We start from the raw sequence: 144,179 nt of genomic DNA on the forward strand, positions 1-144,179 counted from the left end.
AGTTCTTTCTCAAAAGCAACTCTTCTACTTTAGTATAACCAACATGTTCTTCTTAAAGACATAGCGATTGATAAAAAATTAAAAATAAAAAACTTGTTTTATCGGCCCAAGAGTTGAGAGAGCACTATTCCTTCATGGCCAGTTGTTTGGCCTTGGTTTAAGCTTGCCTGTTGTCGAGTGAGAAGAAAAATCTGTACAGTACAACACTAGTTTTCTCAGAGAACCTGGCAACTGCATCTGATGCTTGTACACAATGTGAGGGAGGATTTGTTTTTTGAAAATGACCCGTGATCCAATCCAAGCTCCCCAGTTCCTCCCGGATGGGACTCCCTCGCCAGCCTCAGTTGTTTTCATTTTTTAAAAACATGCTGAAGCACATTTCATCTCCAAAGCGACCTCCTCGGCAGGAGCATCCAGTACATGTTACACGGGTGGTGCTGAGCCGGGTGCCCTTGTTTAAAGGAGAACATGCTTTCTCAGCATGTTCTCCTCCTGTGGTGAGCAAACCACAGGCTTTTACAATAACAAGCTTTACCAACTGAGCTGCACAGGATCATCGTGTCAATAGCTGGCTACTTTTTTATTTTAAATTAATTTTGGGGGATTGTAGTGACAGTGGACAGACAGGAAAGGGGGAGAGAGATGGGGGGATGACACTTAGCAAAGGGCCTCAGGTTGGACTCAGCCTACATCGTGTGAATGCTCTTCCTGGGTGAGCTAGAGTCCCCCAGTAAATAGTTACTTTGATTAGAATGAATCACCGATGTTAGACTTTCATACAATCCAATGGTGCTCACCAGAACACCGAAAAAGCTCACCTTTCTTAAAAATTAACTAGCTAGCACAGACGTCTGCGTGCTGACCTACTACAACGGGAGTTGTGGTGGAAAGCAAAGAGGAAAGATGTGTCAGAAAATTGTTTTGTAGCCAGATGCGGCTCCCCGCTGTGTTCAGGGTCTTGCCAGTGAATGGGAATCCTTCGAGTTCTCAAAGGTGTCCACTACAAGTCTGTGTTTTTTTTAGCATTTAGCCATTTTGAACACTCTGTCCTGGTCATTCAGCCATTTTGTGATTGTTTTCTTTGTGGTAACCTGGGGGAGTTTGGAGGACAGGGGTTTGGAAGTTATCTCAGGCCTGATCCCTTTGTTCAGGAACGTCCGCATGGTCTTCGTCTTTCTGAGGCAAATGCTCTGAGGCTGTGTCCAAAAGATAATGTTTAACCCTGTGTTGGCCCAACACCGAGCTGTGTGCTTTCTGCATGATGTCATGAATCCAAACACCACGATGTTTGGTTTGCCGATGTATCTGGGACTCACAAATGCAAACGTGGTTATTTCAGTAATGGTTGCCAATGCAAAGAAACGCACTGTAGGTGCCTACAGCTCTACACCGCACAGTTTTGTCTCGCTCAAGTAATGCAAATAAACAAATGATTGAAACCAATATGATCCTGTGATTAACCTTGTGCAAATAAAACAACACATTGCAAATTAAAGGTGTGAATGTCAGTGCGTGCTAACACCCTAACATGCACACAGTGACAATGCGAACATGATTTTTTAGCAGGGATGTTTACCTTTTTCACCATCTCTGTTTAGCATGTTAGCATGCTAACATTTGCTAATTAGCACCAAAAAAGTACAGTTGAGCCTGATGGAAAGGTTTAGCAGGTGTTAAAACAAAATATTGGACAAATACCAATTTTGACCTGATAGTATGGTGCATATAAACATGATGTATATCCATAGATTTACTCTTCAAAGTTAAAGTAAAGTTTCACCTTTTAATAAAGCAAAACTTTCTTTGGTTTAACTTTGTGTTTTACACAGTTCTGTGCCTAAAAGCTTACTCTACTGGACACAGATTGCAGCCGAAGGTGTTCATTGACATTTTTTTTCCCTTCCTTTGCCCTGCAGCAAATTTCTCCGCGAAAAGTAGGGTGCACAGCTAAAGCTGTCTTCGCCTGCAACGGCTCCATCTGGACACCAAATGACTAGTGGGTGGAGAGAGGGGTAGAGAAAGAGAAAAAGGGAGAGCGAGAGGAAGAGAATTGTGCAAATTGACCAGAGTCCCTCCCTAATGTCAGCTCTGTAACAGGGACAGATTGTGGTGGGAGGGACATGTCCCATTTCTGAGTGTGAGTAACACTGAAAGCAGATGACAGCATGAGCTCAATCAAAGAGGCTGTCAGGGATGGAGGGATGGACAGAGCAAGACACAGAACGAAGAGTTTGATGTAACACTGCATGAAACAAAAGAATGTTTTTGAAGTGGGGCAAACCAAATCTGAAAGTATTTGTTGGGGTTTTGTTTATTTGACAACTGCTTTGCACATTAACTATTCTGTGCTGTCCAGTTATAAAGGCCAACTGAAATTTGAATTCTAGTTTTTGTGTTAGAATAGATTAGTTATAGAGGTAATGTGTTCATATTTGCATTTTTTTTTTTTTTAAATAAGAATAAAATTGGTTTTGGACATATTTGTGAAAGCAACATTCAAGCTTGAAGTCTCCGGGGGAGAAAAGGCTTTTGTTCATTAAATGTACACGTTTTTTAATACTTTCTAAAGAACCTACATATATTACATGTTTTTAAGTCCTGCAGATACCCAGCATCACCTCATTGTTAGACACAAGTGTCAATCAAAGAAAGGACATTCTGTCAAAACCAAAAGTTATCCTCTCCTGTAGAGCACCGATGTGGTGGGTGCTGTCACTGCAAAAAATAAAACCTAAACGTCTTGTTTTTAAGTACAAACTCACACCAGTGGGTATATACTGCATATGGTGATTTCTTAGCAAGAGGGAATTTTAATTTCATTTCCACTCTAAAGAATTTTCAGGACTTCTGCGGATATTTGGAAAGTGAAACAGACCAATATATGGTTTTCTGAAACACTCTGTCTTAAAGTCAGTCAGTCTTAGATAGTCTTAAACCGTGTTTTGAACCATGTTTTGAACCTCTCTGACCTCCCAGTAACCCACCACACTGGTACCCATGTGCCAGCGGAGTGATTATCCTGTTCCCACATGGAACATCTACCCTGCAGCTGGACACAGCGCTCAATACCTACCCAAGACACATAGTAAACGACCCAATCAGATAATCCAATTCCACCTGGCTGTCCAAATGACTGAGCTGCTTGGGTGGTTATTAGCCATTGATTACAGCACGCACTGATTGCCTATCATAGCTTTAGAGAAAGCTCCAAGCACCCATGTGCTGCACAGCCCATACTGGGTTAAATGGATAATAATGCAGATAGCATTGATAGTAGGATAGCAGCTGCAGGCCACCAGTGGAGGACAACATACTGTAGGGATTCATTACACAGCAGAATGGGAGCAATTGAACATCATTACTGCCAAATATCACTGTTTGGTTTTATAATGGGGATTAATGGTAATGGGTTAGTCAGGCGGCCTCGCAAATCCATCAAGTGAACCCACAGAAAAGCACACATAACAACTTGATATGGGCTGCATATTGATGAAACCAGTTCATACACTCAGAATATAGTATCTCTCATCTAACTCCTATGCTTTCTGTAAAGAAATAAAGAAGAGTAACAGTGCATACTTTGAGCCTGAGACATCTATTTGTTGATCGGTTGAACTTATGTGTGTTTGTTCATCTTCTGGACTCCCTCTGTCTTCAAAATATTCAATACATAGACAATGTAATATTTGCAAATATCTTCAGCTGTCGAAACTTGACCTTCCAAATTAACATATCTTCTTATCTTAAGTACATTTTTGATTGATTTACTCAGAAGCTGTACTGCTGCTACACTGCATACAAATGCCAACGCTCCCTTGGGCTGCTTCTATTTGCTGTGGCATTTTGATGTGCCCCAGTTTTTCATCAGGGCCAGCTCATCATCCTTGGGGAAAGTGGATTGCTGACCCGCACTACACACTTGAGGCCACCAAAACGGCGGATAGAAGTCTGCTCCCCCACCTAGGGTCAACAATCCTCACCTCATCCACAAACGTGTCTGAAGTTACATAATGAAACATTTACAGTGTGAAATTTACCGTCTGACAATGTGTAAACACATGGCTCAGTCTGATCAGCTGCTGTCAGCTCACCTCTTCTGCATATATTCAACATTGGGAATCTACCGACATTCCAGGTGTGTGAGTATATATAAAATAGATTTTAAAGTCTCAAACTGCCAAGAGCATATTACAGTACAGTATATTTGCTAGTTTGTCTTCTCCTAGAATTATATTGTATCCATGGAACTCTCTATTTAAAAATAAATATAAACTACTATATATAGCTACTATATACTGTCTTCCCTCAAAAAACGACCCTATAGGTTGTTTATACAAGCAGCTTACAGTATAACCACCCATGTTTACGTTTATTGTGGCGGCGACCTCTAGTGGCTGTAGTAATTATGACATGACCAAATAATGAAGTCAGGTGACATAGTACATAGGATGGGATGGATGGGTCAAACAAACAAGACTTTGACCCGAGGAACTTCTGTTCATGTCTTGCATCAGTAAAGTTATAACAAACATATTTTAACCCAAACCATGATCTTTTCCTAAACCTTACCACGTGTTTAAAACTGCAACTGTTACATTTAGGCATGAGGACGTGTTGATGTCCTGCCACCAATAGGGGCGCTAATTTAGGAAATGCTCCTGTGGGTCATGTTAGAAGGTAGGAACAAATGACCAATGTGATGGTATGGGTTGGAGGACTTGATTAGTAGCTATGATGATGCCCCATTTTATGTAAAAAATTAAAGTGTTTAAAGCTTCTTTTCTGCTAAGTATATTTAAACTCTATTAACACCTGTACATAAACTCCCAAACCTAAGATTAAACAGAAATAAACAATCCTTTGTACCTGCAGCTATTCTACTTTTTAATTCTATAAAGAACCACAGATAATTTATTGTCTTACTATTTATTGAACTGTTTACTGCATTTGTTGTTTTTTAACTGCCTGCAAGTTAGGAAATCTCTGTAATGTGTGTATGATTTGTGCTATACTATCTGTTGCACAACAAATTGCTCCACTGGGGGACATATTAGGTAATTTGAACTTTAACTTGTACAAGACCTATACATGGGCAGTGTGGAAGTCTGATGTAGGAGAACTAGCTTTGTTTATTAAAGGCAGGGCTGTCATCAGGAAAGGTTTTAGTGAAAGAAAGGCAGGCCTTGCAGTACTTGAGGTGGAAAATCAGCTTGATATACATGATAATCCATTTGGGTTATGTACTCAGATTCACCGGACACAAGGATTATGTCATGAACTCGTACCCGATTCAAGGGATTTATGTTGACATTGCAATGTGTAAAGCTTTAGTGAGTATGTTGCCAAATGAGCGGCTACAAAGCTACTTAAGTCCATTAACTCCACACAACTCTCTCTGTATTTCTTAGTATGGCTATGTTCAGAAGATTGTGTCGTCTGGCAACTTTCACGTAAAGATAATTTCTGAAGAGTCCTTGTTTTTTTTAATCCTCCGTTTCCTCCTTGGCTACAAGCAACTGCACCGAGGAGGTGTGGGGGCTATGCATGATCACTTAAGGCTTGAATCATGTGGACACCGCCCACAATTTTGTTATCATTGCTTAGAATTCCTCATGGGGCAACAGAAACTACGCACTATAGCTTTAAGTAAATTAAAATGCATGAGTTGAATATGATCAAACTGTTACCATGGAGACATTTAATCAAAGTTTACCATTAGTGTACTGTGGGATCACTTGTGTAGTAAACTGTATGTTCTAATTCTGCAGCAGATAATGAGTCAGACTGCCTGGTACTTTATGTACCGGAGGAAGATCACACTAACTGAATCTGACTTATACTAAAAGGCCAACATACAGTAAATAGCAGAGGATGTGACCTATTACATTCTCTGTGCAGGGCTCCAACGTTGATGCAACACATACATAAACACGTTGTGCATCGTTCTCCCCCCAGTTGGCAGTTTGGTTTATGAGTCAGGGTCAAAAACAGCAGGTGAACTTCCTGTGATGCCATCACATGTGTGTGTGTCGGGGGGGGCTGCCAGGAAATGACATATTGTCTAGAAGGCAATGCTGCCAGTTTGCTCGCGCACACACACACACACACAAACACACTTTGAACATTTGTCTGCGTATCTTTCTCTGAGGCTCCCATATGTTTCTAATCTCTGTCCCTTAGGACAAGATGCTTGATACCATTATTCATGTCCTCTTCATATGGACCACATGATCTCAGGTTGCTGTTGGGGGTGTATGCAGGGAAATGTTGTGGATGTCAGTCAATAGAGCTGAAAGCAGTGTTGCCAACTCTTTTCCAATGGAGGTAGCTAGCACTACCTCTAAAAGTCACTAAAAATCGCAAGATTACATTGTATGCTCTTTTGTGTATCAGTGATGTCAGCCTGTATCATGTATCTGTGTCGGCTGACTGCCTGCTGCACGGCACAAATGTAGAGGGAGAGAGAGAACTGTGCTGTTGGCAGAAGAGCCATGGATTGTGAATACTCTGAGCAGCACACAAGGAAATCAATTAAGGATTAATATATCTTGTGTTTGTCCTGATGGTCAAAAGTCGCTGAAAGGGTCTGAAATCTCACTAAATCTAGTAAAAAGGTCACCAAGTTGGCAACACTGGCTACAAGCATTCTTAAAATTAATACAGAGGTTTGTTTTCCGTGGTTACGTATTTGACAAATTTGTGGAAATAGGCAACATAGTGGAATGAGATAAAACCCTATCTCTAGTCTCTGAAAATATGGTTTTAACATTGTTTTTGATAAGCAACAATCCGGACCACACTAATTCTACAGCCACGCCAGCAGCTTGGGCTATGTTAGAAACAGCTGTGCTTTGAGATAAATGCTAACATCAGCATGCTAGCAAGCTTATAATAACAATACTAACATGCTAATGATTAGCAAGTATAATCAGAGTGGGATTTGTTAAAAAGCAGAGTGGGGGATGTTTTTTTGATCATGCACAAAACCAAACATGCAAGAATGAAATTCCCCTTTCAACACAGGATACAGTGCCACTCGGCTAGCCAGGCCCCAACACTCATGGACTTTAATATCCAAATGGAAAATAATCTCAAAATGAAATGAAACGTGGAGTTAACATAAAACACAGCGCTTTCAAGCCGGAGAATGGAGTTCACTTTCCGACGAAAAATAAAGTACTTTCACCCTAGAAACACCCAGTGTTTTAACCACAATCTTTTTCCTAAACTTAACTAGTCATCCCCGCATGACGCTCGCTTTTTCTGGTTAAACTCAACTTCATGGCCCCTGAAAGGGCCGTCATTTGGCGGTGACTGTAGCTGGCTCACAGTCAACCATTGGCGGCTAAATAACTGTTGATGGTAGCCGGCGTCCTGCAGTGCTATAGCGGCTGAACACAACCAGCAACTTTAACTGCTGTCTGTAGTGATTCCATTTCTCCTCTTGTGTCCATCTGAAAGTTGGCGGTGGTTTCAGTCAGAAGTATGTTCTTGTATCAGTGTCACATTAAGATACAATACCAAATCCGCACTCCTCACAAGTGTTCCCAATTCACTCAGCTCATTAACAAGGCACATTTCTCCTAATGATCCCAGTCTGAAAATCTTTCTCATCACATCAGATGCATATCTGCAGCAGTGCCTCCTCATAATGTGTTTCTTAACTGTTGGAGCAGTTTTGTCTTTGAAAGCCCAGGGCTTTTTGCTTACAATTAACATTTTTAAAGGCCTCTCATGTCATAAAACCTTTGTTTTAATGTGATCATTCATCTGGGAAGCATCTGCGGGATAATGGTTTTCCCATGGCATGTTTTCAGCTCACAATTATTCTTGGCCCAGGGCTAATTTAGCCCATTACTGTTTTTAAATTTACATTTTAGACGTATAGCTAACACTTCTATCTGGAGCTGCTTACAGTGAGAACTGGAGTAGGCTTTAATTTCAAGATCACCACCATTACCGGCAACAAATGCATTGTTTTAAATGCATTGGATGGATAGGCTTCTTATAGGTGTGGTTTAACCCACATTATTTAAAAACCTTGCTACCTCAGTCAAGTACTAAGCTGAACAGGTGCAGGACAACAGAAAAGGAGCAAACTAAAGATATTAGAGAGGCAGCTGCTATACTCAATATTTGTGTATGAGCAATATGTCAGATGACTATATGCAATGTGAAAGGTGACATTCACAGTGACTGACCCATAGGTAATTATTTCCCAATTATGCAGTTCCCATCAGCTCACCAAGTGTTTTAGTGTCTTTCAGCACATTGTTTTGGTATACAGTCGATATTATAGAAAGATTGCTGATGTAATTCCAGCTCTGTGTCATGGCAGTGTGGGCAGTGTGATTTAGTGAACGGCGTTTGACTTCCCTCTAGGTCTGCCGAGATGCCAGATGACACAACTCCTCAGTGCATTTGCACAACAGAGGCAAACCAAACGCCATTTATCTACACTGCCCACACAAAGATGACACAGAGCTGGTTTAAAACTGGCGTCCTTTGAGTGTTTTTGTTCACTCTTGCTGCTCTCATCAGTGTCATTTGTTAATGAACACAGACACTTTTTGTGAAAAAGCCTTGACAAACCCACTGTGCAGGATGCTGACTGCCCAGCACCAAATGGCAGACAACAGTACATTTAGCAGCTAAAGATAGGTAAGACATCATTTTTTGGAGTTGTTGGGGACATAACCAAAGTAAAAGGAGAGTATTGGACTTAAATCTTTAAAATGATTACAGGTTTAAGGAAAAGAGGAGATCTGTTCAGCCTCAGTCACAAGGGGGAGCAAAGCAGGACAATATGGGGTAAAGACCTCTCACTGCCTGATTTTACCTAAATAAATTCTTCATTCATCTAGCTGATGAGTTGTGAACACTTTATTTTTATGATGCATATTCCAGTTAGTAATTTGAAATGGCATAATAATGTTATTTGATGCTGATTTAATGTCACTTCATATTTTATTTAGTTTCATTGGAGGATTGTACCATTTGTCCAATGCAGTTTAAGAGTGGAGCAGCTGGAGTTGGGAATGTGACCTGATGCAAACTGTCAGAGTAAGAAGGCATTGTTGTTGAAAGTGACTATAGTTCCTCTACATTTTATTTCTTTTCTCATGACCTAAACTGACAAAGACTTTCTGTCTGCTAAGTCTTGCCCTGCGTTACAATACATGAACCTGGCCAGTCTGGACCAATGATTCAGACACATTTTAAAAATCATATGTGGGGGGCGCAACTGCAGCACGCAGCCTGCTCTGCAGTCTGGAGCGTCTAGAGATTCACTCCTCAACCCATTTAGACTGCAGGCTAATCTGTGCCGACAGCTGGGCTACTGCAGCTGCACTCAAAATAGGAATAAAACTCATCTAGCGTGACGTAGCATTAATTCATATGCTAACTGTGACAGGTCTAGGCTAACCCACTTCAGCAGACTACTGTATAGTCTGCTTTAAAATGTCCCTGTGTGAAATGGGGTTTTGCCCAGAGCCAAGAACCAATTTAGTGTACAGAGAGGACTGGTGTGAGAAACGCTTCAGGGAGCCATAATCAATCATCATTTTTCAAAGAAGGGTGGTAAGTGCATTGCTCATCTTTTTGATGTTGCATTGCCCTCATTGCTGAAGTTGCAGAATTCAGCTTTTATTCAGCAGTATTGAGGTTGACGTCAAGGCAGTGAGTGGCAGTCATGATGCTGGAGGTGGTTGATCCATCGCTGAGAGCATTCCCACCTGAACAGCAGCTGTGTTAAAGAATATTGGCCAAAGTCTTATGTCATATTAATCAATCAAAGCCTGTGTGTTTTCTTCTTCTGAGTCTTACGTCACAGCCAACTCCTTATTTATTCATTACACACACACACACACACACACACACACACACACACACACACACACACACACACACACACTTGAAGAAGATAAGATGTTGCGGATATCATTAGACTGACTGCTAAATAATAGATCAGTTGGCAAACACAGTGTTCTCTGTCATTGTGCTAGAGCATTTTGTGCTTCTTCACCTAAACATTTTGAAAAAGAATTACACTTACTATGAATAATTTATTGGAAGTAAATTATATGTTTTATTTCTCTCCATACAATGTATGCATTTGTGGTACTTCTCATACTACTGGATCATCAGAGTTGCATGAACGGTAATCACTGTCAGAATGGTAAAAAACGATTAAAAACCTAATTTTGCACATTTTTTGCACGTTTTGCCATTTCTTCTTCACTGACTTATCATTGCACTGAAGGTTAATTTGAAATGTTGTCAAAAATGCACCTACTTCTTATCTGGAAAAGCAAATATTTCCCAAAAATGTCAAACTATACCTTGAAGGAAGATTAGGTCTACCACTGCAAAAGATAGACTCCACACAAACGACATATTTTCTTTTTTATATCTTGTCATAAAGTGCAGGAGATGGAAAGTGCCATTGCCTTCTTTAGTGTTGTACTTCCCCTCCAAGTTTCTCCCACTCAAGTTATTAACAGCTGTGTTATGGTATGAGTCTGCCTTATTCCCACAAGCACAAGTTTGAAAAAGATCGTCGAAGTTGTTGGCCACACTGAACCAGTGAGAGAGAGAGAGAGAGACTGAGTTTTAGAAAGAGAGTTTGCCAACAGCGCCAATCGACCTACTTCCGATTTTGCGGTGCAGATCAGTTTCAGATTTTTGGCCAATGGGTGGCTGCATGTACAGGAAAGGTGGGAATTTTTTTGGTGCAGAGCAGAGACTCTGGGTTTCAGAGCCGCTGTAACCACAACCAATCACTGGGAAAATCTCCCCAAAGCCATCTCTCTCTCTCTCTCTCTCTCTCTCTCTCTCTCTCTCTCTCCTCTCTCTCTCTCTTGTTGTAGTTTCCAATGCCCTTACTTTGGAGCTTACAGTTTCTAGTCTTATCAGATGTGGGGGGGGGGGCGTTTTTTATTTTGCTGTGGCTGTCTAGGAGGTACGGTCAGTATTATTATGTTGGCTGATACAAGCAATATACATGTATAGCGATTTTGGTGGTGTCTATTCAAATTCACTAATGGATTCACATAAACCAAAATATAAAGTCCATTGACCAACCATGCTAATTCCTAAAAACGATGATGACGTGTGAGTGTACCGGTAAGCACGTTTTGGGTTTACCCTCCACATTGTGTGGATCCAAATGAAAGCTTCCTAGTTCAAACGATTGAATGAAAGTTTCTGTGTATTGCATCTTTACTTTATATATCGGCCCAGTATCCCTATGGGACTTACAGTATGTTCATGTTGGAAAATGCCAAGATGCTGTGCCAGTGCAGGAAGTGTTATGTCCTACGGTATATATGAATACATATGTAGCAACCTGAGATTTGTGTCCCATCGTTTTAACCGTAACCGTGTTCTTTTGCAAACCAAATGAGAGTATTTTTCAACTTGCGTTTTCTTGTAATTTAGGCCTTTGTGACTATCAGTCATGCTCATAGAGATTCAGGAAATGCACGGTCCAGAAAACACATATCAGAGCAGGTAGCACAACGTTCCTCTCCCTTTTAGTTTAGCTTTTTTTTTTTCCAGGAGCTACTTTCTGTGTTTACTGTACTCAGAAATATTTGACATTACTTATTTATAATTGAAGTTTGCATGAAAGGTTTAAGGCGGCTCAACTTGCTTGCCCCGTTGCATTGGCGAGTGTGAAGATTGCATGACCCAGAGTCAAATGGCCACATCTATGAGAATGAGACCTGGGTTGAAAAAATACCACATTTGAAACTTAACCATACCTCATTCATTTAATACTGTACTTTAACCATATGATAATACTGTGTGATGATAACTAAATCACAGGGGGAAGAACGTTCACGCACAGTACTTACAGTTTTTGTTATGCTTTGCTTTTAACAGAACCCCTCCACACCTCCTCTTTCTGCCCTTTCTCTCTGCCCCTCTGTCTCTTTCTGTCTCTCTTGTTGGAAGTTTTGCTTTCATCAGTGAAAAGAGGACTTTAACTAGGCTTTCCCCACACATCTTCATCTAATCTACTGCCAAATCCGCTGACAACTATTGTATCTGAACAGCTTCATCTCATTCATACATCTTCTTTCTCATCTCTTTCTCTTTAAAGCAACTCGAGCTACATCAATTTGTGGTTCTTCAGTCCATACAAGTGTGTGAAGCATGAAATACACACTTGTTACCCACATTTTAGTCACACAGCGCAGATAACACAGACTATTGCTTCTGCAGAGTGAATCCGGTTGCTTGCTAGTGTGAAACTTACTGCACGACTAAGCTTATTATGTAAATACCCAATATGTTCTCAGCGATGGCAACGTGTGGGCTGTAATCAGGTTATTTTTACACCAAGCCGGCCCATTTCCGCTGTTCGTCTGTTCGTCTATGTGTCTAAAGTTTAAACAAGTCAGTGGCTGTGGTGGTGTGGCTGGGTCAATAGAGATCAACTCTCTCCCTTCATGTTAAAACTTCCTAGAAGAAAGTGCAATCGCATCAGCGATGGGCTGTGATCACACCCAGAGACGCTGATGTGTTGATTTCCTGTGTCATGTAGCCCTGAGAGCTCAGCCAAGCCTTGACTCAAAATAAACTCCCACATTTGACATCAGTGCACATGCAGTGCCATTCTCTAGCAGGTTTGCCAACTTCATATGTAAGACTGCATGTGTAAACTGCAGTGGGTCCTTTTTTTTTTTAAGCTACAGCAGGTGCTTGCATGAACACTTTATTTGAAATGTGAAAGGATGCGATGCAAGTTGGAAAAGAATGAGTTCAAGACCTTCCATCTTTTATTGAACTAAATTACTGAGGCCACTATTTTAACCATCTAAGAGCACGGCGTGGAGCGAATGGCGCAGGTGTAAAAAAATCCACTTTTGCTAGTTCCACGACAGAAAAAAAGGGTCCAGGTGCCGGTCGCATGGTTAAGCACAGTCCTACAAAACACATGAACCCAACCTTTTTTTGTATAATTGCATTTTCTTTTTTCAAACAGCATCCAAAACACACCATTTCCAGAAGTAACACATCCCCTCCCCCAAAACACCCCGATCTGTCACCACCACTTATTCCAGCCCAGTCTGGCAGTTTGTGAAATGGGGATGTTATTTAATTTATTGATTCGTATACAGGGACACGATTTTCTCGTTTTGTTCTTGGTAGTAGGCAGGAATTTTAAAGTAATGTATTTCAATGGGAAGCACCTGTCGTGATTACAGCACAATTACGGTAGCAAAGTATTGAAAAGCCAAAAGTTTGTATGAGGGTGGTTGGGGTGGTGGATGAGTCAAATTACACAGGATTTTCACCCCAGGGACCGGGGACCGTGTCCCGTGTGTGTCAGCTCCTCTTCCCCTCTTTTCCTAACCACAACTGTCCCGTTGTTGTAGCACGTTCCGTTGGTGGCGGTCCCTCCGCCAACGTGTGGCGTTTCATTTCCCCAATCATGGCGTTTCATTTCCCCGTTGTTGCGTACCCCAGAGACCGCAGATCGTGTCCCGGTGGCTGTTTTTCATTTCGTGGTGACCACCACAAAATCGTGTCCCTGTTGACGAATCAGTAAATCAAAATAACGAGACCATTTCACGAACTGCCGTGACACCTGGTTGCTTATTCCAAAAAAAATAAAGACAAGCGTGAACAATACCTTCTCAATGAGAATGCATTGATGTACAGTGCTGTGAGTACTGTAGACATTTTAGAGCTCAAATTAAAAATAATGGCAGAAATAAATAAGTAATGCTGACAACCACAAACTATTCTTGATTAGGAAGACTTTCCATGTGAAAGAAAGCAACCCTGTGAGGGTGAAAAAGAACCCCAAAATGATTTTGGGTTCAGACCCAAGTAAAATGGTCCTAGTTTGAAAAAAAAGGCTCTTGTTGGAAGAGAGCAGTTATTTCTTACTGGACTGTTTTTTTTTTTAGTTGGCTTCAGCTGGCCATACAATAACATGGCAATCAATCCAAGACCTTGTTGAGAGGGCGGCTTCTCACCGCTCTTCCAAACTGAGAGAGAACGTGATCTGAACGTGATCCCACCCCGACCCTGCCCAACTTCAGGATGCACTTTAAGTCCTGAACATGCTGTAAAGTCTGGGTAGAAGACAAGGTTTACTCAGAAGTGAATGAGGGAAATGTCTGCTTAGCCTTTTGTTGATAAATTCCGGTAGATTTTTGAATTGTATTATATAAAAAAAAACGTAACCAGAATTTTTTCATTCCAGAACTATTGTGCAATAGGTTTTACAATACTTCAATTAATACAATCCCTCGCGGGACATTTAGTGCTTCGTTGCAGATCACTTTTGTCTCTTCATCTTCTCTTCGTACTCGTCATGTAATTCCTTTGCTTGGAGGGAAAGGGGAGACAGACGGGAGGCTTTGGATTCATTCTGCCAGGAGATCCAGGAGGTCTTACTGGGAGCAGATGCAGCAGTTATGAGACAGAGTCATGTTTGGAAAGGAAGGCTTTGAGCATCCTGGCAAATCTCTATGCCGGTGGGAGGGCCAGTTGGAAAGGGCCTGAACCTTTCAGAAAGGGTATTAAGGATTATCAAGTACGAGAGGAAATCATTAAGAAGAGGGAGGAAGAGAAACGGTGAGAGTGAGAGAAATAGGAAAAGGAGAGAGGAAGTCAGGATGAGAAAATGATTTAACCAGCCAACAAACGTCTGAACGAGCGCAATTAAAACAATCAAAGGAAGTCCAACTTCCACAGTGGCAAAATGATTGTAAACCTGATCACAGCTAAGTGGAATTAATGAAATCCAAGGGATAAAGGGAAGGGACACAGCTTCTGTGTCACTACTAATTCTTTACAGCTGTGTTCATGCATTTCAATCGGCAACGAATATTCAACCAAACGCAATGCAAATAACACATCTACACTGATGTTAAAGGAGCACAGAGAGCTTTCAGACAAGGAAGAAATGTCTCAACGTATGACAATAAAGAAATAAAAACTAAAATAAAAGCTCAGTGCTAATAGACACGATTCTGTGCAATATCAGTATCAATGTGTTTTGCATGTGGTGGGTAGAAAACATTGGGTGGAACGTCCCAAGAAGGAAACCTAGGGCATCTTTTAGCTGAGTGCAAATTAGCTATTAGCATCTAGCAATCTGTTCACAGCCATGAATGAGGTGGATAATAGTTTTGCAGATACTGGTAAGAAAGAAACCCCTGTTTTGAGGTTAAGACAGCTCACACTTTTACTACATGTTCATGGCTGTTAAAGGGATGTTTCAGATTTTCTTTTACAGAGGATGGCAGTCGGCAGGGCATCAGTTTGGAGAAGCAGGCAGGAATACCTACACAGAAGCTGAGCACTGGGGCCAGAAAAACATATTTTCACCTAAAACTGTCCCAACAACCCATTTCAGTTTAGGTGTATGCTATATTTTGAATATTTTCACCACTTTACCTTGACGTCATACAGCCCTTTCCGTCGTGGGAACTGAAGCCGTTATTACCATCCATGCTCTCTTCAAAGCCACCAGACTCCTTTCACAAAAACAGTAATTTTATCCTGCATGACAGAGGTCGACTGCTGGCTCGATCGGTAAGTTGGTTTGCAGTGTTGTGTTCCTTTGGTAAATTTAAAGTAACCCCTTTAAAACACCAAAGTCGCACAATGGCTAAAATACATTCAGCTGCTGTCTCTTGCTTAGCTTCTCCCAACCAGCTTGCCACCTACTGTAGGAATTACGCTGACTATGGACAAGTACCCCCATTCAAACCCAGGTTTAAAAACAAATCTGAACTGTCCCTTTAAACGTTTGTCATGCTCGATTAATCCACGCTGCGGTGACCAGTTGGACATGCTTTTCAGTGTGGGACTCATTAGTTGATACAGGTGGCAGATCATTTATACACAAGGCTGTGTCTCATTCTGCATTCTTCTATCTGTACACTGCTAATGTGCACTGACCACTTACTGCTACAGTGCTCATCATCGATGGTTAGTATTGTCCCAAAAGGAACGCTTATGTTGAAACACTTACCAGAAATGATAAGCGGTAAGCTTGGCTCGCCGCCTCTCAAAATCTGACGAAAATCTAGTTATTAAAAATAAAAATAAAATCAGGTATGGTATTAGGGGACCACTGAGGTCTATATAAAAGCATCCAAAGATCACAATGTCATGGGACCTTTAATCTATCAACCAGCGTAGTTGGTTGTAACGCTATCCTATTGCTTGCAGGGGGAATTTGAAAGACAACAGTTTATCCCGCCCCTCGGATTGAGCCCCTCCAATGGTGAGGTCCCAGACCCAACATCTTGATGTGGGTCTGGCTTGTCAGGCTAGATTCCCATGGTAATTTAGGGTCTACATTCTCATCCCTAATTAGGTAAATGAACCATCTCTGCATCTTCCACAAACCACTACAATTCTAAACTCGGGCTCAGCTGTGCAGAAGGTAAATTAACAATGCATGAGTCTGCAGTCTGTCTTGTTACATACAGTGTGAACTAATTGTCGTGTGAGTCAGCAGACCTCACAACACTACACATCCTTTATCCAACCCCTAAATTGTCACATGTTAACCCCGAGTATCAGACAGGGTTTCTCACATACTGTATCTAGATGTACATTTCCTTCACATGTGTAAACTGTGTTGTTACCAGTCCTGTTCCGACTTGTTGAGCACGATAATGTTTGTTTTTACCATTGTAGTGTGAGAGTGTGTCCCATAGAAACAAACAGATCGATGTGATCAACAATTCAATTCCTGATTGTTGTGTTACTGATGTTTTTCCAAAATTTAAATTTGAGTTTTCCATTTAATGTGATCGGTGAGAATTCCTTAGATGTGTGTGTGTGTGTGTGTGTGTGTGTGTGTGTGTGTGTTGTGTAGGTGTGTCTCTGTGTAGGTGTGTGTTGTGTGTGTGTGTGTGCTGTGGTGGTGCGTGCGTGCGTGCGCGCTGCGGCGCGATGTGTGTGTCTCTGTCTGATGTTGTGTGTGTGTGTGTGTGTGTGTGTGTGTGTGCCTCTGTGTGTGTGTGTGTGTGTGGGTTCTCTCTGTCTTGTGTGTGTGTGTTCTCTGCTTGTGTGTGTGTGTGTGTGTGTGCGTGTGTGTGGTGTGTGTGCGTGCGCGTGCTCAAATAGAAACCTCATCAATGGGCTAATGGTGTGGCTCACCTAACTTTTCTGTAGCACATTCACACGCCAATACACTGAGTTGTTCCTCATCCCCTGGTGTTAGTGGAAAATCATTGATCCACCTCGTTACATCAGACCCTTCTCTATTATCCAAGGAGATTAGACAAAAGGCCTTTTCATTAGATCCAGGTTTGTTTGTGTATTACGGGAGAGCCACAAAGTCAGTGAATAGCTCTTTTGCCAGGCAACGGCACTTACATAACATAATTTTACTATCAGAATATGATCTATAAAATCATGACAGTAAGCTTGATACATTTAAAGATGAGTAGACCTCGATGAAAGGCTTGCCTGTAAAAGCAGGACCATGACACCTTGATTACATTACTTACCCTAGAGAAACTGCAATAACAGACGATGGCATCATCCTCACCTCCTGGAAACTACGCTGAGACACAGAAGACACTTCTGGGACCATGGAAGACTCACTCTTAACAACTCGGTTGTTGTTATTTGAAATAAGCCCTGAGCCTTCCATCGCCCTCTAGTGGCCTCTATTTCATAAATCCTTCACACACACACACACACACCACACACACACACACACACACACACACACACACACACACACACACACACACACACAACACCAAACACACACACACACACACACACAAAACACACAGAAAAATAGGATACAACGTGCAGTTTTGTATTGGTTGATTGAAAGTCTTAAAAAAATCAATAGGCCTATATCTACATCATTTAATGAGAAGGCAAAAAATATATAAAGAAACAATGTAAACATAAATCTTTGGGGACTCTATTCTCAGCCTAACTGACAGTGTTTTTATACAACTCATTGAAACCACATTTGTCCTCATATGGGTCATGGTTGTAACATTGCCATGAAATACAAACTATGACCGACTTTTATGACTGCAGTTTTCAATATTAAATTCATAAATATGCCTAAAGTAAACCAAGTTCAGCACTTTACTTAAACCTTTATACCTGGAGCCAATGTGTTTGAAATGTACAATAATGTGAGTTATTAAATAGGCTACATTGTGCTTTTTCTTTTTTTTTTCGAAAAAAGTTAAACTGACACTCCTGCCCTTTGGGTACAAAGGTAAAATCGTAGGCTACAGGGAAAAAGTCCACATTAAAAAAAGTGAACTCACTGTTTATTTGCATGAACAAGTCAGCTATAACGTAGGCTACTGACAGAATAAACAGCGAGACTCTGCTTGTGAAAAACCTTTCAAACTAAACTGTGGACTGTTTTTCTAGGAGAATTTGGCGGATGAGAAAGTGGGATGCGCGTGCCAGTACGCACATGCGCATTGGGTGGGAAACACGATTGAAAACGGGCAGCTATGCCGCGCGGTGCAGAAAACGGGCTGGACACGTCCGCTTGGAACAACGGCCGGTGTACCGGAGGACTGACCCGGGGACTGCGGGACCGGGAGGCTGCTGACAGGCGTTAACAGCGAGACGTTCCCCGGGGGTAACCTCCTGAAACGGCGGCAAAAGAAGCGGCGCGAGCGGTCGACGAATCCTTTCCTTCTTCCCTTTCCCCTCTCCTCTCCTCTCCGTTCGGCACCGCGACAGAGACACCAAGACATCAGCAATGTTGCTGCGAAACGTGTAGGATTTATCCCCGTTGTCCGTTTCTTTGTAGCGACTGTAAATAAAACTGAACCAAGACAGTAAGCGACAACAGCGGGGTTCACTATGGTTTATTTGGCGGTCCGCAATAGGAGATGTCTTAATAGCTGCTGTATGGGGACGCTATGCTTGCAGTTGTTGCTGTGGATTTTATGCGCCGTGAACGGAGAGGAGCAGCCGTTCAGTGTAGAGGTAAGAACCGGGACCGTTATACGTTGACATGACAACATTTCAAAAAAGGAACGACAAATTTGCTTTCCCTCCTATAAGTCTGCATTTTTTAAATCTATTATTTCAAAAGAATAATACATTTGAGGCACATTGTTGCCAATGTTCAGTCTGTGTTGTTTCAGTAACAACAGGGTCTTTGTGAGGTGCCCAGCTGCCTTGTAGTTCCATCCTGTCCTTTTCTCCACTTTTGAATCCTTTGTTTTGGAGGCATTTTGTTGATATTGTTGATGGAATATGTAGGCAACATAATAACCTTATTTATTTCCCTTCCTGGGCTTGTTTGTGCTCTCAAAGTGGGCTAACATTTCAGCTGAGATGTATTGTCACAAAGCACATGAAGACGTAGCTTAATTTCATTACAATATGATCCGATAGTACATGTCCCCAGTATAAGCCACAAGACAAGTTTTAAATGTAGTACTTATTTATTATCTCCACATATAAACACCACATACCTATGTAATTCAATACTAAGTCAACGACTACAAAGACCTTCCCAAAGAAGTGAGTGGGGCAAATATTCTTTGGCTCCATGGACAGATCTTTGTGTTTTTAAGGGTTCTGTGACTTGATTCAGATAGTATCACTTCTAACAAAAGCAGCACATACTCTGAGGCTTTATTCTGTCAAAAGAGATATTATGGGTTCACAGGCAACAATGTGAGCAGCTAGAAGAGATTTCAACTGAGAAAGAGGTATTTTTTCAGAGGGCGCTTTTATTGTGATCTGATAGCCTGGCTTAATGGATTGTAAAAAGCCTTCAGGCTACAAGTGTTATGCCAATACACTTTATCACTCAATTTGTATTTTGTCTTTCTTTTAAGAATCTGCAGAACTAACTAGCTTTCCTCCCGTGGTTAAAGAAGAGAGAAATCTGTTGTTGTTGTTTTAATCAAAGGCACAGCTGTCTATTTTACATCCTCTTTTATTTCCAGAGCAAATCGCCTCTGTTTAGCTAAAGTTGAATGCATACGGCTATCATGAAGTGTTACACCAAAACCTCTCGCCGTCTTTCACACTTGGCTGCACGCACAAAACACAGGCACACCACACAGGAACATCCTGGCAAGTCAACTGACAGTCATACAAGTCTTACATCCACATATCCACATGATTTGCAAGCTTGGCATGCCACACTGTTCCCCTTTGGAGAGGCAGGGAATAGATTCAGTCCAGATGCTGCAGGTTATTCAGTTAAAACGTCCAAGCTCACACGACGGACAGATGAAGAACGTTAGAGAGATGTAAAACGGTTCGTTCTTTGTACTTAGATGATATATCTTAATCTGGGCTGAGTTAGTTTACCCTTGTGCCTTAAAATTACCAAAGTAACCTTTACTTTGGGCCATCACATGTCAAAAACCCAATCTTTCCAGTAAGACCTTGCCTTGTTCTTTGCTGCAAGAAGCAACAAAGAACATCAGCAACAAGCGACTAGGGATTACGGCAGGTATTATTATTATCATCATTCTCATATTTATAATTTATTTCAAGTTACTGACTTGGCGTCACATTCTCTTCTCCCACGTCCTTGCATTTATTATCCTCCCCCAGCACTTGCATCTTGCCCTTTCTTCTACAAGCTTTCCTTTGTCATACTCACATGTGAATGTATTGTAGTTATGGCACTCAGATATTTCCATTTTCTGTTGGCGACTTGCACTTTAGAAATGTCAGTCCGTGGAAAAAATATAAACTGCAAGTCCTTTTGGCTTTTAAATGTGCGTAGCCCTTAAAAACATTGGAAACACAAAACCTTTTGGTTTAAGAATACGCGTTTACGTTTTTTAAGTCGACAGTCAAACATTTCTGCATGTATAAGGGTGATAGCATTATAAGATAAGTCCTGAGTGTATGTTGATGGCAGCCTATGGCTATGCCTGGCATGTCCTGCTGAGAGAATGCAGTATTAAATAAATGTGGTAACAGTAGTTTCATATCTGACTGTGATAACTGTGTTTTCAGCTTCCTGACATAACAGTTATGTGTTGCAGGAATTCAAAGCATCCAAGTTCATATAGAGTGGGCTTTTCACTGTAACATGAGCCATTTAAGGCCCCTAATTTAGCCATCATCATGGTCTTGGCTCTCCCAGATGTGAGAAAACTGTAAAGGCTGGTGGAGGGCACATCATGAACATTTTACCCCTGTTAAACACTGTTAGGAGACCATGGAGCACACACAATAAAGGTTTGAGCATCAAGTCAGGGCTGTGCAATTTAATTGAATTTGGATCCCAATGCAATCAAAGGAAATCCATTATTTTGCACATTACAATTTGCAAGTAAACTCCTATTTTGTCTTGTGTTCTGAAGGAAAATCAACGGGGAAAATATTTCCGGAAACTTCACAGTTCAAGGTTATTGTTTTTTTACTGTCGATTTGTTTACTGTAATTGATTCACTCTGGTTTTAATTTCAATAAATGCAACATCTTTGTCTGTATCAAGTCAAGGAGTAGCCTAATCTTGTTAAATAATTGTGATTTCAATATTGAACAAATAAGTGATTATCATTTAATATCATCATCTTCATCATCATCATTTAATCACATAAACGACCAGCCCATAGCATCAAGTTGCCAAAAGTGTCTAGTGTTGGGCAGCTTTCAGATGTAAGTCTGTGTAACTGTGGATGTCCAGTAGTGCGTCAGTGGAGATGAAGATGCACGCACAGTGGGCTATAAACCGGGTACTAGAATGCAAAAATATAACTTTATTTGACCCTGAGGCGTAGTTAAAGCAAGGCAAAGCTAAAGCCTGTTGACTAGCTTTGTAAACAGTGTTGCCATGTCCAGCTTCAGAAGCCCAACCTGGCAGTACAACGCTGCAGTTAGAAGGCATTATACAGCCAGCAGCAGGGTGACTGACTGATGTCCCTCTGTGTGTCTGTGATGTTTAAAACGCTTTCTGTTTTAGACTGTGGACGGTGTTGAACTGACTTTGTCATGACTGTGTGCGCACAATATATCAATATCATATCGACGTTGATAGGGGGGTGCTGTATACCGCAGCCCCCTTACAAGAGTAGCGTAAGTGAGAGCGAGAATGGCAGTGTGCCTTAAGTGAGTGACATCAGTGACCGTGTGGTCGTGCAAGGAGAGCGAGCGGTAACAAAGAATAACGGATGAGTGCTGCTGTGAGGAAAAGGGAGAGGAAAAAGAGATAGCAAAGTTGAAAAATTAAACAGACACCCCTACACACTAAGCCTGAACGTACAGTTGTGGTCAAAAGTGTACATACACTTGTAGAAAATCACAATGTTATGGCTGTCTTGAGTCTTCAATAAGTTCTACAACTCTTATTTTTCTGTGATAGAGTGATCGGAACACATACATGTTTGTCACAAAAAACAGTCATAAAGTTTGGTTCTTTCATAAATTTATTATGGGTCTGCTGAAAATGTCACCAAATCTGCTGGGTCAAAAATATACATACAGCAACATTAGTATTTGGTTACATGTCCCTTGGCCATTTTCACGGCAACTAGGCGCTTTTGGTAGCCATCCACAAGGTCCTGGCAAGCTTCAGGTCGAATGTTTGACCACTCTTCTTGACAGAATTGGTGCAGTTCAGCTAAATGTGATGGTTTTCTTGCATGAACCTGTTTCTTTAGCACTGTCCACATGTTCTCAATGGGGTTTAAGTCAGGACTTTGGGAAGGCCATTCTAAAACCTTAATTCTAGCCTGGTTTAGCCATTCCTTTACCACTTTTGATGTGTGTTTTGGGTCATTGTCTTGTTGGAACACCCAACTGCGCCCAAGACCCAACCTTCGGGCTGATGGTTTTAAGTTTTCCTGCAGAATTTGGAGGTAATCCTCCTTCTTCATTATCCCATTTACTTTCTGCAAAGAACCAGTTCCACTGGCAGCAAAACATCCCCAGAGCATAATACTACCACCACCATGCTTGACAGTAGGCATGGTGTTCCTGGGATTAAAGGCCTCACCTTTTCTCCTCCAAACAAATTGCTGGGTGCTGTGGCCAAACAGCTCAATTTTTGTTTCGTCTGACCAGAGAACTTTCCTCCAGAAGGTTTTATCTTTGTCCATGTGATCAGCAGCAAACTTCAGCCGAGTCTTAAGGTGCCTTTTCTGGAGCAAGGGCTTCTTTCTTGCACGGCAGCCTCTCAGTCCATGGCGATGTAAAACACGCTTGACTGTGGAGACTGACACCTGTGTTCCATCAGCTTCCAAATCCTTGCAGACCTGCTTCTTGGTGATTCTTGGTTGACTCTTGACCATCCTGACCAATCTCCTCTCGGCAGCATGTGATAGCTTGCGTTTTCTTCCTGATCGTGGCAGTGACACAACTGTTCCATGCACTTTATACTTGCGTATAAGTGTCTGCACAGTTGCTCTTGGGACCTGTAGCTGCTTTGAAATGGCTCCAAGTGACTTCCCTGACTTGTTCAAGTCAATAATTCGCTTTTTCAGATCCACACTGAGTTCCTTTGACTTTCCCATTGTAGCTTTTGTAGCTGAGTCTAATCACTGGGTCAAATGAGCCCTATTTAAATGGGCTCATGAGAAGTCAACAGCTGTAGTCAATCAGAATCACTTAGAAGAAGTGAAGAGGCCATGACATGAAGCTAATTTGATTGACACAACTCGCTACATCACCAAAATTGACATATTTTGTTGCTGTATGTATATTTTTGACCCAGCAGATTTGGTGACATTTTCAGCAGACCCATAATAAATTTATGAAAGAACCAAACTTTATGACTGTTTTTTGTGACAAACATGTATGTGTTCCGATCACTCTATCACAGAAAAATAAGAGTTGTAGAACTTATTGAAGACTCAAGACAGCCATAACATTGTGATTTTCTACAAGTGTATGTACACTTTTGACCACAACTGTAGGGGTGGGCGCTACTGAGAAAATCAAATATCACAATATTTGTGACCACATACCTCGATATTGATAACGCACTGATATTGCAGTGTTGACTAATGGTGCTTCTTACAAAATATTTACACAATGAGATTTTTGATAAATAATCAGTAATCAGTAATGTGGATATAATGACTAAGTGGGTAAAGGCAAATAGTTACAAGAGTCTGGTAAGATCAGAAAATGACATCACTTTACTGTAATGAAGACTAACCAGGACAATGACTAAAGTCATATTACGATACTACGATATCCAAAGTCTAAGACAATATCTAGTCTCATATCACGATATCAATATAATATCGATATACTGCCCAGCTCTAGGCTAGCTGAGCTTCTGAAGACGCGGTGGCCTTATCTATTGTCAATTCCGCTGGTAAAGTGAATGGTGTTAGCGGCAAAAAGCGTTGGCTTACAACATGTTGCAGCCATATGTATGAAAAGATTGCTGCACAGTGTTTCCATTTCAGCCTAATGTGAGAGTTGGTAAACACTGCAGCATTAACGTTAATGTGTCCACGTCCACCTCCGCTCAATGGGACTGTCCATCCTCATGTGCAAGGCTGAAGTGACGTGCAACTTAAACAATTTTTTTCTCTCTCCATAAACTCTTGAATGTAGGATAGAAGACAGTCGATGAGGATAGCTACAAAATGATTATTGCTTTCATTATATTTCATATCACACAATATTTGTTTTCCTGTAACTTCTGCGAAAATTATGCAAAAAAATAAAAATGCGTTGATGATGTCATCACAGCGGTAGTGGCACGTGACCACGGTATTGGGGTAATGCGGTAACCATCACAGCCCTGCATGACACTAGATATGGTCTTAAAAGTGTTGTCTTTTTCATAGTTTTACAGGATGCAGTACAGTCATTTTCTTTTCAAGCTGTTCTGTTATTAAGTCAACCCCTACAATATGGCGGCATAACTGAGGTATTTGGTCCAAAAATATGGTGATATTTGATTTTCTCCAAATTGCCCAGCTCTACATATACCACAAGTTATAGAGGGTGATGATTTAGAGATAGTATTTCCTCTAAATAGCAGGTGTGAGCTAGGTCACCTAAATCTTCCTTGTAAATGTTGTTGGGACTGTGGTCTTTTTGGCATTTTAGGCCGTTAATGACAGTCCAGCCGAAGTAGTAAAAGGGGGGGGGGGGAATATCAAGCAGCAAAGAGCCGCAGGTCAGAGTTGAACCTGGGCCCGCTGCGTTGAGGAGCAAACCTCTGTAGATATGTAGAGCCCAGACAGCTCTACCAACTGAGCTATCTGGGCTCCCAGGGACCGCGGTCTTCTAGTAAACCTTCTGGATGGCAGCTTTAGTGCTGACTCCCCGGATTTGACTTCATGGCTGAGTTTACTGTATTGTCAATTTTCTCCTTTCCTACAATTTTCTCTGCTCTGGATTACATTTTACAGAAAGTACAGCCTGCCACTGGGTGATAAAGCAGTTATTAATACTAACTTGTAACACCTCGCTTCAGCCTAACACTACGATCTGGCAGTCTGTGCTTACTGCTGAAATATTTCCGAAAAGCTCATCAGCTTTTGTTTATCCGATTGTCTTCCCTCAAGAAGTAATTTTCTCTGCAAATTAGACAATGTCATTAACAATGGCACAGCCACGAGTTAATTTCATTTATCTCCTTGTGAGTTTGATTTCCAGTTTCAATCCATATTGAAACGCTAAGTTATTTTCAATTTTTTTCTCTGCAAGGCCACATGCAGTACTGGAGGCGGGCTGTGCAAGCACCAAGCTATTTTGGGTTCTTTTTATCATTAGCTTTTACATAACACACAGTAATTAAAAGAGAGATAATGGATTTGTAATCTCTTTTTCTTTTTTTCCTGTCTGTGTTTGACACAGACAGGACCCAACTGTCTCACAGTTGGGATGAAATTTCCCTAAATATTGCATAAGAGTTGTCTCCGCTCAGTGCCACAAACACATAGCCGCCCTGAACTGTGTTTAACTATCCTCCCATTTCGTCTAAAGTGGTAGTTCTGAACACTTTCTAGTGCTTTCAATTCAATACGCAATATATTCAACTTGGTTTAAAGGCCAAGTGCAATGCTGAAACTCTTACCACTGTGCTGCTTTTGCATTGGATTGACTCAAAGCTTACTCTAAAGCTTTCAATGCCGGCACCATGGGACCGATATGTTTTGGTTTCCATTTCTGTCAAAAACATTGTCTGGTTACAAAACATCTTCATTTCTGGTATATCATCTGCAGTTATGTCTGTGCTCAGTAGTTTACCTTCTTTTCATTCTGTTGGGATATTTTGACACATGGATAGGGTTGGGTACCGAGACCCGGTGATAAAAAATGTGGTTTTAGCAGCACCGGTATTGAAAAACCCCACAAACGATACCCAAGCCTACTTATTTTCTTAGCTTTCTTCAGGAACACAAAAACAACAACAACAACAACAACAACAACAACGCGGAAGTGCCCAAGCCTCATGAGAGGCGTCAGGTGCAGCGTTTGCTCTGAGTCACATTAAGTGCTTGAATCTTGCCACTATGCCCACCAGAGACAAAGCGAGGTTGCTTAGTCAGAGATAATCTGCTGTATAACAACAAGAGAGCAAAGTTGCTCCGGTGTACTCCCATCTGTTAACACATCCTGTCTCAGATGGATGAATGAATTAATAAAAGCTGGTTCTGCTCCACTCCGCTGAATATCAGGTTTAATCATTAACTCCACCAAGGATTTTATCTGTTTCCTCTGTTTGTCTGTCTGCCAGGTATCTCAAAAATCTATGATCAGATTTCCACGAAATGTAGTGGACAGACCTTAGCCGGTCAAAAAGACAAAAAAAAGATTTGAATTTGGTCATGATCCAACATTAGTTAGATGCCAAAGTCGTATGTAACATTAAATATAGAAATAGGAATACATGTTTGGGTTGAACATCAATTTAAGTATTTTATACAGTATGTTCATCCAATATCATAATATGGTTATTGAGGTAATAAACTATTCCAATGAATGTCATGATGTTGATTTCAGCCATATCGGCCAGCAGCCTTACTGCAAAATTCGGAGTCACATACTGTACCATTGGCATTGTAACTACCGTAGCTGTTTTCAGCACTATGCTAATGCTAAAGCACAGTCCAGTCCAATGCAAACTACTGAGTACTGTTGTCACCATGTGGGGAATGGCAGAGCGTCATTCCCGTCCCAGCTAATGTTACCAGTCGGCATGCTCAGCCTCTGAGTGGCATCTGAACAATGGAAAGCGATGTGTGTGTGTGTGTGTGTGTGTGTGTGTGGTGTGTGTGCGGTGTGTGTGTGTGTGCGAGTGTGTGTGTGTGCGAGTGTGTGTGTGTGTGTGTGCGAGTGTGTGTGTGTGCGAGTGTGTGTGTGCGAGTGCGCATGCGTACAGTAGGGCCGCACAATAAATCGCAGTTGTATCAAAATCGCAATATGGACTAGTGCAATATCCAAATTACCGAAGGGCGCAATATTTGTTAATGGCAAAATATGTGTCTGACCATTCTGAATTAGGTATTGTGGAGATGTCCCGGCCTACAAATCAAATCCTACAGAAGAAGAAAAATCATTGTTTGGTACAGATCCTCGCAAAAATTGCACTATAATCATTTTAATATCTTTCAGTGTTAATAATTTTCAATGAAAATGAGTAAAATGATACAAAAACGATCATTCCCTTAAATATCGTAAATCATATATTATATATTTTCTTCATATTGTGCAACCCTAGTGTACAGTTGTGGCTTCTCTCACCATTGGATTTGTGTTCTCATTCACGTGTTCATTTGTAGCCATGTGTCTTAGTTTTGCTGGACTAAACGTAGGCTCTAATATAACTGAAAAACAATGTGTTAAAACAGTATGAAAAATCTTATTTGCTATTTTTAGTGATAAGCGTTAGTTGGCATGATGTTTTTGCCCTGCAATTCCCAGAAATCACTTGGCAGTCGAACAGTGTACTTTGATACTTTGGTGTGTTTTTACTTAAAATGTCCCTTAATGAAGTTTGAATGTTCCTTTACTCTCCTGTGCCATGGCGGTTTTCAGTATATTAACCACTTTTTTTCACAATTGTCCAAAATAGTCCTCAACAAGGAAAAGCATCACTTTTGACAGGCTACTCACCGGTTAAGGCAGCAAAAGTAAAAACTACTTTCACAATTGATCGTCTCAAAACTTTTATTTACGTGATAATATATTCAGTTATTTTCTTTTCCTAAGTTTTCATTCTTGTAAATGGGCTTAGCTTCCATGTCTGCATGTATGCAGGTATATTTAAACTTGTGTGATCAGCCCTCATTTCACTCTGAGCGATCATATGGATTGCAAGCACACACACACACCCCACACACACACACACACACACACACACACACACACACACACACACACACACACACACACACACACACACACACCACAGCTTTCTTGACGTCATTTGGCTTTGGTAAGAGAGCAGATTTCAATGCCACTGGGGTGTCTGTGTCAGTCTGTTCACCCAATCCTAGAGAATACACAACACCTGCACTAACCTAAATGATTTATAATCACACACACAGACGGCGACACACACGCCTGATTTTCCTCAGCAGCCACTTGTTATTATTGTATGTGTTGTTTCCAATCTTTCTCCGTGTGTTGTCTACACACTTTTTCTCTCTCTGCGACATATCTTTGGTCACAGCTTACTGAGCTGTTAAATCTTTAATGACTGACAACTGCAACATTAGATGATGCCAATGGGGCATCACATGTAAGGTTGTCAATTAAGCTGTTGACAGAAATGCTTGTGTTTGTGTGTGTGTTTGTGTTAGAGCCCAACCGATACATCGATGGGCCAATATTATCAGCTGACATTAGGCATTTCCCGATCTATCGGCATTTTTAATGGCCAATTAAAAAAAAATATTATAAAAAAATTATTCTGATAAATTTAAAAAAATAAAATAAAAACGGACTGTCAACCACGTTATGAGAGGGCGCTCTACAACGTCCCTGTTGGCAACCCTGATTATTTTTTATTATTATGTTTTTGTTTCAAAGAACTTTAAGTTTCAAATCTTAAGTTTGTATTTATATACATTTTATTTAGAACTTTAATATATTTTGATGTTCCTCTGTTCAATTGTGACAATGCAACAAATTATCATATTATTTTAGTGAGAACTCATAAATAAATACAAATATCTAATGTTAGGGAAATCCATGTTTTGTAATGTGTGTCTTGAATATCAGATTTTTAAATAACCAAATATTTGTATCGGTATTGGCCTTAAAAATTGTGTGTGTGTGCGTGTGTGTGCGTGCATGCTTTTGTGACTAATGGCAACTGTTATCTGTTTCTGTGTGCAGTCATATCATCTTAAACAGCATAGTTAATTATGCAATTACAGTAAATCCTAAAAATGAACGTGATATCAATCAGCCGTATAGAGGTTTGGTCTTTTTAGGATTGACAACTTTCCGCTGAGTGAATTTATAAGACCTCAGCTGGTGTCAGATGTCATAATCCAGACATGCCTTTTTGTCATTTTCCAACATCTTAAGTCATCAAAACGCTTTTTGAAAAATAAAACCCAAAATGATTCACCAGAAAAGGCACTGTTCTGATCAGTATGTATGATCAGACTGTGACATTTTAGGGTGACATTTTTGTGACATTTTGTCCTAATGGGGCCAGGGAGATGGTGAACATGTTGTGCATTATGTATTTTCTGAGTGTGTGCATTTGTGCAAGTGCTCCGGGCTAAATATGAAGCAATGCCCCTGCTCAACCTCTGCACTAATCACACTGACTTGGGGTCATGAGGTGCAGATGATAGTCTGGGTATCATTCAAATGTCATGTCTTGCAAATGCAAATTTTACAGTATAATTTCAAGTACAGCAGTTAATTAATGTGTGTGTGTGGGTTTGCGGTTAGTGGTGTGGGCAGGGAGCCTGTGGTTGCCTTGACGACCCTGGTGCACTCGCCAGTAGGTTCCGTGTGTAAGCGATGAATAATTCAGGGTGGTCAGAGGCGGCAAGCTTTCCCAGGAGGCTGGGATCATGTTCCAACAAGTCACATGTGCCCAGAGCTCCGGTCACTCCCAGCTGCTCTGCCCCCGGCTCTGTTACTGGACAGATAGATCCACTTTCTACTATCGCCCACATATTTTGTCATGCAATCAGAGAGATCGATGTCAAGTTGCGTGACACACTCACTGGATGTTGTAATATAATATCTCTTCTTTGCTGAATACTTGGAAATGTGGCAAGAGACATTACATTTTCAGACAAAGTAAAGTAAGACTTTTGAAGATGTGACATTTGTGAAACCCATGTTAGTCGTGGCATAATCCCTGTTCATTGGTATTTTTACCAATTGTATCCCTTGAAAATGGGTCTTCTTTATCAACAAACAAAAAACAATTCTTCTTAATAATCCCTATAAATATCAGGGCTAGAAGTAGGCTGGGTGATATGGAGAAAATCAGATATCACAATAATCTATCATTGTTGTGTATATATTGTAGGGTTTACGGTTGGTGCTTAGATTTTACACAAATAATCACCATCGACATTAATAATGTGGCTATAATGACTAAATAGTTAAAAGCAAATAATAGAACTGGTAGGTTCAGAAAATTACATCACTTGACTGTAATGCAACCTTTATAACCAGCAAATGAAAATGACAATAATAACGTTGTTATATTGTTTTGGGGACAATGACTCGGCTGGACAGCTAGCTTGTCTTGATGTTAAACATACTGTCAAATTATTTGTACTGATTGTCAATTGCACATAATGTTATTAACTTTGGATCTTGCTAGCATAGCGTTAGCTTTTTGGCTGGAAGCTGCACTGAAGGGTTCCACGAGCTGAGCGGACTATAAATATCTCTTGTTGCTAAGGGTGGCAAGTCGTCCGCTGCACACCGGACAGTTCACGCCTCGCCGTCGTCCATTAATAACTGAACAATAACTAACATACTGTATATATACCAAAACCATATCACAAACTTATCAATCAACCAATTTATTTTAACCAAAATGCACAATATTGATTCATCGACATTGAAAGTATGAGGAAGTAGTGGGGGGGGTAATGTTCTGTTGGACACTGCCGTATCTGTCACATATCACAATACCAATATATTAGTGAGATAGTGCCTGGCCCTTGCTAGAAGGATTCCCATGTGTGATTTCTACAACTTTCTTAACTTTTTAATAATTGGTAGACCTGATCTTTTTTGCATTAAAAAAGACTTGAGGCAAGGTTTTCTGCTGCAGATTTTCCTAGCAGGGAGCTAATTGTATTCACTCAGCATCCCTGGGTGTAATTCATTCACTGATTAGATGTGTGGCTGAAAACCAGGTGGACTCTGGGGCCAGTACTGACAGAAACTCGGCCCTTGCAGAGGAACTTATTGACATTTCGCAGCCTACAGGCAGCAGCCACGCCACCTGTGTCACTTGATGTTTGTGAAATTGCGTGGCATATGACTCATAATTTGCCCCCCTGTATCTGCTAAATGAATGTGAAATGTTATGCATGAGTCTGGAGTTACCATTCTCTGTTTTGGGACGTGAATCTTCAGAATTATGAAAGAATGTATACAGAGACACAATCCAAAATAGCCTTCACTTGGTTGTCTGATTATATCACATGCTGGGGACGTCTGGAGAGGGCTGCAGAACACTCTCCGGCCCGGCAAAGCTGTGGGAAGAAGCCAAGCCGGAGGAGACAAGGACTGGGCAGATGAGCTGAATCTGTTTTTTAACAGATTTGACTCTGCCTCCTCGCCTCCCTCTTCACACCCCCCAGCCCCCTCTTTCACACCTCCCTGGCCTTCTCCTCCTCCCCCCCTCCCCTCCTCAGCCTGCCCCCTTTCAACGACCCGCATCAGCATGAACCCACCAGCCCGCTCCTCCCCCTCTCCCCGCTCATCAGTTCACCACCCCCCTCTCCCCCTCCCTGAGACCCTCACCTCCTACCATCCACACACCCCAGTCACCTCCACCCACTTCTCCATAACAGATGATCAGGTGAGAAGTCAACTGAAGAAGCTAAAGGGCAAGGAAGGCCCCGGGCCCGGACGGCATCAGCCCAAGTCTCCTCAGGGACTGTGCTGACCAGCTCTGTGGTGTGTTCAGGCACTTATTCAACCTGAGCCTGAGCCTGGAGAAGGTCCCAGCCCTGTGGAAGACCTCCTGTGTGGTCCCGGTACCAAAGTCACCGCGACCCAAGGAGCCAAACCACTTCAGGCCTGTTGCCCTGACTCTCACCTGATGAAGACCATGGAGAGGATCATCCTGCGTCACCTACGACCCCTGGTGGGCACACAGCTGGCCCCCCTGCAGTTTGCTTACCAGCCTGGATTGGAGTGGACGACGCAGTGATCTACCTGCTGCACAGATCGCTGCTTCACCTGGAGGACAGCGGGAGCACTGTGAGAGTCATGTTCTTCGACTTCTCCAGTGCTTTTAACACCATCCAGCCTTCGCTCCTCAGAGTGAAGATGGAGAGTGCCGGAGTGGACCAACATCTGCTGCATGGACTACGGACTACCTCACCAACAGACCACAGTATGTGAGGCTCCATCACTGTGTGTCTGACGTGGTGCACTGCAGCACAGGTGCCCTCAGGGTACGGTGCTCTCCCCCTTCCTTTCACCCTCTACACCTCGGACTTCACACAAACACCACCCACTGCCACATCCAGAAGTTCTCTGATGACACAGCCGTTGTTGGTTGTTTTCTCTGAGGGGAACGATCTGGAATACAGGTCGGTTATCAAGGACTTTGTCAGCTGGTGTGAGCTCAACCAGCTTCAGCTTACACCAGCAAGACAAAGGAGATGATAGTCGACTTCAGGAGGAAACATCCCCCTTCTCACCGGTGAGCATCCAGGGGTGGACATGATGTAGTGGGAGCTACAAATTCCTGGTGTTCACCTAAACAATAAACTGAACTGGACTGATAACACCCAAGCACTCTCAAGAAGGGCCAGAGTCGCCTCCATCTGCTGAGGAGACTCAGGTCCTTTGGAGTGTGTAGGACTCTCCTCAGGACCTTCTATGACTCTGTGGTGGCCTCTGCCATCCTCTACGCTGTGGTCTGCTGGAGGGGGGGCAGCTCGGACCGGGACAGGAGCAGACTCATAGACTGATCCGGAGAGCGAGCTCTGTCCTGGACTGTCCTCTGGACCCCATAGAGGAAGTAGGGGAGAGGAGGATGTTAGCCAAGCTGACATCCATCATGGACAACACCTCTCACCCCTACATGACACTGTGGGGTCCCTGAGCAGCTCCTTCAGCAGCAGACTGATACACCCACGGTGTAAGAAGGAGAGGTACCGCAGGTCCTTCATCCCAGCCGCTGTCAGACTCTACAACACCTGCTCTACCTGATAGTGTTGTAGTTTCTGTTCCTGTTTTTCTCCCATCTACATCACACACTTTCTGTTTATCTTTAATATTGGTATTTATATTATTTTATTGCAAGTACTTACTTTCAATTTATGGTCCAGGTTAATATAATTTAAATTATGCTACCGACTCTTGCTTCTTTGCTCTAATTACACATTCAACTTAACTTAATTTTTAACGTCACTTACACCGCAATATTGTTTTCTTATCATGGCAACCGCACTTTAAAATTCCTTTTGTTTGACGGCATTTTACTTACTCAGTCTACCAATTTTCATTGTCTATTTCTTGCCTGTATTTCTTGCCTTGTATTTCTTTCGTGCTTACTTGTTTGTGTTATTGTTTTGTTTTTCTGTTTTTTTGCTGTTGCTGCTATGCTGCTACTTGTAACGACAGAATTCCCCGTCGTGGGATAAATAAAGTATAATCTAATCTAAAGTATTTAAAGATAGTTATACTATATTTACAAAACTAATAACTAGTATGTGTCCTTTTGTGTTTGACATATTTAGAGACAAAAGAGGCTGAGACAGCTAAACTATAAGCCAGATGCATGATAGGGTTACTCATGTTGCCTCGCATACTGTATGTGCATATACAGTACATATATTTCAACTGTTATAAACATGCAGGAACCTTTTGTGTACTCAAGGTGAGTAATCCTTGTAAATATACGAGGTACAGTTTATTTCCTTTGTCCCATGCTACCCATAAACCTTCTCTGAGTAGCTCAGGCCTGTAAACACACACTCCTCTCTGACAAACCTGCTCTGACCACAAGCATAATTCTAAAATGCCTAATTACCTCCAATATTGCAGTGTGTATCCCAGGTCTCTGGGAAAACTAGTAAAATATTGTGTGATTCGCATGACTGTCAGAGAAATTGAAGTAAACTTCAGTTTCAATAAATTAAAGGACATGCAGGGGTGGCAGTTCCCAAGCTTTTTACAAGATCCAATTTATGGTAGCATTTTCCAAAAAAGGACTTTGGTGACCAAAGAAAGGCCTGATACTAACTTATTTAAGCTGTGGTCATTTTTCAAAAATTAATAGCCTTGTCATTACTTTTTCATACTGGTATATGGTCATTTTTTACAGAAAAAACGGAAATTCTTTTAGACTTAAAAACAACTGAATTCTGACTTTAAACTTAGACCTCAACCTGTAAAGTCACTTTAATGTCAACAGTATACCCTCATTTTCCATCTGCCATGTCCACCGTACCCAATAAATGCACGTGTGATCTTTGGCACAAGTCGCATGCTGTCCCTGTAACCTGAGGGGACCGAGCTCCTATCAGTTGATGGGTTACAAACGTCAACATCAGCAGCCACCGCACGCCGTCAGAGCGTTGCCTTGCCGACCAGGGTTCCTGAGTGTCATCTATAATGGAGTAATTCCATCGCCTTACAGGTTGGCCTTTTAATGGCACTTGTCGGCTAATTTGCCCGCCTTCTGCTAGTGGAGTAGCTGGCCAAGCCGGCTGGTTGAGAGGCGGTGTGGGGACATGAAGGCTCCAGGTTTACCTCAGCTCAGTGCTTGTGTGAGGCATCTGGATGAGGACAAGTCCTCTGAGTCACTGATGTGTGGCATCTGTGGGTTGTTAGCATAGGGAGGTTACTTGAGATGGCTTGGCTATGTCTGATTGTGTTTTTAGTCTCTCTATTGGAGACTATTCTGTACCTGAAAGGTCTTCTTTAGCTGGATTAAGAGCCTCAGAGAACCAGGATATTGCTTTTTTTTTTAAACATTTATGGGGATTTTAGGCCGTTATTTATATAGGACAGCTGAAGACATTAAAAGGGGAGAGAGAGGGGGAATGACAGGCAACAAAGGGCCGCAGGGCAAAGTCGAACCTTTGTCCGCTGCATCGATGAGTAAACCTCTAAATATGGGCGCCTGCTCTACCAGTTGAGCTACCCAGGCGCCCCATGTTGCATTTTCTTTAGATATGGTAATATGGTTGTCATAGTGTGACAAAGGTGAAAATGAATTGCACTGAAGAAGTGTGTGAAAACATGAAGCGAGGCTGGGCTCTTCTTCCATCAGAAGCACGAGAGAAGTCTACTTCAAAGTGGAGTGAAATCAAGTGTGGAGAAGTCAAAAAATAGACACTGATGCATTTCAGACATGTTAGCCTTCGTCAGGACATGCTGGTGGACTCCTTATCTTTCCACTTCAAGAGTGGCTTGATTTCTGGTGTTACCTCATTAAAGTACACCACTCTTTCCGGAAGACTATTTTTCGATCCGCATAATTATTAGATTAAACATGAGACTTAATATTGTTCACACTTGGCTGGTTTGATTGAGTTGTTCATGATGTTGGGTAAGAGTTGGGGTGAACGCATCACACAAACACGGCAATAGGATTACTGGTTTGTTAAACCTCGAACTTTTTTGTCTGATGTCAAGATAGCTACATGTATTAGCCCCTGTCACATTGCAGTATACAACATGTCACCTGGATCATTTGTTTCCAGACGCCTTTTTTTGTTCTCTAACAGATACATTTACTCAGCATTGTATGCTTGGCAAAAAAGAAGTGAATACACATATTTCCCGAGATGTAGAACTATTCCTTTAATGCTCCTATGGAATAATGTCCTCCTTAGCCCAGCATCCATAGCTAAGAGGCAGAAAGGATCCTATTGGTTGACAGCTGAGTTCCCAATTGGCCAGTGGTATGCTTTACAATTTTTGGTTTGGTGTGTCAACTCTAAATGTGCAAGAACGTAGGCAGCACCAGATGGACTATCATTATTACGACAAGTAGTCCAAATTGCTGCTCTATTGAACAAGCTCCCTCGTTATCCATTTGCGGAGAGAGGACAGGGAGGACTTCCTGTCTTATTGAATAAAGAGGGCTGTCTAGCTGGAGCCTCCTGCTCTCAGGAATCCTTACATTGGCAGAACACAGGGAACCATAGATCACAAAGACAAACGGAGAATCAATGAGAAAGAGAAGAGGGCGGCAGAGAGGGAGGATACAGAAAGAAAACCGACAGAGATAAGGGCACATAGGAGAGTGAATGGTACAAAAGAGCTTGGTAGTGATTTAGAAAAACACATTTTTTAGGGTCTTCGCTCTCTAGGATTAAAAGAAGATGGCTTACTGTCCTGGAAGTAGTGAAACACTAATACGCCATGGCAGTCAGCTGTGTGCTGTATTCTGAAATATAGTAAATATCTGCAGCTTTATTCTTTTAGCTATTCCCCCATATTTTCTACCTGTATGGTAATAGTTCAAGCTCCTTCTGTTTTTGGCCTCTTCCCTAAAGAAGTCATGGAACACTAGTAACGTGCAAGTTGAGACATAATCTATAAACTTTGGCATGATGAAAACAAAGATCAAAGATTTGATTCAATCTTTAAAAGTGTATTTAGTATTAATATATTTGAGCCTTGAGCCTATGTTTTTCCTTTAAGTCTTGAGGGTGTGTATTTTGATTCTGGGACTGCCACTGTGGCAACTTTTGCAAATAGTAGCGAATTTATTTCAGCGCGGTGGCCCAATGGTTAGCACTGTGGCCTCACAGCAAGAAAGTTCTGGGTTTGAATCCAGGTTGTTGTGTGTGTGTGTGTGTGTGTGTGTGTGTGTGTGTGTGTGTGGAGTTTGTATGTTCTTCCCATCTTTTTGTGGGTTTCCTCCGGGTGCTGCGGTTTCCACCACCATCAAAAAATATGTATTAGGTTCTCCGTGTCCTTGATCAAGGCACTGGCTCAGATCTGGAGTTGGTCCCCGGTTGTGTATGTAACAATAAAGTACCTTTTACTTTTTAGGGCTTTGAAGTGACCAGAGCAATATTGCAGAGATATGGAATATCTGACTGATCTAGAGTGGTTGATATACAGCCGCTTTCTGAACTAAAACTGCAGTCACAACTTAAAGACACACAACTTGGACATCTGAGAAGATAACCCTGATGATGTCTAGTGATGTCATCCGGGGTATTTCAGCTTGGGCTCAGAGACTACAGATATGAACATGTACCGGGTAGGAGAGGTATAATAGAAAATATGCTATTTGTCTTGATATGGGAAATGTAGGCTACAGCGTTTTTTGACGCTTGACCCATATTAGGGATTAAAAAAATAAAGTCCCCAACTTTATAAAAGTGAACACAAAAAAGTCGGAATACGCACATAACCATGTATAATCAAAAAGCCCCAGTATGTATGTATGACATGTATCTATAATTCTGTATCCATCGCTGCTCTTTTCTGCTATATTGATGCATTGCGCTGTCTTGCTGTTTCCCTGTCTTGCTATTGTAAAAGGAACCAGTGTGACAGCTTCACCCTCCATGTCCTGCCTATCTGTCTCCACCTTATTCTCTAACTCCCCCCCCGCCTTTATGCAGACACACACTATTCAATATCCTGTCAATGTCTGAGTGACTGACATATCTAAGAGCAGCCTTAGCTTTCTCTTTCTCCTTCCCCTCTTTTCTAATACATCTCTGTATCTGATAATGGCTGCATTGTCCGAAAGCCCAAACACATCGCACCGCCTCATCTAATACACACTGCCAAAACTTCCTGAAAACAAACACACCGTCCTGCTTTTTTTGTTGTTGCAGATTCTCATTTCCATAAGAACACTTTTCTTGTTGTCATGTTCTGTTCTGAGCCGGATTTCAAAACACTGTATAGATGGCAGATTGGGTCTTTACAGCCGTGTTTAAATTGTAACTTCATTTTAAATGAACAGACATGACAACAGAATGATTAGTTTCTTAAAGCCTCTGAACACCCACTCAGTTGTTTTCGGTTATTCTGGCTGATTCAGAGCTTTGATGAGAACTTCTTAGGTCACAAATTCTTTCTATCAATAAGGATGACAACAGTGTCTTTTGTTCCGCCCTAACAGGTGCAACAACACTAACAGTGGACTCAGGAAGATGTTAATCACCCAGTCTAACCCCACCCACACAGTCCTGGATAAGGGCCAATCAGCCACATTAACTATAAACACCTGTGTGGGTGTTCAGGGCCTTTTAACATTTTTGCAACATCCTGTAAAATCCTGCATTTCTTTCTTAATGTTAAACAGTTATAACAGTTATATGGACATACTTGTTTCTGTATTTTATTGATTGTCTATTTCATATTACAACCAAGGCAAATTATGTTCAATTAGTCCCTTTCTGATTCTGAAATGTTTTCATCCACACAGAGAAAGTGGTCCCAACGTTTTCCAAACCCATCTGATGTACTGAAGCTCGTGTTAATTACATTGCTTCTCTACCGGCCCAATCGACCAGTTGTACAATATAGGACTGCAGTGGGAAAACAACCGCATAGCGTTTGAATTTCTGTTGGCTAAACATGCAGCGCCACATCTAAACTATATACTTTTTCATCAGTATCTTTTTTTTTTTTTTTTTTTTTTTTTTTTCCCTTCTCTTTCACCCAAAACCCAGCAGGGAATTTACAGTGGGCAGTGGTTACAGAACGGAGCCAAACCGTCAGAGAGGAGATGTGAAGGAGGGACAGGGATGATTACAGGACGACAAAAGGGAAAGTAGACATTAGGAGGACAAGGGAACGGCAGTAGAGAATGACACGACGGGGAGAAGAGGAGAGATTGCAGAGCGAGAGAGAGAGAGAGAACAAGTCAAGATCTTTCAGTGTGTGTGACACCCGCTGCTTTAAGGGATTTGAAAGAATTAAGCTTTGGGGCTATACAGATAATTGTTAAGCATGCCTGTAATTGATTGTGAATATATCATGTAAATGTTGCTTGAGGTATAATCTAGAGCTGGGCAATATATCGGTATTTGGATATTGTGATATGTGACCAGATATAGTCTTAGATTTTGGATATTGTAATATGACATAAGTGTTGTCTTTTCCTGGTTTTAAAGGCTGCCTTACATTAAAGTGATTACCAGACTGTTGTAACTCTTCTATTATTTGTCTTTATCCACTATATCCACATTAATGATGATTATTTCTCAAAAATCCCATTGTGTAAATGTTTTGTGAAAGCACCATTTGTCAACATTACAGTATTGTTGCAGTATTGACATCAAAAATCAAAAATACTGTGATATTAGATTTTCTCCCTATCGCCCAGCCCTAGTATAATCAGATTAACAGTAATTAAATTGAGGATCTGATCTGGAAGGATAAACACAAGTTCTGATAGTTTCAACTCTGATTTGGAAGACTTTAAGAATTTGGTAAGGTTTGAATGTCTGCATTGACTGCGCTTCATGTGTACTGTTTGCTGGGTTACAAAGATGTAATTTCATTTTGTGTGCACGCCTTTCTGAGCTCCATCTCGCCTCTGCTTCAGAGATCAAAACATGCCCTGTCAGCTTTGCATGCTGGGATCTCTGCTACTATTTTAATGGGGGAAAGATCTGAAATTGTAGGAGAAAATTAGCTCAAAACAAACCAGACTTGGCAGGGTGTAACAGAGGGTCAATCAATCATCTCTGCTTTCCAAACCTAAATCATATTATTCTTTTTAAGCTTTACATTCTATATGAGTTTGACTTCATACACTGTTCTCTGGACAAATTACTCCGCCATGTGGATAAAAACCTGAACATATAAGTGTGTTTTGGTGATTTCTGGTATTGTCTGATTTCTTCAGCACACAATCTCCTTTCATGGCTGAGCTCTCCGTTAGTGTCATTAGGCTTCAGTGTGTGTGTCACTGTTTGTGTGAGAGTACAGTGTTTCATGTTTCAAGTGTGTCTTTGTCCAAGTGTGCGCAAGTGTGTGTGCATACGTGTGTGTGCGTGTGTCAGATAACAGAGTTCAGAGTTTTATTCGGAGTGTAAGGACTTGACACAGGGAAACAAAAATGTTATTACCCACTCACCGAGTATGAGACCAAAAAAAGAGTGGCAGTGGGGAATAAACGAAGCAGACCGGAGCACCCAGCGAGAAGGAGGAAAAACTGAAAGGCCGTGAATGAGTGAAATGGTAGAAGAAAGAATGACTAATAAGGAGGAACCCTGGGCACGCAGGAAGATGCAAAGACATGTTAACCACGACCCATGCACAACATTTTTGACATATGCGACACTGACGAGAGTTGGGCATGATAAGGGATTGCTGCAGTGCCTTCCTACCGTCCTCGGGGGACGGGAAGTAGGGAGGCAGAGCATCAGGGATTTGTCAGGGTGCCAATCACAGCACAGATAAACTGCAAAGATGAGGTCTGTCTCATATGCTGAAGGATCCTCTCTCCTTATCCCTTTTAATGGAAGCATGACAGACTTGTGTATTAGTGCACCTTGGGTTCCTTCTATTATATCTTTAATTGTATAGGATTCAATATGGCGTAGCAACAAGAAATCAGTATCAGTTCACAATTCACTCAAAATTTCTTAAGAAGTTTCCTTTGGAAAAGACATGTCATTTGGTGTTCAATAAATGTTTTCATTCATAATTATTTTCCACTTGAAAGGTCTCTATTTAGCGTTTTATGCGTGCCTAAAATTACAAATGGGCAGCTGACATGCTGTGTGTGCAGGTCACTGAAAGACTCTAGGTTACAGTTGCACTTAATTTGACTTTAATTAATTGAAAATTGAACACTGTGTACTAATTATGGAGAAAACAGACAATGTATGTAGTCCTTTCCAGGAACCTTTGGATGAGATTACAGTTACATGTTGGAGGATTTTATAGCAAACCATGGGACCTACAACATGAGGTGTTTTACATATTGTCTTTTCCAGATCCTTCAAGAAGTGTTAGTAAAGTCAATGAATTCACTCAGACTATTGCAAAGTAAATTAATTAAAATTAAGTGAAGGGCAAACCCGACCACGTAACAGTCCGTCACATAACCTCCCGCCCCACCCCGCAAAACCGCAACTTGTCGTTTCTCATAGTTTGTTTTATTGTCCAAAAAACAAACAAGAAAAGATATAACTTTAGAAGGGCTATGAGGAAGAATTTCTTTTTATCTTGATGAGCAGAGCCAGGTTTTTCTCCCATTTTCTTATGCTAAACTAAGCATACCGAAATAAGGGTGGTGTCAGTCTTTCCATCTAACTCTTGGCAAGAAAGTGATTTTACCCAAAATTTTGAAATATTCCTTTACCATCTACCAATGGCAATCCCCTCATTATACCTTTTTTATATATTGATATTGAAGAATTTGTTTTAAACACTGCAATATTGGAGTTATCAATATGTGAAAAAACTTTGCTCACCTCTGTTCATATGTGGTTTCTCAGTATTGAGATTTCAAAATTCACAGTTACATTTACAACGAGGATCTGCTTTGTACAGTCAGTAGTCAGCCATTTGCCGCTGCACATATCTACACAGTGTTGAGGTGCCTGGGCATTCTTCTAGTATATGTAGACACTGCAAGAAATGAAATGGTTCTCACTAACTTTCCCCATTCCCACGTGAGCTGAGTCTCCAAGCTCAAGTGAACTTTTAGGCAACCAAAAATCAGATCATCAGATTTCCGTCTTTGACGTCTGTAACAGGTGGCTTTTTTGTCCCAGTTTGTAGCACTTTATGAATATCTACAAACAGCCCGTCTTATGAGTTTCTTAAGAGCTCGTTGTTGCTGCGTGGAGCCTGAGACGAGGCTCGCTCGCTGTGACAGAAGCCGTTCCGTTGTTCCAATAATGATTTGCCTTTTATTGCATTGCCGCTCTCACACCACGCTTCCCCCCCTTTGAATTTCATAGGGTTGCACGATATTGAAAAATTTGATATTGCGATATTGATTATGAATATTTTGATTATCGATATTCATTTCAATATTTTTAAACATGTAAAATTACAAAGGTTATGGGAAAACGCATCAAAATAGATTCATACCAACACAACACAAGGTTTATTTCAACTGATGGTCATATTGGACTGATCCAACATGAATAAATAAATAAATAAGGACCATGTCTACAGAACAGGACATGTTTTACTGGTTGGACAGTATAAAAATAAATAAAGAGAACAGGACACAACTTTTCTTTCTCTTCTCTGTTTCGTTCCCTTTTGTTGTCTCTATTTCTTGACTTACACTGTCACTCTGTTGAAATATGCACACACGTGGTACGCTCCATAGGATTTGTCACGTAGTGGCCCCCGTGCCCTGACATGCACTAACGTGCAAGTGGCCCGGTAACTGGCCAATGAAACATGATCATTGTAGCGCTTCAAGCGGGCTTTAAATCAAACACAACTGAGCCACACAGTCAATGGACGGGACACATTGCTCCACAAATAAACAAAATATTGCATACTTATGCATACTTATGCAATAACAATGAGTTGATATATCTTGCACCCCTAGTGTGTATGCTATCCTGAGCAGCAGGCCTCCAGGATGACTGAAGCAGCTCCACGACGTGTACGAGAATAGCGCTCAGGTTTCACAGCACAGCGTTGCTAAGTGATGAATAAAAAGCTTTGAGGCAAACACACTGCCTGACAGTTAATTGCGTCTTTGAGATTTCTTGGCCTGTGTTTTTCTGTCGTTTCTCTACACCTCAAACAATACCTTTTTTTTCGTCTAAATTGTTTGTATTTTCTTTTTATTGGTTGGTTGGCTTTGTGTTGCTAAACGCAGCAGTTGGCAAATGTGTTTACCATTTTTATGATGAAGACTGAGAGAATACAGAGAGGCTGGGACTATCCAAATCCCTAAAGCCTCTTCTGTGGGAAAGCCGAGCCGATCCCCCATCTTCTCCCTGGTCCAAAGATCTGAGCTGTGATTCCCTCTGGCGGGATTTGATAGCGACACTGAAAGCTCTATTACACTAAAGCCTTTTCCCTGACAAGTCAAATGACATGATAACAGATGACATTCTGCGCTATAAACTCATATAGAAATTTCACCCCATCTACTCGTTGCCTTTTCCGTACCAAAACGTCTTGGGAAAAACTGCCTTTAGATTGGTGATTTGCAGATCTTTTTCTTACTTTTGTATCTCTAGCTGTCATGTTAAGTTGTATCTTAAAGGCCTTTTAAATGGTTGAAAAGACTTGACTCACTAACTCATGAACTATTCCCCTCTCACCCGGAAACCCTTTACTGGATGTAAATACGGAGAAAATCAAACATCACGATACGTTTGACCTTAATACCGATATTTTGGCAATATTGTAGGTTTGACTATTGGTGCTTTCACAAAATATGAATCATCAGTATGTATTATTTACCTTTACCCACTTAGTAATGCTACTGACTAAGTGGGTAAAGGTAAATAATATAACAGCTAGAACAGTCTGGTATGTTCACTGTACTGTAATCCAGCCTATTAAGACTAGGAAAAGACAACACTTGTGCCATATGACGATATTACGATATCCAAAATTAAGACGATATCCAGCCTTATATATTGATATGTATATAATATGGATACATTGCCCAGCCCTAATGTAAAGTAATAATGTCTCACCTTCCCCCTGTCTCTGCATGCTTTTGTCCACAGGCATGGCTCCAGAGGTATGGCTACCTTCCTCCTGCAGACCCCAGAATGTCGGTGCTGCGTTCTGCTCGAGTCATGCAGTCCGCTATCGCTGCCATGCAGCGCCGCTACGGCCTCAATGTCACAGGGTCTCTGGACAGCAGCACTATAGGGTGAGTTGCACTTTAAATACCTTTTTTTTAAAGATGCCACAATATGGAACTTTTGAGTTTCGTCAAGACGGCCAGGAATCATGCAGAAATCTAGGACCGGTAAAAGAGTGTTTAGACTCACAAAATGGTGAAGTCGTCTTCAACCAGAGTTGTTTTGACAGACACCAAATTACCCTAACATGGATTAAGTGGTGGATTTTCATTTGATCAAAGGGGCCTTTTACAGAGAGTATCCCTCTGTTGTCAGATCAAAGACTGCAAAATGCCAAAGTATTAATACTCAGTGGAAGAGAGGGAAGAACGGGGACAGCGTTTGGTTGCTCCTCGTACAAGCTGTCAAACCTGAACGCAGACAAGCAACTGACAAGGAGAACACTTCGTATTTAGAGGACAAACTCACATTTTTTTGTAACTTCAACAGCAAGAAGAGTCTTTCTGATGTGGCCTGTTGTGCACACGGAGGTGTAGTGGAGGGTAAACCCACCTGAGGCTTACATACTGTGAAATATAATATACTTTGCATTAAGAATTAATGTGGTATTAGAAATAAAACACATTAGATAATAATATACAGTAAAAGTAGTTACAGTTCCATGTTTGTTTTAAAACCAACTGTAGCTCAGATTAGAGTTTTAACCCTGGGGCCTTAACCAGACATCCTTTTACCTGCAAATCACTAAAACCAGTGTTCACTGACATTTGTCCCCACCAACACTGAAATGCCAGCCGTGCTACAAATAGCAATGAGCTCAAATTGGCCACTGAACTGTAACGTGGCAATGTGGTGGCGAGCGGTGTGAATGCAGACTAACAGCTGTTCAACCACTGGTCTGAAACAGAGTGAAATGTGATAAGCTAACTGTCTTTCTCTCTCCTCCTCTGCTTCTCTTTGTCGATGCAGCGATAGCACAATAAGGTGAGGCGTCTTTGTGTGTCACTCCTGAGTGAATATGTGTTCTTGTACAGTTTGGGAGTAACAAGAAATTGCATGTGTTCTGTGTTCAGGTTTTGAATTAAATAAAGTGCATTCATGCATTATCATGTATGTGTTTTGTATGAATCTTATCCGTCGCCTGCCAACACTTTATCCTTTATCGAATTGCTTCCACATACAGATGCACAGAGGACTTGATATGAGTCATCACACACTCAAACTATGCACCCATAGCATAACGATCAATGTATCTTCAGTGTTGATTGGTGTCCTCTCATTTTTCCTGTAGGTGGATGAGGAAGCCCAGATGTGGCGTTCCTGACCAGATAGGAGGTGCATCCAGATTCAGTGTCAGGAAACGGCGGTACGCCCTTACAGGACAAAAGTGGCAGCATAAACATATCACATACAGGTAGGTGGTTTTAAATATATCAAGATTATGCTGATCAAGTTTGTTAGCTTAATATAGAGGCGTTCTCACTACAACATTTTTATAATAATCCAATTTCCTTCCAATCACCAAATCCACCCTGATATGCACAGAAAATCCCAGCGCCACTCACGCATGTACGCACACACGCGCACACACGCGCACACACGCGCACACACAGACACACACACACAGGGCGTCTCACTATCTTTGTGGGGACCCGTCGTTGACATAATGTATTCCCTAGCCCCTGACCTTAACCATAACCTAATTCTAACCCTAATCCTAAAACCAAGTCTTAATCCTTAAACAGCCCTTTAAAGTTGTGGGGGTCCAACATTTTGGCCCCACAAAGCTGTTCGGACCCCACAAGTATTCTGTATTCCTGTTTTCTTGGACCCCACAAATGTAGTTAAACAAGAAAAGACACACACACACACACACACACACACACAGACTCTACCCATCAACGGGACTTTTGTCATGTTGTGATACATCCACTCAACAAGATTAACCCAGTCTTTGCTTACCGCCCCAAAGAAATAACTAACACACACATACACACACACAGGCCTTTGCACACAAACAGGGCTTCAGGACTTAACCGGTATCATTGACCTTTTTTATTAAGATACAAAATACGATACAGAAGAGACAGAAAAATATTCTGGCTGCTATTATTGTTTTCATACAGTTCTGGCTCGCTTTTTTCTTCTGTATCTGCCTTTAAAAAAATGGATTCCTGTCTGTAGGCCTTTGTGCTTCTAAATGTCCCCATTCCCTCTCGTGGAGCAAAGGAGAAACTACTGAAAACTACATGTAGACTTAAATCATGGGCAAAAAGCTGCGCAACCTCAGATTAAACTAAAGTTCAACGTTATCCTCTCAACATGTACCACAAATGGGAAAAGAGTGTACATGGAAGAGCCATACATGTACCAGAGATCACATCACTAATTTAATAATTCACAAGTTATATAACATTCCCTCGTTGTTTGGGTGAGGCCAGTAGCCCAGATTCTTATTATTATACTTATATTTCTACATACTATACCGTCTCTTTCCCCCAGCTCCATGTTTCATGGAATAATCCTCAAGAAGTGGGCTTGTCTTTTATGTTTGCTCTGCCCAGAGGCTAAATGTATAAGCAGTTTTACATGCTGAATATAATCTAGTGGATCAACAACCTACAGCTGAAGTAAGAACTGGATATCACCGATGGCAGAACTGCCCAGATTTGTGCTCTTTTAAAAACAAATGACACTGGGATTGGTTTTGGCAGAGGTGGAAAGTAACGAAATACATTTACTCATGTTACTGAGTAGTTTTGTTGTGTATGTTGTATGTAGTTTTTAAAATTGTTATTTTAAAATGTACTTGATTATGTTTTGAGTGAAGTATTGTATCTAATCCCATCCGTTACTGAGTAAAAAAAAACTTTGAATAACGAAAACTGAAAGAAAGAAAAATCGTGCCCCGAACCACTACAGCAGCCATCATCAAATGCATTCTGGTATTTAGCGTTTCAAGCACTTACAGCAGGTAACATTACACAGGTACCCCCCCCCCCCGCATTTGCATCTCTATTCACACGCCAGGATTCTGTGGATGGTCAAACACAGGACTTTCACCCAGGAAGAGAGGGGTTCGTGTCCCGCGTGTGTCCTTAATTGTCCTGTTAATGCCGCCTGTCAGAGAAGCAGCTTTCTTCTTTAACCGGCCCGTTCCCATGAGTCACGGAACCGTAAGCCCACCCACGAGCTTTTCCTTAACAGCATCAAAAGGGACACAAATAGTTCCAACCAAGCGTGTGTTATAGGACGCTAAAGGAAACGACCAAGCGTGTGTTATAGGTCTTCTGTAGTGTCTACTTAGAAAAATTCTGTCCCTTGGAAAAATAAAGTTGATGACCCCTGCGCTACAGTGACAAATGATTAGCAGCTAGGCTGCCTACCAGGCATGTTTTGTGGCATTGCTAATTTTTGTCTAGCACTAGCAGCCCCTAGGACAACATATGTAGGACACTGGCTAAATGAATACATCTAATTAGCTCATACGGACTACTTAGGTGTGTAGAAGCTAGCTGCTAGTCTGGGCTGTGAACATTAGTCAAATGTATCAGCAGTGTGAATGGTAAAGGTAAGGCTGAAGTTGTTTTGGAGAGGATTGTAGCATGAAACGTCATGTGTGACGTGCTGTGTTTTTATTACACGTGTATACATTTGTATAGGCTTTTCTTTAATTAAAAACAAAATAGTTTGGGATTTATGGCCCCTTGATCTATTTTCACTACAAAGAAGAGACCCCCACTAGTTTTACAATTATTTTTTTTTTAAATGTAACTTTTATTTTAGTACTTTTTCCACCTCTTAGTGTTGGAGCTAATTTTTCTTGAGTGCTTGGTTTATCTGTGACAGCACTGACTTTAAAAAGAAGAAAGTGAGCAGCCTTGATGAAGAGTGGAGGAGGAGATAGGTGGGATGGGGGGAGGTGTTGGAGGAGAAGCAGCAGCTGCAGAGAGATAGGGATGAGCTGAGAGGAGAGGAGGAAACCCCAGTGGAAAGCAGAGGGTGCTCTCTGACAGATTAGGGTTATGTAAGAAGGTGGGAGCATTTTGAGTGTGTGTGTGTCTGTGAGAGTACATGCCTGCTCGTTTGTGTTTGCTCGCAAGTTCAATCAAAAGGTAGGAGCATTTTAAGAGAGTGTGTGTGTGTGTGTGTGTTGTGTCTGTGTGTGTGTTCAGATGTGCCTTCAGTTGCTCCTTTTAACTTAAATTGGTGCAATGGAGGTAGTTAGAAAATGTAGCACATTTTATATTGTCTGAAAAGTGGTTTAACAGCATTAACAGTTCTGTGTCACATTTCCATATTTATCTTTACCATTTCGAGATATAAGTATCAAAATTAGGGATGTCCCAATCCGCTTTTTAGACCCTCCCGGTCCGATCTTTTTAAAATAATAAATATGTGCTGATACCGAGTCTTTTTCACTTGTTGCCACAGGCTGGCAACTTACGAGACCGTATATGGACAGACACTGGTGAGTGGCCAAAAAAAACAAAACTAAATCTGCTCCGATCCGATACTGTGATCGGCATTGAGACATCTTTAATCAAAATGTAATGTTCCACTAACCTATTGAAGTATCTAAGATGTGTGAATGGTGACACTGTTTCACCAAACAGAGCAAGAAACAGACGATACAGTCAGAGGTTTCTAAATGTAAACACCACCTTGAGTCGCTCTGCATCAGCTTGCACAGTTGCTCAGAGTTAGGGCTGCTACATTAGCACTTGTTTAGCTAACTGCTTATAAAAGTATTTGGTAAAGTTTAGGTTTAAATAGATTTAAGTATTTATTTTTATTTTTTTCAGTAATTGCATTTCAACAAAAAGACTGAAATAGGTTTAACCAACAATTCTTAAATCTTTAGCCCACTACATGAAATATAATGACTGCGTTGTTCCACTTTGTACTGTGTCCTTTAAGTTAAACTTGAAGTAAGAGGGAATTCAATGCTTCCATGTGTAACATTTTCATAATTGAATCTGTCATATTTCTCCTGGTGGCTAAGTTGGGTAAGGTGCAACTGTCCAGTTGCAATCCAGTTTGAGGTCTTTGACTGAAGTCGCTCTTTCTTCCCTAAAAAAACCTTCTTCATCCTACAGATTGTAAGCTAAATGGCACAGAAATAGTTGTCAACAAACCAACTCTGGCATTTGGAAAGTATAACAAATGCATGGCCGCCCCAGGTGTGTGCTAGTTTCCATGTAACCACATCCAGTGCTTGCTGTGGGGAGGCCCTACTTAGCTTTGGCATCCCTACAGTTCTCCCTGCATGTTTCTCTCTTGCCCTTAAAACAGACCCTGCATTCATTATGATGGGTAAATACAATCAAGTTAAACTATCTTTGTATTTCTCAAGAGGCCACAGTTGCTGCTAAGGCCTTTCGTTGTAATCCCACACCCACGGGGTGTGACAACATTTTTTCTCATTGAAAACGTGCCACTTTCTCTGGGTCAGCTGGTATATGAAGCAGGATTGTCTTGTACTTTGCAGATCTCCATAAACACTTCAAAAGAGCCATTTTGTGTTGCCTCCATAAGTGGCCCCAATCAGACGGAGATTGTTTGCCTAGTCAACAGCCAACCATCGCACTAACAACACTTCAGGTTCGAAGATTGTGTCTGTTATTCAAGAGTACTGGCAACTCTTGAGATAAGAGCATTTATTACTCATGCTTGTTTCAGGACTGTTATTCATCACAAATTATATGGCAAGTCAGATTACAATCAACAACAAAGCCCTTAAAACAGGATTGTTGTTGCTTTCAGCTCATTGTGCTTTTAGCGTCTTTCTGCTCATTGTTTTGGTTTAACAGCCCAAAAAAGGCAGGTGTTTTCAGTAAGAAACAGCAGACAGACAAAAGTTAGTGACTAGTTGGTGAACATAGTGTAAAATAGTCTAAATAGGAGAATAGAGTGGAGGACGTGTTATTGCTAATGACTGGCAGTAGGGGGACGGATTACCACTGTTCACAATGTCCGGAGAAAACGTGGTGGTAGAAGTTAATATTTTCAACTGCAAGATGGAGTTAGAGTGGCTCGTAGGGGAAGGAGAGTTCGACAGGTGTGACTGAGGGTGAGTGACCACACACTTTGAATTTGTCGGCTGTATGGGCGGAGTTAGCAACAGTTTTCAAGTGCACGGCTTCAGGGAAGGTTGCTCTTGTGCATCCTCGCTCATAGCTCCTCAGAGATCCCTCCTCTATCCTCGTTCCTCGTGGCAGGAATAAGAGCTTTGAGACAAAGGCAGACCAGAAAGTTCAAGTGAGGAGCGAGAAAATATTAAATAAGTAGTTTCCCTTTGACTGACCATCCTCTAAGGCACTGCGGAGGATGTTCTGGCTACTCCACACGGCATTCCGGGCTTTTAACCAATCACGATCGCCTTTGGCGGCGCTAAGTGCCGGACAGAGCCACTGTGCCTCTGCAAAATAGCCTCGGGAAGGAACTTGTTTCAGTGGAACGTGTAAAAAAGTTGTTTTAGTTGTGCAAGAGAAATCTCAGATTGGACAGATAGTCTAGCTAGCTGCCTGGATTTACCCTGCAGAGACCTGAGGAGCAGTTAACCATAAAAGTTATAGTTTAAAATTCCAACACAAAGAAAGCAAAAGGGAATGAACATTGGTGAAAAGACATCCATCCGCCAGAATATTCTGCGCCACCAGAGCAATCCCGGCAGTTTAACATCATGGATATGGACTATTAAATAAGAGACTTGGGATCCATCCCAGGTTCTCACACTGCTGTTGACTATTAGGGCATTAGCATCATTCCTGCCACTGCCTCCTTTTTCAACAGATATATGTCCGATGGTTTGTTTTTGTAGACTTGTAGACTTGAATTACATAAAATCAATTTGTTCATTATAGGTGTGTGTGTGTCTCTGTGTCTCTGTGTTTGTGTGTGTCTGTCCGTCCGTCACAACAGAAAATCCTTAGCTGGCCAGTTTTGCCAGAACTTGTGAGAGTCAGAGCGTATTTAAAGCAAACCCATCTTTGCTAAAATGGTAGTGAGCTGTCAGCATGTCCGTCTTGAGAGAGCCGATATAGCAGTAGAGAAATAGAAGCAGTTTGTGGTTTGGTTTAAGCAATTAGGACATTTTAAATGAACATTGCAGGTTATTCTGTGCACTCTATTTATATTTCATAACCAGCCTTTATACTTTCCATTTCACTGAGTTTGATTCAATAATTAATCTGAGCTTACATACAATATTAATATGCAGTATATAAAAATGTGCCTTGCAGCAGTCTACTCACCATGCAGAAAACGTTCAGAAGATGAGCAAAAGTCAGTGACAAAAGACGTTCTGATAATATTTATTCCTATTATGGAAAATGACAGCCTGGCAGCCAAACTAAACTAAAATGAAAAAGGGAACAAAAGAGAGCAGGTGGCAAAGTGTACACTAGGCCTGCACGATATGTAGAAAATCTGCGATGTGTGATAACATTGTTAAATATTGTGACGATGCTCTCACTTGCAATGAATCCACAAATATTGCAGTGGGCGTTTTAGCTATACATTTTCAGTGTCAGTCACACTTGCACCGGCGACTCTCCGGTTCACAACCCATCTTCCTACAGACTGAGTCGCTGCCAAACAAGCAGGACCAGAGGAAAACAAGGGGATTCTTGAAGCTTATTGAGCAGGAAGAAGTTGTACTCATCAACTGAACATCAGCCAACCAAATTTCCCCCCAACTTGGACACTGCACCACAGACACAGGAAGACACAACGTATACAAGTGTTTACAAGAGTCTAAGTTGGATGATGTGAACTATACCTACCCCGAGAGAGAGAGAGACCCAATTTTAATAGAGCGTGACACTGAGATATTTTCAGGATGAAGTTGAGTGAGGTTTTTCCTGATTGCCCAAACCAAACTGGGGCTCTCAGCAGGCAGTGGGCTGTTGATAATCCTTAATTAGAAAATAAATTCCAGTGGTAGGAAATTGTCCTCTCCACACCTGCAGCATCTCAAAGCCGGCAGGAGAGGACTCAGCTGTTTTCTCTCACAAATCGCTCCGTTTAGGTCTCTGTTGGCGGACACAATTAGCCTGAAATGACAGCATGCCAGCAAAGTAGTGGTGGTGATGATTTTTTTGGAGGGGGGGGGGGGGGCATAGTGTGATCATGTAGATTGACAGACAGTAGTATCTATGGCTGGGCAATATAGTGATATTATATCTATATGGTAATTTGAGACTAGATATCGTCTTAGATTTTGGAAATTGAATCGTGATATGACATAAGTTGTGTCTTCTACTGGTTTTAAAGGCTGCATTACAGTAAAGTCATGTACTTTTTTGAATTTACCAAAATGTTCTTGCTGTTCTATTATTTGGCTTTTTCCCACATAGACATTACATGTCCACATTACTGATGATTATTTATCTAAATTATAAGTGTGACGATATTTTGTTAAAGCGCCTATTGTCAACCCTAGAATATCGCCGCAATATTGATATCAAGGTATTTGGTCAAGAATATTGTGATATCTGATTTCCTCCCTATCGCCCAGTCCTAATAGTATCGTCTTTTTCCAGCCTTTGTGTTGGCGACAGTTATACTAAAATAACTAATGTTTCCATATCACTATATCTTAAGGATCAGAGGTGTTTGAAGCTATTTACTTTGTCTGATTAGATTCTAATCTTTCATTTTTCCTCCGATTGGACATCCAGCAGAATAAGCTACTCTTGGTGGGTTTGTTTTACCATACGCTCAGAGAACTCAAGCGTCTTATCACACCAATTTACAATAAATTTTCTCATCCTGACATGAAAATATGAAAATACCAGTATGCTTGACGCTGATGGCTCCACTCTTGATAATGCTCCTAGACCAGCCAAGAAGCATGCTAAGCTGAGGCAGGGAGCACCATGCAGAAACCCCCCTGGGTAAAAAAAAAAAAAAAAAAAAACTGAGCAAAAGACAGCCATTGAAAACCAATTTAAACTTTGAGTCATGTATTGAACTAGGAAGGTGGAGGCTGGGGTGGTGGAGGCAAAGCGGTGCCAGCAGCAGCAGCAGTGAGTGAAGCGGCATCAGTGTAGCAGGGACCAGTGAGGAGAGACTCACATTTAAAAGGGCCGCCTTGATGTGAGAATGGCTGGCTGTGAATGGTGTGTGTCTGATAGGAATGACAATTCAATTTTTACTAAGACTTATAGTGTTTTCCCGGTCTAATTTCTTCTTCCCGTACGTCGTGTCTCCGCAGCATAAAGAACGTGACGCCCAAAGTGGGCGCAGAGGAGACCCACGACGCCATTCGGCGAGCCTTTGACGTTTGGCAAAATGTGACGCCGCTGCGCTTCGAGGCTGTGCCCTACAGCGAGCTGGAGAGGACCAAGAAAGATGTGGACATCACCATCATCTTCGCCTCAGGTTTCCATGGCGACAGCTCGCCCTTTGACGGCGAGGGTGGCTTCCTGGCCCACGCCTACTTTCCAGGGCCGGGAATAGGAGGCGACACACACTTTGATTCGGATGAACCGTGGACATTGGGCAACCCCAACCATGATGGTAAGCATTGATTAGTGTTTTTGGGAGGATTTATGATGGCTTTACCTGGTTTTTTTCAGGAAAGATCTGTCAGCTAACTCACCTGGAATGGATTAATGAGTGAATGTAGAATATGTACAGGGTTGATATTAGAGCCCGACAGATATATCGGCCGATATTAGGCATTTCCCGATCTATCGGTGTCAGCATTTATAATGGCCGATTAAAAAAAATTCCTCAGAACCATTTATAATGACAAATAAATGAATATTTTTAAAAATAAAAACGGACGTTCAACCATGTGTTATGAGTGTTGGCATTGTATAGTTTGTCCACTAGATGGCGCTCTACAACGTCCCTGTTGGCAACACTTTTTTTTGTTAATGTGTTTTTGTTCAAAGGACAAAGGTTTCATATCTCAAGTTTGTATTTTTATACATTTTATTTATCAGAACTTTAATATATGTTGATATTCCTCTGTTCTGTTACAAATTATCATATTTTAGTGAAGACTCATAAATAACTAAAAATAACTAATGTTAGGGAAATCTGTGATATGTTTTGTAACATGTTTCTTGATTTTTTTAAAAACATACTGTATATTGGCATAATGGATTTTGAAATAACCAAATATTCTGTATCGGCCTGAAAAATCCTTTATCGGTCGGGTTCTAGTTGATATTTAGCATCTAGGCTCTGTCTTTCCATAAAGAAACAGTGGGGAGTGACTAGAATAACTTACCCCTAGAGGAGCATAGACTCAGAGTTTACAGGTGGATGCTTAGTTGGAGGTGTGAAATACTTCAGAAACAGCAGCAGCGGCAGCAACGAGTGACAGCAGCATAGCTTTCGGGTGGTTGGTGTAGCAGCCGCCATGGCAGCAAAAGGACAAAAGTGAGACCATCTACTCTCACTGAACCAAAGATTTTGATGCTCTGCTAGTAAGTCGGAGATATTGAAGTGTAATGCATGCTGGGTATTGGTTTTGCTAGTCAGTGTGCCGTAGACCTCCAGTCTGATCGGGTGTTTTTCAAGTCAGTTGAGGCTTGCTCAGTCCTCTCTCTTCAAAAACACCTACTAGCTACGGTACATATCTCCACAGTGAACTATTGTAATATTACAGCACCTTTCACTCCACTGTAGGGCGGCATAATTTGAGAACAATATGCAATATGCGATAACCTTGAATATTTCCATAATGATAGTACTTGAGATAAATGAACAGATATTAAAGTATACTCAGTTCTGCCTCTCTGCTGAATTTTAGTATTCTGCTAAAACACAATAAGTTGCTTCTTGAATTGAAAACAAATAAGAGAAGATCATTTCCAAAATTCTTTTATTGAACAAATTGCTTATTGAATTGGGCATAAAAGGCACCACTAAAAAAAGAATGACAGTTACATTTTAAAGTGCTGTTTTCTACTAATTTTCCTTTTTTTGAACAACAAGTCTCTGAGTCTCTTGCACGATAAGTCGCAGCCTTTTGTGATGTGTTTATTGCGGCAGTTGATATTGCGATGATACAGGATACCTGGAGCTGGTGCCCGAGTTGAGTACTTGTCCTCCGAGCTTTACAGCTTGTCAGGCTGTACGTTGTATGTAAGCCTTTGGCCGGGTTAGTAAGTCATTCGGTTGTGTGGGTTGCATGTTGAGCAGCTGTGTTGCTGTGTAGCATTGTTGTGAGATCCAATTTCTAACTGTGTGTGTGTGTGTGTGTGTGGTGTGTGTGTGTGTGTGTGTGTGTGTGTGTGTGTGTGTGTGTGTGTGTGTGTGTGTGTGTGTGTGTGTGTGTGTGTGTGTGTGTGTGTGTGTGTGTGTGTGTGTGGTGTGGTGTGTGTGTGTGGGAGAGAGAGAATCGACTTAGCTCCCGGATTAACTTCTTCGCGCTTGGTGATGAAAGGGCCTGGTAATAGAGTAGATTGAGTAAAGAATGAAAATACAGTAGTATTCCTACTGTAGTAGTGAAAGTTAAATGGATTCATGTTAAATGGATTCAACATATTTCAAATTTGTTTCTCAGATTAAAAAAAAAGATGTTTTCAGCTTTCGTCTTTGAATTCCTCATTAAATCTGAGGGTCATGCCTCTCCCGTGGTCCACCGAGACAACTCAAGAGGAGTCATGACTGTTACCGAGTCATGAGCGAGAGAGGAGGAGGAGGCGCTCGTCGGATAAAAGGACACAAATGACAGGAAAAAAATGACGAGTTAGTTGCATGAAGGATGGCCGAGATAACAGAGTGAAAAAGTGGATGAGAGAGAATGGCAGAGTATCTCTAGACAAATATTGGAGGTTCAAGAGCTCACAAGACAGACGGAGAGGAAAAGACTGAAAAAAGCAGTGTAGCAAGAAGTAAAGAAAACATTTGAAGAGGTAAAGGGGAGAGAGGAGAGCAGAGGAGATGAGTGGGAGCTGTAGAGCACTATGCGTCGGAAATAGAAGTGAGCAACTTGCTGTCGAAGACTGAATTTTAAGTGGGAGCTGGTGGGCTTTTGTAGGCTTAGATAATATGTTTTGAATGGCTATATTTAAGGCTTTTGGGAATGCATAGTTAGATCGAACTGACAAAAGTTACTCCCGCCGGTTGAATAACACAATCCATCGCCATGTCTCATCAGCTCCCAGAAAGTCATACTAAACATATTTAAACATTCTTATGTGCACATGTGCAGGTGAATATTCAGTCTCTCACACACACACACACACACGAATTTTCAACATTGATGCATAAGAGGCAGAAGAGATCCAAGAGCCAGAAATGCTGGATCCTACATTCCCCATAATGCAACTCAACTATGTCTTTTGTTGGACTTGCCTTGCCTGGTAAATGTCAGGCGGTAAATGTCCAGGTTTTTCTTTCTTTTTTTTTTTACTGTGCACCATATGTATGCCCGTGCACACACACACACACACACACAGTGTTGTCATCACCACTGTCGCAGCCTTGGAGGAAGGAAAAGCAGCTGTCACTGAAGGCTATGATTCACCCCCTTCAACATTCACATACATACATACATACATACATGCATGCATGCTCTCTCTCTCTCTCTCTCTCTCTCTCTCTCTCGCAGTGCAATATTAAAACAGCCCAGCTACGGCCCACACTTCTGTGAAAGCATCCAATAATGCATGAAGTTCTAGAACGCACTCTAGCTGGCTTTCTTGCCAAATATGAGCATGCACTCGCTAAATCCTGACTGCTTGCCGTGGCGGGGGGGTGCTCTTATTCCTGCATGATGACTACTGTTACAGTGAGATGAATGTCTGATACAGCTTGAAGCTGCCCAGGCAATGTTTTCTGCTTGAGATACAGTATGTCCAAAATTCACACTTATGCCACAAAGTACTACAAATATGAGGTACTTTCATTTTGGTGCAATAGTAAAACCTCTGAGGCAGTGTGTGTCTATTTTGGCTGGCTAAAAATGGTTAAAAACCTGTAAGATAATAGTACTGCAATAGTAAGTATTAGTAATGGTACTACATATAGTTAAACACAGTCAAGTATCAGTATGTGCAACCAGTGTAGTATTTATCAGCTTAATACTGTTGTCACAAAATCCTTTGTGTTATGATATATCAATACTCTGGCTGCAGTCTTTCTTAGTCAGCAGTGCTTCCTTTTTCTTTTTTTATAATTATTCCTGCTTTTGTAAAAACTAAATACCAACCCATTTTTCATTTTTCAGACCAATATTGATGTCAATACTTAATACACAATATATTGAACCAACATAAACACATACCATATAAAAAAAACATTTTGTGGTTCCAATTGACTGGGAATGTCCTAGCTTCCATGTGCAAAGAGGCAAAGATGAAAAGCTCACATCTCCAAAATACATTCATTTTGATTAATGTATTTTAGAGACTAAGATGTAATCTAGATATTGTCTCAAAATCTCTGCCAGCAGAGATGATTCATTTTATTTATTTCCAATGCAACTAGGGATTTGTAATCCATCTATGATCCATCTCCTCCTGTAGCCATGCTTTGTACGGAACAGCTGGGAATGATGTAATGTGAGCTCAGGACACCACATGATGTCTGTCTGGCTTTTCTTTGCTCTTTCTTGTCTCTCTTTCTTTTTGTCTCCTTATCCTCCTTTTATTGAAAAGTTGCATCTACGCACTCACACACACACACAATCACACAGTGACACACACTAGAGATGAGCTCCTGTCAATTAAGATGCCCGTGTCTGTCATGCCTAATCCCCCTACGCCGTTGTCGAGAAGGATCGGTCCTCCCGGCGACCGTTGCCAGCATCGCACCGTAGAGGTTGTTGTTTTGGATGGTGACATCACTGATGCATACTGGTGGTTTAATCCCTGTCTTCATTGAGATAAACACTTGGACGTACACATGTTTGAGTACTCACACATACATTCTCTCTCTCTCTCTCTCCTCTCTCTCTCTCTCTCTCTCTCTCTCTCTCTCTCTCTCTCTCTCCTCTCTCTCTCTCTCTCTCTCTCTCTCTCTCTCTCTCTCTCTCTGACACACACACACAAACATACAAACGCAAGTACACAGTTTGTCTGATCTTTGTTAACGCTGCAACTCATACATCTGGGGCTAGAGGATTACTCAACAGTTAGATTCAGTGGGATTTTTTGCACACACAGCATAATGAGGTTCTTATTAGGATTAGCTAATGGTATTTTAGGGGAGACTTGGATACACAGTATACAGCGGCTGCTTTTTATATATATATATATTATATATATATATATATATATATATATATATATATATATATTTATGAGGCTTTTGTCATAGAGAAAATAACAACAAAACAGGCAGAAAAGCACACTAGAATTAATAAAGTAGTACTAATCTGAGGATTTCTTTTTTGCTAAACGTTGATTCCCACTGGAAACAAGTACAACAGTTTCTCAACGTGTTACATGTTGTAATTACACCTTAGAGTTGCAATTATCTGCTAGAACCCCGAGTATCTTCCTTGTGACTTACAGTATTGCTACTTCACATTCATCTAGACATGTGGCTGTAGCCAGTCATAACGTTTTAGCAAACCAGTCAGAATCCTAATCAATATAAGCACCTGGATTCATCTTCAGACTTTCTTAATCTTCAGTCTGGTCTTTTAATGTGATTGTGTGTCCCACTTTATGAACCAATAGATCTGCATATGAATTAACGTCTGTCATACAAACATCGGCTGTAGACACACTGTACATTTGTATATATTTGCAGTATTGCTTGCGTGTAGAGTTGAAATTATGAGCTTATTGATCTATTAAGCACCAGCTGAATTTTTTTTATTGTATTTTGTATTGCATTATTATATAATACTATAATAATTATTTCTGTTTAATCCTTTTAGTAATTTTCCGAGCACACTGCCTGCAATTGTAGGCCTACTGCTCCTACTACTAATTAAGGATATAGTTTTGTTTTTGTTTGTGACAGCAGCAGCAGTGTGATCTGAGCATTTTTATAGCGAAAGCTCTCTAGGGAAGTGAATCTCACATTCATCCGGAGTCAGACCTGTGTTACAGTGTTGCCTCTTATTCACACTACACAAGTGCTATGGTTGACGTAACTCTGTGATCACACCACATGTGCCAAACCCCTGCGCCAGAAGCTTTTATGTGCAACATATCATGCCTGAAAAAAGTTCAGAGCACCAGAGAATGAAGAGACATTTGGAGAAATCCCTTTCTATGAAGACTAACTGACAAATTTAACTATTTCCACCCTTTCTCCCTTCTTCCTTTCTCTTGTACACTACAAAGCCTTTAGTGCTGCTTTAACAATGCAGCTTTCCTTTGAGGAAAATGATTTGTTTAAGCAATATTTAAATGAACACACATTTCCAACAGTGGATTGGAGAAGCACTTTTGGTTTTGGAGAAACTATTTTATTCCATCACAATCAAACTGTGTTCATATCAGATTGGTCTTGTTAACGAAGTGGAACACATTTTGCACAACTGGCAGAAGAAGTAATTTATAATAAATTTAATTTATACTGTTTATTGATCCCCAGTGGGGAAATGAATCACTACAAACAGACCTGAAATACACACACACACATGCTCACCTATTCAAGCACAAATGGAGAGATGTCAGAGTGAGTGGGCTGCCAGTGCTAGACCAGCGCCCTAAGCGGTAAGGGTGTACGGTGCCTTGCTCAAAAGCACCTGTCAGTGCCCAGGAGGTACTCTCCAGCTACCAATCCACACTCCGTACTTTGGTCCATACATGGACTTGAACCAGCTACCCACCAGTTCCCAACCCAACTCCCTATGGACTGTGCTACTGCTACCCAAAGTAAATTGGACATCTACAACCTGGTAGTTGGCTGTGTACTGTAAACAAGAAAGATTTAACAAAATTGTGCAACATCCCGGAGGATTTGTGAACTTGTTTTTTTTTTTTGTATCCATGCTAGAGGTTGATAACAACACTGTTATATAATCTCAAACCTGTTGGTACCTTAGACTGATCAGTCCCATGTCTTTCCGTCTCCATATTTCCTTTTTCTATTTGAGCCGTCTAACGCTGTGTTTCCACAAGCAGCTGAAATAACGACAGAGCAGAGCGATTCAGTTCGTCCCCTATGAGAACAGCGGTACGATCCCCTTTAATAAAAAAATTTATAATTTTCCTATAGCTTACTTTATGATACGTCTTGGTATGACTACAGGAAAGTTAACAGCTAGCTTGGCGAAAGGTTGTCCATGCAGTTGGTACTCCTCCTGGGTTTTTATATTTATTTGTTTTAGTAGTAGTAGAACTGCAGTAACATTAGCACTGTAGCAATGACAACTTAGCTTGTTGCTAGTAACATATCGTTTTTTAAACTAAACTAAAAACAACTTTTTAAGCAGCAACCTGTGTGATTGGAGTAGAAAACTTACCAACCAGTTATGTTAGGTCAGATATAAAATTATAGAAAACACACAGTATATCAAAACCAACAACACATTGTCTGCTAAACACTCCGTCAGCATGTTGTTTTGGTGACACGATTCGTCTTGAAATCCGCTGCTCATGACCAAAACAAGCTTAAGAGGGATAAAGTCATGTATGAAAAAGAAACCCAATGACCGACATGGTCTGTCCTTGGATCCCTTTTTTGTTTGTACGTCCCTTTCTCTGTCTGTATAATTTTATCTTACACTGTGAGAATTCACACATTGTGTTAAGGATTGCACAGTGATAGCTGCAAGCTTATCTTTGCCAGGATGATGCACAGTGAGAGACAACAGGGAAGCAGTGCGTGGGGGTGGGTGATAAGACAATAACCCCATTGAGAGTGCAACATTCCTTGGGGCAAAACAGAGAGAAGTGGTCTTGAAACACCTATACAGTAGCTGCCCTACATTCCTTGACAGCTTGGCTTTAGAGACTGATGGATGAATAGCTGTGAGGGATCAATAGATGGAAGGAAGGATAGATGGATGCATGGAGGAATACACAAAGGACATTATAGGTCGTGATGGGGGAGGGGTTGGATCGGAAAATGATGCAGGAAGAGTGGGAAGATGAAGCTTGATTGGATGAAACATCGCGGAAAATGTTTCAACAAAGGTAAAATGGGGATGCAGAGTGCTGGAGGGCAGAAAGGAGAGGATTGTGGAGGGATTTAACAGGATGAGAGTAAAAAATTGGAACTGGAGATGGAGATGATTACATTGTCTTTTCATCAGAGCTCAACGTGCCACGACCACTTTTGAAAGGGAGTACATCTGCAGGATGCGTTTCTATTTGCCAGTTTTCCTGCAAAGAAGCAGGCACTCGTCCGTGCTTTATCACAAGGGCATCTTTGTGGGCTGAGGCCTCTGTGTTTTTCTTTGTGAAAAAAAATCAAAGCAATGTACACAGGAATAGATAAGACAGATTCCATTTTGACTTTCACTCACACTGGGGCTGATTGGATTTTGCTACAACAACAAAAAACAGCTTGGCACCTGGAAAAAAAACAAGTTTCGTCACTGCCACTGCATACCATGACTGTACACAAACAGCCAGTCTCACCCCAGGGTGACTTATAAGGCCTGGTATGCCTTCAAAGACCTCCAGCCTCCAGTCAGGAGGTAACTATGTAACATAACACAGCATGCGAGCCAGACCTACACACAGGAAATGAGAGATTCAAGGTCTTTATTATTTTTTTCACCCTTGCCCCCAAAATGAGCCAAAGAAGTTAAAAAACGGTCACCAGGAGGGGAAATATGCCAAGAATTTGAATATTTATGTTTCCAGGTATTGGGATTAGATAACGGGGGCTAAATTGGTTGGGGCACTCAACAACAGAAGTATGATTGGCTGAGGAAGGGGATGTTGGGGGAAGCGCTCAACGTTGATCAGCATCACCTGATTGATTGATGGTCGCGGGAGAAAGCTAGGCTCCCGGGCAACAATTGGCACAACGGTTTATCATAGACGTCCAATCCTGTAATTTGATTGTACATTCAAAGCAGCTTTTATTTTGAGTGATTTAACCAGCAGACAGTAAAAGAAGATCAATTTACCGCTTCTTAGCAGTGGACAGTGCAGCCTTTGTTATGTGGAGCAGACTCTGTCGATGCAGGGTACTGTCAGGAGAGAGAAAACAGAAGAATAGATAAGAGAGAGAGGAGAAAATCGGATGTCAGAGCAGGTAGAGTGAGGGATAAAGAGGAGAGGTTGTGGAGCATAGGAGCATATGGTGTCCTTGCAGGTTTATTTTTAGGTTGCTACTCCTACTGGGTGATGAAGAGGAAGCAGTCAACTCTTTTCCACCCTGTTTCTTTTTCTCTTTTTCGTTTGTTCCTCCCTCGTCACTCTCACACTCACACTGTCAATTTGGTTCAGTGGGCTTGGTTGGCATGTCGCTTGATGTGTTTCCAAAGCACTGTTTAAGCTGGTGAAATAATAATGAGTACAAAAAACACTGGCAGAAACGAGACCAAACCGATTCAGATATGTGGGTGACTGTTTATCTATAATAAAGCAATATAAATAAATAGAGAACCCCACTTTGTTTGCTTGATTTACTTCATGTTATTTCCTGCTTTCTGTCCATTTTTATGGCAGACAGGAACATATTTAACAGCCAGCTCTACCCCAGATGCAAGAGTAATTTCTCCTTGTTGTTGAGACCTTCAAATGCCAGTGTATATTATTCCAAAAGTTGGAAAGAATGTCTCTTTATGTTGGTTGGACAAGGTTTTAGGAAGTCCATCTTTCTACTGTCGGACTACGGTCATTCAGTCTGTACTTCGTCATGGTCTTTTTAAAGTTTTTTGTCTGGTTTTAAGGTCAGTTAATCTGGCGCTGCATGTTCTTCCAAGTGATGTATTTTTGTTTTTCTTCAGTTATAATTTGGTCTTATGTTCTGTGTCTTGTGTTTGGCTGAGGCTTGTGATGCCAACTGGTAACTTGTTTCTTTGTTCTTAACATGGCTTGATAATGTTAAGGAGTCAAGTCATTATTTGAGTCATTATTTTTGATGTGCCTCCAGATGTTTTTAAATGTCAGCGAAGTGGGAGTGAAGAAACTACAGCCTCATATCTCACTGAAACCTGAGTGCATTCCCATTAATATGCAGTATGTATCACAGTGTAATCTCAATGTTTTGTGGTGCTCTGCAATGCATTATTAGGTTTATTATTTTGTAACACCTCTGTCCTGAAATTCTTAGAAAAATATTTGTTAAAATAATGTGAAATGCATTAACTATTTTAAGTGGAATTCAGATTTAAATTGGTATTGGTATAAAATGAAAAACCAATAAATATAAAAGTGTAAACTTAGGTAGTGTTTTTCTATTTAATTCCCAGCTATGTAAAATTATACATAATTTACCTAATGTTACCTTTAACCTAGGTGTGTTACCTTTAATATAGAGAAGGTTCAGGTCTCATTAGTAAAAAAGAAGCGTGTTGTCTGCATAAAGGAGAATTTCCCTTCTCTGTTTTAAAGGGGCGGTTCAGGCCAAAGTCAACCATTTTTTTGCCTTCTCTCTATAATGGAACTAGATGGCAATCAGATTGTGGTGTTCTACGCCAAAAAAAAAGTGCATTTGAAGAACTCAACAACATGTCTCTTTCCAGAAATCATGACCTACACTCACCGGCCACTTTATTAGGTACCCCATGCTAGTAACGGGTTGGACCCCCTTTTGCCTTCAGAACTGCCTCAATTCTTCGTGGCATAGATTCAACAAGGTGCTGGAAGCATTCCTCAGGGAGTTTGGTCCATATTGACATGATGGCATCACACAGTTGCCGCAGATTTGTCGGCTGCACATCCATGATGCGAATCTCCCGTTCCACCACATCCCAAAGATGCTCTATTGGATTGAGATCTGGTGACTGTGGAGGCCATTTGAGTACAGCGAACTCATTGTCATGTTCAAGAAACCAGTCTGTGATGATTCCAGCTTATGACATGGCGCTTTATCCTGCTGAAAGTAGCCATCAGAAGTTGGGTACATTATGGTCATAAAGGGATGGACATGGTCAGCAACAATACTCAGGTAGGCTGTGGCGTTGCAACGATGCTCAATTGGTACCAAGGGGCCCAAAGAGTGCCAAGAAAATATTCCCCACACCATGACACCACCACCACCACCACTAGCCTGAACCGTTGATACAAGGCAGGATGGATCCATGCTTTCATGTTGTAGACGCCAAATTCTGACCCTACCATCCGACTGTCGCAGCAGAAATCGAGACTCATCAGACCAGGCAACGTTTTTTCCAATCTTCTATTGTCCAATTTCGATGAGCTTGTGCAAATTGTAGTCTCAGTTTCCTGTTCTTAGCTGAAAGGAGTGGCACCCGATGTGGTCTTCTGCTGCTGTAGCCCATCTGCCTCAAAGTTCGACGTACTGTGCGTTCAGAGATGCTCTTCTGCCCACCTTGGGTTGTAACGGGTGGTTATTTGAGTCACTGTTGCCCTTCTATCAGCTCGAACCAGTCTGGCCATTCTCCTCTGACCTCGGCATCAACAAGGCATTTCCGCCCACAGAACTGCCGCTCACTGGATGTTTTTCTTTTTCGGACCATTCTCTGTAAACCCTAGAGATGGTTGTGCGTGAAAATCCCAGTAGATTAGCAGTTTCTGAAATACTCAGACCAGCCCTTCTGGCACCAACAATCATGCCACGTTCAAAGTCACTCAAATCACCTTTCTTCCCCATACTGATGCTCGGTTTGAACTGCAGGAGATTCTCTTGACCATGTCTACATGCCTAAATGCACTGAGTTGCCGCCATGTGATTGGCTGCTTAGAAATTAAGTGTTAACGAGCAGTTGGACAGGTGTACCTAATAAAGTGGCCGGTGAGTGTAGTTACTCAAGGTAATCCACAGACCTGATTATGAGCATGTTCATGTAAGAACAATTTTCTTTCTAGAAAACTACATCTGGCAACCGTGGTTCCTCATGGTCCAACATTGCTATCTTAAATAGCTCTACAGGTAAGAGGAATATAATGTATATTTCCAAAGTATATTTTGGGATGAACTCTCTCTTAAATTAGACTATAATACTGACAGATCTAATCTTTTTTTCTCCAAACTCTTGCTCAATTAAATGGAAACAAAGTAAAAAAAAAAAAAAAAATTCTCCATTCTTTCAAGGTCGTTCAGCTTCTCAGAAAACCGTGTAGCGTGTTTTATAAAGATCTATAATCTGTTCTATGTCCTCCTTTCTCTATCTTTGTCCCTCTCTATCTCCCCCACTCTGCCGCTGCCTCGCTCTATCAGATGCTTTTTCTTACCACAGGAGCTGATCTTTATCTTTTACTGGGAGCATGTGTATATGTGCAAGTCCTGAGGACGTCCAGCATGGCTACATTTGGGCAGGCAGTAGGAATACTATTGATGGTTGGGTTACGGGAAGTAGAAGAGTTCATGGGAGGACACAGGCAGTAAAACAGCACAGAAAGAAAGACACACACACACACACACACACACACACACAACATTTCAAGGGTGCTGGAAAACCAACTACCTTGTAGGCAGTCTATCTCAAAGATGCAGTTGAACAGTTGACATTGCATGATGTAACACTATGATATGATACAGTGCAATAAAATGGATCAGTATAAGACACTACATGATCCAGTCCAGGACCATGATAAATATACTTGACGTAGTATGATTTACTGTACCACTTTAGATAATGTTTTGAAATATACAGCACATTGTATATCTGTGAGAGATGATAATACAAAGGGTTGTCACGATTCTCCAAATCCTCAATTCCAAATCAATAGAATTAATTCAGTTTTGATTCTAAGGTCACGGTTTGATTTGCAATTTTTACATTTTTTTTTTTTAAAGCACAGATGATATGCAATTTATAAACAACATAATGTAACAATAACGTATATATTTAGTCGATTGGAAACTTTGCAACTTGTCAATAAAGTAAAAAAAGAAGAAAAAAAAGCCCTACAATGCCGAGGCCGAGACAGCTGTCTTAAGCTGTCGGTGTACTAGCCGCACCCGAAGTGGCGCTCGCGAAGGTGATGTCAAAATGCCGTAGGTCTCGCTGGCGCGCCAGGATTTTCAATGCACTAGCAGAGGGCCCGCACCACTCTATTTTTTTCATCGGCGCGCTACAAAGCGGAAACAGGAAGCATGGACGAGCATGCAGACAACCAGATGCCAGGACTCTCAGACTGACTAGATGTCTCTCTTGTAAACTTACTGGTTTAAGAAGAGTTCTTTCATGGTGAATGAAAGGCTTTATCCGACGAAGTAGGTCATCGAATCGAATCGAAGCATTGACGGCAATGCTGCTGCCAGTTATGCCTTTTGTATACCTTTTTCTTCTTCTAGTCCGTAGAATTAGCAAGTCGGTAGCCTTTGCTCATTAGCGCTACCTCTGTTCAGGAGCAGACTGCAACTAGCGTTGCGACCACCATGTGTAAGTATGAATAGTTATGCCACTCTCATGACGTCACGTTTTCGGCGCCAGCTCGGCTGTGGCTACTGTAAAAAGGCCTTTAGCAGCTGAGCAGACAGAGAGCAGAGAGGGTGACTCTGCATTCTAATAACTTATATATTCCAATATATGCTCCTCTATTTAGGCTACAAAACGTGCATGCAGGCTGAAATTCAACCGTGTGGTTTTAACAGGATTAAGCTATAAGCAGAACGTGTGTGTTTTTTTTCCGCTTGGCAGAATGTGAAATGGGGGCGTGCAAGGCGACGTGGGCGGGTGCAGTCCCGTGGGTCTGCTCGCATCCATTTTGTGCGTTCATGTGATGTTTTAAAGAAGGACCCTTGAAGTGTTTGGGCTGGTAAGTTGATGTACCCCCAAAAAAAATATCCGCTGAAAGTTTCTTTAGCCATGTAAAGTCTCTGGGAAAAGTCTTTCTGGGTCAGAGACGTGACATGGCAGTATTGATGATTCCTTTTTTTTAATTCGAAATTCGAGAGTGTGACTTAATTTCAAATTGTGACCCTCCCTTTATAATACATAAAGCTCAGTATGTTCAAGGAGTAGCAGCATGTTTTGTTCCCTGGGTAACCTGTAATTGGTGGAGGTTGTTGGGGCCGTGCATGGTTGTACATGGCCTGACAGGACAAGTGAAGAGATGATTAAGGGAAGGAAAAGCTACTGCCATCTTTGCTGCTTTTGAGTAAATATACAAAAACCATATTATCTATCATTGAAACTTGACTTAATCCTTTAAGGTTTAAGGGCATTTTTACATAAATGTACCTTTTTAAGGTATTTGTTCAGAACAAACTCATTTTTCCGTATAGTGATGCCAATTCTTTTCGAGAGCAATGTGTAGAGAGAGAATTTGTCGCTAAAGATGAAACGTTGATGTTGGCTTTTCGAAATTCCTCAAATCTCTTTTGCTGATACAAGTTGTTTCAGTGCTTGAAATAAGTTTACCAAAGTCTTAGGTTATATATGATTTAAAATAGTAAATAAATGTTTGAAATTTTGTAATATCGCTTTTTGAGTAGGAGTTTTGTCAAACATCGTTTGGATGCATCGGTGCGTCTTTCGTTCTCAGTGGGTTAAATAATACAGCAAATCTCATGTATTATTTGCTAGAATTATATAAATGTTTGTAAGTGCAAGGAGGAGCCTCACATATTTTAGAAACCCTTGTCTTCACTCATCATCCACCACTATTTTAGAACCAAACCCACACAATTAGAGGCATCCGTATTATAAGAGACCAGTACTGAGAAGCCTAGCACCCTGTACCTGTGTCGGAAAATCTGTTGGTTTGCTGTATAGTAAATACATAGAGACAAACAGCTTAATGGTGCAAATCTGGAGCTAGGGATTTCAGACTTTGCAGCACTGGCAGGTGGTGACTTGAGGGGTGAGGTGCAGCAATTGTTTTTGTGGCAGAAAGCCACAGAGTGTCAGGGAAATGGGGTTTTAAATGTTGAGTAATATTAGCTGTGACACTAACACAGGTGTGAGATAATGGCTACAAAGTGTTCACTTACATACTAGTGTTTGGATTTGGTAGATACGGCACCTTTAATAGCTTCTTTATTGTGCGCCAAAATATCTTTGGTGGTTAACACACCCTGTTAGTTTAATTTCCAGCTATGAATATTACTTCTAAGAGAGATAATTGCTCTCCCACTTTGCACAAAAGAAATTAAATGAAGAGAAAGAAAGCAGAGATAGCACCCTGCGTTCCTGCCCACCAGGCTGCCACTAGAAATAGATGGCCGCCTACTGACAGCAGCATCAACTTCCACGTGGGCGGCAGTACTCTCTTCCGCCCCCACATATGAATACACACACACACACACACACACACACACACATGCACATATACACGCGCACAAATAAATCGCGCACCCGGGGAGGCTTGCCCTCCCACTAGTCAGTCAGATGCTTTCATAATCTTGTACCCATAGTCCTTTGCAAACAAAAAGTGTAAATAGCCCTGCCTCGTTCTAAGAACACACATTTTATCGCTTTGAGGAAAGCCACTTGTGTCTTTAGTGATGTGTGATCCATTTTTGTATTGAAAGGATTAAATAACAATGTTAATTTTAATTTTAATTTTTTATGCATTGACAGAATCGAGACCCACTGAGCAGCTCATACTTCTAATATATTTTGTTCCTATTTAAATCATTAAGTGAAAATGTGTTTGCTTTATTTATTTTTTAACCTACTTACTTACTTCCGGCTAGAAAATCTGTGACACATCCACAAAGGCAGCATCTGTCTGTAAATATCAGATTTATAGTTCTGCATTCTAGAAGAACGGCTTACCTAACAATGGTCCTTTTGATCGAGTCATAAAAGCAAGGAGGGGAAACAGTTTAAAAGCAGTGAACACTTTCTCTTACTGCACAAAAACTAACAGATAACTAGAAATGGCTGCATTTTCTAAACAAAATGTGTATGCTCACAGTTGAAAAGTTTGAATTAGTCTTGAAACGATGAAGGATGACGTTTTTGTTGAAGCGACAGTTGATATGCGACAAGTGAAAGAAATTTGAAATGTCAGCAAAAACAAAAGTGCTCACAAAAGTTGAGGTGTAAACGCTGAGGGAAGTTGAAGTATCAGTTGGGGTGAAAGTGCTGAAAGGAGTTAGAGACTCTGTTGAAGTTCAAGCACTGTGAGGAGTTGAAATGTCAGCCGGAGTGTCGGGGATAAGTTTAGCTGGAAGTGTCAGTGGAAGTCATGATAGAAATTGGTGCCAATTCAAGGGCATGAACTGAAAATGAATGGCTTCGGCTAAAGTATAAGCACTGAAAGCAGTTACAGCAATTACAGCTTTAAAATGTACTATTCTTTTAAATGTCTGGGTAAAAAATTCAAATCCTTTTTCCATTGTCCACAATATATGTATTACTAAAGTGCAGTTTCTCTCCTTGACCACTCATAAAAAAAAACAGCCCATACCTTAGAAACCGTATGACAGGAAATGTCATTGATTTTGAAACCTTGACTTTTTCAGTCCGCGGCATACCTTGAAACCGGTAACCTGCCCATGCCTAGTTAAAACGTCATTTGATGTGCCAGTGGTAAAACTACTTAAAATGGCAGCTGCAGTGGAAGCACTGAAAACAGTTGCAACTTCAACTTTGTAGCAAGTATTGACGCAAAAAAGTTGGCAACTGTGGAAAAGCAGTGAACATTTTCCTCTTTCCCCAACAAAGTATGTAGCAAACCAGGCGTTTGTACAAGTTGAGGAGTTATTGGTCAGTGGTAATCACTTGTTTGCTGAACTGAGCAGAGTATCTTAAAGACCCAAGGAGGAAGGTATGTTTACCTTGACCATATAAAAAGTGTATTTGGGCTATATTTTTTTGGCCTTAGGGGTGTTGTAGTTTTTTTTAAAATTCTGTCACCATTATCGCAGTCTGATACAAGCTGAGTTGAGAATGTTTTCTCCAGCATTTTTGTGGTGAAGTAAAATTACTGTTGGGTTTTTTATGTGTCCATAGGACCAGCTGCAGATATGTGTGCGAACCATTGCTTGTGAATGCATTATCAATGATTAATGATCACAATGAAAATGTACACACATCCCTGTCTCGCTCACAGGTGCGGCACAGAGATAAACATGACAAGAATAAAGGATGTCCTTTTCTTGGCGGCACTGTTTTCCTCCTTTTCTGCTGGTTTATTTACCTCAATTCCACCGGAACGGCCAATATTTGGATCCCTGGCAATGTTCCACACAGAATTTCAGTCTGTAGCAATCTCTGTAAATAAATAATTACTCCAGTGTACGTATGTTGCTCCCATCAGCCGGGGTTTTGTTCTCTGACAAGCTTGTGAGAATTAAGTGTAATAGATTCAACAGCAGTTGCTCAACCAATGTCAACAGCCTAGAGCGAGGGGAACACAGAGAGAGAGGGCCGGCAAATAGGGAGGGGATAGAAGAAGAGGGAAGTGGAGAAAGCAAATGGAGCAACAGACTGTTTATAGAATAGTGGTGTACAATGGATAGTGCATGGTACTGACACTAACACTGCGTTGTTGACCGCTAACAGTAGGGATACACCGCTTGGCTTTGGGTACCGGCTAATTCCAAGTACCTACCAAGCTGCAACTTCCGGGCCTGGAAAGTGAAGCCAGTGCCTTAAACCTTCATTCTATCTCATTTCCAATCAGTGGGCGACTCCACAGGTTCCAAAAAAGAAGCCTGTTTCTATAGTATCTAATGAGTTTATGGCCTTAATCGCTACTTTCAAGTCTTGTTCAATACGGCATTATGTTCATTTTGTAAGTGATGGTCCCCCCTTTTTTTGGATTGATTATAAAGCGGGGCATGCTTCAGGGCGTGGCTAAACATCAATGCTTTCAGCATAGACTTTGACCCTCACACTGTGTGTTTTCACTCAAAAGTAATTGGAACATTCTGGTCGCTTAAAAATGTCTGCGATGGATGAGTCACCCCAGAAGGGTTGAAAATCTGCGACGTTCCCTCTTTAGTGGTTTGCGCCATTGAAGCCATACAGAACACTGGCTTAGATGCGTCATCCGCCCCTGCTCCGCCCTTTGTGTCCAGTTTATCCCATCCAGTGGATGACACTGGATGGGATAAAACACAGATAGAAATTCCGTCACGGAACGAAAATTTCAAAAGGAGAAAATACTGGCATTAGCCTTGTTATCAGAAAAGATGGTATTTCAACTAAGCATGTTTCCTTATTATCTGATGACGCATTGGGGTAATTTTTGGATTTTCTTGGTACCCAATCCTAGTCATTACTGGTATTTTTCAAATATCATGGTGTGAAGGGTTGGAATTTCAACGAACTTTACCAATTTTACCAATTAGTCTTTTTTGTAGACTTTATTTGTAGACTGAGTATTGGTGGCAGGGCAAATACATTATCTACTAACAATGTTTTAATCTGCAATTATGAGCGCAATAAACCAGAAAGGAATTACATTTTGACTCCAACTTGGTTCCTGGAATTTCACGTGTGAAAAGCTTGGTGCTGATTTCCTGCACTTTTGTCGTTTGTTTAGTGTTTTTTGTTAGTGTACTGCTGCTGTGACGTGAATTTCCTTCCGGGGATGAATGAAGTGTTTATCTATCTATTTTTGTCTTGTAAGTTGATTTGGTGAAATGTACCAATGGGAACACTGTGTGTTTCTGTTTTGTCTTGTGAGAGTAAGAAGAGTAGAAGCAGACAGTGTGAAAGTGAATCGAGCCAAATGCAGCCATTGTACTTTAGCTGTATTCTTCCCAATGATCACTCTGTCAAGTCGGCCACATAGCTGTGTTTTGACAGCCAGCCGAGCCGTGTGTGCCCAGGGCCCTCTGAGCCAGGCACTGAACCACTGGGCTGAGATTCTCTGGCAGCGTGTCAGTACAACACAGCACTCCTAGGTGGCTGTGCCCTCACCTCTCTGCACCTTGTCTTTCTTTTCCTTCTCACTTTACATATCTCCAGCTTCCTTCAGGATGAAGTTTACTCTGATTTCTGATGACGTAGCAGCTCAGAGGAAAAAAACATCCAGTGTCGGTTTGTGAACTTCACCTAAACTAGTGGATAACAGCTGATTTCCTTCCTTTTCATTTTCCTGCTCTCCGCTGTTGAGCGCTCAGCCGGTGTCAGGGACAGTGCACCACCTACTTCACATCTTAGCTTTTTTAAAACCATCTTTTAATTAAGACTGGCTGAACAATTTTCACGTTAGAACTGTTTTAGGTAAGGTGTGACCCTTCCATTCAATGTTTCTGAGATTCTGCATGAACAATTTGTACAACCCTATTGCACTTCTGTGAAATAGGGTTGATTTCCATCACAGGGCTGTGGGGGAGCATCAGAAGAAAAGGTTAGTAACCTCTGCCCATATAGTGGTACTATTAACCCCTTTTTGCATTTACTTGATCATGCAGCGCAAGGTTTTCCAAGACCATTACTGAAAATGCAGTGTCAACCGCCCAGGGAGTTGTGAGAGTTGAACAATGGGAAACCTTTGAGGTCCTCTGGGACAGAGAGAGTGCTTATGCTTGCTTAGACTTGGATGGAAAAAAAACAGCAATGAGACAACATTAGTAACAGTCGTGGCAGCTGTATTTATGTATTAAAGAAAGGGTGGAGTAAAAATGGTCAGTCTCTGCTGGGCATCCTTATCTGTAGAACAGGAAGTTGTTATAGATTTGTTTGTGGGCTTTTTCTAAACAAATATGTGCATCCAAAAGCTGAGGGAAAAAAACAAGTGCCAACAAGTGGACAGCCTACCGGTCAGCCATGCTTTTAGCTGACATCAGTTGTCATGTATTGAGTGAACCACGGGCGCTTAGTTAAACGGTAAGGAAGCAGAGAGGGTTACAGGCCCCCGGAGGCCTGCGCTGACAACCTGAGCTATTATTGCAATTGAACAGCGGTGTCCAGGGCCACATATCTGATTTGTGGGCCAGCGTGTGTTTGTCTCTGTGTGTTTACATCTGAAACTCAGTATTCTCATGTCACATGTGCCCTCAGCCAGCAGATGGGCTGTAGCAGCAGTGGCACGTGCAGGGAGCCTGTAAATTATGGAGGAAGAGCAGGTAGAGGAGTTTCTGGTTTCTAATCACAACCCCTGTTTACTTTATTGCAACTCTATGGGAAAAGACAGGGAGAACTACTTCTCATCATAAATCTCCATGGACTCTCCTCCTCCACCTCTTCCACTTTATCTTCCCTTCTTTTTTTTCTACTTCTTGGCTGCACTATCTCATTAGCAGCAACCTTGACCTACCCTAAAGAGTCGGCAGACTGCTGCCACGAGCTGCCACTATGATCATTGCCCACTTAACATGGGGAAAAACTAATTTAACTTATTTTTTCATCAAATGTAGCTTTTATGAATGCATTAAATTATTTGGATGTCTTCCTATTATGCTAAATTCTTGCTCAAACCAGCAAATGGTATAGACAAGAATGAGCTATAGTATGCTAAAATATGCTAAAAATATAGGACGTTTCCCCTACTTCCAAAAAGACTGTTACCCTCAATTGGGTTATCACACAGTAATGTATTTCATCTCCAGGCATTGTTTTCTTCAACTGCATCCTGCTGTTGAAGCCCTCTCGCTTTATTTTCTGAGGTTCAGCCACTGGCAGGAAGGTGATGTTACAAATAACAGGGTCAAAGGTTACTGTTGTGTAATTCATCATCCCCATCGTTTGTGATTGCAGGAACATTGGAACATCTCGCAAGATAACAAATAGTCCCGAGCCTTATCGTTTTCCTCTCCTTAGTTTTTCCCCCTTCTCTTTATCATCCTGTGTTTTCCCCCAATATTTCCTCACGCAGCTATCACTCCAAATGCCCTTTCTTTTCATTTTACCTCGCCTTTTTTTTTTATCTCTTTATGTATCTACTCATTTGTGTCTTTGTCTCCCACTCATCTCTTCCTCCTTCCCGTAACTTTGTCTCTCACCTTCATCTTGCTTCTTTTCTCTTCTTGTACACCATGCCCTCGCATTACCTTTTTGTCTCTTTCATCCGTTGCTGTCTGCCTTATACTAAGGATGTAAATCAACAATACAATATTTGCTGATGTCACAAAGTCTGATACGATACCATGTCTATTTGATTCAATTCGGGGGCCTGCGACTGATACTGATGATGATACTACCGGCCTATTTAACACAATCAGTTCCATTTATATATATTTACAAAAAGCAACTAAAATAGGATTTGACAGTTTCATTACTGAGCTCTTTCAGAAATTTAAATAAAAAACAAACCACCCTGTTAATAAAAAGAACAAGTAGGAAATTTCAAAATAAAGGCGCATCCTAAAGATGACAATATGTATTGATATTTTAAACTTTGTATTAATAATATCGGATCATTAAGGTTTGAATCAATACATCGATCCAGATCAATGCATCGTTACACCTCTACCTCATACCGTCTCTCTCCACTTTCTACCGTCCCCTGTGTAGGCTCTGGATACACCCTGTCCATCCAGCTGATAATTAGCCAGGCAGTATAAACCTCCTTGGCTTTGTTCGTGGCCCCTGGGGCACACAGGACGTCCCTGTCCACTACAGCGGGACTTACAGATCAAATGGAAACAAAGTGACAACGCTAACATTAAATGGCCCGAGGAGGAAGAAAGGCTGACTCAAGATTGAGGGAAAGAACAAGACGGAGATGGAAAAAGACAGACATGTCCATCACTTTCCTCGTGTAGCTGATGTGACCAGAGCATCTGTAGTTGCAGGACCTGCACTGGCTCAGTACTACTGCATGTGTCTGCATGTTGAATGAGAAACATTTTGCTTCTGTGGTTTAATGATACCAAAATGATTCATATCCCAAATAATGCATATTTATTTGTAGATGGGTGCTATAATTTTTCTTATTGATAACATTCATTAAAGGTATTATTTGTTATGCATTAATGCATTAAAAGCCATGGCAGTCCATTTGTGATTAGAGCATAACACAGCGGTATGAACTCCATTCACATTCCAAACACACTGACGAACTGTGTAGGCTCACTATGATGACATGCACAGTTCTTGTGAGTTATTACCAGTTATATAGTGCATTAAAATTATGGAGTCCTATTGTATGTACATCTTAGCAATTGTATATACTAGAAACTCAAATTAAAATCTCCAAATACTTAATCTTGCACTGATGTTTAGGGGTTTGAGTCCTCACTGGTCTCAATTCAATTATGATTATCCGGTCAATGTGATTGATACGATTCGATATCCCGAACCCCCCATTTTTTTGCAGCTGCTCTTAAAAGGCACTTCCCGATGTAGTGGAGTCTGAACACGGCAAACAAAAGGCACAAACAAACAAAAAAAGCAGCAAAAGAAAAATGAACAAGCAACATCAGTAGGCAATAATGCATTATGGTCTGTCACTGCATAGATGCAGAATCATCCACCTCCAAAACGCAATGCATCAATGCAATGATTCATTTCAACCCCCCGACTGACGCGTAGTTTATCATCATTTGTTATTGGTTACAATATTTACTGTAATATATTGACATCTAATGCAGAAGTGTTGAAAGCCTCCATTCACTTCCATTACATCTATAACTCAGCCAATACATTAGGGTCAATGAGATTTTATAAAAGTCATTCAAAAAGGATTCCAGTCAGCATCAGTGCACACAGCACTCACACGCATTTTCCTTCAGGGAATGCTTTTGTAGTTGAATGTGTTGACAGACACGTCTACCATTTTATAAAAAAAGAAAAAGAAAAAAAAATTCTGTACAATAATTGCACTAGCTTCTGTACCACAATTAATTTGACAATGCTATTTTGATGTTTAAAACTGCTCCATTGCACAATGTTAGTCCCCTGCTCCCACTGCCACCATAGGAAATGGCCTGAAGACGGGGTGACCCTGTTTCCTCCAGAAGCGATTGCTAATTCACTGAGCCCTTTCTTTCTTCTCTTTATCTCCCTTCCCTTCTGCGCCACCCTTCATTTGCTATAAACTCTTATCTCCAGACACTTCAATATTACAACCTTGCATACATTTTGTCTCAGTTTCTGTACTTTTACTATCCATCTACTTTCATTGCAAGCGTTTGGCTGAAGAGTAGTGCTTTTTCAGTCTGTCTGTCCTTTTACACCCCTGCAATGAAGTCCTTTACATCAACCTTATTAAAGACTCGCTGACATTTATACAGTCAAATATCAAAATAGGCAATTTCTCTGTGGTAGTCTGGCCCGTAAATTCTTATGCATTTTACTGTACCTGCTAAGAAGTGATCTGGATCGCTGTCTGTATCTGCTGATGCGTTATTCATGTGACAGATTTGCAGCAGATAAGTGCCTCACACTAGTACAAATTGCAATGAATAAGTGATGCTCTATTTCATTCCCGGCGAGTCTCTCAGTGTGATAAGAAAGAGAGGGAAAGGTAAAACTTAAGAGAGATGGCACCGGGGAGAGTATCGGAGAAACAAACCTTGAAATAGAGGATTTTAGATCTTGTGCAAAACATTTGACTAGTTCAATTCTAAATTCCTGTTTAAAAAAAAAAAAAAAAGTGTCTGGTGATTTTAATGCCTTCATAGTTTTCCATAACGTTTTATTCATGAAAGAGTACATTTATTCTGAGATGTCTCATTGGAATCACATTAATAGCTTCCCAAAGACAGCCAGTGGGCTATTATAAATTCTACATAAGACATAGAAGTCTAACCCTAATTATATGCCCATGTGTTTCTCAACAATGATGACGAGTTTCTTTATGAGTTGGATCCGACAAATTGGCCAAACATCAGAGAGGAGGAGTGTTTTTTGTTGTTGTTTTGGTAGCCAGTGACGTAAGTTGAAGAACTTGAATGGGACACGGAGGGGCGGCTTTAAATCCCAAATATCCAAAGCTAATACATTTGGGATTGGGTGGATGTTTGGCTGTCAGCAACAGAGGGCTTCGGAGTCAAAAGGTCAACCAAGTGTAGTCATCGGCTTACCACAGCTCCAGACTAATTACACAGCGCTGGATTTGGTGTGTGTGTGTGTGTGTGTGGTGTGTGTGTGTGTGTGTGTGTGTGTGTGTGTGTGTGTGTGTGTGGGTGTGTGTGTGTGTGTGTGTGTGTGTGTGTGTGTGGTGTGTGTGTGTGTGTGTGTTTTGTGTGTGTGTGTGTGTGTGTGTGTGTGTGTGTGTGTGTGTGTGTGTGTGTGTAAAGCCTGTGTAATATTCCCATAAGTGCCTGTGGCTCGCTACCTAATCCACTCATGGGTGCTAAATCGTGGATTATCTATGCTCACACACACACATTCACATATGTTTGGATACATATTATACCGAGGAGGACCGCACATTTTACTGTCAAACCATGAACTAGCCTGAAACTTTTCCCTGTTTATTTAAATCAGGCAGTACAAAACTTTATTTTGAAGGAGCCACACTGGCACAGCCAACCAGAACAGGTGCAACTTGTGAGCGATATACAAAGTGCTACAAACTAATTTACAGTGGAGCAAAGCAATGACAGACTGCTCTCTCTTTTTTCTCTGTCTCTCCTCTCCCCTTCTGTTTGCAGGTAACGATTTGTTCCTGGTGGCGGTCCACGAGCTTGGCCACGCGCTGGGCCTCGAACACTCCAACGACCCCACAGCCATCATGGCTCCTTTCTACCAGTACATGGACACTGACAATTTCAAACTGCCCATGGACGACCTGCTGGGCATCCAGAAGATTTATGGTAAGCCTCCTGGCTTCATTCAGACGTACAGATTACCTATCAGTCTAGTTAAGGTCTTATTTTAGTTCACCAAAAGTTGAACTTTAACCAAAATAAAACCTTATATCGAATCCGCAAATTATTTTTGGTGTTCAATTGAAATAAATTGGTTTCACAGCACCCATTTATTTCTTGTGTGCGAGCCTGACATTTGTCATCATAACTGGAATAATGTATTTTCTATGTTTTTCTAACCCAGTTATAGCACAAGATCACTTTGATAACCAGATAAAGCACAGATCTGAGATCAAGACTTTAATTTAAGATCAAAGGAGGCGAACGCTCTTCTTCAGAGCACCTACACATTTTCTTATGGACACACATCTGGTGCTGATTGCTGATTGCTGTGCTTTGTTGCTGTGCTTCTGATGTAGCTCCGGGGGCTGGTGTTTAGGAAGTGTGAAATTCAATTTGACTGTAACAGATTTATGTAAGCATCAGTGTAGTCTTTATTATGACACTCTCAGAGTTGTATTAGTGTTACATCATGGCGGATGTTGCTAAGACCTCAATTTTAGACGTGTGCTTTTTTTTCTCAATGTAATTTGTTGTGGAGGAACCCATCGTTTTTAGATTCATGAATTTTGTACATCCACGTTGTCGCCCTCCACCTCCGTTTGACATCCAAGTTCAAAAACAACTTTGTGGGAAGTGACAGAATTGCCCCATACAGCTGTTGAGGCTGTAAACCAGTCACACTCTGCTGAGATAACTACGGTCTGTCACATGAATGGCTACAAACACACACACACACACACACACACACACACACACAAAAGAACCTGCCATCTGCTTACATGGTCAGGGCTTGTCCCTCTGGGAGTGACAGACCTGGGCAAGCGATCAAATCTCTCCTCATCCCTCTCTCTTTAACTCCTCTCCACTGCCGCCCCTCCCTCCTCCTCGCTGTTGTACCAAGAGTTGAAGGGCAGGACAAGTGATGGCAGCTCGTCTCACAGTCTATTTTTTTTTTTCCAGTAGTAGTTGGCCTCCTTTTCTTCCTTGTGGCAACAGCGACGTGAAGGCTAAACAGGGACAGTTTAGATGAATTAGAGGGTGGCGGCGTCAAGGTTGAATAACACCAGATGTGAATGGGTTTCCAATAAAGAGACGTATAGTGGAATGTGAAGAGAATTATGGGTGAGGTGAGTAAGCCAAGGAGTAAGAGATTTACAAAGAAAGGTGGTGTAGGAGTGTAAATGGGAAGGAGGTGTTGCATTTTATGGCTTTGATTTGCAGTCAGTGGGAGCCAGTCAGGAATTGTGGGAAGAAAAAGTCTGACAAGGGTAGGATGCGCTTGATGTCGAGGATTTTGGACATCCAGCTGTTTCTTACCTTAAGGTCCTAGTAGGAGAAGAAACAGCTGCTGGTTGCATATATTCATCAGATTCCTTTTTACTAAGCCATAATCATTTATTGTGGATAATTAATAGACAAAACTTCACTGGATATGTATTGGATTCAAAACAAATGAAAATTGTTAGCAACCTGCAAGTAATTATAAATAATGAAGACAGATCATATATAAAACATAAAAGCGGAATTATTCTGTTTTTTGCTTTGTTTTGTTTTTAAAGAGAATAGCTTACTTCCTGTTTACACAAGCAGCACTCCAAATATCACATCATTTTGATAATTACACTGAACTTCCTCTCAGCACCTAGATATACAAAAGGCCAATAATCAGTAATTTTGCACTTTGGCTGCATAGTACATTAGTAAAGAATCTAATAGTACACCAAACCAAATTTATAAATGTGTTTGAGTATGTAACACACTGCACCATTCTGGAACAAATATTAATCCCGATTTTTTTAGAATTTATACAACTATTTTCTGCTACGATTTTTTTCTCCCAAAGTGTAATGTATATTGCACACGTGAACCATGACAAAACAAAACAAATTGGCAGTACCAAACATAGATTATTTTTGGCACCTATAGCACATTGTGCATCACCACAAGCCTGTAAACATAGAGGGCTCGATGAAGAGAAGGGAGAGCACTGCAGCGCTTGGGAGCGCTTTAAAACCTATTTTATAAAGTCTATTTTAAAACTCATAAAAGAAAGAAGTTGCGTTTGGGATTCAGTTGGCTCGGAAATTAAATAAGAATCAAAGTCATACTTAATTTTTTTAATTAAAAAACAAAAATTCAAAGTTATTTGAAAATGAAATTGTGAACAGGGTGGAACGAGATCCCGATTTTATAACGATTAATCATGCAGGCCTACTTAAGCGCGTGTTGTAAATCCACAGTACATACTAATTCGATTCAATACTAATAGTACATTGTTTTAGTAGTTAGTGTACATACAAATCAACATGCTTACATATTTACCACTCATCAGGGAGGTTCTACAAATGTATTAAGTTGCATCATGGGAATTGTAGGATCCAGTTTTTGGGATCTTGACCCATTTTAGGGAATAAAAGGTAGGACATCGCAGCTTCGGCTGGATAGAATCAGATTCTTTTTTTTTTTTACACAACTCATGTGAACCCCCCAGATTTTATGGAATGGAATTGCCTGATTACCCCTTTATGGACACTCAGAAAGGTCCTTCAGACTCCTTTGTTTTCAGTCCAGACTATTGGTTTCCATCTATGTGCCGTTGAGGCGCAGGAGTAGCCAATCACCTCACCCAGCTAAACTCACTGATTAGCCTCCTGCTCTTTGGTTTAAAGTGTACTAATCAGTGAAATGAGCTGCTGCAGTGATTGGCTTGGGCCTTGATAGCATTTAGGGGACCACTGGTCTAACGTAAAGACTTGAAGATATCCGGTTCATTGGGTAAAATGTTTGTGGAGTAGTGGATAAAATTAGACTGAAAGACCCCAAATCTGTCAGATGCTTGCCATGTTTAATTTTCCTTGTCATAGTTTTTTTTTTGCATGTTTGTTTACACACCCATCTGACTGTGAGCCCTACCAATACTTACATAACAGCAGAGTGCTTTGGCTCCACTAATCTGGGATGGATTTCAGGGGATTTAATTTAGTCAGTGAATGAAATCTCTGTGCGGACTGGTGGGTGTCTGGCAGAGCAGCATTCCCTCTTTATCCCATGTCCAGCTAGTGTGTCAACTAGTTTAGTGGTTTGTTTTCATTTCTTTGTTTAATTGCTAATCATAGATTGACTGCTTTAGTTAAATACTTGGTTGTTCATTCAGTTCCTTTTTAATCCTTTTTTCATTCACTGAATTTTAAACAATTTGTGGACTCAGGTAATCATTCATAAGTCCTGAATGTTTACAGTAGATTTCAGGCTCATGATTTATACATGCCACCATTCCAGCATCCGTTGGCCCCAATCAACACATGCCAACTCATATCCTGGTTATCACAGTTACAGTGTGTTATTTATGGGTTGTCATGTGCTCAATTATTCAGACACACAACCCACTTGCTTGGCCTCGCTCTGTTTTTCCTCTGTGTGTCTCTCGCCCTCTTTCTCTCATGTAAATCATGAATGTGAAATGACGCCAAGGCATGTCTGGGCCTCCCGTTAGCGAGGACATTTTTATCTCTACAGAATGTACATTTTTATAACGTAGCCTATGCTTTATGTCTGTTTTATTAATCTTAACATATATTATGCTTTGGTGAGCTGAATCACTAGGCTTGGCAGTGTTGATCTTGCATGACCTCACCTTCTTTTTTTATCGTCTCCTTTATCTCTCATGTGTTATTTCTTTGTCTTCAACTCCTTGTTGCTATTTCCTCTTCATATCTTACCTCATCTTTTGCCAGCGTAGGTCCAGTTACTGGTGAATAAATGTAGCTTGACTTAAACATGTGGCTCTGCTGCAAGCTCAGGTGGCTCGTTGGCTGTAAATGGCACAGTAATAATGAAAGTGCTTCACACTAAATTTGCACACTTGTTTACAGCCCTAAATATCTATACACTCATATAAACTAGTTTTCCTGCTCAGGGCTACTGTTATTATCTCTGTCCTAAATTTGTTTTCTTCTTTGCCTAATATTCCCTTGCTTCATTTGATTGAATAAAGACCGGGGGAACTGCTAACCTGGCTCTGTCCTAGGGTAACACAATCCTCCAACTACTTCTAAGGTTAACTCATTTACATGTTACGTCTTATCTATTTAATCCGTATGGTCCTGACAATTCTTTGGCCAGTCGCAGTGACTTCCTGGAGTCTTGTCATCACTCCGGCAACGTCATGTGTTATTCAGTGATCTTTAGCGATGCTCATAATTGGATTTGTTACCATTGGACAAACGGGTATGCTGCTTCCTCCCTTTCCAGCTTTTGTGCAAAGCTAAGCTAACCGTCTGCTAATTGTAGCTTCATATTTAGCGTACAGACTAGGGGTGTGCTAAAAATTGATTCACATTCATATTGCAATTCAAGCTCTACAGATTCTTTATCAATTCATAGAATTCCAAAAATCTATTCTTTTTTTTTTGTAGTGGCATATATACTGTCACATGGGAAAAGTAACTACGTTTACATACTGTGAATCGTTTTTTTAAATTGAGAATTGTTTTGAGTCAAATTGATTTTGAATCAAATCTGATATTGTGACATTTTCTGAATCGTGCACCCCTAGTACAGACATGATAGTGGTATCAATCATCTTACTCTCAGCAAGAAAGTTTAACTTGTGAAAAACTCAGATTCACATTCCATATTTTTCATATGCATCGAGCTGCATCCATTGCAATGTGTTTACAGTACATTGTTGTTCTGTAGTAGGGTATGACCAGGTGTGGTCCAAATTCAACCACTTGCCCCCAGACATCTCTGGTTGCAAATGGTAAGTGTTGCAGTTCTATGTATCCCGACAAGTGAGATATTTTCCTCTGTCTGCCTCCAGGGCCTCCTGATAAGCTTCCCCAACCCACCAAGCCTTTGCCAACGGCACCCCTTCCTCGCTCCCATCCTCCATCGGACCCCCGCAAGCCAGACAGGCAGACACGACCTCCGAGGCTGCCCCCAGGAGATAGGCCGTCCCATCCCAATGCTAAACCCCACATCTGCGATGGAGGCTTCAACACCCTGGCAATACTGAGGAGAGAAATGTTTGTATTCAAGGTAAGTGACGAGTCTGTTATATCAAAACAAACCCGGGGCGTTTTCACTTTTTGTTTGTTTTGCAGAGTCATTATTAACCCCGGAGCTGTTTTACCCCATACTTGGATTTCTTAGTGGTGTGAGAGCACAGCAATCAATCGTTACAGGACACACAAACTTGTCAGATATTGTTGAAGGGTAGTTTCATATCATATTTTCAAACCAACAATATATGCCCAAAGCGAGTCCTTTCCTGCATGAGATTTACAGCTGTTAACCTAATCGACTCATCCCTTGAATCTGACCAATGGAAATGGCCTGCAGGTTTGAATACACCCTGTGGAGAGAGAGAGCTTGCTAGAAAGCTTCAAGGATTACCTAAATATACAGAGAGTGGGAGCTGTTCTGCTAACTAATCTGCTTCAAGTTCAATCATGTTCATATTTTTTTTCTTCTTTTTTCTACACATTAGTAGAAAAGAGAAAATCTGACACTGTGGTTATAGCTTGTAGAAATATGGCGGACTCTCCTAAATTATCTTAAAACGAGTGACTGTGTATTCCAGTGCATAATTAAAGCAGCTATTATGTCTAAAAGGAGCTCTTCCCAGATTACTTTAAGCCATTTGAGCAGGAGTTTGGGAGAAATGGATGTTTTACTAAGAAGAAACACCATAACATGCACAGTGCAGCACAGTTTTTTGCTCTCCCAACAATGTCAGCCTGGTTTTCATTCTCATGCAAGAGCAAAAAAGTCTACACATATCCCCTAATACATCTTTATCCTAGGTCTAAGCTTGTGAGCGCAAGACCTTGGCAACATGGGGTAAGCAACAGAGAAAAACCTTGGGGCAACACAAAGATGTCCTGTGTTCGCTACAGAAAGGCAAACGAGTGCCTCTGGTGCTTTATGTGAGTGTGACTGTATTTTTCTGGGGATATAAATAGATAGTATTCAATGGTTAATAGATAGGCTTGTGGAGCCAGGGGGAAAACACCTTGCTCTCCTCTCTCACCCCTCTCTGTGAGTGTTTTCTTTACACTCAATACATTCATCCAGCTTGGAACCAGAGCTGCTACCTGTGAAGGTATTTAACCAAAATTGCACTGTTCAAACTATCTCTGTTTATGGGAATAATAATATCTTCTAAAATCTTGGGGGGTGGCAGTTGCTGAGTTGGGTTGGGCTGTACGGACCAAAGTAGGGAGTGTTGATGACTAGCTGGAGAGATTTCACTTCACCTCCTGGTCACTGCCAAGGTGCTCTTGTGTCACCAAATGTGATATTTTTAAACACGTAATGTATTGGTATACAGTGTTGTTATCTCTCCATACTATGTGCTGATAGTAGCCTATAATACTGTTAAAACATCAACATATATTACTCCATTATTATCATGTTATTACAATATTAATATAACTATATTACCACTACCAATATATACATACGGTTTTCATCTGACCCATTCTTATGTATTATTACCTTGGTAATTGCATGTTATTACATCTGTTACCTTCTTATCACCTTATTACCCTAGTATCATATCTTATTACTGTCATGTATTACCCAGTTATTACTTTGGTAATTACTAGTTATTACCTATATATTACCTCTTTATCACACTGTTACCCCACTATTACCATCTTATTACCGTGGTGAAATGTAAAGTGCTACCACATTTTATTTTATTTTTTGTAACTGTTTACCTTTTATTTCTTATAGTTCACTGCAACGCAAAAGTGATGGTGTCAGTTTTATTATGCGCTTCAAACAAAAGGCACTTCCAATTCATATGTTTCATATTACCTGAGTTGCTGAGATGTGAAGTGTTTGGCCTGCGAGCAGCTTTTCAGCAACTGAGTGTAAATCCAAATATTTTGGTTTGCTGGGTTTATTAATATGCTATTGTTTCTTTAGCATTGCACTGATACTCTACTAAATACGCTTTTAGAAACCTTATGGATTTATTTTTAGACAACTGTAGCTTAGTTCATGGTAATAACTCCCACATCCCTTAGTGTGTCAAATGAGTCTCTTAGCACACTGCGGAGGCCGATCCACAGTGTATGTAATGTAAATTGCTTTTAGCAATTAACAGCATGGCTCCCCCTCTTGTTTAAACTCTCCGCCTATTACAGCCAGCTTTCCAATTAATACTGTGAAGAAAATGTAGGCCTCCATAATTAACTCATAAGCAACAAGGACAATGAGGTGTAGCAGTACTACTGTACTGTATGTGCTCTGTAGATGAGAGGAGTGTTGGAACTCAAAAAACAACCAACATGCAAAGGATATAAACAGACATGTCTGAAGTCCAAATTTTAAGCCACATTTTAGAGTTCTGTAAATGTAAACAAAAATGAAAACGGTAAAGTGTATGAAGTAGGAGTGTGAAGTGGGCATCAGCGCTAGAGCCCGACCGATAAATGATTTTTAAGGCCGATACCGATACCAAGATTTGGTTATTTAAAAATCTGATGTGCTGATATATATTTCAAAAGAAATCCAGAAACGCGTTACAAAACAAACCGATTTCCCTAACATTACTCATTGTATTTATTTATGAGTTCTCACTAAAATAATATGAAAATTAGTTTTCTTGTTACAAGGAAAATCTAAATATAGTAAAGTTCTGATAAATAAAATGTTTTAAAAATGCAAACTTAAGATATGAAACTTAAAGTCCTTTTGAACAAAAAAAAAAACATTGTTGCCAACAGGGACGTTGTAGAGCGCCCTCTGGTGGACAGACTATGCAACGCCAAAGCTCATAACATGGTTGACAGTCCGTTTTTATTTTTTAAATATTCATTCATCAGAATCATGTATTTGTCATTATAAATGATTCTGATGAATTAATAAATAAAAATAAAAAAAGATCAGGAAATGGCTAATATCGGCCGATATATCGGTCGGGCTCTAATCAGCACCGATGTGAAGAGGGCTTTGGCTCCATCAGTTTAAAGGTTTTGATGAGTGCTTCTCTCTGTTGGCCTTAAGAAGCTCACATTTTTCCAAAGGTGTAGAGGAGTGGAGGGGAAAGACTGACGCAGAGGGATGATTTGTTACAGAACATATGAAAGTGCAGTTGTAAATCCACTGTGTTCCCATCATTAGGACCACCAGTAATATCATGAGTCATTGCTCGCCTTTTTGTATGATCCACATATCGCCCAGTGAATCAAATGTGTTTATTAAAGTGAAATCAAAAAGGGATCACTGGTTTGACTTGGATCCACTCTGTGTGTTTCACAGGAGGAGCAGGTGGTCCTAATATTTCTTGATTCTCAGTGAGTGTTTAGCCAATTTTCTCCAAGAAGACTGTGGTATCCAGTTAATGCCTTCTTTCCTCCTGGTAGATAAAGCTGGAGTATTAATTGGAGATGTCTGGGTTACTCAAACATCGAGCTTGATAGGGTTTGATATATTACGTTCAGAGCATGCCAAGGTCTATGTATTAGACTACAGACTTGTTAGAATGATGGCTGACTGAATAGGAATGATTTACAGCTGGTTTTTACCTCTGGTTTCCGTTTTTATTTGAACATTTGTGTTTCTTTTTTCTGCCATTTGGTAAATTCTTGTTTCTTTCCCCTTGATTGATACAATTGATTGTCCACTTGGTTACTTCATGTTGTATGTCCATTTGGCCTGCACGGCTTGGCTAAACTCACTGTCTCCACTAGATTGTTTTGGAAGAGCAGAGTCAAGTTGATGCCAAGTCATTATAGCGGAGATCTCAGCAGTCTTACAGCCCCCGAGGTCCACAGGAGGGGTTTAGGGGGTGGGGCGGTTTAGAGAGAGTTTATCTGGTGCAATACACTGAGAGCACTGGAGTTTCCTATAAAGTCCTCGACTAAAGACATTCTTAGTTCACTAACACTCGTACGGTTTTGTCGACTAATCAATTAGTTGATTTAATCGACAGATGTGTAAAACTGAGTTTCTCAACAAATAATCTTGCAAAAGCACCAATTAAAATCTTGGGTTTATCGGAGATGTGCTCAGAAGTTTCTTGGAAACAAGTCATAAGTCAGCATGAAAGCATGAAAAAATGACTAATCGACTAAAGAAATCTTAGTCAGCCAAGACCAAAACCACCGAATAGTCGACTAATTGACTCACAAAGAGCAGTCCTAAAGCAAAAGCTGCATTTACAGTTAGAGATGTTCCGATACCGATAGCAGTATTGGTATCAGTATCACCTCCGATACTGCCTAAAACGCTGGTATCAGGAAGTACTGGAGTTTATGCACTGATCTGATAACACGTAATAAAGCCCTAAAGAAAATCTATGTTAAAGTAGTTTATTTATGTTCTTTTTCAGTTATAACTGACTTTCAAACTGGATAAAGAAAGAAAGTTTTGTGGTGTTTATTGTTTGTGTTTGTTTATTGTTTGCGTTTGCCGCCCTAATAAAATATATGACACTGGTATCGGCTCAGTACTCGGCATTGGCCGATACGCAAGTTCAGGTATTAGAATCCGTATCAAGAAGCAAAAAATGGTGTTGAACCATCTCTATTCACAGTACCAGTCAAAAGTTTGGACATGTTTTCTTAGTCACTTGAATGCGTGTCCAAACTTTTGACCGGTACCGTTTACTGTTGAAATGTATTACTTTTTAACTGTGTGCTGTGGTTTAATCTTACTTGGAACCTGTTGGTCTCCTAAAGGGAAAATAAGGCAAAGGAAAGAGTTTCATTGTCGAGTCATTCATGCCACATCTCTGAAAATGAGTCTGTCAAAACGTTGTATGTGATTATTCCTGCTTGCTTATTTTCTGTCTTTAAAAGTATATTGAAGTCTACAGATTTGTAGATTGCATCCACAAACATTTACATGTAAATAGAAAGGTTTTCAATCAAATCTTGCAATGGGATACCAGAAAGTTTAAACCAAAGTTGTTTTTTTCCGTGCTAGACTTTCAGAGCTTTTTCTTAGTTTGTCACGCTCCCAATGTGCACTAGGAGGAAGGCAAATGTATTTCGTATCAGAGCAGGATTTAGAAGTAGATGTAGTACTGCACTTCTGTAAAGTTGCAGGAGATAGACTTTATGAAAGCATTTAGAAAAATAGTAGTGTAAACCTGTGCAGCAGAGACATCCTAACTTTTGGTCCTTACTATTAGCCAAGCTACGAAAACGATGGATCTTACACTTCCCATAATGAAACTCAATAGTTGATTAGGACCCCCGCCTCCAAAATACCCACTTCTTTCAAGTCCCACACCTCTTATTTGAAATGCAGGCTTTCTGTTAAAAAAAAAAAAAAGTTTATAGCCAAAGCCGATAACATCATCAGGGTTATTCTTTCAAACATGGGAAAGCTGCTTTAAGAGCTTTAAGTGTAAAATTGGATTAGTACCCCTTTAGCTTCAGTGATTATGTTGCAGTTACCAATAAAGGAGGTAAAAGGTTAAAGCGTCCATATTATTCTTCATTTTTGAGGTTGTACCAGAATAGGTTTACATGGTTTAATTTTCAAAACACCATATTGCTGCTGATCCGGGTTTCACCCTGTGTGTTTGGGTCTCTGTTTTAGCTCCAAAGTGAGACTTCGCACTTGTTTTAGCTACAGAGTTAGACATCTTACTTCTATACTATCTTTGTTGGGAGTCGCAAGTCAGGATTAGCTGGGAGACTTCTTCTAAACAAGGGGCACTTGTGGAATACCTGCAGAACAGGGACATGGAAGTAGTTTTTTTATAAATTATGGTGAACTAGTGTGTGTTTTTCCATTGAGAATGAGCTAGCATGCTACCGCTAGCATGCTACAGGCAGCCACCTCATCTCGGCTAGGGACGTAGAAAGCTGTGCAGATTTTGAACAGCTCACCTGGAGACTGAAGGCAGAAGACATTCAAAAACCTGTATCTCACTCAAAACAGCATGTGTTTATTTCCAAGTTTGTATGCGTGTGGAAGCACCAGAGACACAAAATAATCACCCCAAATCTAAGAAGAAGTGATTTTGTTTTTATAATATGGGCACTTTAATTATTACCGTTATACCTTCCTAATTTTGAAATTGAAGTCAAATAAGCAAGCCTGACTGAAAAATGTAAGTCGTATGAAGAAAAAGAATCACAAAACCATTTTTCGTTTCTTTACAGCTAAAGGATCTCCCTTTCCTGAACGGAACTGCAACTGTTGCAACGACAGTAGCTGTAATAAGTTTTGTTTCCAACAATGCTGAGAGGTATCAGATTTATTCGAGGAACGTTAATCAACAAAGGCAGGTTAGGAGTCATGCTTGTTAAGGTGCAAGTTTTACGGGCAATCGTTTTTCTCTCCAGTGGGGTGACAGAGGGTCGCGTAAGGTTCAGGCAGTCATCTGTGTGGCCGTGTAGATCCAGTGTCACCAGTAACTGCCTCAGTGAAATTACACAGCTACCACTTTTATGACTGCAGGCTCTTTGGGTTCAACTTTCTGTGAACCCAAAAAACATATGCTGTCCCAAAGGAGACAGAGAATCCCTCAATGTATAGGCATGTAGACATGGACGGTGCTTTTCTCAGGCATTTTCTCCTGCAGTACAACAAATGTACTAGACCGTGACCTTATCACTTAAACTATCAGACAGTGACCAGACAGCAAGTTACGAAGACCACGTTCATTTCCTATCAGGCTCAGAGTGTAGTCAAATATGGAAATTTAGTCTCAGACATCATCCAGCAGATGTTTAGAAGTCTGGATTTAAGTTGATGGCTCGCTGGCGTCTTGTCCGTTTGTAGTCCCAGAAAATCCAATCTGGCCTTTGGGTTTTAAGCCAGACATTACCTAGAATATACTTCTATTTAAGTCTTAATATTTTCTTAGTGGAACAATAAACTCCACACAAGGACGTACATTACAAGAAGGGTAGTGTCCCATTGCCAGACCTTCCTCCACAGCTCTGGAGAGGAGGGTCTGGCTAGTCCACACAGCCTTCTTGGATGGGGAAAAAAGTGCTTTAGATTATTGGCATTTCTATAAACCAATCACAATTGAGTGAACTGTACAGAGCAATGGCGCCGCTGCAAAATAGCCTCGGGAAGGAACTTGTTTTGATGGAACTTGTGTGTTCAAATGTTATTTTAGTCATGCAAGAGAAAAATCAGATTAGACTAAATGTCCACATTTAGTCTAGCTAGCTGTCTGGATTTACCCTGCAGATATGAGGAGCAGTTAACCTTAGTCTTCATAAATCCACCCCAGTTTAGAATGCCAACACAAAGAAGTGGAAGGGAACGGACATCCCTCCGAAAAATAGGCAAATCCGGTGGAATTTCCGGCGGCACCTGAACAATACCCGGAATGAAACATCGTTGATACAGAGTACTAGAAGAGAAATTAACAAATGCACTTTTTATTTCTATAGAAAAGGTTTTCCATTGACTTCCATACACTTTACAGCCATTTACAGCCACTTCAAGGCATCCAGAAGCGTAAAAGAATACCTATTCTGGAAAGCAACGATACAGAAACGGTTGGGAAGTCAGTTTATTGAGTTTACATCTATTCTCATTTAAAAGTGCCTAAAAAGGATGCCTGGTTTGCCTGCTCAAAGGTTTGTAGCTGCAGCCCATTGCATAGATGCAATCAAAGCCTCTTTCACTGCCAGCAGTCAGGTAAAACACAGAAAAAACACACACGTCCCTCATCAGCCCAGCTGTCATCCTGAGAAAGTCTATAATAAGGGAAACTGCCACCCTCGTCCTCCTCCTCTCTTAAGTGTAATCACAACGGTCTCGCCAGTCTCTGAGAGACCTTCCTTCCTTGATGTGGACAGATTTAGAACAGGGGATTCTGGGATTCTGGGGCCTTGCGGTTCAGAATTGACCACTTGTGCACACTGGCCGCTCATGTTGGAGACGAGCTTTGATTCCGACATCAATTAATGAGAAGACAGCGGCAAAGCGGGCAGTGAGCTGTCCGCTCTACTCAGTATCTTTCTGCTTTTCTGTAACTGTGAGGAAAGAGATGGAGAGTCCAGCAAGAGTTTGAGTGGTCTCAGATGAAGATGTGAAAGACTTTGAATGGCCCCGATGAGATTTTTTTACCGATATAAATAGCCTCTTTTTAAATGGCAAGGCAGCTTAATTTGTATCAGCAAGGCAATTCAAAGTGCTTTACATAAAACATTAAAGAGCAGTAAACAGTTAAGAATTTAAAACAGCTACAATAGAATAAGACAGTTTTGAAATACAAGAATAAATAGTGCAGTGTAAGAAATGAACAATTACTTAAAGAAAGGCAGCATCAAACAGAAAGGCCTTGATTTAAAAGATGTGAGAGTTGCAGCGGACCTGCAGTTTTCTGGGAGCATGTTCCAGATATGTGGAGCATAAACACTGGACGCTGCTTCTCCATGTTTAGTCCCGACTCTGGGGACAGGACGCGGACTTGTCCCAGACGACCTTAGAAGTCTACATGGTTCTATGGCAGCAGATCAGAAATGTATTTTGGCCCTAAACTGTTCAGTGCTTTTGGTCAAATATTGCCAAGAAGTAGTATCAAGTTCATGCAGATACTGTCTTTTTCAGATGTTATAGATCGGTAGATTTGCACAGAAATAACACAAAGGAATACAAATTTAAAAAAAAAAACAAAGAGCACCAAGAACGCTATCATATAAGCTAAATATAAAGCTGCAACCGGGAGACAGTTAGCTTAGCCTGCATATTGCACTCTACTCTGCTGACTTGTAAGCAGTGTAAAGCTGCCATGTGAGAATGAACAGTAAGAAAACTGAACCATTGCAGTTGGAAAAGTTCAACCTGTGCTTCTTCTTGTAGTGACTGCATGTAAGGTCCATACTTTAATATTTACAACAAGAGCAGTTAGGGCTGGGCTTGACTATTGGTGCTTTCACTAAATATTTACACAGTGAGATTTTTGATAAATAATCATCAGTAATGTGGATATAATGACTTATATGGAAAGGCAAATATTGGAACAGTTACAACAGTCTGGTAAGATCAGAAAATGACATCACTTTACTGTAATGCAGCCTTTAAAACCAGGAAAAGACAACATTTATGTCTATTACAATACTACGATATCCAAAATCTAAGACAATATCTAGTCTCATATCTCGATATTGAGATATATATATATATATATATATATATATATATATATATATATATATATATATATATATATATATATATATATATATTATTTACGGTTACCTACTTTTGCTAAACTATTTTAATTACATATTTAACTTAATTTAATTTAACGTCACTCACTTACACGGCGATATTGTTTTTCTGTACTATTGCAACCGCACTTTACTTTATTTGATGTCACTTACATTCAGCCATATCTTCTGCTCACTGTCTGCTGTTTGCTTGTTTTTGTGTTTACTTGTGTATTTGTTTGTTTTTGCTCTTATTGTAGAAAATGCTGCTGCTGTAACAAGGAAATTTCCCCGCTGTGGGATGAATAAAGTATAATCCAATCTAATCCAATATAATATCGATATATTGCCCAGCTCTAGTAGTAGTTATCTTAGTGCAGTTTGGGCAATTTTGTCCCTGTCAAGGAAGTAGCTGTCAGATGAGAAAACCCACAAATAACTCCAATAAAACAACTCTTTTTCAGTTATTTTACTCAAAAAAGGGGATTTTGGCTTGGGTTTCTCAGGCTTCAACCATAGTCCCCAACACCTTTGAATTATTTACACCTGCATTCTGCTCTCAGTCAAGCTGAGCCAGTGTGTGCGTCACATTGAGCGAGTGAGAGGTCAGCAGCACTGACATCCTAACATATTCACCTCTTCACTCACATAAACACCCACGGCAGCAGCAGATGCTCACCCGCCAGTGACCTGAATGAGGTTTAAATTCATTGGGATCGAGTTTATGTTTTTTGGGCGTTTCATCAATCCTGGACGATTGGGCGATTTTGCTAAAAGAGAAGAATTTGTTAATGTGAGTGAAGACATGTTAATCAAGTGACTCACTAAAAGTAGCCTTTAAGAGCAGGAATCACATGGCTGGTCAGAGAGAAAGAGCCAATTGGGAACAAGGATTAATAAAACAGTTTTTTATATCCCTCAGTTGGCATTTTGAAGTGTAATTCTTAAGTTGATTTAAAAAAAAAAAGGAGTCCAGGCTTTGTATAGCAACGTGTGGATCATTTTACCTTTCTAAATTAAACTAAAGGTGATGTGAAGACACCAACATCCTCCGTTCTTTATTCAATACGTACCTGCGAAGGTGTGTGTGAGAGTACTGTATAAAAGAGAAAATCTGCGTGCAATGGATAAATGATGTACCTCTACTGAAATAAATGAATGATGTTCAGATTTTTAGGACTTTTTTTATAATGTATGAGACAAAGTACATTCAAATGCTTTATTACTAAAATAATATCTTTGTAGTTATTTAGAGTCTCTTTCAGTCATCTGATTGACTTTCCAACAAGAAATGTCACTTGGGCCCCGGTAGTAGGCCCGATCAGTAATTCATCAATTCATGGTTTATGCTTGCATTTTGGGTTTTTGCCAGTTATATTTCACAATAATCTCCCAGCAGAGCACCCATGAAGTAAAGTTCTCATCACTTGACCTGTGTACAAATACCTTTTTATTTCGGGAACACTTAAAGGCAAAGCATCATTTACCTGTTCTGAAGCTCCAGTCAACTCAGCAGGCCAACGACCTAATGCAGTAAAGGGATGTGCTGTACAGTATTAACTCCAAACTCACTCAACTCACAGGGCATTTTCTCCAGTTTGCGTTCCACATCACAAACAGCTAAAAGTCATCAGTAGGTACAGTTTGTTAATGCCGTTAAGCAGTCCAGAATTTGTATTCCTATACAGAGTGTATGGTAATTTAACCTTATTGCTTTTGCATGCATTATCTTGACACAGTATGCGTGGCAGCCCCTGCATATTGCCCTTTCTCTCAAAGCAGAGAACATGAACAATTTGAGATCTAACATTTCCAACTTCTGCTAAGACTAAAGTTGTTGTGATTATTCTAGGCGTTCCTGTAATTGCAAAGAGCCAGCTGAAATCTTCTAGAAGTGAAGTCTGGGCTTTATCGTTCAGAGTGGGAGTGGGACAGTAGGCTGGGAGAACGAACATTTTCTCTTGTATAAAGTCAAAGGGATTCAAATGGGTCGGATTTCACAGTTTTGATCTGTTTTCAATTACTGGGCCGGGCCGTGCACAGAAGAAAATTCGGAACAATTGAAATCTGTGGAGGCAGTAGGTACAGTTTAGAGCGAGAGAGGGAGGGGAGGAGAGGGGGAATTAGAATGAGAGACAAGAGGGAAATGAAAAGAAAGAAGAGGAAGAGTCCAGGGAGAGAGGAGAGTCCCAGAGAAACAATTGGATTAGACAGAGAGGGAGAAATAGAGCAGCGGAGAGAGTGTTTGATAAATGGGCTGTTTATTTAGCTTTCACTGTAAATGAGGCAGGGTGTGATGATGTGTTGTCCCCCCTCTCTCTGTCTCTGCCTCCCTCGCTATGAGGTCAGGCTTTTTTGGCCTGAGCGCTCAGCCAGTTCGGGAGACGCAATTGGCCGTTCATTGCCAAAGGGTGGGACATCTAGCTGTGTCCTAATGGCTTTCACAGCTGGGTCTCCCCCCCGGCTCCCTCTGTCATCAAGTTTCATCCAACATCAAAAAGACACACCTTCCACTTGGCCACGCTCACGTTCCCCTCCCCTCCCCGAAGGAAATAAGAGACTTCTTGGCTTCTCATAAAGCTCCTGGCTATCACTTTGCCCCCGTTACTTTACTTGATAGTTTTCCCAGTATGTTCTTCAAGTTCTGTGTGCGTAGCGATGGTCTCATGGGCTTTCCAAGCAACCTGAGAAAATACATTTGCCATCAGGGTTATCACACCGGCAGCTTGAGTTGATCATCGCTATGCAGGCTTTTTTTTTTTTTTTTTGAGGAGCTGATCTCAGTTTACTGCTGATCAGATGTTCTAATATACCGCCAACTGTGTAACAGTGTGCAGAATTCATTACATTTTTTTCCCCCCGGTTTAGGGGACTTTGTTGTTTTGGTGTCAAGAAATGTTTAAGTGACTTTGACCATGCGTGTCTCTGTTTCCTAACAGTGTGGTTTGTTCTCTTTCAGGATCACTGGTTTTGGCGGGTGAGAGATAACTCTGTAATGCCAGGGTACCCCATGCTCATCAGTGTTTTCTGGAGGGGCCTGCCACCCAAGATAGACGCCGTCTACGAGAACAGCGAGGGCAAGTTTGTCTTTTTCAAAGGTAAGCTCACGTGCTTCACCCCCATCATCACTGTTCAGGGTTTTCCCTGAGTTTTAAGAGCGCTTAGGTTCAAATGGCAGCATATGCTCAATTGCATTTTGGTGACGTCATTGCGCGATTATTTTCATGAAGCTTAGTAGTTGCCAGTTGCAGCCGTAGACTATATAAAATAGGTCGCAGAGAGGGAGAGATCACTAAAGCAAAACTTGGAGGAGTGGCATATAGTGCAGCTTAGACATGAAAGGGGGGGGGGGGGATAACATGCAGCTAAGGGATGCAGGTCGGAATCAAACCTACGGTCGCTGCAGCAAGGACTGAGCCTCTGTACATGGGACGATTGCTTAACCAGGTAAGCTACCCAGGCGCCCCTAACCAGCAGGTTGTAGCCCGTGGTTGTTGCATTTATGTGTGAGCTCCAGCTGCCACTGTGTTCGCAACATGCCTGGTGTTAGCGTGTGTGTGGCTGTGCCACTGTGCACGAGAACCATCATGTGGGTGCGGAAGACAACGAGCGGATGCCAGTCCCGTGTGTAGGCTCATCTAGATTCTCTGCATATTGTTTTTACGTTCATACTCTTAGGCGTTGCGCCTACACCGTATAACAGCAGGGAAAACCCCGCTGTGTAAAACACTTTTCCATTGAGGGCACATCTGAAAGCTTGGACTTATCTTCATCCAGCTCAGTCTGTATTATTCATTCACAGGGATTTGAAAGATACGTTCTGTGTACACGGCTGTCATGTTGTCTTTTTTATTATTTATTATTTATTAAGTATTGCAGTATAAGCATGTGTTTTCTAACTGTGCCTGTATTTAGAAACAAGGGTTTTTATCTTTTAATAACGGATGTGGGTGTGGGTGTGGGTTTGTGTGGATTTCAATGTAAATCTGTGGAAGATTAAAGAAATGCTTTGCTCACTTGGTTGGAAAATCCGCCATAATCCACCAGTTTTGACTTTTAATAAGACTGGTGTTTAGTAATATGTTTTAGTTTAAATCTTCAACCGTAGCTAAACATGATTAGTATGCAGAACTCTTGGAAATCACTGTCATGGTGTGTGCCGAGAAAGCTCCAATACGTCTGTTTCAGTAGATTATTATTTTTTTTTGTTACCTTTCTGAAGAGATTAATCCACATAATCAAATCTAGACTAATCTTGCCCAAAAACTGAGAGATTCAAAGCTAATTGTGTCTAAAGCCGCAAAGCCACTTAAAAGAAACGGCAAACAAGCACTGCAGTCCTGTAAACTCCTATTTGCATACACTCCAGAGAGGACGAAAGACAGCGAGGGAGAAAGAGTGTGTTGATGAAAGGATTTGGAGGCTAGCAGTGAAAGTCTGCTGAGATTAAAAACTACAAATCTTCACTCCAACCTGTTTCTATTTCCATCACAAAACAATTCCTGGAAATGCAGACTGCTGGTCTTGTATGTGCCACAAGTTTGATTTCAGTGTTTTATCCTCCACCCTGCTCTTTTACCGGGCTGGGTATGGCAGCAGGATTGCACACAGATTTAGACAATTTAAACTAACCGAATGCCATTTTTCATTTGAACACGCAGCGCTGATTTCCCAGAAGGCCTTATTCTGTCTGTCCCCATTTGGAATAAAACATTAGGAAGAAAGTTGGTCAGAAAAACAAAATGCAGCACTCTAGGTCCTCGTCTGACCAGGGGGTTGGGAATATCCTCTAACCTTGCCTTGTCTGATGAATTCACCGAAAATAAATGCACAGATGGAGGCTTTAGAGTCTAGTTTGCACTGAAGTCATGGATGAGACGCTGATTACTTTAGTGCTGTTAGGGCAACACAGAGCGGGTCAGCCAGCGGACACCACTGGTATACATTCAGCATGTGTTCTTCATTCTTACAGAGCAGCTTTGTGCCAATTTTGAGGCCGTGTTTGCCTGTTTCTAGTCTTCTTATACATTCTATTCTTCTGATTTTTTTGTGTGAAAACAATGTAATCAAAGTTCTTGATGTTGATAACAGCATACAAACAGATTTTGAACAATTATACGTAAAAGCTGTATACCATAATTCCTCAAATAAAAGCCGGGGCCTTTACTTACCTGAACCGGAGAAAGTACCCGGCTTTTATTTGAAGCAGGCTTCTGTTAGAGGCAGGTCTTTGTTTCTAATTCCATCTGTTTGATAAGTATAATTGTTTTAAATGAAAAGCCGTAGCGTTCCAGTGTACGGAGATCATTAATTCTTTTATAAATTTTTGCAAAAATATCCCCAGATAGCTACAACAACACCCAGAAGGGGCGACAGAGCAATGTGGGTCAGAAATAATCCAACACCCCCATTGTGTCAGTTTGAACCCTGTAAATGTACCGGGTATGTATAACAAATAAAAGTACTAAGATTACAATAAGAGCATACAGTACACCAGTATCTGAATGTTCCAGACGGTAGCTAGCCTGCTCCCTTTCTAGCTCCAAGCTAACCTTTGTCCTCCCACCTCCAGCTGGCTCACCGTGCTCTGCTCCTGTCGGCTAATCTCGTCAGCTCATCCTTCTGGTTCTTCCAGTCCCGGATTCTCCTGGGGTCAATGTCAAAATGTCTCGCAGCTTTTTCACCCGAGTTTTCCTCCGCATACTTTAAAACTCTTCTCGTTTTGTCCGTCCGTCATTTTCTTTTCCAATGTAGCTACTGCCATCTGTTTATTGTAATGTACATTTTTACCAATTTAATTTAAACGATTCAACAGTATATTCATGCTTTGTTTTTCTAGGTTATTGTAAAGTAAAGTAAAGTATTATTGTGTATTATTGCCGCATTGACTAAAACACCGGTAGGACAATAATACTTTACTTTACTTTACTACAATAACCTAGAAAAACAAAGCATGAATATACTGTTGAATCGTTTAAATTAAATTGGTAAAAATGTACATTACAATAAACCTGAATTCACATTGTATGAAAGGCACTTAGAAGATTATCAACATTCATTTTTCCTTTTTGTCTGTTTTGACCACGCCCCCGGCCACTACCTACCAGACCGGACTACTGGTCTTTATTTGAGGAATAAGGGGATATCAAAATATAACTATTTGATTAGTCATTAGGAATTTTAATTGAATTAATCCAATCAAATTATGGCAGTTGCAGACTTACACAGAAGCACCCGACACATGCATCAGGAGCTATATGTCAACGTGCGTTTTCCTCCTGGGAGGCCGGATCCAATCAGAGCTAGATTGGTGCTTTTTGTGTCAGAGGACAGTCGGGGATGCTTGTTTCATTTACCTCATGCAGACATGTCTGAGAGGGGTGGGTTTTTTGTAGTATTAAAGCTGACAGATAAAGGAATCGGTCGGGCCAATATATCTGTCGATATTAGCTTATTGCACTTATGATAGCATTGGCATGTCCATGTCAAGGATTTCAATTTGGCCACGAGGCAATTTTTCCTTGGGTCACATTAGAAATTCTGGTGTATGTGCGTGTAAGCATGCATAACAATTTCAGTACACACATACATACACGTTTGATTTATTTGGCTGTACGGCATGTGTTTGTGCGTGGCATGTGTAAAGAGGAGGGGTCTCTTTTTGTAACACATCTTCATGTTATATAACACTCTTCAAATGGTGTTGAGGGCAAGCAGGGGATTAGTTGCTACATTCACGCAGATGTCGGGGCTCTCACTACATCAAAGCATCTATCTATCTATATATACAGTATGTATATTATATATATATATATATATATATATATATATATATATATATATATATATATATATATAAATTTAAAAGACAGGAGAATACCATTAAATATAGGATACAGAGAAGGGATTTTTTTGCTTTTTTTGGGATAGGAGACTATTAATCTGTGTCTGTCTGTCTGTCTGTCTGCGTGTGTCTTTCTGTGTGTGTGTGCGTCTTTCTGTTGGTGTGTGTTTGTCTGTCTGTCTGTCTGTCTGTCTGCGTGTGTGTGTGTGTGTGTGTGTGTGTGTGTGTGTGTGTGTGTGTGTGTGTGTGTGTGTGTGTGTGTGTGTGTGTGTGTGTGTGTGTGTGTGTGTGTGTGTGTGTGTGTGGTGTGTGTGTCAGGGCCAGAGGAAGTGGGACTCTGAATGAGTGGAGCACTGTAACAGAAAGAAGTGAAAGGACAGGAATTTCCTTTCCAAAAAGAGGCCACTGCAGGTCTCTCCTTCCCCACTACCGTTTCTACTTTCCATCAATAAATCTCCCTCCTTCACCTCAACCGTATAGTGTGAACTCATTTTGAAGGCTAAATGTCAGACGTGTAGCCTTTATAAAAAAAACAAAAAAGAAACAGAAGAATGAGTGCTGGGATCATGTCTGCTTTTTTCACACCCCTTTCCGGTATTTGTTAAAGAAAATTGTGCAGGTCATCTTAAAGGTAAGGTCCCTCATAGTCTGTCAGGTTAATCTACCATTCAAGTAGAGAAAATAATATTAAACCTGATTCATTAAAAAAATGGTTTAGCAAAAACATACACACCATTCCTATTTTCCCTTCCTTTTTTTAGCCTTTTGTTTTCTCTGCTTAGTTTCCATCTTTACTCCAACAAAACATCTCTACCTGAGGGTTTTAGATCCCAGAGAGAGACAATTATTTAATTTTTTAATAAGACTAAGTAGAAAAGTAATTTACAGATATTATCATTTTCATAGTCTGTGATGAGTTTTCCCTGCATGGAATATTGAATGTTGACAGCCTTAGGCTTCCAATGATTCATTAAATGAAATTGTCTGAAAGGGGTATGATAAAACAAAATACTGTAGTGTGTGACATTAGTCAGGAAATAATTATTATATTTGATATCCTTTGTTTTCCCCCCCCCCCTCTCTCTCTAACTTTTTGTCATTCCAACTTTTTCTCTTTTCTTTGTCCTGTGCCCCACTACTCTTCCGCTCATCCCCCACCCACTTCCTTCTGGTGCACCCTCCACCAATGAAGGAGAAGAGAACTTTCTGGGGTCAAACTGTGTCAAAAACATGCTGTTTGACCTAATTACTGCACAGGAATGAGGGTTTAGGAGAAAGGAGAAGACGGACACACGGACAAAAAAATAAAAAATATAGAACATATTGCATGTTTCTATTTGATTTGTTAGCAACATTATTACAGTCCTTCCAGAAACATTCTAAAGTTCAGGGGTCTCATTTATAAAACATTGTGTAGGATCCTTACTTAAAGGATCATTCGCCCAAAGATTTCTGTGAGTACGTATATATCTGTTAGCAATGTTCCCTTTATAAATCACAGATTACCCACAAGTGTGCTTACGTGAATCAGCCTCTCCTCCTGCCCTGTACACGCCCATTTTTAACCATAAATAGTCAGTGCAAGCACCTAATGAATGCTTTTCAGGATATTAATGACCCTGGCAGTTGTTCTTTCGTGACGCCGAATCATGACGACTGGCGGAGAAAACGCACTCTGGCACTCTAAGGCACTCTGGGACAGCTTCAATATATACCAGACCTATATGATAAGCTTTAACAGAACTTTATAATATATTCAAGCCTTAGTAATAAAGTTGAAGATTACAATATTTATATGAAACACTTTGCTGTCTGGAAACAGCTGGTTGCCCCCAGAGTGGCGAGGACCTGTATTTGGACCGAGATGGCACGGTTCTGACGCCTTGCCCTCTCTACTGGGCCCAATGCAGTAAATAGATCCAAGAGCGCAGCTTTAGGGAATTTAAATCAGCACATTAGCCAGTCGTCGTCATGGTCCCTGAAGTCTCTTTCTCTCCTGATTCTTCGGTTGCCGTAGTCCTCCAGCAGTGCCGTCATGCAGCTTTACGCACGGGTGTCACCGCAGTATTTACAGTATATGATTACAGCAATAAGAGTGATTGTTAACACCTTGCCAAAATCACAGCATCAACTAGTGGTATCCCCCACCCAGAGATACAATTCAAAGATGAAAGTCTAATAGGCGTGTTTTTCTACTTTTCTTCATGCAGGTTTTGTCACCAACAGTATTAAAGTTCAAACCGATGACATTAAGTGTAACGATGTAGCTTAACGGCTGTATTTTTAGACTTTGACATTTGATGATATATGTGGAGTATTAAAGAGATATTTAGTTATTTCCACTGTGTTCTGCTGTTATCTAATGGTAGGGTATTTGATGCTATCATGTAATTCATGGAGTCGGGCCATCTCATCCTCCTGCACCCCGTAGCAGACAATGTGATTAAATATTAAGAACAAGTTTTGATTTAAGATTTAAGTAGGATTTTACAAAGTGTTTATGGAGCAATAATCACTAAAGTACAAGCGCAAATAGCACAGCTGGATTTCTCTTCATGATAATATGGATGATATGGAGAGAAAAAACGTGTGTGAGGCATCAATACTGACAGTCTAATATTACGAGTAACATGTACTTTGTGCAGTCTGACATCAGTTCACCACCTCACCATCTGCGTCACCAATTCCCTATGGGCTCTCAGAGGTGCGTACACACGGGTCAGAGTTTGCGTCGAGGACCACACATTCTGCCTTCCAGTTTGTTTACTTTTTACAAATCACAACATATGTGTGGGAAGTGGTGTACGCACATTTTCAGCCCCGTTTTGTGCGGACGCCACAATTATAAATGAGACCCCAGGTATTTGTTTGGCTCCTTGGGGCTCGGAAACTTAAAAAAAATATGTTTTACTGTGACTCTTTGGTCACCAATTTTCGTTGCTTTGGGACAAAAGGGGCGTAGCTGTGTCTTTTTTTTAATATCTCAGCTGAGCAGTTACCGGCTCAGTTTGCCAGCGCTGAAAAGTTCCTCCAAGCAAGGGCAGGGAGAACTTGTCACCATCTCTGTGTCCTATTTTAAATTAAGGAGGCATCAACATCAAATACAGTAATACAAGGCAACAGGTTATTGCCTGCCATTTGTTACAAGGCTTGTATCTGTCCTTCTAAATCTGCCCTTCTTCTGTGTTGCTCCTGGAGGGTAATCCCAGCTGTTACTTGTCCTCCTTTTTGTAATTTATTTTTCCCTCTCTTTCTTGATGTGCAGGGAAGCAGTTCTGGGTGTTTAAGGACACGGTGTTGCAGTCCGGATACCCCAAGGACATCAGCCAGTTCGGCCACGGCATGCCGGCCCAGAGCATCGAGACGGCTGTGTGGTGGGAGGATGTGGCCAAGACCTACTTCTTTAAAGGGGACAGGTGGGCGCAGATGAAGGAAGAACACTGTTTTAACAAACAATAAGGAAACTTTGAAAGTTGAAAACTGCAGCTCTGCTGGAGGGATGAACACCATTCTTCCAAAAGATGTTTCCTCACAAGGGGCCCTGGTAGCTCACCTCGTTGAGCGTGCGCCCTGTGTGCCAAGGCTCAGAACTTACCGCGGCGGACAGGATTCAATTCCAACCCGCGGCCCTTTGCTGTGCATTGCTCCCACTCTCTCTCTCTCCCCCCCCCCCCCTTCCTGTTTACAGCTGTCCTATTAATTAGTAGGCAAAAAAAAAAAAAAAAAATCTAAAACAAAAAAGATATTCTCTCATTTCTTGTTTTTATGACGGTAGTGGAGGTCTAACATGCCTGGTGGCTTAAAGGTCGCTGCATATGATTGACAATTTAGTATTGCACTTCCATACTGTTGGGGGACTGGTGAGAGACAGATTTTTTTTTTTTAAATGGTCAAAGTGAAAGCAGCCTAGACAGAGATATTCAGACGTGGTATTAAAATACAAGATATGAAATAACGCACCATCTGTTAACGTAGTTCTTCCTGCATTCCTAGACGTACAGGATCTGCTATGTCTTCCTGCTGCTCATCCTTTGTTCCTGTTTAGGTACTGGCGTTACAATGAGGAAATGAGAACCATGGACCCCGGCTACCCCAAGCCCGTCACAGTGTGGAGAGGTGTGCCTGATTCGCCACAGGGGGCCTTCGTCGACAAAGCCAATGGTACGCGTTGTCCTGCCCGATACTCTGATTTGGCAATAACAGCACGCTTCATGTGCCAGGCAGCATTGATTTCAGCTGGTCCCTGGCACACGCTATGCTGGAGGTAAACCAGGGTGGCATTGATTGAAATTTGCCCCAGTTATTATACTGAGTTTTAGTGGGTGGCACACTTCCATACATGCAATATCAGGGGAAACCGACTGAAAGAGTGTTTGTGTAAAGCAAATGAAAGATAAAAAGAGGTCAGTTTTGAATTGTTTCACAAGCAGAATGTTCCATCATCGGCATATCTTGCTCAGTGTGCCATGAAACCCAGTTGGAGCAGGATCGTGGAAACCAGAAAGGACAAGACCACCGCTGGGCGCTCATTCCGGTTTAAGCCAGTTGGCCCTGGCAGAGGGTGAGGAGGCGGGATTTATGACTCTCAAAGATCTCACCCATAGGCTAGTAAGATAGTGTGAAGAGGGAAAAAAGCTTTCCCCGTTGGATGCATAATGCCAGGTGGGTTTTAAGGCCTGGTCCTGGCATCACATGGGTTGGAAAAAGCAGGGCAGGTGGTGCTGAACGCTCTGGCCATCTGTTCCGTGGATCTGCTGCCAGATCTGTAGCCGGGCGTGTCTACCGGTCAGGCCAGGCGGAGCGGGCATCAGTCGGAGCATGAAGGGTGGATTGATATCCAGGAGCTGATGGGTGTTTGTGTGCATCACGTGTATTTCTGCTGGTATTTGTGTCGGCCTGTGTTTATTTGGCGCAGTAACTGTTTGCAGACAGTGTGTCAAATGGCACGCTCATAACATTGACCCAGATAAGCAGGCATTAATTGAGTCTACTGCTGCAGCCGAAGATAGTCTGTGTTAGGCAACACGTTTCAGAGTAGGGGCCCCGGGGCGATGTTGACCTAGCTCTAACCCAGAAAAGCTCAGGCTGCCTCACCTCTCATCCTCCATCCCCTCTCTCTCCCTCCCTTAATAATCACACTAGTCACAGTAATGTGTGTTCGTGCTCAGGAAGCCCATCTAACTGTTGCTTCATCTGGATTTCTCAGTCTCTAAATAACTTCTTTTTTCACTTCATTTGTGTTAAATGTAGGAGAAAAGTGTAGCAGAAGCTGGTGCCAGATTGGAAAGAGGAGAAAAAAAAAAAATCCCAAAAGGGGTTACATTTCTTCAGCTAAACACAATACTCAGGCTGAACTCTAAATGAGAGTCTGAAGGGTGTGTGTAGATTGGTGTGTGTTACATTGCCTGCACAACCGCATGTTACTCAGACTGTACCTAGTCTGGTTTTACGGACCAGGCTGGGACTCTTCATGAAAGGAAGTCCTGTGCATGTTTTACATTAAAGGAATAATTTGATATTTTATGTAAATATTAAGCTATTAAGCTCGTCAAAAGATGGATAAGAAGATTGATACCACTCTTATGTTTATTTCAATGACTGTATATATCTTTTTTTACAGTCTATGATCTGTACGCTAAGTATAAAGCTTGGGCTGGCATAAAGACTGGGAGCAGGGGAAAACAGCAAGAAAATTAGCCTGCCCGCAGATCTAAAGCTCACTGATTAACAATTTGTATCTCTTTGGATCTGTACACAACAGCAATGTAAAAACTAAAAAACTATTTGTGGTTTTAGAGGATGTTATATAGAGTAGCTATTTCTGACTACAAGACTTCAAGTGCTCCTCGCTCTTTTCTTTTTTTAGGAGCGGTAAAATAGTTATAGCACGCAAATCACCATAAAAGACCCGACATAAGACATACAATGTGGTAATTCGAGAGCTTTCTGTGGACAGAGCCAAGCTAACTATTTCCTCCAGCTTCCAGTCTTAATTATTTAGCTAAGCTAATTATTTGGCTGAGCTAATCGCGTCCCGGCTCCATCTTCTCTCTGCAAGAAAGTTGGTTTTCCTCAACATGATCTTTGTAATTTCCTAATGTTCATGAATGAGTTATAAGATTCCCAATGTATGGGCAATGAACACCAAAAATATAAAATATTACATAGACAGGAATTTGAATTGGAGTTGCTGCTTTCAGATGTCCTTGGACTTTGCTAAAAAGCGTTTTTTGCAGATATAGGAAACGTATTGGATCAAAATTGCAAACAAATTTGGTTACAGTTACATTCTAAACACTAAAAAAACAGTTTTTGGTCCACAAAAAGACATATGCAAAGGAACTACACAGATTCAACGAGTTTATGAGCTCTTCCTTTTCCTTTGCGTACCATGTCCTCTCCTCCCAAGATGAATCTTTTAAAACTTTGTCCTGTGCAACTTCGCTTCCTCACCAGATCCATCTTCACCTAACAAGTCATTTAGGAAGAAGTGCTGGCTTTTACAATAGCCGTCTCGCCATCGGACTGGAATTTTAGAGCATTTCCTCCCATATTGTTTTCCCGAGAACAGAATGCATGAATAATAAATCTCCAGAAACAAAGTGTTAATGGGGCCAGCGAGGAAGAGGAGAGCTTGAAAAACAGCCAGGCTGTCGTGCCCAGTTTTACACGGAACATATTTTCCCAAAAAAGTGTTTTGGAAAGTAACTTGCTGAAGGCAGTAATGTATTATGTCAACACGGACAAACATATATCACTGCATTTTCACACTAAGGCACACGGAAAGTGTCATATTAAGACAAAAATTCCTTCTTTTTTTTAAACTTGATATTGTTATTTACAATTTATTCACTGTCAAAATGGAATGGGTGTGATATGTGTTTTGAAAAATATCTTTTAGCTTCTGTCACCATTTTCATAACTTTCATTCATTTTTTTTTTTTTTTTTTTACTCAAGTGGAGGGAATCAAAACATGAACACTGACTCACTGTGTACAGTGGTGCTCAAAATTTACATACACATGCTTAAGTTGACTAAAAAGAGGAATAAAAAATCATGTTTTGGAAATTTATTTAAATACCTAAATTAAAAAATGAGGTAAAATCCAACCTTTAAGGACACCAATTTTCTTTGTGAAGAATAACGTATTGAAATAATAAATGTTCTTATTTAAATACAGGGGTCATAAGTACATACCCCTATGTTAAATTCCCATAGAGGCAGGCAGATTTTTATTATTAAAGGCCAGTTATTTCCTGGATTCAGGATATTTGCATCCTGATAAAGTTCCCTTGGCCTTTAGAATTAAAATAGCCCCATCATCACATACCCTTCACCATGCTTAGAGATAGGGATGTTTTATTTTAGTTAACTAATACCTGTTTTTTTTTGCATTGAGATGATTTTATAGAAAGTATCCCATGCCTATCTCTAAGCATGGTGAAGAGTAAAGTGATGATGTGGGGCTATTTTAATTCTAACAGGCCAAGGGGAAATTTTATCAGGATGCATAAAATCCTGAATCCAGGAAATAACCCGGCCTTTAATAATAAATCTGCCTGCCTCTATGGGAATTTAACATAGGGGTATGTTATACTTATGACCCCTGTATTTAAATAAGAAAAATTATTTATTTACAATAGTTATTCATTCACAAAAAATTGGTGTCCTAAAGTGGGGTTTTACCTCATTTTTTAATTTAGGTATTAAAATAAATTTCCAACATGATTTTTTATTCCTCTTTTTAGTCAAATTAAGCATGTGGGATGGGAAACTTTTGACACCCTGTAAGTAGTCTTATGAATGTGGGTGACATCGTGACATTGCCCCCAGGAACTTTAAACAGGAAAGTTTGTTCAATGCTTAATTTAGGGCTGTGCCATTAATCCGATTTTTAATTGTGAACCAAAAAACCTAAGTATTAAGGAAAAAACAATTATTTTGCACGTTACGTTAAACTTGTCTTGTGTTTTGAATGACAAAAAAAAAGTTAATTGGGGAATAGTAGGCTTGGGCGATGTCCCCTAAATTGGCAGTTGACGATGTTTACAGTAAAACATTGCGGCTGACGCTGATATCGTCTTCAGGGGGAAGGGGAGTAAGCACTTTTTATTTTACTATATCTCTTTCTACTAGTATGGGCTAACAGTTAAAGGTCCCATGGCATGAACATTTCACTTTATGAGGTTTTTAACATTAATATCAGTTCCCCCAGCGTGCCTATGGTCCCCCAGGGGCTAGAAATGGTGATAGGTGCAAACAAAGCCCTGGGTATCCTGCTCTGCCTTTGAGAAAATGAAAGCTCAGAAGGGCCGATCTGGAATCTTGCTCCTCATGAGGTCATAAGGGGCAAGGTTACTTTCCCTTTCTCTGCTTTGCCCACCTAGAGAATTTGGCCCACCCATAAAAGAGAGACATTATGGCTTTCAAATGAGCAAAGTGGCAGTTTGACTCAATCAGATGTTACAGTGGAACGGTTTCCCTCAACAGAGCGACAGTAATAACCTAATAGGGTAATGTAATGAAGTAATAATGTACTAATAACAATATACCATCACTGAGATTAAACTACATTCTCAGTTATATATTTGCACTAAATAACACATTCAATAAACAGAAACATGACTCTTGCAGAGCACATGAACAGATAATATTAGCTCACACATAAAATAGTACCCTTGTGAATTAGCCTACTGTTGCCAACGTACATTCATAAATCCAGACCCAATGTAAATAAACAGTATTTACTTTCCACTTTTCCAACCATCACAACTCTAGGTTTGGTTGAAATAAACACAGTTTACTGATTTTATATGTGAAACCATGTTGGCTCTAAATGTAATGTTTTTTAAATTGGAGTCTGGTGGTTTTAGCGCTAGCGACTTCAGAGCTGTTTCTGGTTGAACAGAAAGGTCTCCAAGAGGTTTTAAAGGTCAAAGGTTCCTTTCCATAATGTTGTCAGACACCTAAAATACCAAGCTGAGCATGTCAGTGGCAAAACATTCACTTTTGTGAAGGTAAATACAAGCTGGTTGACCAGGTTGAAGAAACAGTAGTTACCCTTTAAGGGAAATTTCACAGTTCAAGGTCTTTTCACTGTTAATTTGTTTAACTGTTTGGTTTTTTCTGAAGTTCAATAATTGCAACATCTTTTCAAAAGTCAATGAGTTGCCAATATTCACCAAAAAGTTTTGAGCAGCCCTACTTTAATTAGAAAAAACATGCTCACCCTGAATTAAAATTGAGCTAAACTTTGCCCTGCTTGGCAGACATACTATGAGCAACCTAAAGCACACAGACATTTTACTATGTTTTAAGTTGTTTATCAGAAATAATTGAGTTGTGTTTTGGCCAACCAAACAACCAACTGGCTCCAACACGAAGATCAGTGGTGGATTGTAACATTAAGTACATTTACTGCCAAGGGACTGCCAATGTAAATTAGCCGAAGGCTAACTCTGGTACAATGCATCGAATGGAAGTTTATGTTAAATATTGTGCATGGTCCCTAACAAATAAAATGAAAAAAATGTACAGTATTTATTTACTCAAGTACTGTTCCCATGTACAATTTTGAGGTACTATTGTATGATACTCTTTGTATTATATACTGCATTTATTTGATGACTTTCTGAACTAGTTACTTACAAATTAAGATTTTACACAAAACACATGATCATCTTGTAAATAAGTGTACTCTGGGTTGAGTCAGTACACCATAGGGCTGGGCAATATATCGACGTTATGTCGATATCTCGATGTGAGACTAGATAATACCGTAATATGGTAAGTGTTGTCTTTTCCTGGTTTTACAGGCTGCATTACAGTAAAGTGATGTCATTTTCTAGACTCAGACTTTTCTAGCTCTTCTATTATTTACCTTTACCCACTAAGTCATTAAATCATTTCTGGAGAATATTTTTCAAACATCACATTGTGTAAAGAACATTTACTTAAAGCACCAATAGTCAACCAAACACTATCGTCGCAACATCGACATTGGGGTGACATTTGATTTCTCTATGTCGCCCGGCCCTGGTGCACAGTGACATCACAGTTGGGTGTGGTCAGAGGTGAAACGCTGCCTTTAAACCAGGTGTTCATGACCTTCAGATAACCGTGTTTCTTCTGTTTCCCTCCCCCAGGTTTCACCTACTTCTACAAGGGCAAGGAGTACTGGAAGTTCAACAACCAGTTGCTCCGCGTGGAGCCGGGCTACCCGCGCTCCATCCTAAAGGACTTCATGGGCTGCGACCTGACGCCCATCGACCCCGGCCGGCCGCCAGCCGATGACGGCACCTCGGAGGTGGTGATCGAGCTGGACAACGAGGCCAACACGGTGAAGGCCATCGCCATCGTCATCCCCTGCGTGCTCGCGCTGTGCCTGCTGGTGCTGGTCTACACCGTGGTGCAGTTCAAGAGGAAGGGTACGCCACGCCACATACTGTACTGCAAACGCTCCATGCAGGAATGGGTCTGAAAGGTCAGAGAGAGATGACATGAAAAGAGAGCATGAAACAGGTCAAAAAAACTAAAACAGGATGACAGCCCCCACTTTCATAGAGGAGGACAGTGGACTTTTGGACATCTGTAGTGAAAAGACACAGCCACGCCTCCTCTTTTTGGGCGATCTGATACCTTCGCTCAGACCCGCAGTAACTACCGGACAGCCTGTCGGCGGCCCCTCACACGTAAGGAGGCCCCAGGACTTCAAAGTTGACTCCGCTAATCCTCAGCCTTTTTAACAAACAGGGGAGCAGAGGGACCGTAGTGGGGATCTCTGCCTGATATGACATTCAGTCCCAGTAAAAAAAAAAATAAAAAAAAAAATAAAGAGGGTCGGCATCACTTTGTATCTCAGAAACTTGACTTCCTATCCCATTCCACTTTTATTTCATTGCCAGACTGCTCTTATCTAGAAAGAGGACTTTCACGGGGACACACTCTTCCCACGGGGCACTGCATTGTCATCTGTCATATCAGGTTGGTGATTAAAAAAAAAAAAACAAACAATTTTATATTTTCTGATCTTGGTGCCCGCCCGCTTCATACTGCGCTTAAAAAGATCAACACGAGTTAATCACATTACCAATCGTCAATCCCTTTCCTGTATTTTCTTCCTTTTTTTAAATTTTTTTTTATTCTTTCGGGTCCTCACTGTTCCCTTTAAAACGCTCCTGAGGAAGAGACCAAACGAAACCAAATAAAATCAATTTCTCTCCAAAGAGGATCTCTTTTTTTTCTTCTTTTTTTCCCCTCTCTCCGTTTCAGTTCATCCTTCCTTCCTTTCCCTGGATCTTTGAAGCAATTAAGAGTCGGGGAGCTCTGACTGTTGTGGCAGTCTGTTTGAGACACAGGGGCCAAATTATTCTGCAATATTTTAACTCGCCTTAAATATACATCATACTACTTGTGCTTGGTTTTGCTGTTCTTGGAGTTGTTTTACTCTTCTTTTTTATTTGTATACCGCTTTTGTTTTTGTTTGTTTGTTTCTTTGTAAAAGAAGCTGATTGAGAGCTTCATGTGATTGGTATTTTATGGTTTTTATTATGTTACCCAGAATTCTCAGCACTGGCTTGCTGAGCCATTCTGGACAGAATATACACTAGGGTCAGCCTGTATTGAGAGTAATGTATTGTATCGTAAACAGATGTCGGAAGGTTCTGGAGTAAAGCCACTATTTTTTTTGTGTTATAAGATATTTGTTACTGTTACTTTTTATCATTTCCATATGACAGAAATCAGGCGAATTATGAGCTTGATAGCTTGTTACTGGATTTGATGTTTTTGTCCTTGGCCCATATCCCCCTCAGTTTAAAGAAGTGTGCATCCAAAATGGTCATTCTGTATGGTTATTTGTGAATGGACAGACTTTTTTTTTTTTTAAAGAATCCTGTTGACTGCCTTGTTTGAGAGAGCTCACAGTTCCCAGAATGCTCTTGTCTCCTGACTAAGGACCCACAACGTGAGACACCATGTCAAGATCAGTGCCTGTGTCAACGTGCATGCGAGACTTTACTGTACATCCAACCGGTTCTGCTCAACGTGGCTTCGAAACCCCTCAGAAGCTGAGGAGGACGTTTTCTCTTGAAAATACTGTTTGCATTTATTTTTGTTTATTTTCAGTGTACCCCAATTCCCCCAACCCTTACCTCCAGGTACAATTAAATCTAAGAAAAACCTTTAAAAAAAAAAGAAAAAATTCAAATGGTACAGTCCATTTGGGAACTCTTTGGGAAATCTGGTGGGTAATTGGAAAATCCAATTGGCTTCAGCAAACATGTAGTGTCCTCGCTGTCATGGCGAGCAGTCTTTGAATGTGTGTCTGTTTTCATGACCACATACTGCTTTTTCTTTCTTTTCTGTTTTCTGGTCAAAACCAATTGGACATCTCACAATGACTTCTTGTGTAAGACTTTGGGACAACGGGGGAAACGTGTCCTGACAGAATGAATAAATTGATCAATATATGATTAAGAGCTGCCTTCGAACTCTGCTCATCTTTTACCTTGCGTGTAGAGTACGTGTGTTCGGTGCGGGTCCATGCTGTCTGTACATATGTCTTCCCTACATCTGAGTTGGCTGACTGCTTGTGTTGCTCTAACTCTTAAAGCAATCTACACACTACAGCAGCGGGGTATTGGTTTGGTTTAAAAAATAATGCCCGATGTCAAACGCGCATTTGTACCAACCAGTTGATCTAATGGCGATTCACTGGAAGATACTACGTAAAAGCATTAGTATTTATTAAACATGGCACCACAAAATAATTTGAAAAAACACTTTTTTTTGTAGTGAACAGCCATGCTGTGATGCGCCTTAGTACAGCTTAAATGCTTACGTTAGCATACGCACAATGACAATGCTAACATACTGACGTTTTGTAGGTGTAATGTTTACCATCTTAGCTTAGCATGTTAGCGTGATAACACTAAACAGAGTACAGCTAAGATTGGCTCTAAACAGATTTTCCCTAGAGTTAAAGCCTCTGAACACACTCATACAGGTGATTTCAGTCATTCTGTCTGATTAGACCTCTGCTCAGGTCCAAGGTGGGCCGGAGCTTTGGTGGGTCACAAATCAAAATGTCAGTTCTCCTGGCCTAACAGGAAGCTGTCAATCAATTAATGTAAAAACACCCACAGAGTCCAGGGAAGAGGTCTAATCAGCCAGATTAACTGGAGACCCCTGTGTGGGTGTCCAGAGCCCTTAAAGTCAGGGGATCACCAAAGTTATCAAGTTATATTGACTGGGCACGATGGCTAGCTGGACAAAATTGCATGGGAAGCCATCCAATAATTGTTGTGATATTTCAGTCCTAACCCTCTGGAAAGTGGTGGACCAACCAACAGACCAACATTGCAAGCCCTAGAGCCATGCTCCTAGCATACCATATCACAGTTCCCACACTGCAATAGGACTACAAGGATGCTTCTTTTACAACCACCACATTAGCTTTCCTGGTAAAGTCTCTTTCTTATCTGACTTACAAACATAAATTAATCTCTTCCTGCACCTTGGCATGTTTGATGAGCCACCAAACAAACATTGACCAGGGGACTGCTAACGTCAATTTGCAGGCAAAGAAGCTAATTTGCTTCTCAGCTCAAAAGATAGCAGGTAAACGTACCTTTCAAATGTCACTCGGATCTGGTAAGGTGCTGGTGTGGCCCTTACACTTTAACACCACTAACAACACTGCTGTCTGTCCATGACATGTGACATGTAGTCTCCAACACAACTTTTGTTTTCTTTGTGACTTATTCCCCTCCCGGGACTCAGCCTGCCAGCCGCTGTCGATCAAACGCAGACACCTCTCCAGCAGGCTGCCATTTTCCCAGCAACCTTTTTTCTTCCTTTTAATAGTACACATATAGTTTTAACAACACATTTCAAAACACATGTTGACTTTATTTTTGAAGTGAAATAGGGTGTTGTGGTGGGGGGGAGTATATGTGATCTTAGTTGGACTGTAAGCAACTTGAAACCTGGCTGGAGATGGAGGGCCAACCTACAGTGCATAAGGAGATTGGCTTCAACCACAGTGAACTCTGAACTCCGCCAGCAGTAGGAAAGAAAAATACAAAAGTAGCATTTCATTCAACAACAAAAAAAAACACCACCAGTAAATGTGTTGATCTGGACCTGAGAGCTCAGCAGTCCTATTGTGTTCAGTTCCCAGAACTGCTATATTTTTGGGTGGAATGATACAAATCTCGATCCCGGCAGTGCAGCGCTTGCATTTACTGCCGATTGAATGTGAAAAAAAGGAGTCGTCTACGGCCTGCTACTGTTTATTCTAGTCATAGATAGAAAACAGTTTTAGCTTTACTTGGACACATCTAACATTCAGTTACTTACAACAAAGAAGGTGAGGTTAAGCCAGTTTACCAACTGCAGCCACTGTGTGTGTGGTGTGTGTGTGTGTGTGTGTTTGTGATGAAATTACACTCATAGGGATAACACTTCATTGGTTTTCATCACAGGACTGTTCAGTGGTGAAATTGCCTCTCTGCTTTTGGACAAAGGCATTATATGCTCAGCTATGTTTAGATCGGTGCTTTTTTCCCGAGGCTCCTACTCATTGTCTATTCTTTCTCCATCCCTGTAAATACACACTGAGTGTGTCCATTTGTGTTCTCCCTTATGTTCTCTGTGTATTGTATGTACCAATCCTGTAGCAGTCAGCCCTCTTTCTTTTATTTCTATTTGTGTATCGGGGTGCTGTAATGGTGTCAAAGAAGCAATACGTTGGTCCACAAACCCCGGCCTCGGTGTATCTGTGTCTCGGTCTCTGTCTGACTTACAATAAGTAAATCTCTTTCTTCATCTTGACATCTGTGCATGCTTTATGTGTGTGTGCGTGTGTGTGTTTTGCGAGCAACCTTACAACTGGAGCTTGGACAAACCCTGTGTTCGCCCAGTAGCCTCTTTTGTGACTGCCAGGCTAAAATATTGGTGCTAAACTGTCCTACACCGGCCAGGGCTGTTTTTCTATGGTGCTATTTTCCTCCTCCTCCTCCTCCTCATCCTCCTCCTGTTGTCATTGGCTCAAAACTTGAGTGATTACAACGGCAACCGAAATAATACATTTTCATTTAACCAAGGTCCTTACAGTACACTGCTTAATGGCCCCCATATCCTAGTGCTGGCACATTGAAGCAGCTGAAAGGAGCTTGTTGAAGGTCCACAGGGGTCAAGCTTTTGCTTCGGCCCAGATGAAAAAGGTTAAAACATGTACAGTAAAGGAAACGCACACACAGATTAATGGCTGTTCACTTGTACTGTCTTTAGATGCAGGGAGGCCAGTGGATCATCCATATTCTGAGATAACATTCTTTGCGTCTCCTCTTGCTACTTTCTATTGTGTTTGCTGGATCATTTGATGATATTTAATGTGTGTACTGTATGTGTGTCACATCACAGTACCTCATTTTCAGCTCACACGTTGTCAAAGTCGACTGTTTGCTAAACCCTTCCCCCGACTGTCCAGACTTAGCAACTGTAACCAGGCGTGCAGTTTTCATTATTTTGACATTTCAAAAAAACTATCAGAAGTGCAAAACTGTAAGGAATGAACCATGTCGGCGCTAACATAAGCTAAAAACATTAGCATGTCCAGCCCACTAGCTAACAGTGGTAATTGAGCATTACAATAGCAAGTAGCACATCCTTAACTAACTAGCTTACGTAAATTCACAACTAGCACATCTTATTTCCTGTCCTTGGAAGCCACAGCAGACGTTAAATGTAAATGTAAATGTGAATGTATTTTATTTATATAGCACCTTACATTAGGGTGACCAGACGTCCCCGATTTCCGGGGACAGTCCCCGATATTGGCTACCTGTCCCCGGCTGGATCTGTCCCCGGAAATGTCCCCGGTTTTCACTGTGACTGAAAGACCCGAAATTGGAATGAAAGAAAGAAAAAACTGACAAAACGTAGCCGATAATCGCACACCCAACACACGCAGGCTCCAGGCAGCCAGAGCCAGCGGTGCTCAGAGAGGTTTTAGAAGCCGTGTTTTACGATGCTAAAATCACTGATTATTTACATGGAGTCTGGTGCGTTTAGCGAACGCAATTTCGCGGACTTTTATGTTTTAAAAAGGATCTTAATCTTTAACAGAAAGGTCAACCTCCTTAGAAATCTTTTCCATAATGTTGTCAGACACTTAGAATATTAATCTGAGTCTGTTAGCAGCTAAACAAGCACTTTTATGAACGTAAATACAACCTGGACAATTATCCTATTAACTTACATTGCAGCGATCTCGTTTAATACTGCATCAATGTCAAAGGAAATATGTCCTCAGTAGTTTTTGTTGTATCTGATTCTCAATGAGCTGTTGCAGAAACAAGCCTTGAGCAGTAAAGCAAAAGCTGTCAGTAGTTCAGTAAACATTACAACATTATGAAATATTGAGACTTTCTATCTTGAAATATTAAGACTTTCTATCTTGAAATATTAGGACTATAAGGGCTTTCTATCTTGAAATATTAGGACTTTCTATCTTGAAATATTAGGACTATTAGGACTTTCTATTTTGAAATATTAAAACTTTCTATCTTGAAATGTTAGGACTTTTTATCTTGAAGTATAAGGATGGATTTTTTATCTTGAAATATTAGGACTTTCTATCTTGAGGTGTAGCGGAGTGGAGTAGGAAGTAGCAGCAGGGGTGGGTCTAGGATCATACCTTGGGGGGGGCAGCCCCTAATAAGAACAGCTCTAGGTCTAGTGTCCCCGTTTTAAGTTTTACAAAAATAAAAACATTACTTGTTTTGGAGGTAAATACGCTTCGGAGCTGAAAATGTCCCCGGATTTTGTCTGAGAAATCTGGTCACCTTACCTTACATCGACCGATAGGTGAACCAAAGTGCTTCACAACAGATAAAACCACAGTTAGGCTAACGTTAGCATCTCTGTGCTGCTCTAAGCGACCAGCCTAGCTTGTTTTCTAAAATTGCATTACGTTCACCAAACAGCTTGTCCCAATTCCTCAACGCCTCTTGTAATATTAAAAGTGAATGCCTAAATCTGGCTTGCTCAATAATGTTGGCTAACCAGCTAAAGAGCATTGTCTTGGGAAGAAATAATTTTAGTCTTTAGTATTTTCATAATATACTAGGACTAACTAGCTGTAGCCTACATTGCAATACAAGAACAATGCTGTTTCTCTATATTTCCATGTCTTTAAAACAAGTCAACTGCAAACATTAAAAACTGCTTTTACAACCATTTTACAGAGCTGCCGTTAGCTTATTTAGCTAGCTAGCTTATCAAATCCACTAGCAAAAGTTACGTATTTCCGCCAACAAAATGGACAGTCACTTGCCAGAAATGAGTAGCCTGCTTCTGTTTACTTCTATCCAAAATCAAGGTTATTGTTTGTTTTGAATAACTATGAATTTGAAGTGGAAAACCTAACACCGCTATCTTTATGAATTGCATATAAAGCCTAGCGAACGGTCAATCGTCCTGCCTGGTCATGCAATCATGTCTGGGAAGGCATTTTGATGACACCCATTTCAAACAAATGTCAATTATTTCTATTTTTTTTAGATACACTTTTCTTAAACTTTTCTATTTGAATGTCAAGAAGAGCCATACCTAAAATGTATTTTTTTGTTGTTTGTGTTAACTTTACTTTCCAACTTTTTTTTTGCATTCACAGCTTGATCATATGTCAGCCTTTCATGTCATTCCTCCCACGTCTATTCAGGAATCCTTTATCATTCCTTCAAAGAGGTGAACGGAGCCGTGCCATGATTTTTTATTCCTTTTTTTTTATAAAGAAATTGAATAGTTACTGTCACTATGTGCAGTGTTACAGATGAAAGCCATCGTCCAATCTCCCTCAGGTCCATTCAGATGCAGAGAGCCTTTCTCCTCTAACCACAGAATAGACCGTCTTCATATATCCGCGGCAATAAAGCACCTCTGTAAGGACAGGAGAATTCAGATGGAAGATGAAATGCTTACGTGTCTAACACAGCACCATGTAGAATAATACTGAAGGTACAAATCAATGACACCTCTCTGCTGCAATAAACTGGGCTCTGTATCTACAAAGAAATACCCATTTCTGTGTCTGCTGGCTTTGAACAAGCTGCTCGGACCAGATGGGCTCCTAATCTGTTTCCAATTTCTATCATTCTCATCACTGGTTCCAAATGTTTTTTTCGGCCATGATGCACCTTCTCCCTGAAATCTACTTGGAAAAACACCTACACGCATATGAAAACATACCGAGGGCACGTTGTACATTCCAGAACACTCAAATGAGACATTATGCTTTTGTTGAAAGTATTTCTGCATTGTTGTAACAGTATAAGTTTCTTTTTTTTTTTGGTCAAATTGCTGACATTTTGTTTAGGTTTCCCACCATGTTTTGACTGAGTCTCCAGCTGTCTCCAGCACTGCTGTTATGTGTGCTATGTTCACATCATTGACTTCAGTGGTATGGGGCTGATGGACTGAGACACAAAGAAAGAGAGGGTTTAAAACAGAACAGACCTAAATGAAGTAATGAAATTGTTTCCTTCTTGCTCCCTGTAGCGTCCATTTGCTATCCCTCCTAGTAAGCATTTGGTTTAATGGTACTGAGGGCACAATATGGCACAACCTAAAATCAGACGGGTGAGCTTGGAGCTGAAAATTTGACTGTGTACATTGCTCGTGCTAAGAGTCTGGAAACTTCTGCTCCAGTAAATACTGTATTAAGTATGAAGTAGTATTAACAACTCATGATAAAGTAACAAAAATTTGACTAATTATTAAAGGTCCCGTTTCATGCTCTTTTTCAAGTTCATTCTTGTATTTTGAGTTTCTGCTAGAACATGTTTGCACGCTTTAATTTTCAAAAAAACATAATCTTTCTCATACTTTCTGTCTGATTATGCCTGTATTCACCCTCTACCGTTTTAGCACCTGTCTCTTTAAGCCACCATCCACGAAAACAAGCCCACTCTGCCCTAATTGGTCAGTGTTTCCGGGTTTTCCAAATCTGCGCTCTCAGAGTCTCAGCAGCACCGTCATTGCAGTCGAGGAACGGCTCTGTAGTGATACTTTGTACCTATATATATATATATATATATATATATATATATATATATATTTATAAATGTATTTGGTATACAAATCTCTTGCCTTGCACTTTTAAACAAATTTAAAGGTCCTATGGCATGGAAATTTCCCTTTTATGAGGTTTTTTAACATTAATATGCGTTCCCCCAGCCTGCCTATGGTCCTCTAGTGGCTTGAAATGGCGACAGGTGTAAACTGAGCCCTGGGTATCCTGCTCTGCCTTCCAGAAATTGAAAGCTCAGATGGGCCAATCTGGAATCGTGCTCCTTATGAGGTCATATGAGGTCCCCTCTCTCCTCCTCAAAAGTTACAGACTCAGAAATGGCACATACTAAGGAAAGCTCATTGTGGGACTGGCTCTAGTGGCTGGGATTCTGCACCAAGGCTGAATTTTGAGAAAGAGATATGGTATTAGGGGACCTAAGGTTTAAATAAAAGCATCCAAAGAGCACCATGTCATGGGAACTTTAAAGACACAAATTAACTTTTAAATGTACCTTGAAGATCATTTCAAGTGTTAATGTGCAAAGAATGTTCTTGGCTAGATAGATACAACTAAAGATGCAGTTAGTGTGTTTGTTTTTTTAAATATTGAACTGACTCCTTAAAATAGTGATTTAGATCCAGAAAAAGTACTATACTCTTCATAAAGGGACACAATCCAGTAGTTGTGATGGATATATAATGGAGTCACAGAGCTCACACTCAGCTGACTAATGTCATCAGCCTCACACATCTATTGGACAAGCCCCCCTGGGCCTATGTTTTCTCTCTTTTTCTGCACGGGTCATAAGTTCATATTTTGTAAGGGTCGCATTGAAAAACCCAGCCCCAGGAAGTTCCTTGTTTATAGTCTAATTTTAAAAAGTGCAGCCATGCAACCTAAATTCACAGAGAAGGGCATCACACATACGCATAGGCGTCGATTCCAGTCGGGGTGCTGGGTACGCGTACCTATCACATTTTGTCATGAGTCATTTTGTACCCACCACTTTTATTTTCAAAAACCTTGAGTTTAATTTAGTTTAAAAAAAAAAAAAAAAATCGTCTCAGGTCAGACCACTACGCAACACTGCAACAACTGTAACACTGGGGGGTAGTGTCACACATACCTGTAAATGTATACATTTTTCTTCATTTACATTAGTACGCTACAGGACAGCGTCTTTCAAAACATGACCTGCGCAAAAGAGACAAAAAAAAAAAAAGGCTTCATTGTACCCAACACATTTCAAACCAAACTGACGCCTGTGCACATACGACCCTCAAACTGAGCTCAATGCAAGATATACTTCACTCATTGTTGCTGTTGGACAAAACTGTCCAAAATACTAACTTTACAAGACTTTAGACAAAATCAGCCTTGACTTTTTACTATGCTGACCTTATCTGACCCACAATGCATTTTGTGTTTTGAATGTACATACTACACAAGGCCAAACTATGAGTAAAAACATAATAAAAACGCCAACTCTAAATTATTTATTTTTTAATGCAAAAGGTTGTATCTCATAATGGCTTCTGTATATGTTTTCCAATTACACTGCTAATTGACTGTTTACCAAATCCCAAACAGCTAATGTCCAATCATAGCTTAGCAACCATACCTAGGCAATGGGGATCCAGACCAATGAATAAAAAGTATCAAGGTTTTTTGTGTTTCTTTTTTTTCCCAAAAGAAACACAAGACAAATGTGTAAGTAACAGATTATACAATGTTCTTGTCTGCTCTAAAATAATATAAGCTGCAAACATTAGCATGTCCAGCTAACTAGCTAACCTAACCCAGTTTAACTGTCTAGGGCTCTAGGCCAAGGCGTGTTACTGCTTTTTTTCTGGGGCTACAGGTATTTTTTTTTTTTTTTTTGAACAATTAACAAACAATACACTGGGACATGAAAGCATCCCAGGATAAAAGACGTGGGAGGGGGGGGGAGACTCAACAAAAACACAACAGCAGGAACGTAGCTCGCAGCTCACCAACAAGACACACAAAAACAGACGCACACAAACAAACAAAAGACATTGACAGAGAGACGGACACAAGACACACGGGATCATACACGGGCACAGACAGAAGCAAGGAGGTCAAAGCACAAGTCTACAGCCTGGATTTCAAGAATTCAGCCATGCTGAGTCAAGAGTCCAAAGTCTTTTGTGGCGCTCCAGTTAGGTTACAGGATTTGTTAAGAAGTCAAATTCCTGGGGCTTATGTTAACTAGCTAGTTAAAGTTGCAAGCCGTTCTCACTCCGAACTCATAAAATACAGACATTTGGGCAGTGGCTGTCCGTGTGCAATGCGACGAAAAAAAGCACTCTTCGGCGTGTGTGTAGAACGTTCTGGAGAGCAGCATGTAGTGAGTCGTATGTAAGAGGGAAGTTCTGCGTAGGAGGTTGGTCGAAGGAGACGACCAAGCGCGTGGAATATGAAGCTAAAGGAGACTTTTAGCGTCAGTAACAACGACAAAGGCTGTCACTCCCCGATGTAAGTCGAGGGCAGATTTGAGTCGCTCATGCTCAGATTCAAATGGTTTACGGCATAACGTGTCATACTGAAATTTGCAAAATCCACGAAATAATAAACTTTTCTCAATACAAACAATAACAGAAGATGGAAATCATTTCAAAAAACGTTTTAGCTATCTATGGTTGTTTGATTGCTAACGTTAGCTCAAAATGCCATTCGACTGACAGCCTTTGTTGTGTTTCATTGCCAACTTGTAGCTAAACTAGCAGTCATTTGAAAAACGTTTTAGCTATCTACATGGTTGTTTGATAGCTAACGTTGGCTCAAAACGCAAGCCTTTGTTGTGTTTTATTGCTAACTTGTAGCCAGCAGTGAAGAAACTTGGTTTAGTAGGTCCATTTTTATTCTGTATTGATATTACAGAAGTCTCTTGTTAGCATCTTGTAGGCTACTTGTCGCAAAGTGACGCGTGCGCAACTCAAATCTGCACTCAACGACAACGGCACCTGACCAAGCGTCCGTATTTTACGAGATGGGAGTGCGAATGTGTTGACAGCTGCTAGAATCTTTTAGCTACATAATCAGTGGTTGCTGGGTAGAAATGGAGAGCCTGCTTTTGTCTACTATTTTTACTACTGGAATATGTTGTGTGTGAGAACTGTAATTCCATGACGATTACTAACTATTGTAACCATTTAGTGATTTTTTTACATGATTCATAATTTGAGGTCAATAACAATTTGTCTGAAGTAGTTAATAATGACACAGGTAGGCTACATTTTAATTTGGTGTTTAGTCCCAGTGGTGGAAGAAGTACTCAGATCCTTTAGTAAAAGTGATAGTACCACACTGCAAACATACTCTGTTACAAGTAAGAGTCCTGCACTGAAAATGTTACTTAAGTAAAAGTATGTAAGTAGCACCAGGAAAATGTACTTAAAGTATTGAAAGTAAAAGCAATCAGAAAGTTTTTAAACATTTTAGAAAACTGGAAACGCTTGAACAGTTCTTTGTTAATTTGGCTAATCATTTCAGCTGGACTTGTAGACCTGTACAGTTTAATTTATATGAAACTATTGTATTTATAAACTACATGTGTTTTGCGTGCAAAAAATCCTACTTTGGAAAAGTAACCAAAGCTTTTAATTGTAGTTGAGTAAAAGGTACAATATTTCTCTTCTGAAATGTAGTGGAGTAGAAGTAGAAAGTGGCATAGAAAAGACTTAAATAAAGGACAAGTACCTCAAATGTGTACTTAAGTACAGTACTTGAGAAAATGTACTTGGTTACATTAGAATAAGAGTGTGCGCCCCATGTAGGCTGAGTCCTTTGCAGTGGCCCCTTTTACTGCGTGTCATCCCCCATCTCTATCCGACCTTTCCTGTCTCTCCACTGTCACTATCTAACAAAGGGAAAACATGCCCCAAAAGAGGGCTTATGTCTCAACAGGATTTAGAAAAACTTGTCCATGCTTTCATCTTCAGTAGACTTGACTACTGTAACGGTGTCTTTACAGGTCTCCCTAAACAATCAATCAGGCAGTGACAGCTGATTCAGAACGCTGCTGCTCGGGTCCTCACTAAGACCAGGAGACTGGATCACATCACTCCAGGGCTGAAGTCCTTACACTGCCTTCCTATGTCTCAAACATGGTTTATAAATCACTAAATGGTTTAGGGCAAAAATACATTTCTGATCTGCTACTACATTATGACCCCCCCAGACCTCTCAGGTCATCTGGGACAGGTCTGCTTTCTGTCCTCAGTCGGTTTCTATTCTCCACATATCTGGAACAAACTCCCAGAAACCTGCAAGTCCGCCCCGACACTCAGCTCTTTTAAATCAAGGCTGAAGACCTTTCTTTTTGATGTTGCTTTTCCTTAATTTGTATACTGAACAGTGAATTTTATTCTTGTTTTTTTTCATATTAAATTTAAATATGAAACTGTGAATTTTACTCTTGGATTTTTATTCTTGTATGTATTGTTATGCATAACCATGATTTTTTAAAATCTTGTACAGTATTACATTTGTATTCGTTAATATCTTTTTTATTTTTTAATATTTTTCTCTTTGCTTTTTAATGTGTTATGTAAGTGCTGAAACGTGCTATATAAATAAAATTGCCTTGTCTTAAAAAAAAAAAACTCTCCAACCTCTAATGAAATATTGTTATGAGACAGGTATGCAGGGTAATATTTCAAGTCAACACATCGTCAGGGGTGGACACTACGGAGAAGGTCACGACTGTGTGAGCCGCAGCGGCTGCTGCAGATAGCATCTCTACGTGCCAGGCTGCAGTCCCAGAAGACTTGTCGTCCGTGGCTTTACCCTCCACCGTCCTCTGTCTCTCCGTGGGACTCTCATTAGTGAAGCAAACACATTATCCAAGCTGACTTCCATGTAGACAGGAGGAAGGAGGCGATGGAGAGCAGGATGTAATGATCCGCAGTGTCCAGGTAAAATTAGCTCCATTAATCACACCATTGATTGGTCAGCAGCAGCGTGCAGTGCCCCTTTCCCTCTCTCTTTCACAAGAAGCAGATATGAGCTCCAGGTACTGGATCTGTGGGTAACTATAAATAACATGTTTAGATTGTGGAGGAGTAGTATTTGTTGAAACGTCTTTGTTTACCTGGAGGCTCTCTTCTCTCGCTGTTGGTGTTTTTCAGTCTTCGGAGGATCAGTCGATACCTGTCTCCTTGTAGATTAAGAAGAATTGGGCTTGAAAACGTCCTCCATCCCGAGCTCATTTCAAAGAAGTGAGACTCAATGGCGATTTGCCAGAAAACTTTTAAATCTCACTTCCTGCATCACCACCTTTGCTCTCACTCCAATAGATTTTCTGCCGGCTTCTCGACCCAGACATTATGAACTGTTTTCATTTTTCAGTGGCAAGATTCCAGCGGGAGTGAGAGAGCTTTCTCTTTGATTGATATCCACCTTTCAGAAAGATGTATGAGATTTCAAAATGGAGAGGCTAGAGAGGCCATTACTATGCATCAACCGCCAAATGCCTGCAAACGTATAATAACCCCTGTTGTTATTTTGCAAACCTAGGACAGATTGCTGCCTCTTTACCACACACATACAATGGCAGACGGGGGGGGGGGGGGGGGGTCTGTTTCATTTTACTCTCGCAATTTTCTTTCTTTTCTGTCTGGCTTTCTTCATTGTCTATGCCATGTTTTTCTTTCAACAGCTTGTGCAGTGAACAGCCGCCAATCAGTTACCAGTTAGTCCAAAACTCGGTTATTCCCTCACTGCCAAAACTCTGGTCTTGAAACAAGCTGGAACAAAAGAACGTCAATGAGGAATCACTTTCATTCAGGAATTAGGACTGCAAATGCCATATTTTACCTTCATATTGTGCATGTGTTGATTGCACAATCATAGTGGACAGCCCTTCACCTAGAGGGCCTGGGATATAATTGATTTTCTACACTCTATTCCTTCACTTAAATCAGAAAAATCACACACTTACTTTTTTGTGAAAACAAAGAGAGGAATGACATGTGGCATGTCGGCCCTGCGAAGCCCAAAGTTGGTGCACGGGACATCAATCACCAGCGAAACCCCCCACTTTTTAAGTGGACAACACTTAACACACTAGATCATATTAATTGGTCAGTGTGAAACTACAGTACATGTAATGTGGTATGCTGGATCCTACATTCCCCATGATGCAACTCAACTGTGTCTTTTGTTAGACTTGCTATGCCTGGTAAATGTCCACATTTTTTTTTTTTTTAAACCCATGCCCCAGTTTGTAACCCGGGCTTCCTATTATATGTTTCAATGCTTGAACCCAAGCTGAAATAGCTTTGGCAAGCTCCTTCCTGAGCCACAGAAGACATTATACAACTGTTTTTACTGAGTAATAAGCACTATAGTCACAACAAGTAGATTGAACTTCAAGTGTAAAATTGTGCCCCTTTAAAAAAGTTGCACAGTGGCTTTGACTGCTAAGAGTCCGCATTTTGACCTTAACAGAAGTGGATACGTGAGCGTGAGAACATCAGAAGAGCAAAAATACGACTTTACTTTTTTCTGCACTGATTTCACAGCTTCCTGTGACAGAGATAAAGTTTTATCAGCAGGAGACGTGGGATACCATCTCTTTATGGTGAACACGGCCATTTCTGGGGACCTCAGCAACAAATCTGCTAAATCAACACATCCCAGTCATTTTACCTTTTTTTCTCTTGGGTGATTATTTTTTAGTGAGAGGAAACTCAGGCTCAGGAAGTGTTGCCATTTCAAACAGTCCAGAGAGGCCGGCTGCATGGCTACCCGCTGGCACACCATCTTATTTTCTTTCCCTTTGCTTTGTCTCAAGCCTCGATGTGAAGATAATATAAGGGGCCTGCTCTATACTTTATTTTGGTACTACAGCCATGATGGACCCCTGTTTGTTTTCAGAGACAATTTTCTTTTCTGTGCTCAGCTGAATTCCTCGCACATCTCAGGCAATCAGGATAAGATCTACGCGACTGTATTTGCCTCAGTCAAACACATTATTATCTTTAATATCAAACATAAACATTTTACCCTCATAAGTAAGACGTCAACATGGATTAGGTCTCTGAGGAATACGTAAAGGGAAAGTAGTGGGGGTTAAATAAGGTGACAGCAGGCTGTATGAGACAAATGACTGTGGGAAAGACAGGCAGCTCCTTGAAGCAGTCAACCTGATGTAATTGGCTCTTAACAGAGGAAATGTGGGCTGTAGCCTTGGAACACAAAGTGCATGTTATGTATGCTGTTCTGTCTGATCATAAAGGAACTGACTAAGGGCAATGAAGGATATAGCCACACGGTGTTGTACTTACAGGATGTATGGTCAGTGGCCTGAACAGCCTGATATGTTTCTGTATGTGTGTGTGGCATGTGTGTAAGTGTATCTGTGTTATGTATGTGCATGGATGATCTTTTCAGTATGACTCATGGGTGTTCTGGTGTGTTTGTGTATGTGGGATTGTGTTTGGCTTCAGTTGCTGGGGCACGCACACACGCACGAACGCACGCACGCACACATACATACACAGCTTAATTATTGCCTTTAGGCATTGTACAGTATATAGGATATATGCTCCATAGAGTCTCCATCAGGTCAATTAACAGACAGCAGATGCCATTTATTGTCAACAAACACTTGGAGGGTAACATAAAGTGGTGTAGTCGAATGTATTGTAGTGGGTATACTGTACTTTATACGTATGGATTTATGTGGATCGTGCAGTCAATTGTGGGTTTGGACTTGCTTTTCTCACAATCCTGCGAGCTGTTCTGTCTGATATTTGTCTTGGTCTTCCAGATCTTTCTTTCACTTCCACTGTTCCTGATGACTGCCATTTCTTAATTACATTCCGAACAGAGGATATTGGCATCTGAAAACCCTTTGCTATCTTCTTTCAGCCTTCTCCTGCTTTTTGAGCGTCAACTATTTTCAGTTTCAGTTTTCTAGACAACTGCTTAGAAGAAGCCATGGTGCTGATTGTTGGGGCAAGGTCAGATGAGTCTGGGCTTTTAAAACCTTAAAATTGACATCACCTGGTCTTTCCGGACGATGATTGAGAACAATCCATGACACTGGATGCCTTTTGGAGATTTCCCCATCTTTTCTTGGCTTCTTTATGCACATTAATACAAATTTGTACCCAGGGTGCCCAAACTTTAAGGCCCCACTGTGCCTGCGTATCACATAGACTACACCACTGGTAACGTGGTCTATGAAGCTGGAAATAGATTTATGACAGATTTTTGTAACTGGAAGCCATATTCAGTATTTTGAACAGACAAAAAAAATGTATCACATATCAGTGATGGGAGAAATAGGCTACCAAACTTTTTTTATTTTAGTAAAAGAAATACCACAGTGTGTAAATACTATTTTACATGTAAAAGGTATGCTTTACAAATCTTACTTTTGTAAAAGTATAACCATAAAGGCATATCTAAAGTACCAAAAGTAAAAGAACTCATTATACAGTATGTCTTATTTCAGAATAGTATACAGTATATCATATTATTATTATTTAATGAATGTTTAGGCCTACATCCCTGCAATATTGCAGTTGATAAAAGTGGGGCTAATGAAAAAATGCATTTTAATTTATTAATTTGTAGTCAAATAACGGGTAGCTTGTGAATGTCCCTCTGGGGATCAAGTCTTATCTTATTTTTACCTACAATATTCATCAATTATTAGGAGATTATATTTCTATTAGTTGGCTACTTAGTTACTTTTCACTACTGATCTAAAGAGTATGCATTAATACACCAAGGCAATCAATCCATAGCCTACATTAAATACATACAGGATACAGTAAAAATAAACGTGAAAATATCAATATTATAAAAAAAAACTAAAAAAACTAAATGGATTAAGCAAACCTGCTAAGTACTTTAGCTACTAAAGTGAGCTGCTACCTTGATATGAAATAACGGACTAGAGGAGACATAAATTAAACGCACCCTTTATAATAGGGCGCTGTATTTTGAACCATAAACTGTGCAAAAGTGATTTGAACCCTGTTTGCTTTGCCGGGCCTGCTGCTGTACTGCTACCTCACTATTAATTATCCAGCATGTTAAGCTAGCTTGTATGCTAAAAGTCAGACGTTTTGGAAAGGGCATGTTGTTTCCACCAGCCCCGTTACGTGCACGTGTCTTCGACGATATTCATTAAGCTGCTAGCAACAAACACTAACTTCTAGGCGGACACCTGCTGCTTTCCGCGACTCTTAAGGAATTATTCTCAACTGCCAGGACCACAGCTTCACTTCAACAAGATAAGTGCTTGCTGCTTGTGCTAACTATTGTTGTGCTACCTATTGTTGACTCTGTTTAATGTGCGTGTTTTAACAATACGAAGATGGCTGTTGCTGCTTTCATGTTATTGTCGTCCCGCGTTCTTGAGGGCGATGACATGGCGACAGTTTACTGCTAGTTCCTGCTTATATGCTACGCTACCTGCTACCTGCCCTTTGCCACAGCTTTTTTGCGGTAGTTGCATTTGCTAATGGAAACGTTATTGCTGTGTCTTAACTCATTTTGGAATGTAAACATGTTGTCTTGCACATGGGCTTACAGTTTCCTTGTGTTGGCTTAATTGTAGCTTAGTAATAATTAATAAAAGCTTTAGCTAGCTAATGAGCTAGCTAAGAATTGGAGAACATGTCAACTCAAAGCTTGCTCTACCATCCTTTAAATGTACTGCGTAGCTCTTGTTCTGTCGTTTACACTGTTGCTACACTCATTGCCACCTGTTCATTATTAGTGTAAATTATGAGTTTTTTAAGCTTGCTGCTGCATATAAGATATGGAGCAAGACTTATCCATCTCATGTCACTAGCAAGTATATTTCCACATGTTCTAAGATGCCCAGCTGGTGGGGATGCTTATCTTGTTAAGGTAGTTATTGAAAGTTGTATTGAGTACTCTTCATTCTGCCTTTGGATACCTTTTTCATAGTTTTGTAAAATGTAAGAGAGACATGTTGTAAAAACAGTAATTTAACTTTTAGTTTTGGCAGAAATAGCACAAATAACTATGGCTTTAGTTTTTGGTTTCCGAACTAATAAAGTAACTAACCAATTCTGTACTGTCAGGTCTCAGCTTTCCAAAGGGGGGGGGGGGGGGGGGGTGCTTGCTAGAAACTCTGCAGGGTGCCCAAACCTTTGCAGATGCTATTTTTTTGTTATCTGTTATTTTGAAAGTGTAAACGATGGAAGTAAAATCTAACTTTTTGTGACATATTATACTAATGTCTAATCTGTCATTTGATGGCTTTTGGAGATTTTCCCGTCTTTTCTTGGCTTCTTTATGCACATTAATACAAATTTGTACTCGGGGTGCCCAAACTTTCGAGTCCCACTGTATATTTTGCTGACAGGACACAGGCTGAATAGCAACGCATAGTAGCCCATTAGGAGGTTACAAATAACTACAGCAGAAAAAGTATCGTCACATTTAAGAATGTTGGTTCCGACTTGATACCGGTTCTCATAACATTCCTTTCAGCATTTTCAGAGGGACTGAAAAAAGAATTTGGATTACGTAGAATAATTCTACTTTTCACTTGATTTATTACCTTAAGTAAATATTTTCAAAATTAGTTAATGGTCTCATGGGTCCTGGATTAGATGCTAAGTATAGTTTTCTAGTGTTACGGGTCAGCTATTCCCATTGTAGCATGCTTGTTGCTTTGTATCCCTGATTTAATCTGTAGGCTAGAGGATTGGCTGGTTATGACCAACTGGTGTGATTTAGTATGAAACATGAGGGTAGTTGACATTTACTCTGATGGCTCTTGTTAACTACTAAGGGTGTCACAATTTAGATTTTAATTCAAAGTCACAATCTCAAATTGTGAATTAAAAAATTGAATCGTCGATGCTGCCACGCCCCCATGTCGGCTCCCCCGGTCGGCTTGCCAAGCGGAAAAAACACACGTGTTGAAATGTTGCAAGTCAACCTCCTCTAACTTAGCTACAGCCAGTCAAAAGGTACGCAGCACTGCAGATGCCGGCGAAACATCGACATAAGTGGAACCCCCTCCTCTTTCACTGAAGTCTCCAGTGTGGAAGTGTTATTGATTTCCAGGGAGTTATGTTGACAACTTTTGCTTTGTTGACAAAAAAGCCACACTTTGCAAGCTCTGCTATGTGCGTGTAATATCCCAATCCAAAGAATTTGAACATCAACAACTTCTCAGTCCTTTCCCCCCCCCTTTCTGCTAAAGCCCAAACGGTCTCCTAATGGACATGGCTGTTTTATTGTTTTTTGTTGTTTTTGTTGTGAACTTGTATGTCATCTTTTGTAAAGAAGAATGCAGTTACAGAAGATAAACTAGATGGCAGGTTATTTTGCTTAAGTTTCCAATTGATTGAAGATATAAGTTATTGTTACATTATGTTGTTAATAAATGTATTAAATTTGACAATGTAGTGTGGTACAGTACATTGCAACAAAGGTCCAATATAACATTGCATAAAAGTCTAGTCTAAAAATGGCATAGCAACAGGTGCTTTAAAAAAAACAAAGGTCAAAATCGAGAATCAAACCCTGACCTTAGAATTAAAAATGTAATTGAATCAAGGATTTGGAGAATCGTTACACGCCAATTAACTACAGTCGTTAAAGCTGGTTAGAAGGTATTTGCTCAAAGATGTAGACAATAAGTTTTAATCTTTAGATAAAGATTAGATTGGAGATTGTTGAACGTTAAACAGGTTTTAGAAAACGTAATTTGATGGTCCATTGCAGGGTCATCTAGCCTGCACAACAACCATGATTGTTAACTGTAATTATGGAGTATTTCCTGTATTACTGGTGCAAAGAATTGCCTTCATCTGAATCAGGTCATTCCTTCACTTGAGTGCCCTGTTGTCACTAAAAGTCCCTGTCTCTCTCTTATTGCCTTTGTGAAAATGACTTCATAAAAGAGCCTAATTAAAAATTGTACTAATTCTAACACTGGCTATGGATCTTATCTTTGACGATCTGTGCATTGTGCCAAAAGCAATTAAGGAAACTGGATGGGCTAAATTGGCTTTTGTTCCCAAGTCAGTTTAATTAGTGTGATGAATAGCGGAAGAACCAGGATCCCAATGCCATTCAGCACAGAACTCATCGGACAAAGAGAGAAGAACGCTATGTCTTTGTCCTTATATCCCTTGCTAAGCACAGTGGTGGAAGACTCCAATGTAGAAGCAGCCCTGAAAGACCAAATATTACACCTATTTATCACTTGCATGCTGTGATTGAACATGGGCTGTCTTCAATAAACACATCCACTCTATTTCTTCCTTCTGATTCATGTTTATTCATGTTCCTACTTTAAGCAGTCTATATATGCTCCCATGATAGCCATAAATAACTCTACAGATATTAAGAAATATGCAGATTGTCTTACTGGTCAGATTAAGATTTATAGACAACAAAATCTACCTGTTTCAATTATATTGTAATAATTTAATCTTAGATTATGTATATCATCTGTAGGGCTGCACGATTCAGGCCAAAATGATAATCACGATTATTTGTTGATTTTACCAAAACAAATTTTATTGTCACATTAACTGCTTTCACATCCATATTGTGCTACATTCCTCTTAAGTTGTATGTTGTGCATACATACAGCAGCAACACATGTAAATGAAAATTATCTCAAATAAATAGGATTTATGTTAAAAAAAAATGTTTCTCTGAGAAAGCTCCTTCACTTGTTTTCAACAACTGATTAAAAGAGCTTGGGAGAGAAGCGGAGTGCGATGGACGTATGCTAGTGACGGCTGACTCATTACGAATGGGTCCAGCACGGGTCGAATGGCGGGTCAGCGGCGTTACACTCGTTGCGTGTGTATGAAATGTCTGTATCGTCACTGTGCTGCATTTTTATGAACTATGATATTCTGGCCATGGGTCACATCTCTGGTCCAGGTCCAGCAGCCTCCGTCTCACGCTGTTACTCTACCAACTGAAGTTAGCTGCATTCAATAACTTCTTCTGTGTTCTTCGCCGTGGCGGCCGCAATAGCAGAGTTACCACGGAAACACTGGTACAAATACAGGTTTGCCCCTCATACTTAACAATATACAGCTGTGTTAATAAAAAATTAAAACTGTGGACAAATGTCAGAAGTGTGGACCGGGCCGCTGTGTGGCGGGGCTGCGCGGAGATTAAGTGGAGAGAGAGTAGAGGAGAGATCCCGCACAGGCACGGCTTTACAGAACAAATGGGTCATTTAACGCAAAATTAAACCATATCCATATAAACAGCATTGCAGCGGATGCAAGGACATTAGCACCGGTGCGTCCTGGAGGAGCTAACAGCTAACAGACGCTACTAGCACCGGTACGTCCTAGAGGAGCTAACAGACGCTACTAGCACTGGTCACTGCTGTTGTCTGAAAAACAACAGACGGGACAAAATGTTGCGTTTACTGGTAAACTGGTAAACCTTAAGACCGACGTAACCGACTGCTATCTGTTGACTTTTCCTCCAGTTACTCTGTCCTCTGTGACTGTCTCCATCTAGAAACTAAGCTGCACAGGGTGCAGTGAACTACTCTGACTGGCTCATGAGCAGACGGTGGTAGCGGTAGATGGGCTTTGCAAAAAATCCGGAGCGTTGAGAAATGACACTTTAAAAAAAATAATCGCTCGATCACGCAAATTTGATCGTGGGAAGTCAAAATCGTGATCGCGATTAAAATTCGATTAATTGTGCAGCCCTATTGTATTCAATTACTTCTTCCGTGTTTTTCGCCGTGGTCGCCGCAAAAGCAGTTACCAACAGAAACACTGGAACAAATACAGGGTTGCCTCTCCTGCTGAACAATATACAGCTGTGTTAATAGCAATTAAAACTGTGGACAAATGTCAGAAGTGTGGACCGCCGCTGTCGCCGCTGTGTCTCTCCATGTTGCTGGGAGCTGTGTGTGAGTGAACGGGGGCGGGGCTGCGCGGAGAGTAAGAGGAGAGATCCAAACACAGGCACGGCTTTACAGAAGAAATGGGTCATGTTACTCAAATTTTAACCTTATCGATATAAACATCATTGCTTTGATTGTGGAGAGGCAGCGGATGTGAGGAGATTAGGTACACCGTTGCTACCTAGGAAAAATGTGTGTTGCACCTTAGAGCCCTGAGAGCTAGCAGACACAAACTAGCACCCTAGAGCCATGTGAGCTAACAGACACAAACTAGCACCCTAGAGCCCTGAGAGCTAACAGACACAAACTAGCACCCTAGAGCCCTGAGAGCTAACAGACACAAACTAGCACCCTAAAGCCCTGAGAGCTAGCAGACACAAACTAGCACCCTAGAGCCCTGAGAGCTAGCAGACACAAACTAGCACCCTAGAGCCATGTGAGCTAACAGACACAAACTAGCACCCTAGAGCCCTGAGAGCTAGCAGACACAAACTAGCACCCTAGAGCCCTGAGAGCTAACAGACACAAACTTGCACTGGTCACCGCTGTTGTCTGAAAAACAACACAGACGGGAAAAAATTTTGCGTTTACTAGCAAACTGGTAAACCTTATGACCGACTGCTATCTGTTGTGGAATTTTCCTCACGTTACTCTGTCCTCTGTGACTGTCTACATCTAGAAACTAAGCTGCGCGGTGGAGGGAAAAACTCTGTTGGGCACATGTTTAGACAGTGGTTTACGGAGCGGTAGATTGGCTTTCCAAAAAAAACGGAATGACGCATTTAAAATATTGCTGGAGTATGCAAATTTGATCGTGGGAAGCCCAAATTGTGAACAATTGTGCAGCCCTAATCATCTGTATGCCTCTGAATAGGGTGTGTGTGTGTGTGTGTGTGTGTGTGTGTGTGTGTGTGTGTGTGTGTGTGTGTGTGTGTGTGTGTGTGTGTGTGTGTGTGTGTGTGTGTGGGGAGAGAGAAATACATCTCATTGACTTGTTTCTCTAGAAATATTGATCCAAGTCCAACCATTGGAGTAGTTTCCACATTCTCCAGTTCTGAGGAATCCTCCCATTGACCTTCCATGTTTCAGGGAATCCCCTCAGTGGCATCTGAGCTTGCATGCAATGTAACCAACCAAAATGTAAACATAGTGTTTCCCATGAATGATGCAGTGGGGTACAGTAGAGATGTTCCTTCATATTTGACTTTATGTGGTAGAAAAGTGATACCATAAATGAATTATTATTCAAATATTTTATAACATAACTATTTAAAAAATAAATAAATCATCAGCAGTATATGCTGCAATTTGCAGTCATCAGTGAGTGGTGAGCAGATACAGTATCAATATCAAATCCATATTCAAATGTAGACTGAACAGTTTGAGAAAGAAAGGTGATCTATCTACGGCAGCTATAATCAGTATTATTAAGATGATAACTCTGGCTCTGCAGCATTGATTGGGATTGTTTTTTTAAGACTGTCTATTGTGATTCCGACAATGTCATAGGAGTGTAATGCCAAATTGGGGAGTACTATTTTAATACCGAATTTGCACTGTAATGTTCGATGACAAACCTCTCCTCCCTCTTCAGAGTCACCAAAATACTAAAAGGCATGTTCAAGAAATATTCTGTTGCACCAAAAATGCCACTTTGCCCATGCAAACCTCCAATATATGCCTTAAGTGGGCCTATTCACCTAAATGCATGATAACCCATACCATGGGTAACCATGGGAGATGATTTAATGATATTTAGTTTCATCCTTATGCATAATAACCTATACCATGGGTAACCATGGTAGATGATTTAATGAGATTTAGTTGCATCCTTATGCTTAATTTACTACAAAATAAAAACTACCTTTTTCTTCAACGTCTGGAAACAGTACTTTGACATTTTAATGTAATAATTTTGTAGGGAGGCATCAGCCATTATCTGGAATCACTCTCTACAGTTTCCATGTTCAGGCTCGTTTTCTCAAACAGCTGATACAAAGCTTTAGCTTACATTTCTGCTGCGATAACTGACTTGAAACCTTTAAGCTGCTTAAGAACTGACTGCTTAAAGAGACATATAGTGAGTTGTTTTATACAGACATTTATTGTTGCAGGAGTTTTCCACTTATTATTATTTACCTGTAGTAAGGCAGAGACTGAACTGAAATAGAGCCAGATGGAGTAATGGGTTAGTAACAGGATAACCACTGATGCTTGTTCATACAGCTCCACTGATATCCCTCAGGTCCTGTTAAGCAAGACTGGAGTAGCACATATAACCACACAATGTCCTAAACAGACCTTGCTGCACTGTCATGTTGGACATTCACAAATGAGTCAGATATTATCTGCCGATTTACTTGCATCAGAGCCTGGACTTGCCTTCTTCATGATAAATGATGCATGGTGATATCGAGCCAGCTACTGAGACAAATGGAATACATCTCCTCTGTTTGTGTGTGTGAATTTTACTGCTAATCATCACAAACTTATATGCAGAAAAGGCTGCAGCTCTTGGGAAGATAAATGAGGATGGACTTCTTCTTTTTATGAAAACACAAACACATACATGCACACACGTACAATGATAGATAGATGGCATTCTCTGACCAACCCACCCCATTAGAGTTGCGTGCTATCCTCCCTCTCCTTGGCTTGGCCCACCAAACCTCGCCCAGGGGGTCAACAACAATCTAAATTTCAATTAAAGTGGAAAACGCTGCTGATAGAGACCGAATGAACGTAGATGCCTCTTCGTCTGAGGGTTTAGGTTTCCGTGGCTGCTTGGGAAAAAAGCATTTGGGGCAATTATTTCATTATCTCAAATGCGCTCACAGCGGGCCGGGGTCACAGCCCCGGCTGAGATTAGGCGGAACCACAATTATTATTACAATTAGAAAGCAGACCGTCCCAGCAGAAGTATTTTGCCCCAGGAAAACTGAATGTCAACTTAAGACTGTTATTAGAAAGCTGAAGGTGAAGAGAAGATTGAGAATACGGAGAGGGATAGGGAAGGTTTTGGAGATGCTTTTTTAATTTTTTTTTTTCCATGTTATGCATTCTACAGCATGCAATTTGTGCTCCATTACAAAGCCTGAAGTCTGAGGGAGGATTTAATGAGTTGGAAAAAAAAATAGGGAAAAGTGATGCCTCTCTCCACAGCGCTGAACATTTAAAGTTAAATGCTTAAAACTAAACTTAACCTGCTACGGTAGACAAATGATCTTAGAACAACTTAACTGAGAGTAGAAGGTTTGACACATTAGTAAAGTTGAACTGGTGAACTTTGGCCTACTGAACTAGCTTTGGATTTCTAAAAAGAATCACTGTCAAGCTTGGATTCAAAAGAATAAGAAGAGACATCTTTGATGCCAAGAGCAAGAGGTGCCGTCTGTACCTAAGTAAATCAAATTAACAAATTACAAATGGAGTCCAGGTGCATTTTACGCACATCGTGCCTCTCCAATTACTGTTAACAAAATAAGGGTGCACTCAGCAGTGCAGATCTGTCAGTGTGAGATCAAAGAGGGAAAAGAACAAGATGTGAGGTTATGAAGAGGAGAAGAGATACTGAAAGGGGGAATTAACAATAATGGGCCATGGTGAATATGTAAAATAACAGTTCTCTAGTCTACCTATTGACCTTTTGCTAAGCTCTGTCACATTCCATTACTGTTACACCTTCATTACACAGTCTACTATAATCACAGAGGCAGATTCACAATCGTATTATAAATCATATTTTAAAATGGGTCCTTGATTTCAGACAGAAGCGGACAAAAGCTGGGTACTAATTTGTAGTTGGCGACCATCGATTTCGCAACTGTCGCCAGATTTTATCAGTGGCGGGTGGATTGTAAAACATTCCTTGTAACGGATTCAACAACTTTTGTCGAAGAGTGCCGTTGCTAAGTAACAATAATGCACAGTGGAGTTGCGTAACGTTACTGCTAATGAATCCCCAACGTTTCCGGATTTTGCTACTTCATAATAAAACCATTAAAATACCAAAATAATGGAAGGCTTTTATTGTGAAGAACTTATAGGAAATGAAACCGTTCACAGCCGGGGCTTTGACCACGCATATTTCCATCAACTACACACTTCTGTAGAGTGGTTTTCAGCGCTAGTCCGTGACAACATGTAGTTGAGCTGAGGTACAGACAAAGGAAAATTATCGGTATAAAATAAATGTGGCGACGTATCCCGGTGTTAAGACTGGGACCCCCGCGGAGTCAGCGGTAGTTGTTAAAGGGTAAAGTAAGAGAGGGTACTTTTGAAACAAGTGGCGTATTGATGACGAAGGGAAAATGGGGAATAGTTAGCCTACTTCCTGAAGACCAGGCATGCACTGGATTACTGTCAAACTACGCGTCGTCACAAAGTGCAAACAATCGTATTAGCATATCTATATGAATATGGACGGGGAAGACGGGACCCCAGGAGCAGAGTGTGTACACATGTATGGTACCCAGCAGATAAATCCTACTGACTCTAGTGATCCCCTGATATTCCTCTAGCGCCACCATGAGGTTGACATTTCAGATAATTGATGATACCAGGATGTTTATCTTTGTATCCCTCTACAATGAAGAATCTGTTCTTCATCCACACTGGTGATTTTTATTAAGTATGCTATAATAATGCTGTTTTGGGCTTTAAAAATCTGTTGAGGTGTGAAAATATTTGGTAACCATGGTGGCTGTAGATCATCATCAACTGTGAAGATGGTAAAATAAACCTTCCCTTTAAAAAAACCTTCTTTACCTAAGCACAATGTATCCATTGCTGGTACTTCCTTAAAACCTTGGAGCTAAAATATGTATTAATAGTAAAAAATAATGTATTGAAGCAATTCAAAATATGATTTCTTTTATAAATTGGAATTCCGGAAAAAGTGGCTGGTAAAATTGAGGCATGTCTTGGAAGGTGACAGCAGAGGAGCAATTTTTGTTTGTTTTTGTATTTGTATCATATTGTTACTGGATATGCCATTGTGCTGTGCATGTGATATTGTCATATAGTTTATTTTTGTTTTTGGGGCTTTTGTAGTACGTCAGTTGGGAGAGAGATTTTGTTGTAAGCTGGGATGGGGGCGGTGGTGCTTGTTAATAACTGTAATATAATATAGAAAATTCAATAAAAACATTGTAAAAATAACAAACTTGATGTGGCAGAGCCGTAGATATTGTCTTTTTAATTCCCCGTATTCTCTTTCCTCGTATGCAGTAGAACTGCTCCCCCTACACCTGTAAACAGACTTTGATGGGTGACATGCTAATGTTTGCAGCCTATGTTAAAGCAGAATATAAACATATTTGTTAATTCTATTTCTTCAATTTTTGCTCTTGTAAACAATATTGAGATATGAAAAGGAAGCCTACAGTTTAAACACTAGTAAACACAGTGCTTCAATAATTCCATGAGAACAAAACCAATCTGTCTATTAGAGCAGCTTTCACTGGGGAAGGGCCTTTATTGACATTCTGGTCTCAGTCTTTTTCTTAATGTCTCTATTAGGAAAAAAAAGCAAGTACATATGTTTGGCATGTGACCAACCGTTAACATCTGTTTGTTAATATGCTATGCTTAGCTACAGTGGTGCTCAAAAGTTTACATACACATGCTTAAGTTGACTAAAAAGAGGAATAAAAAAATCATGTTTTGGAAATTTATTTTAATACCTAAATTAAAAAATGAGGTAAAATCCAACCTTTAAGGACACCAATTTTCTTGTTGAATGAATAACGTATTGTAAATAAATAAATGTTCTTATTTAAAATACAGGGGTCATAAGTATACATACCCCTATGTTAAATTCCCATAGAGGCAGGCAGATTTTATTATTAAAGGCCAGTTATTTCCTGGATTCAGGATATTATGCATCCTGATAAAGTTCCCTTGGCCTTTAGAATTAAAATAGCCCCACATCATCACATACCCTTCACCATGCTTAGAGATAGGCATGGTTTTATTTCAGTTAGACTAATACCTGGTTTGATTTGCATTGAGAGATGATTTTATAGAAAGTATCCCATGCCTATCTCTAAGCATGGTGAAGAGTATGTGAGGATGTGGGGCTATTTTAATTCTAAAGGCCAAGGGAACTTTATCAGGATGCATAATATCCTGAATCCAGGAAATAACTGGCCTTTAATAATAAAAATCTGCCTGCCTCTATGGGAATTTAACATAGGGGTATGTATACTTATGACCCCTGTATTTTAAATAAGAACATTTATTTATTTACAATACGTTATTCATTCACAAAGAAAATTGGTGTCCTTAAAGGTTGGATTTTACCTCATTTTTTAATTTAGGTATTAAAATAAATTTCCAAAACATGATTTTTTTATTCCTCTTTTTAGTCAACTTAAGCATGTGTATGTAAACTTTTGAGCACCACTGTATACATGCTGCAGCAGCATGAGCAAGTTGCAATGCAATTACATTGTTTTTGGTTTACAATATTGAAACCTGTCAAGAAAACATTTCAACAGGTAAAAAACAATCTGCGAAGTGTGTATTCTGTGATGTAAGTCCCCACTGAGCAACTGAAGGGCTTTGCAACATGCACACACACATATTTACGCTCTTAAATGAATGCAAATAAGTTCTACTTAGCAGCACTGCTACAATGTTATTAGGGCAGACTAGCATCAACCAAAGGGTTTTTAGTGAGAGGATAATAATTGGAGATCTGAAGAGGTCATCCACCCCACTAATTGACTCCAGCTCAGAAGTGGCCCCCAGTCGACAGTTTCCCGGCTGGTTACTATCGATAGTTGATGTTAATGTCACAGTGGGGTAGCAAAGATGGCATTCAGAGACACCAGTGTAACTAGTTTTTGATTTGTTTCATTGCAGGGTAGGAAATGGAAGGAGGCCTCCAGGTCGTGTGTGTGTGTGTGTGTGGGTGTGTGTGTGTGTGTGGTGTGTGTGTGTGTGTGTGTGTGTGTGTGTGTGTGTGTGTGTGTGTGTGTGTGTGGTGTGTGTTTCCCAGCAACAAGAATACATAATGATAATCATAGTCATAACATTAGTGTCTAGGCGTGATACTGTTTGGAACAGCAGCGTTAGCAAGAGCTAATGGGGACCTTATGACTGTGGGTCTGTTTGCTGGGAGGTGGGATTGGTCTGGTCTACCGGAGAGTGCGAGAGTGCTTTGTCATAGGAAGAGAAAGCTGAATATACAACAGTAGGGTTGGGTACCAAGACGCGGTGCTAATACAGCACCGGTACATAAACAACCGGTATCTACCGGACCAAATAGCGACGCCTCATTTTGGTGCAACTTAAATGCCCACGCTGCCCTCTGATGTTCTGAAACGGGCAATGGAAGCACCAGAAACATCTCTGCATGTGATGCTAGTTAACATTACACCTGGCAGCAGGTAAGTTAAAGAGCTCCGGGACGCTGGCTACCAGCGGCAATTGTTTAGCCGCCAATATGTGACTACAAGCCGGGTTCAGCTACTGCCAGATGATGGTCATTTCAGGAGCCATGGTAGTTGAGTTAAGCCAGTAAAAGTCAGCAACAGTTAAGTTTAGGCAACCGAAGCACTCAGTAAATTTAGGAAAATTAACAGTTTTGGATTAAAATATTCCTGCGGAGCAACAAAGCATTTACTGAGTAAAAGTATTTGGTTTTTTACGCTTTGAAGGCGCTGTGTTTTATGTTGACACCACATTGTGTTATATCTCATATCGACAGAATTATCTATTAGCTCAATTTTTTATCAATGGGGTATTGTTTTGTTGTGCCATTTTGTTGAATATACAATTTACATACATTTAACAAATTCCCACTTAGCTTGTAGTCATCTAGACATTGCATTGTTATTCCAAAAAGTCATAACTTATTTAAAATTGTACCACTCGCCATTCTATTTCCAAAACAATTGTCTAATTCAGAACCACTTTATACAGGAATGTTCACCAAACTGCCCGGAGTAGCCCGTTTCATTGATTATAGTGGAAGCGTGTTGGATGGTCCTAATGTAGCCTGCCAAGAGTTCAAACAAATTGAACTTTTAAGGCGAGGAACGAGAAGCAAATGTATGTGTGAAAACAACTTTATCTTGCACATTTGTTTTATTGTTATTTTTTTTAAATACATAGAATAATTATAGAATTTTGTCATTCTTTCAGGGTGGTTGTGGTGGGGGGTTGTTTGGGGGGGTGGGGTGACCCACCCACTACCACCCTGAAAGAATAACAAAATGATGTTCCAATGCCCACATGTTGACCACAGTATGCCAAATGTGCCCACAGTAGGGCTGGGCAATATGGCAAAATCAAATGGATATTTATCACAATATAATTTTCTTTTGTTGATACTGCCCGTTCAAAGTGCATACTGGCTGAAGCCGGAAGAAACCAAAGGTTTAATTACACTTTAGAATATAGTTTATTACCCTGTAAAAGAATTGTCTTTACAATATTCAGCACAATGTTATTGTTGAGGACTCACATTACGAGATGCCCCACTGGTCAACAGTAGTGCCTTCTACTGGCAAAAGAAATACATTCATACAGTCATCTTAAATTTACGTTTTCCTTTTTTGTGTCTGCGAAATAAACAAGTGCAAACTAAGTGAGAGGTCAGTTTGGGCTACATTTCTTTTGATTTTGTAAACAACCTAAATGTTCAAATGTTTGTAGAGGTCGCACAAAACCAGACAAAGTAAACTAGTGCATGTCATTGTTGTGGTTTTCAGTTTAGTTATTTTCTGTTTTATTTTGCAGTGTTCAGTATAATGTGTCTTGTTCTAGCTTAGTGTCCTGTTGAGTCACATTTTTGTTCCCTCCATGCGCATTGCACCTGTATTAATGTGTTCTGTTCAGTCCTTGTTGTGTCCTTGCCTTATGATGACTGTTACTGCTAGTTCCCTGAGTATTTGTTCACTACAGCACAGCTAATGCTAGCGCTGTTAACGGCAGACAAACTAACGTTACTACTGTGAAACAGACTTGCAGGCTGTGTTTGTGGACTCGGTCCAGCATAAGTCCTGATTTCATTCTCACTTTGGTTGCTGGGATGGTACCTGATCAGTTGATGGAAAAGATTTGTTGCGTTTCCCGTCCTGGTTGGCACCAACCGCTACATATTTTGCAGACCGACTTAATCTGTTCCTCGTCGCTTTTGTGTCCTAACCATTTCAGCAAACTGACGTCGTGTGACCCTTTTTTATCCACAATGTCTTCAGCTTAAGAGGATAATGCGGGTCCACGTTCATGTCCACCATCACTCGCGTTGTCCTCAGGACTCCCCCCGTTGATGTGTTTTCCCCTACGTGAACATGAACCAAACCTAATCTCTAACCATTACAATTACAATACATTTTTCAAAACACTATAACACACTTTGACACAACACCGGCAACTCAAACAGGAAGTGCAATTATATGATTGAGTCTAGATTCTGTCAAAAGGGGCCTGAAAATATGACTAGAAAAAGTCTTCTGTGGCTCAACTTTGATATGAAGGAAGTGGATCATTTGAGCCATCAGGGTGTAAACTAACCATATGACTTTTTAAGATATTTATCCCTTTGAATGTGAGTTGTGGCAGTTCTTACATGTATGTGCCAAGAACTGTAGACCTAATTAAGAACTTTAAATCAGTTTTGCTATATCATAGTGCTAATATGATATATCCAAAAGACATAGGAAAAAAATGTACAGTTCTTTTTTTCCAATTGTTAAAAGTAATCCATCACTTTGAGTAATGAATAGTCAGTGACATGCTGCAACATCAAAGCACTTAAATCAGGCCATAAACATTAACATTTTGTGAGGTCCAATTTAATTTAGGCTGACTGCGAGCGTTTGGAATTTCAGTCACCAGATGTGGTCCGATCCCAGTCTACAGTATGGGTCTGATCTCTTTCAGCAACAACTGCCATTGCTCACAAGCTACATTCTAACAGAAAAAGTACCTTCATTAATACCAAAAGAAAATGTTTGACTGCATTTAGTAGTTCTAGGGCTTAGAGTGTAAACATTAGTTCAGTATCCTCTTCTGTTATTCTGCTGCATACGAGTGCAGCGCTTAGCTCGCTAACATATGTACAGATATTTCAAAGACCAGTTTCTCTTCCTAGTCAATCGAGCGTAAGTGGAGAAGAAGCTGTTGCCAAGTTTCTAAAAAGCAGAGCTTTTTAAAAAGTGGACCTATTTAATCGCATTTTCAGGTTCATACTTGTATTTTGTGATTCTGCTAGAACATGTTTACATGCTTTTATGTTCAAAAAACACTTTATCTTTCTTATGCTGCCCATGACTGCTGCACCTGTATTCACCCTCTGTTTGAGACGCTTTGCTGCTTTAATGTCCATGTTTGACAAAAATAATATTAAATGAAAAGATTAGATGAGTGCTTAATGTCTCATGTTATAAGTATTTAGAAAATGTAATTAATATATCAGGGTGCCGTTAATAGGGATGTAGGGAGAGTTGGAATAGAATACTTTTATTCCACCAGGGTGGGAATTTGTCAACTTAATCAATACCCTGTACTCTACCTGTACCTGTCATATTAACACAGGTGTCAACTTGTGCTTCACGTCTTTGATGAATCAAATGTATTCTCCAGTCCTGTTGTAAACTTTACTTTACTAGATACATTCATATCTATGAAAACATAATTATGTACTGTATATAATTAGTTTGCTGACAATGTATTGTTTACAAAAGCATAGATTCTTCATAGATCTAGCTTCTTAATGTTGCTCTTAAATGGCACCAGATTAAAATGGCACCAGATTAAATGGCACCAGATTGATGCATTTCACTTTAAAATGTACCCAATTTTCTTCCGCCCCCAGATTTTCACAAAACCCTGTGTGAAACACGGACTACTATTACTTTGCTTGCGTTTAACCAGTCAGGGCTGCAAACCAAGGATGACTAATTGAAATGACACCATGGCACTGCTCATTGATGCCATTAGCCACTTCCCATATTTTACTAATTGTCCGGTTTTACATTTATTTATGGTATTACATGTGACAGAAATGTATTGGCAGATTGATGCTCTTTTGCTTACCAGGGGTCAGCATCTGATTAACTGTGAACTAAAACATTATCTGGCTAACCAACATGTGTTGTGTAAACCAAGTGACATGTGAACGATCTCCATGTATAATAAATCACCCTTTTGCAGATTACCTTTTAAAATGGCAGCATGCCTGACTCCCCATAGTGCCTTACTACTAATTATTTATAAGTTCCAACTATATGGATCCAAAGTGCTAATGAGATGGCACCCCCTGCGTTGCCCCCCCACCCCCACCACCACCTCCCACCCCATCAGCAGCAGCGCCAGGCATTAGTGAAGGTTTTAAAAGCATGCCATGACACGTGCCACGGACTCAGCTGCCAACGAGGCTCCGGTCATTGATTCAATGTGACTATGAAATGGATTCATTTTTTTCCCTCAGTGTCTGATAATAAATTCACCGGGGTAATGATAGGTGTCTGAGCAGGCTGTAGCCAGAGAACAGGACTGTTTATCTCTAATGGCCAGCAATTTGCCCATTTGAGTGCACATACTGCTCAGTACACCAATATTACCCTTCTTTTATCCATCTCTCCCTTCAACATATCTCCTCTTTTTTAGCAAACCTTCCTCCACTTTTTCTCCTCTCCTACCTTTTCCCTTACCTCTATCCCTTCCTTTACTTCCCCCTTCGCTCTTTTTCTCCAAATGGCGCCATCAGTCCTTATTGAGGCCATTGCCCAGGCTCATCACGCAAAGTGCGGCTGGCTGCAGCTGAATGCATCTCGATGGGCTCCCAGTGAGAGCCAGGGGACAGGCCGGAGGATACATCTGCCATGACAGTAATGCACTGACTCAGCCCTCAGTTGCTTAACGTTATGGCCTAGACAGGCCCCTGAGGGATCTGGACGCACATACAACCATATGCACGCACACACACAGGAAATTAGACATTCAAGTGTGTGCGAGCATAAACAAGTGCACCATGGAAGTTTGTTTGGATAGATGTCTGGAGATTCCTTAATGTTGAGGAATATTCACATGTACACAAATATACAGAGAGAGAGTCATCCGTGCAGTGGGACACCCATGGTCCCTCCACTGTCTCCTCTTATGTTCACATAAAAATCCAGACGGCAGCACCATTTTCCAGCGAGCATCTGGAATACAAAAACACATCGACCCTCTGGCAAGCCGGTCTCTGCCAAGATAAAATTTGCTCCCTTCCAACAGCGTCTTGTGTTTGCCTCTCTCTCCCTGAGCTTTATCTCCCTCCCATCATCGTAAATTGCCTCCTTTGTGAAATATACAGTGTGAGACTGAGGGTTTCTTCGAAACACATACACACACACACACACACTTGGGGGATTTTGTGGGGATACTGGGAGTGCTGCAGCTGTCATCCTAACAATGATAAATGGCGAAGAGACAGGTTGAGATGCTTTTTTCTTTGTTTGCGTCGGCATCAATTGTCCCCCTGAGCAGAACGATCATAATGCCTTTAATGGCTCAATCTCCATCAACTTTATGAGCAAACCATGCACAGGCATGTGTGCCGAGACGCACACACTTACAATTACTTCCTCGCCCATATGCCGCGATTCCCACTTTCCACTTTGCTTCCACCTCCCTCCCAACTGGCCTTGATTCTTTAGCTCATCTGTGCTGCTCCCT

General features: G+C 40.7%; 1 protein-coding gene across 2 annotated transcripts; it reads left to right on the top strand.

The window, feature by feature from the left end:
• The first annotated feature begins 18,434 nt into the window (after positions 1–18,434).
• Positions 18,435–110,984, top strand: mmp16a (matrix metallopeptidase 16a (membrane-inserted)). Of its 2 annotated transcripts, XM_032503678.1 has the most exons (11): positions 18,841–18,966; positions 43,752–43,900; positions 44,802–44,816; positions 45,124–45,246; positions 53,053–53,357; positions 77,295–77,456; positions 82,336–82,553; positions 94,620–94,758; positions 101,770–101,920; positions 102,550–102,665; positions 108,651–110,984. In XM_032503678.1, the coding sequence occupies exons 1-11, from the start codon at positions 18,841–18,843 to the stop codon at positions 108,983–108,985; spliced, it is 1,839 nt and encodes a 612-aa protein (XP_032359569.1). In that variant the 3' UTR covers positions 108,986–110,984. The 2 variants fall into 2 exon arrangements, with proteins under 2 accessions (XP_032359570.1, XP_032359569.1); XM_032503679.1 differs by lacking the exon at positions 44,802–44,816 and having other exon boundaries at positions 18,435–18,966; positions 108,651–108,985.
• Positions 110,985–144,179: the final 33,195 nt, after the last annotated feature.

Source organism: Etheostoma spectabile, chromosome 22 (genome assembly GCF_008692095.1).
Source record: "Etheostoma spectabile isolate EspeVRDwgs_2016 chromosome 22, UIUC_Espe_1.0, whole genome shotgun sequence".
NCBI classification, from domain to species: Eukaryota; Metazoa; Chordata; class Actinopteri; order Perciformes; family Percidae; genus Etheostoma; species Etheostoma spectabile.

Coding starts and splice junctions, on each gene's coding strand:
- mmp16a (XM_032503678.1), top strand. CDS start 18,841: ATGGTTTATTTGGCGGTCCGCAATAGGAGATGTCTTAATAGCTGCTGT. Junction 53,358..77,294: donor GGGCAACCCCAACCATGATG/GTAAGCATTGAT, acceptor TTCTGTTTGCAG/GTAACGATTTGTTCCTGGTG. Junction 101,921..102,549: donor TACTTCTTTAAAGGGGACAG/GTGGGCGCAGAT, acceptor GTTCCTGTTTAG/GTACTGGCGTTACAATGAGG.